This window comes from Rhamphochromis sp. 'chilingali', assembly GCF_963969265.1.
Source record: "Rhamphochromis sp. 'chilingali' genome assembly, chromosome: 20".
In the NCBI taxonomy this organism is placed as follows: Eukaryota; Metazoa; Chordata; class Actinopteri; order Cichliformes; family Cichlidae; genus Rhamphochromis; species Rhamphochromis sp. 'chilingali'.
The window spans coordinates 23,442,386-23,562,198 of NC_137947.1; the positions used below are offsets into that span (position 1 = coordinate 23,442,386).

A 119,813-nucleotide genomic window follows, 5' to 3' on the forward strand; every position below is an offset into this window, starting at 1 on the left:
ATAGATAGATAGATAGATATAGATATATAAAAAGCAGACCTACATTTCAAAAGTTCTGATTTTTTTCAACTTTTACACCTTTCGTGTGCGTTAGTTGTTCACAGGTTGTAGTGAAAGTAGAGCAGTCTGCAGTGACCATGAGAGGCATGTAATGTGTTTAAATAGAGCAAAGTAGTGTTTGGAGAATTGGTAATTACTTACATCCCTCTCTGACCATTGGGACACTGTCCAGATCACCTTCTGCCACATCGATCCACACATACGCAAAACATGTGCAAGCTATGATGAAATGTAGTTAGACACTTGCTACACAAACACCCAGTCAGTTCAATTGTCAATGGTTACAATGCTTATCAGACATAACCAGCATAATAGTACTTCAGTAGCAGTCATTAATGGTACAATATGTCATGTAAGTTAGTTAGATTTCTTTAACTCTTCCTGGTTGGCCTTCTCTGCAAGGTCAAATCACCCAAGACATTCCTATTGCCCTCTACAGGACAAAACCTGAAACTCCTCCCACCAAAAACTACTACAGTAATTTTTCTGGAAACAACAAAAAAATTATTCTTTATCAACAAGGTTTAAAATGGTTCTTTACCTAAATACTTGCATAAGGTTTAGAGTATTTAAGCACCCACATTCACATAATCCATATACAGCAATATAATCATGACCGCATAAAACAAAACAAGGTAATATTTGTCTGCAAACCCAGACACGTAGTTTCATTAGCTATAGCTATTAGCTATACAGAGAGTCATCTACTGCAAGTTGGTTGCACTAGAAAAGCATCAAAGTTCAGTGACATAGTCAGTTGCAGGTCAAGTGCAAACGTAGCCGAAGAGCTAGCTGCTAACAAGTTCATGCAAAACTTGCACATGCAAGTGAATAATACCTCTAATCTGTTAATTTCCCTGCACGGGTTTGCAGTTATGAACATTAATGTTTTCAAGCCTTTAGTTGACTCTATAGCTGTTTTGCACCACCGTTTGAAAACGATGTGCAACATTTCTTGTATTTACTGAAAGAAAAGCATCACTGTGTATGACTACTATCATATGTTGAAATAAATAAACACTGTCTCCAAACGGATTTTGCTGAGATAAAACATTATTATCAAAATAGAAGTTTTATTATTTTATGATGACTCTATTAATCAAATAACAAATTCAGAAAAGAAGTATTAAAGGAATTTGCAAATATTAGCAAACAGAAAAAAGTATCTGTTACTTATGATGAAATGTATGCAAAAACGTAAACATAAGCAATATGAATTGCTTAAGGTATTGCTGTTGCAGTCATATGCGGTTTAATATTTTGCTTGTGGGCACCTAAACAAGAGGTGGGGATCAAACCACCAACATTCTGATTAGTAAACAACCAGCTCTACGTCCTGAACTACAGACACCCCAAGACCGAAGTTAAATATGCGTGTGTGCATGTGCTTATCTGTAAGTGTTTGTGTTTTGGGTAAGGAGGTCACAGGTGGCGCCAAACTCGCCTCCGGATTGAGTGTTTAACTTGAATTTCCACTCTCGCTTTTAACAGTTCTGGCACTAAGTGCAAGGGAGACATCAAGATGTGACCACAATACCACATTCTGCGTAAGTGGACCTTTTTCACACTCATAATATTGACTCTGATAATGTTTTCATCACTGCATGGCAACACCAGATCAGATGAACTGCACTCTGCGCAGACCAAATACACGGCAGCTCCTGCATGATTGAAGGACAGAACGATTTGTGTTGCTTTTACCTTTTTACCCCTGAATCAATAAAAGACACTCTTTCACCTTTTCCTGAGTTGAGAAGCACGTGTGTGCTGTTCGCTCATCAAGACGCACCCACTTGCTTTGCTCTTAGAGGCCAATCGTTTTGAGTGTTTCAAGGAAATGGACATGAAAATATACAGAATTGGCTGTAATTATATGTGAAGGTTTATTTAAGTTTGAGGGAAGCGTGAAGAAAAAAGACAGGCAGACAGAAATCCAAATGAGAGTCTTGTATGCCTCTTGAGCAGAGTGGGTTAAGCCTCTGTGAGTGTGTGTACTTATCCATGTATGTGTGTCTGTATTTCACATTGTGACTTGATGATGTTGTCTGGGCCAATCTAGCAGAGTGAATGGTTTGAATTTACGAGCCCGCGACAGTCAAATTGTCCTAATCACTAAGTAAATAGATACTTCCCCAAACTATCAGGGCACACACACTGACAAAACTGCTTACAAGGACAAGGTTGGAGAGTGAAAAAAAGGAGAAAACTTTCACTGTTAATTGTTGTTTTCCTTCTTATTCCAACTTAAAAACACTTGGTGTAATTATTCATAAGTGCCACTTTGATTCGGGCAAATTTGTTTGAAAGAAGCTTAAGGTGTTTTGGTTGAGTTATTCTCTTACAGAGCTTGGGTTATTCACGAAGGGTCTTTTGCTTGCAGCGTTTTTCGTTAAATTGAAGCTGAGAGCCGGGGTTTGGATAGAATTACACACCTTGTGCCCCTTTCTGAATGACTTGCCTCTAATCTAACCCAATCTGGCTTTCTACAAACCTTATGGTGCTATATTTCTTTACATGTGTTGGGTCTTAAGATAGGATAACAACTGATGAAGATAATCCACTAAAATGAATTAGATTTGTAAAAAAAAATGCTTTTAGCTTAAGTGAATCCACTGCCTCTTGTAAACATTTAATTAAAGTTTACAGTGGATAATGCCATGAAACTTAAGACTATCTTGATTTAAAAGCACAAACAAATGTGCACAGATAACACAGGAAATTTGCTGTAATAAGCATCTGCAACGAGGTAATTACATCAAATTAAAATTGCTGCGCAAATGCAAATAGAGAATCATAGAATTCAACAGCCGATGAAACGTTCAGGTCAACCTGTTAGAGTTTCTAAGATATTTCATGTTTTTAAATTAAAATATCTAAAGATGACTACAGACGATATGCTGTCAAACATACACCACTGTGTACTGCCTCTGCATTTATTGCACCTAAACTAAAAACACGTTCAATTTCTGCAGACAGCACAGGTAAAAGTGTGTTAAACATTCACAAAAACGTAACAACAGAAATGCTTTTAATGGTGTTGTAACTGGAAATCAAGGCATGCACCACTCTACTTGTGGTTCACCAGTGATTTGAACATTAGAGTGTAGCTCAGGCCAAGTAAGCAATCCTGCACTAGAGTATAGAGTGTCTGTCATGCCTGGTTTACACTGGACCCATGTCTGGAACAGGAGCGGTGAGGATACTGTGACATACCAGGGACTGAAACTCTCAAGTGGCTCATGTCTCACACTGTGGTGAGGGAAAATAAAAAGAATAAATAAATTTAAAAACACGACTGAATTTATATGACACAGCTCAGATGTCTGGTTGCTTTCTCGTTTGAAAATTTTAAAATTAAATTTAGCAACTCTAGGTATACATTTTTTTCTCTATACTTTACATGATGAGAAAAAAAATAATTACATGGGGAAATACGAGCTGGAAGACAGTTACATAAACTATTTAGCTGCACTGAGGGTTGATATACAGTATAACTTAAATGAAACAATAGCCAGGTCAACTTAAGACAACAAGGAAATTAAAAAATGAATGTACATTTTTTTTACTTCTACATTTTTCAAAATTACCAAAAAAAACCCCAAAACAAAACACATCAGCACAAGTTCGTCTAGACATTTACGTATCACATGTCCACATAATGTGGCTTATAGGAGCTCCCAGCCTTCTTAACCTACCTACACAGCAGCCGTTAGCTTTACAGTCTAACATTAAGGGCCACAGCAAATGCCAGAGCTGGTGTTTAACCTGTAAACTGGAAATGAGGCAGCTCAGTGTATGCGTGTAATAGTAGGAATGATACTAATCGCTTTTTAGCAGTTTGTAACAGACACAGTTTTTACTGCACGTGTGTACACACGTGTACAAAAGTGTCTGGCTATGTTTGAGAGTGTGTGTTTACGGGCTAATTAGGATTGCAGTTACACCATAATTAGTTTTGTGGCATTCCCACAGCACGGAATATCATGTTACATCATATGCATAATTAGGCAAAATAAACATTCAGTGCTGTAGTTGGTTGCTATGACTCTTTCATCACCTTCCTGTTTTTTTCCTCTTTTTCGACTCCCTCCCCTCTCCTTTTGTTTCTCTTGTTTTGTCTATCAGACATGCTGACATGCAAACACACCAAAACGCAATGTGAGAAGTTGTGCCTGTAACACACATATTCAACCTGTAACACATCTAGACACACACAGACATTTTTAAAGGGTGTCTGTAAACGTGTGAAGACAGAGTTTCTATAAAGATCTAAAAGATTTAAAAGAGACATCAATTAGATGTTTGAGGCAGAGAAAATAAAAGAAGTTTTAAAGCCGCTTTCACACACCCACACACACACACACACATACACACACACACACAGTGGCACTTTGGGGTACTTTCCTGCACCGTCAGTTGAATTTTGTTGTGTATGTGTTGGGTTATGCATGTGCAGTAGTTGCTAGAGGTGGACAAAATGAAAATGATCCAAATATGAATAGTGTCAATACCAATTCTAGCATTGGTTTCAGATCAATACTAGGGCGATAAGATTAATACTTTGCTTCTATCCTCTAAGTTTAGCATGTAGCCACTGAATTGTGTTAAATAAATTATTTTAATTATTTTTTGGAAATAAAAAAATATACATCAAACATGTACTATGAAAACCTTTTTGTATTTAAGTATCAGCATCTGTATTTGTAATACAGATAATACTCATAATAATCAGCAATACTGGTCCTGTATTAACTTGTTATTGGATCGATACCAAAATTTGCAATATCGCAGAGCAGAGCACTAGTGGCTGCGTGAATACAAACCCTCCCACTTCAACATTTCACACTTTCACATCTCTTTCAGGAAGATTTGAATTTTGCAGAAAATGCACCTCTAAGTTTTGTGGTGCATTGGCAGCAAGACTGCAGTTCCATCTGTGACCACTTGAGGCTGGCTCAAAAAGCAAACCAATGTCGTAGTAGACTTTGGCTCATAGTGTGCATTCATACAAATCACTGAACACTGCAAACCTTTCCATCAAACTAAAGTTTGAGTGTGACTTCTCTGCCTCCTTCTTGATTGCCATAAAGTGCAACAAAGTGTCTCTTCTCCCTCCCTTTAGTTAAACGGCTCTTACATTGAACTGTCACTGACTTTCATTAAACTCTTGATAACAATGTTACGTTACCAAAGCTGTGCAGTGTCTGATCCACCTACAGTATCCAGAAAAGTCAGTGAGTCAACTTTGTGTGAACAAAAAGCTCAAACCTGAAACACATGAATTAAACACCCATTAATTCTGGTTTACAAATGTTGGTTATAAATCCAGTTAAAAATACAACCATAAAAATAAACCATTTGCCTTTCTTTTTCTCTCAGCTGTTCCTGAATAAATCCATAGGCTTTTTTTTATATACTTTGGTGCTCCAGAGCAGACACATGATGTCAATACCACTATTTATTATGTTTATTTTGTTCTTTCTCCATACTGGAAATGTCAGGCTCAGTCTTTGCTCTGTGGCTTTTGGCTGGACCTTAGAAGAAATGACAGCAAGGCAGCAAGGAGTCTATTTTTCCTATGTGTGTGTGTGTGTGTGTGTGTGTGTGTGTGTGTGTGTGTGTGTGTGTGTGTGTGTGTGTGTGTGTGTGTGTGTGTGTGTGTGTGTGTGTGTGTCTCCATGTATGTTTGTGTGTGTGCATGTTACTGACAGATTTTTCTTTACACTTCATGCTGACATTGACATTAGCCATTTAGACCTCTGTGTATTTGTGTTGCTCCAAAATCACAGGCGATGCTCAATTTGCTCCAGCCGACATGAATTTGTTTGTCTATCTACAAATATGTGTGGATGGTGGATGTGTCTGTGTGTTTCCCTCCATATTTACAAATCTCTCTAATGAGAAATAATTGAGGTGCAGCACTGAATTAAATTAGCTACAGTCAATTTATTTTTCTGGGAAACATGTCCATATTTTAAAACCAGCTATTGCTTAACAAATAAAATGAAATTTCTGAACAAGTAAAATGTAAGCCTCTACTGTCCACTTCTTAGAGTTGTGTTTACAAGATTAATTTTAAAATGGTTGTGACCTGGGGGTGTTTATAAGGCAGCTTTAGCTTGTGAATGTCTCAGCGGTCAGTGAATCATTCTGGCTAGAGAGAGAGAAATTACTTCCAGAGAGAAGTGGGGGAACTAGAATGAAAGCAGCAGGGACAATCGTTATCATCTTCAAAAACCTCCCACATACACACAATCACCCGAAATATGATTTAACTTGAAATCTAATTTTGTGTAGACATACATGCATACAGATTTCCAGGTTTCTGCATGGCAGAGACCAAATGACCACAACATGGTAAACATAATCATGCTGAAGTGTACATGTATGTGTACACAAAAACTTGAGAGCTACGTATTCGTAGCACTGGCAGAGAGGGATAACCTGCCCTTCTTTTATGGAACAAGTATCAGTGTGCACACAGTCTCCCATTATTCCTCCATATGCCTCTGGCGTATGGGTGGCCCTACATGTCCCATTAAAATGATGAAACGTACTCCTGGAAAACTCCTTGATAATTAGTCTGTACATATCTTGACTGCAAGATGAAAAGGTTTGAACATATGCATTCAAGCCAGCCTGTTTGATCAGCATTAATCTATCACAAAGTTGTTTTCTCTCTCAAAGAATGAACAGGCTGGGATCACGCTCTTCAGCCTCCCAAGGAAGGCATGTGTTCGAGTGCTTGAAAGGAGAGTCGGTCCATTACTCGAACCTCAGATTCATGGAGAACAATGCAGTATTCATTTTGGTTGCGGAAAACTGGACAAGCTCTTTATCCTCTCAAAGATACTTAAGGGTGGATTGGACTTGAAGTAGGTATTCGAATCCATCCCTGGGGGGTGATTCAGGAGTTCGGGGTATCTGGCCCACTGTTACAGGTTATTTCATGCCAGTGCAACTGTGAGTACTTGGATCACATTTTTGCCAATAAGAGAGACTCATTCATGGTGGGGGATTCACCAATTCTATTCATAATTTTTTTTTTTTTTTTTTTTTTTTTTTTTTTGGCCTGTCCCGTTTGGCTCTTTTGCCATCAGAATTGTTGTCTAAAGGCAAAGAAAGATGCCCAACGGATTTACTTTACCAAACTGACCATCCCAGCCTTGCCTTAATGGTCCATTTGATTCACCTTTTATTGTTTATTTTATTTTCACTTACTGAATACGGGACAGACTTGACTGGGGGAAAGAAGGGGAGAAAGAAAGAGGGAAAGAGAAACAGCTGAGAAGAGGGACGGGGGAGAAGGGCAAAAGACAAAAACCAACAGAACGGGCAGAGAAAAAAAAATGCATATATCAATCACCTGGATCACCTGCTGAGAAAGAAAAAAGAAAACAAGCAGAAGAGAACAAGAGTAATAGAATAAACAACATCACAATGATATATGGGAATATGACAGTAAATACTAAATATTAAACATTATTGTGCAGCACATAAGATCAACAGAACACAGTGTGCTTTGAGGTAGGAGCCAAAAAGGGTGTAGTTTGTGGGTGTGATCACCCGTGTGTACACCTGTGAGCATGGACGCGCTTGTTTTTTGTTTTTTAAAAGGTTCCTTCATGTAATAATCTGCTAGAGGGTGTGGGGGGGCCACAGCCCCGTCCTCCAGGGCGTGAAGCAGGTGTGGAGGAGATCAAAACTCCAGACATCCAGAGGCCCCCAGAACACAAGAGACCAAGGAAGACCAACAGAGGGGCAGCTGAGGAGAGTCCCAGATGAGGGCTCACTCAGCAGCCGCGGAGCAGAAGCCAGGGGGAGTTGCAGTGACGCGCCCGTGAGCTCCGCCGGCAGCCAGCTGCGCCTGAGTGACCGAGCCCCAGGCCGAGAGGCCGGGGGCACCCCACCTCCGAAGTGGCCCGAGCGAGCCCCAGGCTCCAGGCCCCGATAAGCGGCCGCCAAGGAGTGAGCCGGTGTGTACCTGGACGCCCATCCCCGGACACAAAGAACCACCAACGCACCGATGTCTGAGGGGGTCCGCCACTGGCAGGGGAAGTAATTTTTTATACACAGAATTTCCGTGGATAGCTAATTGTCTGAAGTTCTCCACTGTGGTGGCATCCGGACCTCACCTCATTGTTTTTTGCAGACGATCATCATCTGGTGACCTCCTGTTTGCAACAGGGTGGTTTGAAGCTGAGAGTGGTTCTCAGCCAGAGAAGGGTAGAGTCCCCACTCTGGCTCAGGGATGAGTTCCCAACCCAAGTGGAGGAGTTTAAACATCTAAGGGTCTTGTTCACAAGTCAGGAGAGAATGGAGTGGAAGACTGACAAACAGATTTACATGGCATATTCTGATGCTGAAACCAAAGTTGTCGATCTAAGTTTTTAACCTCACCTGTGGCCTCTGACTAGTGACCAAAGGAACAAAACTTCAGATCCAAGTGCCATAAATGAGTTTCCTCTGAAGGGTGTCTGGACACGGCCTTAGCAATAGGGGAAGAATATTAGGAGGGGTTCAGAGTAGGGACACTACCCCAGCACAATGACCCAAGACATGCTGAAGAGACGATCTTGGGGTCCCCTTTGCAGAAAATGTTATGTTAGGCATATCATAAAATAATCACTGTTTTTAATAAACTGCTTCATCAGACTGATAGCTAAAAAAAGCTTTCTTGTCACAAAATAAATCGCACGTTTGACGATATGGGCATTCGATATATGCAATTTATGACATTCACTAATCTGATAATCTTTTAATCTTTTGTGCAACTTGGCATATCAACAGGATGGCCTACTAATTGTTTTTTTCTTCTAGTTTGTGTGGTATAAGAATTAAGAATTATTTGGTGAGATAATCTACGTAATCCCATATTTGTATATATTATGGCATGCAACTCAAATTTACAGACGTGTCTTGTCAATGAAATATTCAAAGAGCACAGGAGAGGGAAAGAAAGACTTTTACATATCTGTCCCTCTGGCTGCAGGGACTGAAAGTCAAGTACATACACTGCCCCACTGTGGCACATCTATATAAATCAAAGGGAATACACCTCTTATTAAAACACTGTCATTCTTAATGCTAAATTGTAGCATTTTCAGTATTACTGTTTATTTGTTTATTTTACTGTTTATTTACCACAGAGAGCTGGAAAAACCAAAGAAAGAAAGAAGGAAAGAAATTGTGCAGTCACTGTTGAGATTTTGTTCAACAGCTGCACTTCCTCATGGCTCCTACTCAGCACATTTCCATCAACCACCTCTGCCAGACCACAACACACTCAAGAAACAGCTCGCTTTAACACACACACACACACACACACACACACACACACACACACACACACACACACACACACACACACACACACACACACACACACACACAGCTGAGTGCATTAGCTGTGTAGATTAATGAAAACGTCTCACCGAACAAGGAAGGGAATACCTTGGACTGTGGAATTACTTGCAGACTGTTTTGTGTGCATGTGTCTCAGAGGTGAGAACAGCATGTTTCATCTCAAACCTTGTTTCTCAGTGCTGCTACTACTACTGCTTTTACTTTTCCCTTGTCTCACCCTCCTTCATGCCCCCTTGCTGGCCATTTACACTTGTCAAGACGTAGCCATTAAACCCAAAAGCCTGTACCGAATTTTTTATTACGAAACCATTTGTATCCCTGAAAGAAAAATAAATCCAACATTCCCTTGGACTGCATTAGGACTGCGGTTTGGAGATTTGTTTAGGCTGATAACACTCTCAAATGCTGATGTGACTGGAAAAATAACTAGGCCTTCATTCTGTCTTCCTCACTCGCTTGCTTGCTTTCTTTCTTAGGACCCATAGAAGGGCCCTTGTCTGGGTGTTAACCAGCTGGCTGTAACGTAAAGTCATACTTTATTTGACTTCTATTAGGGGAACAAGATATCTAATGAAGAGGACTGTTTATGCTATGTGTAAGCCATAAGAAAGAAAGAAAGAGAAGTGGGGAACTGGTCTCAATAAAGCAGTTGGATTTGCTCAGCGCTCTTGTAAAATCAAGTGGGCGCAATCAAAACGACCAGGAGAGAGAGGGGGCTAACAGGGCAGCTCTTTCTGGAAAAGTCTCCGACTAACTCTTCTGGTGTGTATGTGTGGGTTCATACAAGTGTATGGGCACTTTCGTACATGTGTCTTTCATCCTGGAATGAAAAATCCACTGGAGTGTTTCTCCATTCAGCGCTGCAGCCCAGAGCTACACTTTTTTCTGTCCCCTGTTCAAAAACTTGAGCCTGATTTCCAGACTATTTGTCTGGCTGCTTCATGGTCGCAGTGATTTCATGACAGTATCCATATGCAAGCGCGGGCGGATTGGGGTTTTATCTTTCTGACATAGTAGCAATTGTACAATCTGATGGCCTTGGAAAGGTAATGGCTATTCACATTGAGCTGCCAAAATGAAACCCAACTCTAGATGACTGGGAGAATGTTCCCACATCTCTTGTTAAATTGTCTCTGTCTGGTCATTCATTTGTATGGTTGTTGTTTTTTTTCTTTCTTTTCTTCCTTCTGTCTTTAGCTCGTGTCTTTTTCTCTTCTAGGCTTTGTTTGAAGTCTGCTTTAAGGCAGTAAAGGAACTCCCCCATCCTTCCCTTGGCAATATAAATGACAGCTAGTGAAACTTGATACACTAGCCCACCATTTAAAAAAAAAAGAAAAAAAGCCCGATAGCCATGGTGCTCACTCTGTTAATCAAATTTGCCATAATTGTCATCTGCAGATTTTAAAAGACGCAGAGGGGAATCCATAAGACGAACCTCTGAACTTGGAGCCCTGGGGTCAGTGTTTGTGCGTGTCTTCGGGGATCGTCTGAGAGTTTGTATTTGGTCACGCTGAGTTAAGGAGCTCCATCTGAGTTCTGGATGGCTAGTCTCCTAAGGGAAAGCCTATCATCCACCCACTCTGTCTCTCAGTCTAGCTGTCTGTCTCCCCGGTCCTCATGTTAAATCCTCCCACCCATTGTGTCTGTTTTTACTTTCTCTCTCTCTCTCTTGTCCTTTCACTCTCTCTGCCCTTGGCCATAATTTTTAACTCCTGTTTAAAACTTCATTTTGTCACAGTTATCAGAACAGCTTTTTCAGCTATTTTAAAGACTAGTGAGTCATATAATATATGTATAAAAAAAATACAAATTATGAAATAATGGCTCTCTTTATCTTTCCTCAACTACTGCATTTTGCAAACATCTGCTCAGGCCAACACAGCTCCACTATTGTGTAGTGTTACATTAACTGTAGCACTTTAAATCAAAATTGTCAGGAAAATATCAATTCAGTGCTCATTATAGTTTTACATATCTCAGCTTAGAATTAAATTCCCCCATTTTGGCACCACAGCACTGGACACTTTAGAGCATTTCTCAATTCCTGCCACAAAAACAATCCCATACCAACATATGGCTCTTGGATTTGTTCAGGCTGGACTGGTTTGACGGAAGGAAGTGTAGTGGAGACAGTCTGTCAACACTTGAGTGTTAATCCGAATGCCTGTAAATAACATCTGATGTTTTTCTACAAGCCAAATGCCTCATCCCTTTACTTTGAAGCTTTCATAATTCATCAGTCCTGTTAACCAGGTCACGTAAGTTATGTAGCTGCTGAGGTCTATAAATAAAAAATCAGTTTTAATGCTGAATAATGAGTAATAGAAGTTGCATAATAATTCATTGTGACAACCACAAGAAACTGGATTTTGATCTACATTAATATGATAGGATCCAAATCTCTCATTCCACCACATCCCGAAGACATGCTGATAGTAGCCACTAGGTGATGGGTACTGTGGTGACAGAAGGACAGACATGTGTTCAGTAGGCTGAAGTGTTTAAACAACATCATATTGATACTAGGAGGCCTAAAATGTGCCAGGAAGATATCCGCCGCACCATTAAATCATTACCAGCAGCCTGAACCCTTGATAAAACGTAGGATGGATCCACATTTTTATGACGTTTACGCCAAATTCTTCTGTTCTGACAGCAGTGACACCAGTTGTGGCCTTGTGGTCGACTGCTGTACCCCATCTGCTTGAAGGTCCAATGTGCTGTGCGTTCAGAGACGTTGTTGTGCACAGGTTGCTTATGGTAGGTGGTTACTTATTTACTGTTCAGGCAATCTTATCATTCTCCTGCGACCTCTGAAATTCCCTTAGTATTACCAATCAGAGAACTGATGCTCACTGGATATTTTCTCTTTTTCAGACCATTCTCTTTAAATCCTAGAGATGACTGTGTGGGAAAATCCCAGTAAACCATCATTTTCTGAAGCAACTACAATCGGTCATTTAAATCACTTTTCTTCCCCATTCTGATGCTTGTTTAAACTTCAGCATGTTGTTTTGATCACATCTACCTGCTTAAATGCACTGAGTTACCGCCACGTAACTGGCTGATTAGAAAAGTGCTCTAATGAGCACTTGAAGAAGTGTATGGTACAATAAAGATTTTGTAAAAGAGGGACGTCAACGACACATGTTATTAAATACGTCAAGGTGACAATAGATGACATGTGGCCATTCTCTTTTTGTTCCATCAGAAATTCATCAGGAAAGAAACTGAAGCTGAACTGGACAACCTGCATGATTTCACATCAGTCAGCAGGCGTTTAACAGTGTAACAGACCGTATTACAGCACTGGGCAAATATGCACTTTATCGCCTACTCAAGTCTTTGATTTTCCTTTCTGCTCCATTTGGATTGACATAAATTGTGCAAAATGGTATTCTTGATTTCTGCCCCAGGCGGACAGGCAGCTGGCTGAAGAAGAGGGGAGGGGGGCAGAGAGGAGAAATTTAATTCTGTTCAAGCCTTTGAATCGTGACTGTGTGTGTGTGTGTGTGTGTGTGTGTGTGTGTGTGTGTGTGTGTGTGTGTGTGTGTGTGTGTGTGTGTGTGTGTGTGTGTGTGTGTGTGTGTGTGTGACTGTATTCACACCTATGCACTACTGACCGCACGTTTAACAAGACGTTCCGTTGATCCTGCAGGGACAAGTGTTTACCCAAAGCCCTGACCTTCTTACACTGACACTTTCGCTGGTGATACAAATACCACATGCACACATATGCAGCTCACACAGCAGTAGCAGTGATGCAGGTAACTCAATCCTCATTGTCCTCCATTCTGTCAATTGGCTGACACCTGTCACATGTTCTCGCTTTCAACCAATCAGACTCCGTTTCCTTAATGATACAACGGATATTTTTACACCATGTACTTGTTGTTGAGAGACCTTCTGTAAAAATTGCGTTAGGGTGGGAAAGGGATCATATTGGGTTGCAGTATATGCATGTGCACGCATACACGTGTGCATGCATATGTGTGTGCGGTTTGAAACTAGATAGGTGAGAGAAGCCTGTGCTAATATGTCCTAAAGAATGCTTGTGACGAGGTGCTAACTCGAAGTGATTGCAACTGCTGGTGGCAGGCAGAGAGAACACTGCAGTTTTATTTGGGTGGCTGTGGAAAGCTCCCATCATGCATCATGTTGACAGCACATTTGTCAAAGAGGAATGATGCAACTGCTCCTCTGTCACATGGAAAACATTCAGCCACATATACATTTCTTGTTGGAAAAAATGACTTCTGAGAACGCGTAAGTTTGTATTGATGTGTCATTAGGCATTAGCCAGGTGGGTCCTATGTGTGAAAGATGCTAATGTTTCTTTCATTTTACTTAATTAGGAGTTGAGCCACACTTCTTTCCACCACTCTTCATTATAATAATGGGCTGGTTTTACAGCTCATGAAGATATCATTACAAAGTTTAAGCTGTACGATGGTTATCATTTAATATTCATCATGTACAGGAAAGATAAACATGAATAGATAATTTAATTTAGTTCATATCATTTGACACAGCACAGTGGTGCAGCAGTTAACGCTAGCCATTTCGCAACAACAAGGCTGTTGGTTCAAACCTTTTAATGTGGAGCTTGAACATTCTCTCTGCGTGCATGTTTTTTTCTCTGGGTACTCTGGCTTCCTCTCACAGTCCAAACACAAACATGTAAAGCCTTTTGAGAAGTCTGGACAGAAAAGTGCAATATAAACACCAGCTCTTTCCAGTCCACATCCTTTTATCATAGCAGCACAGTGATGCAGTGGTTAGCATTGTCTCAGCAAGAGAGACAGGTATGTGCATTAATGGTTGTTTGTATTTCTGTCCGGGGTGGACCCCATCTCTTGTCAGTCCACTTAGATAAGCTCCAGCTCCATTTAAATAAGTGTTTAGGACAAGGAAAGATAGGTCCTCTTAGTGGTATTTTAAATAAATGCACAGCTTTAAAAGTAATTGTAAGTATTACTCAAAATAAAATTGTTTGCCAGAGCTCCAAGCATATGGGTCCATCACTCCCACCTCAGCATTTTTCATGATGCAGGGTTTATTCTTGTAAAGGGGTGTGTTTTAACTCAAACCATGATCTTGTAAAAACCCTAGCCAAGTAGTTTTTTATTAAGCAAAACTTAAAAAGGGTTTAAAAATGAAACTAGTTAGTGGAAAACATTGAAGTGTAACTAAACCATCTCCAGCCCCCCAATGTGCTACCATGTGTCATGGCACCAATGCCAAAAGATACATTTTCACTTTTTGTGCACCTGGCAAAGTGGCATCTGTGATATCTCAGGGTGAGAATGCACTGGTATAACACACTTGCACATTTCCTAGTGCTCATTTAAGACAAGCATCTAGGCTTCAATACAAGCCACCTCATCAGGTAATAGTCTAGGCATTAAAATTGAACTGTCGTCTGTTTGTTTTAGTGAAGGTCAGGAGCTTTAGCTCTGTATCCAGATACCTCTACATCTAGTAGGTCAAAAAAAAAGACCAAGACGAAAGTGTAAGTGAATGTGGCTTCTTTTCTTCTAAGTTGCCTGAATACAAAATGAACAAATATTGATCGTATAGGCACAAGTCAGGTCAAACAGTACACTCTAGCATTCTGTATATAACCAGTTAAGTAACCAAGTATATTCAGAAAACATGTGTCCCTGATGCACAACATCATGACTTTAGGAAACTTTACAGTAATGTGTCTATTAAGAGTGGAATTTATGTAAAAGTTTTCATATTGAGCAGTCATTTCCTTTTAATGTTTAAGCTCACTATTTCCAGGCAGGAGTGTCTGAGCTCTAGAGAAAATAAAACACAGAGGAAGTGGAATAAAGAAAAACAGAAATTAGTAATTTCTTCACGGTGTGGAAAAGGCAAACCTTCATCATAACCACACTCTTTGTTCTTATATTTGCTCGCTCTTAAATACTTGTGTCTTAAATACTGTGGATTTCTTTCACAGATGTCAGACATTGTCATTTCCAACAAGGGAGGGTGAGTTTGTATGTTTGAGCTTATCTTGTTGGTTTACTATGTAGAGACAAAGACGCATTGTGTGCCTGATTGATATGTGTCCCTGTTTTCTTTCTCTGTATCTGCTCCTCACGTTGTGCATGCTGGTATTTAAGGACATGCTTGTCCCCCATCTGCATTTCATTGTCTGTGTAAGTGTGTGTGTGTGTGTGTGTGTGTGTGTGTGTGTGTGTGTGTGTGTGTGTGTGTGTGTGTGTGTGTGTGTGTGAAGGCATTTGTGCGTGTGTCTGTTTGTCGATATAGCTAATGGATTTTCTGCTGGCCCAAAGTTTGTTTGTTCAGTAATCCAATATGGCAGTCGGTTTATAAGGCAAGCCTTCAGAATAGAAGCATGACTCATGACTCTGTCTGACACAGCCGTCGATGACCTGACACCCATATCAAGTAGCACCCAAAGCAGGGGGGGGAGGGAGCAGGAGATTGGGAATAAGACGAATTGTGATGATCGATAGACCATCAAGACAGGCTGACATTTTAATCTGAGGAGAGGAGGAAAAGTGTTTTGAATGGAAGAAAGAAATGCAAAAAAAAGGAAGGAAAAAGAAGGAAACAGAAAAGAAAAAAATGAGAAAAGGAGGAAAACTACCGTGTTTCCAATCTTAAAACTGTAAGTTATTTTACACTTTAATGGAGAAAAAGTGGAAATCTTCTATATCTAACACACATTTAAACTATTAACTATTAACTATCAGTAGGAGAATGCATTAGTACAGTTGTCAGTAACATAGACAAACTTCAGACAAAGCATTGTTCACATAAGATTGATACTCAAGCTGGCTCACTGAGTGAAAAATCTAAGCTCAGACCAGATGATTTCCACAGAGGGAGAAACTTTCTGTCTCCTTTTTAGTACTAGTTGAGTCACTTCTCTGTCTTGGGGCCCTTCTTTTCCGTATGATATTACATTTTGCCAGATGAAATGATCTAGTTTAGCCTCCCTGTAAAATGCTGTATGCTGGAGACTGGGGGATTAAAAGGGCTTATTTGACAGCTGAAACAGTGACTGAGACGAAATCCGGGCTGCTGAACAAAGCTGAATATGTAATGAGCTATCGAGTCATATACTGTTTGTGTAGCCTATTCTATAATATATAGCACAACAAGAATGTTTTTAAAATATATTACATTGACAGGTTTTAATACATTGATCTTCCAGAACAATTCCATACATTTATTTTTCACAGGTCTTTTACTTTGTTACTTGGTTCCCTGAATGTACTGAACAGTTTTTAACAGCAGCTTCTTGCTTTGGTTTATCTCTTCACTTTACCGGTGCTTTATGGTACACCACCTGTCTACCACTGACAGAGTTAGTGACCTACTAGTAAAGATATACATAGACCATTTAGTGAGTATAGGGCTAAATCCTACTCAAAGACTGAAGACCAAGCAAAAAGGATTAGGAAAGGATTCCAAAAGAGAGTGAATTTTTTATTTCAATGTGCAAATAACATCCACACATTCATCTTCTGCAGCTTAGTTGTGTCTGGATCACGGTAGTGGCAGTCTAGCCAGAGATGCCCTGATCTTCCTCTCCCCAGCAACCTCCTCCATCTTATCCATGGGGACACTGAAGTGTTCTAAGCAAGTCAAGAGACAACAGCCCCAGAGTCCAAGGTACTTCACCAAGAAGGATATGCCTGAAACACCTCAACTAGCGGGTATCCAGGCAGCATCCTAGTCAGATGCCTGAACCACCTCAACTGTCTCCTTTCATTGAGGAGGAGTAGAAGCTCTACTCTGAGTCTCTCCCAAACTGATCAACCTCCTTACATTATTTCTAAGGGAGATCCTAGGCGCTCTTCGGAGAAGCACATTTCCATTTGTGCCCATAATCTAATTTTTTCGGTCACTGCCCAGAGCTCATGACCATAGGTGAGGGTACAAGTGTAGATCGACCAGTAAATCAATGGCTTGGCTTTAATAGACAGCTCTCACAACAGAAGTAGTACAGCGTCTGCATGATTGCAGATGTCGTTCTAATCTGTCTCTCATTCTTCCACCATCGCTGTTGAAGAAGACCCTGAGATGCTTAAGTAAGAACACACAAGACATGTGGATAAATGTATATTATACATTCCATTTATGCATTTTAGGTATGATTAGATAGCAAGAAAATGTTTGGTGTTAAGACGTAAAGCATATTTGGGATAAAGGCTGATTACAAAATAAGTAATAATTAAAATATGCATTGCACAGTAAAAAGAAACAATGAGAACTGTAAGATACTACTTAAAGCAAGAAGAAATAAAAATCAAGAAGATTTTAAACAAAATGGTGGAAAATTAGATGGGAGAAATCAGCGAGGAAGCTTCGACCCATGAGTCAACATGGCTTGGCAAGAAACATGACACACAACACCATGCAGCGCTTCAAGATTTTCCCCCATATTTCTCTCTGTCTTTGTCTTTCACTGTTTCAATGTCTTTTTCCCTTCGGTAGTATGCCAACCGAACATCCCCCAGCATTGTTCTCAGACAAACAGAGGATGGATTGTCTTACCTTTTCAGGAAGACAGAAAAAAACAGGCAGAACATAAAACTCCCTAAAAAACACAGGGGAGAAAAGGGGGAAGTGATGGTGGCAAAGGAAGGGAGCAGGGAGATGGGATAGTGGGAGGGGGGGAGGTTTTGATAAGTGTAGTGTAAAGAAGAAGTGTAGAAGGATGATCTTTGATTTTAGACACAGTTTTCAAGTCAAGCAGCTAATGTGTTCGGTATGAACCTTGGTTCTGAAGTCATTGTTTGACAAAGATACCGTATTCAAATACCAAACTAGCCACAATTCCTACTGCAACCAGTAGGTTGCTGGGCTCAGACTGCATGCTGCTTTTGTCCTTTACAATGGTCACTCTGTTAGATACAGTCATAACATCTTGTCCTCCAGTGACTGGCAGACATTAGATACTATGCAGACGTCACGTTATCATGTTTGCTGTTTATCACAATGTGAGCAAAGTCATCAAAAAGGAGGAGCTAGCAAGTAAAAGCACGTAAGCAGATAACGCCAACAAAAGTGGTTTGAATGATACCAACTGCCCACTTTCGAGCGCCACCTAGTTACACCAAAAATATTCCTCCCTGGTGTTGCCTTGTTTCAGTTTTAGGTGAGCAGTAGAAAAACTTGACATCCTCAACAAACTGAGAAATCATCATAATAACAACATGTTATTCTTCTCTCTGGATGTCGTGATGAATCCCAAAATCAGCACTGGCGTTTGTCCATTATGAAACATGTAATTATCCTAAATCAAGTTTCCAAGACAAAACCTTAAAAACTGCACAAAGTGCCGTTTTCTGTTTTTGTCATTGTCTGTTTCATTGGAGTTGTCAATAGACAAAAGCAAATGGGAGATCTTTATTTATCTTCAATGTGAGTGCCACATAGCGCATGGTCAAATGACATTGGTTATTTTATTTTTTCCATTGGTATAATGTGATGCAGAGAGTAATCATTTCCTGTTGGGAAAACAGCTCAGACCTATTTTAATAATTACAAATCTATCTGCGTGACATTTTTTGGCATGTTGCCCTCATTCTGTGTTTCATGACAACAGCATAATTCATCATTATTACCGGTATCAACATTGCATCCTTCCTGTTAGTCATAGTGGAAAACTAAATACCTGTAACACCAAAAATACTGAACATTTTCCAATTACCTAAGCAGCCAATAAATATTTGTTGAATTACATCACTCTTTAGCAGTAGTGCAAGGACGACAGTCATTTTATGCAGTAGTGTTATGATAGACAGACAGACAGACAGACAGATACATTTTTTATGTTTTGGGGTAAAAAGTGCCAAAATAAGAGTTCAATTCCTGTCTCGCCTTGCCTGTGAGCCATGAGCTGTATCAGGGGAATTTACAGAGAGCTGAGACTTCTCACATACACACACAAGAACAAGGGGTGGATGTTATCATCGTGATCAGGTATGTATGAGAAAAACGACACACACCAACTCACTTGCCCTCTAGATAAGGAGGTACAAGTTTCCAGCTTTCTACTGCAGCCATATCCTGTTACTAATACACTGCCCTGGGCATGCACACCTACAAACGTACACCCACACAAGCACAGTGCTCCAGGGCACAAGAACGTCAGCTTCTACTGTTCCTCAATTTCTCACCCTTTTGCAGCGTTTCACCTCTCTATCACCTTCTAGCTCACACCGTGACCTTTTCACACCTCACAACTGAAAGCAGACACACACAAACGGGCGTGAGACTTCCTCATAAAATGGTATATACACTGTATCATGTGTAATACATTTTGAATGATCAAACGATGCATACACTTAGAAAAATACATTGTTAATGGCAACACAAAACAGCCTTCCTGAAAAGAACGAGCATGTACAGTGCACCAGCTGGAACAAGATAATCTGTGGAGTGATGCAGTAAACTGTGGTTTTTCTGAAGTGTTAACATGCTGCTAAGCTGGGTAATGTATCCTGATTTGCTGATGCATGTCATAGTCAAGATGCCAGACAAACACTGGTTTAAACAGTAGCTGGAGACAAGAGTGCACAATTCCCAAATATTATAGAATACAGAAAAGATATATACAGCAAATTTAAAAAAACACATTTCAATGGTGTCGCTGTTTTGCAGTGAAAGTTAGGAACAAATATTATACGTAGAACTTTTCTTAAAGGTTGCATTTAAGAATTTCAACTCCAGTGAATCGCTAAAGTAAAGTGCTTGGTTTAATGAAAACAAACAAAATAAACCGTGTTTTATTTTGTGGTATACTTAATTCTGTGATAACAAGTGAAGTTTGAGTGCATTTTAGGTCAGAAATGTAAGGAGACTCAACCCTCCCCCCTGCACTGAAACAGGTGCGGCTCACTTCCTTAAGGCCAGGTTCAAAGGTCATGACCAGAAATGCAGTGTCATCGAACATGCGAATTTGACTCTGAAACCTTAGATTCCCTTACGTCTGCAAAATACAGTCTGCCCATCTGCATCTTTTTTACCATCACTTCAGTTTTAGGCTCACACTGCTCTGCTTTCACAATAAACAGAAGCATACTTCCAAAGATATCCGTCCTTTGTGGTTTAAGAGAATTCATATGTAAACATGAGCATAAACACAACTGTTAACATACAGAGGTAGCTCTAGTTAAAACTGAATCAAGAAAATGTTCTGCAACACAATGCTGCTGGTTACTTGATTACATTTCATAGCCAGTCAGATCAGTGTTAACTGGCCATTAATCAGTCTCTAAGTATTTGTCCACTGTATAAAATATCTAGAATTTAAAATATCTTATAACTTAGAAACTATGATTCAGTGTGGTGTATGCTGTCAACAGTACCATTTAAAGATATGTTAAAATGTAATGTCACATTTGACCTTTGAACTTTCCTTCAAGGTCAATAGATTGATCTGAAGGAGACAGTGATAATAATGCTATACAGAGCTATTTAAACTATGTTTCTTACTGCCATTGTTTGTACTGACAACATTTAAGCATTCAAGGAATGATATATGGGAATTCTAAATATCACATTACTTTGGACCTCTGACCTCGTCTTCAAGGTCAAATAAGGTCAAACTTCCTTTGGGTCAAAGTTTGTTATTTATCTGTAAAACTGTCTTTAAATTATACTTTGTTTGTATTGGAAATTCACTCGCTGGGCCCACGTCTTTATTTGAGGTTTGACAGCATTTTAGTAGATAAAGGTGAATGGCTTGGACATGAATAAGCTGTGGTTTGGGGACTGGCAGCGGCTCCTGGGCCTGGCAGATCCCAAAGTACTAAATAGAAGTGAAGAAGTTAAAGAATTAAAAGGGAAGGGAGGGTGGGGCACGTAAACGAGAAAGAACAGCTTGTAGAACTGGGGGAACATATATAGATGAGAACCGGAAGGAGCGTGTTTGGAGGCGTGGTCCCGTACCTGACCAGATACTTTCTTTCCAATTATACTGTTATATGGAGATTTTAGACAGCATATTACAGTTTGCATCCAAAAATCATGTCAAATTTCAGTCTACCCCATAATAAATTATATATTTATCAAAAAATGTATTGTCAAAAGAAAGAGAATGAATACACATGAATGAATAAAATACAAAAAAATAATTATATTCAAAATTATGTCAAGTATATTAAAATGGGTTTCAGCAGAGCAAATAACAAAGCCTGCACTTTGCACTTGTTTTTACTGCACTATAAATAACGTGATTAAAAAGACCAAAAAACCCCAAAATGAATATAAACGAAGTACAATAATACTCCCTTATGACTTCTTACACCTTCTTACACCTTAATGAAAGCAAAACTGAAGTCATTGTGTTTGGGCTTCCTAAAGATCCCAACTTCTCTCTTGACTTTTTGGGACCCCTAACCTCCGATTGCACTTCTTCCATTAAGAGTCTTGGAGTTATTTTTGACAATGCTTTTAAACTTGATAAACAAATCAGCTCTGTAGTTAAGGGATCTTTTTATCATTTACGGATTTTAGCCAAAGTCAAGTCTTACCTTTGCAGGAACGATCTAGAAAGAGTGGTCCATGCTTTTATTACTTCACGGCTGGACTACTGTAATTCCCTCTATGCTGGCCTAGATCGTTCCTGCCTACATCGCCTTCAACTGGTGCAGAACGCTGCCGCTCGCCTGTTGACCGGTTCAAAAAAAAGAGACCACATCACTCCGGTTCTCTGCTCTCTCCACTGGCTCCCAGTTGCTTTTAGGATTGATTTTAAAATCTTACTGCTGGCTTTTAAGGTTTTAAATGGCACTGCACCTTCTTACCTGTCAGAACTCCTTAGTACTTATCGCCCCAGGAGATCTTTGAGGTCAGCCGATCTGATGCTTTTAGATGTTCCCAGGTATAAATTAAAGACAAAGGGAGAGAGGGCGTTTGCTGTGGCTGCACCCAGACTGTGGAACAGTTTACCTCCTCACGTCAGATTCTCCAAAAGCCTAGAAACTTTTAAAACTGCTCTTAAAACTCACCTCTTTTCATTGGCTTTTAGAAAGGTTTAATTTATTTGTTTATTTATTTTTTATTTGATCAGCGAGGTGTTTTACGAAATTGTGTTCTATTGTATTTTTATCTGTATTTACTGTACAGCACTTTGGTCAGCCTTGGTTGTTTTTAAATGTGCTCTATAAATAAACTTGACTTGACTTGACTTGACTTGAGTAAATACTGCCCAGAGAATGAGCTGCTTTGGCACAAGTTTACATGCTCTGGGCGACTCGTGTTCTATTTGTGGTTCACTTGTAGTTTGAGTTCTATTAGCCAGTTGTGTTTGAGCAGGCCTTTTAAAAAATGTATCTGGATTTGCAAAACCTGGAGGTGAACAGGAAGACTTGACCCAGATATCTCCTGGATATAGCAAAAACCCTGGGAATGGTCCTTTGGCCCCAAAGGCTATGTCAGAAGACTAGTCGGAGGGTTCCCAGATTATGTCAACATGAGCTTAGCAGAAGCACCTGGATAGCATGACAGAGTAACACTGCATCTAAATCGCACAAAATAGAAATATACACACATATGCAACCAAGGTCTTGACAAGTTCACTCAAAGTCTTAAGTGTGAGATTAGATGGGTCTATCGACAGTTAACACACACTCTTACACACAGTGAGTTGCTGGGTGGACAGCTCCCACAGCACTAAATGGTAAACACCGGGTTTCAGGTGACACGTTTGGAATGTAGAAAATGCACTTTCATAATAAGCAGCTCCCTAACACTGCAGGGTACTTTAATCTCCATTTCTGCAGATGTGTGTGTGTGTTGATCAACCTTTAAGGTTAATAAACCCATCACAACTATGCTAATGTGTGTTAAAGAGGTGTGTTTAGCATGATGAAGTGGTTTAAGCCAGTAGAGATTATATGCATGAACAGCTGAGCGTAAGAGCCTCACTAGCTGAATTGTGCACTTATAGTTATAAGAAAACACTTATACTACAAAAAACAATGTGACAAGCCGATTGCATGCCACACCTTGCAAGATTAGCAAGTCGAATACAGTCTTGGTCCAAATATTTATCTAAATCTTGAGATGTATCAAAGACGCAGTTAAGATTTGTTAGGTCTATGTGTCTAGCTCTGTAATACTTGAGAGTCATTCTCAGCTCTTCAAAGCAAAAAACACTAAAAAGATCAGCGTGAAGTCATAGCAGTCATAGCAAGTGAACACAATTTTCTGTAATATTCCAGTTGATTGATTTGTAAATACATATTATAAAGTAAACAGTTGGAACTTGACGAAGGCTGTTGGTTACTGAAGCACCGAATCAACCATCGGTATTCTCACATTTTCATTGTCTAATAACCACTTTAAGATGGCTTTCTTATACAGGGAACTTACTATGTGAATCTAATTGCAGCCATGAAAGACTGTGGATACTGTATGTGTGACCTGTAAGTGCCTGTATGGATGATTGTGCATTTTACACAATCACATTAGTACAATCAACTTCTACTTTACCTGACACACTGTAACAATAGTTTAATTCATGCAAGTTAATTAAATAGACTAACTGGTATGGCAACAATTGTCACTTTCAGTTGCTTACAACGTAAGATGTCTAAATGTGTGGAAAAACCTGCATCTACAAGTGCATACACACACACACAGACACACACAAACACTGACTAAGCAGTCTTGCACACATTTCCCACACAGACACATTGTCTCATTTCCCTAATCATGTGGTTTTCTGTCACTGCAGTGATCTACTTCCTGATCGTTACCTGTTTTTATTCAGGCAGGGCTTGTGTTTGTGTGTGTGAATGTGTATATGTGTGTCTGGGTGTGTGTCTGCTATTTGAGTAGTGATATACTCGACAAAAAGTCAAAGAGAGTTCATCCAACAAGATCAGGAGGAGGTGCCGGGACTGTCATGTCCCAACAACTTTAGAGGAAAACTGAGACGCACATGCACGCATGCACACACGTACACATACACACGCACGCACATGCACTCACGCACACGAAGCTCGCATAAACACACAAGAAACAAAGTTCTCTGTAGATGTCAACAGAGACATTTATAATATTTGAAAAATGGAGTTGGAAGTTGGGATCAGGAAAGTAAATAAGATTTGCCATTGAGTAATAAAAATAACACCTCTGAGTGAGTTTAAATATGTCTAGAAACCACATGTTACAGCCCTCATGCTATTCCAAACACCATTGTGCCAACTTTCTGTATCGGCTACAAAAAGGTGTATAAACGAGCTTAAAATTGAGGTACAAGGTTAGATATTTAGAATCACATGAACTTATTTCCCACTTCTTCCTCATGTCCTTGGAGCTTTCTGGAAGTCCCCTGTGAAAGCTGAGAACAGCTGGGTCTCTTACTATGGTCAGGGCTTCATTCCCTTGGCCCATCCCCATCAAAGGCCTTCTGTTTGGGGGTAAAAGAGTCCAATTTCTGGGCCTCCCAAGACCAAACCCTATGGTGGCTTGAAGTAAAGAGCCTGGAGTGGGGTGGCGCTAAGTAAGCAGGGGCCGAGCGATAGCCCGGGATATGAGTAGACAGGCCTGCCTGACTAGTGGTTCTCTCGCTGGGGAGAAGAGGAATTTCTTGTGCGAGAAAGGAGAGGAAAGAGGGGCTAAATATAAGAGATATGTGTGGATGCGTGTATATTATTTGTTGGGGGCGCTGAGTGGGTGTGTGTGTGGACTGTATTTCCCTACAGTGCACCCATTAGGGAAACTCTGGAGAGAAATACATTCAGCACTTCATTTATTATTCTGAGCAGTCAGCTGTCATCTGTGTACTCACACACAGACAAGCAGTCACCTCTGTATGATCCATGCACACATAGCAGAAACACATATCAATGCACACAAGAAATAAATGAAGCGTGTCACTGATACAGACAGTCCAGGTGACAGAATTAATTCCCACAGGGACAACCCGAACTACAACTGCATTCACTCAAAACACTTCTAACTTTGGCTAACCAAACACACACTTTAAGAAGGAAAAACAAAGTCTATATATAGATGTTGATGGAAAGATGGCATATATAAAAACTATATGACATGAGAGTCTAAATAAATAATGAGTTTGATTTTTATTTTAAACAATAAAAGCATTATCATATCACAACATCACATTTTGAATACTCTATGTATGTTGGAGTTTTGAATTTGAGCAGTTTAATGTTTTTTCTTTTCTGGACTAGTTACACCGTATAATTTGAACACAGGATACGAACCTAACCAATATTAGAAAAACAAACAGCAAGGCCACAGAAAACGACAATATTCTGCAGCAAAGCTATATCGTATCGCTTCTTCTGCATTTTTTATAAGATTTCAAAGCTCATAACAAGAACTTGGAATCTCAGTTGTTCTTTATCCTAATTTGGCAAACATCTCCTGAAGGAAAGGCACTTCTAAGAAAGGAGCTACTATGAAGAAGCAGCCATCATGAGGTGTGTTACGATCAGCTTGCCACAACAAAGAATGGAATCACAATGTCAACTTAAGAAGAATTAACAAATATTTATTAGACTTAATAGTAACAAGAGTGACATGTGTAAGTCAATATCAGTGCTGTAGGACAGTTTATGGAGGTGTTGGCAAATGTGAGGTGTGTTACAAGTGTTTAAAGCTAGAGATCTACCTGTATGCTAATAAGAAAAGAGCTGAGTCTGAGAAAATCAAAGTTATCTCAACATTTTGAAACGCATTGCTTCTATTAAATTTATAATTAAGACATCATTTTAGTAAAAAACTAACTAAAACTGTACAATAACAATATTTTGTTACAATATTTTGCAATAACAAATTTAAGTTTGTTTGTTTTTTCAGTACAATAAAAAATCTGTTTCATTAGATATACTATTGTCTCTGTACTATTTTCATTTACCTATAGAGTTTAAATAATGTTCAATTTATTGCACTGGCTTTTACTTTAAATTTTAAATGTGTGTTTTCTCTTTCCATGTACAGAACTGTGCATAAGTCTTGAGCTTGTTTTTTTTTTTATATTTCGCTAGGCAAATGGGAAAAAGCAAACATGAATAGCATCTGTTTGAACCTAGAAAACATACATGAAAATGCAGTATATAAGTCAAAAGCAATTCGAATGAGCTTAAAAGTCTGTTTAATCACGTTTTTCTATTCAGGTATGCTTTTAGTGCATTGACAGTGTATATGGGATTATCATGTTGAAAAATTAACACATTGCCAATCAGAGGCTGTTTATATGGTACTGAATGATTGATCATAATCAGATGGTACTTTTCTGCATTCGTAATACCATAAATTCTTGACAAGATCCCCAACACCACTGGCTGTAATGCAGCCAGAGCCTCCACCATTGTTCAACATTTGGCTGTAGATACTCATTGTTGTACTTCTCTCCTGACCTCATCTACATGTACTGACAATATTTTAAACAAAACATTACAAACTTGGGTTCATCACTCCATAAGTTGCCACTGAGTTTCAGTCAATTTCAAGTGTAATATGGCATACCTCAGCTTTTTCTTCCTGTTTCCTTTCATTACAAAGGGTTTCTTGACAGTGATTCTTCCACTAAGACCATTTCTGATGATGCTTCAGCAAACAGTAGCTAGATCTACTGAATGGCTCTCATGCCATGTGTCAGGTTTGCTGTTTTGTTTCCTATCCTTCATGAATTTCCTTGATTATCAGATACTGTTCATGTACACATTTCTTTGCTAAGACAGTTCATCCCTTAAGTTAAGTCACTTTTTAAGCTGGAACATCGTCACAACAGACTAGAACACATGCATGTCCCCACCTGTCTTTACAGCTCGATGCTGCAGACAATAAAAGACGGAAGAAGGTGGAAGGATAGAGGGGAGGATGCGTGTCTCCTGTGAAAATAAACATGTGAAACAAGCACTCAGTGCTTGGGGTTTAGGTTTCGCTGCTGTGATGACACTGGGCATGAGGTCATCGTAATCAAACCCTAAATAAAATACTGTAAGGGAATGTCTATTGAAATACGCACACTTTGTCAAAGACATTTTCCAAAATGTCTCAAATGCAGTAATTAGATTTAAACAACAGTGAAATCAAAAGTAGATGGAGGAAACACTATTAAAATGTTCCCCTAAAGTCGAATTAACAACAGTGTAGAAAAACTAGAATGAAGAAAAATAAGATTAGTTGTGCATAAGTGCTTTACACTAGTCTGGGTCTGCAGTGTAACTTGTGATTAAAGTTACAAGATCATTTTAGTGGGGAGAAAATGCAATATTTCTCTATGAAACATGGAAGGAGTGAAATGGAAGTATAATGTAACATGGAAAAGGAATAGGCTGTGTGAACAAACAGTACATGCAAATGTACACAAAATCAACACAGTAAGTTGATCACACCCAACCTCTGGATCGCCACCAACATGAATGGAAAATGACGCTCTCAACACAGTTCTGGGAATCCCCTCACATAACAAGCCGACGCGGATGCAAATACACATCTATGCATGAGTATACCAGATTATTTCCACATTAAAATTGCTTTCCAGACTTCCTAGAACATGTGTGTGGCAAATGCATTGTCATCCACCACATACCGCACCATATACAGTTCAAGCAATGGTAGTACATTAAGTAGTATCTGAAATGGCCATGTTGAACTGACCACCAGCTTTTCCACTGACATACCACATTTACCACTGGGTTCAAATAAAATGTCCTGGAACACCCCCTCGTGAAAGGAAATACAGACAGCTGAGACGGAAAGTGAAAATGTGACACAAATTGTAACACGATAGCGGATGTGATACCGGATATCAGCGAAGTACGTAAGAAAAAGCATTACTCTGTTTCTTAATGCTCCCCTCTCACACTTGTCTTCTGTCTCACCTGAGCAGAAGGGCCTGGGAACAACATCCTCACTACAGCTGTGAGTGACAGCTCATAGCCCTAAGGCAACCAGCTCCGCCTCCAGGTGAGGTCCGACCGTCTCAAGTTTCCTTCCTAACCCCCCTCATTCGTCTCCTGTCTTTGCCTCTTCTCTCTCAATTTCTCACAGACATAAAACTTTTTTTAAAAAACAGAATGACAAATGAGAGAAATGCACATATTTAATGTATTAATATATGCTAAAATACCCACGCATACACACACACACATACACACACAAACAAAGACATCTCCCCCCACCAAGTCACAAAGGTGAAGGGGTCAGAGTATGTCTTTATGTGCATTTTTATTTTAATGTGTGTGTACAGAGCCCGAGGTAGTGGGGTTTCAATTACAGGTAAGCTTCCTTTCCCAGGTGAAAAGCAGAGCAGAGAGGGGCAGCTTAAAATCTCACAGCCTCAGGTGACTTCAGCACAACTCGTACATTGCCACGCCGCCACTAGTACTTTCGCACCTGTCGGTAAATCCATTTATATTCATTCTGATAATTTGATCAAAATCACTATAAGTTACTACTGAAATTAGCGTTCCTGACACGTAGACACATTAACCCAGTTATCTTACTTGTAATAAGATTAAAACGTGACCAAGCGAAGTTCAATTAAAGCTTAATTGCATGATTCATATTTCCTACACAGCATGTTCATCCTGTAACATCAAAGAAAAAAATAAAGAGGAACTTGTCTCCATAACCAACTCACTGGTTCACATATTCTGCTGCAGCTATACACAACCAGACAACCACGTCAACTGTTAATTCAATTTCTTGGAGAGCCACACCACATGTAGTGCCGGGTGAGCTGCATGCGCGTCACCCACTGCCTCTGTTTCATTCACACACACAAAGACATGGATGATGGACCCTGTTCTGTATATCCCCTCATGTATGTGCACACTGAATCAAAACATGGTCATGCAGACGCCTGGCTGAAATTCCTAAACAGATCAATCACAGTGATAAGAATCATAGACAGTATATCAAATACAAATGTAGTTAAGCCTAAGCCTGTGAGATCTTTAGACTGAACTTCTAGTAGTGGCCAGCAGGGGGTGAATCCTGTGGGCATCAGCTCTGGTTTTTAAAGTCCAGTTTTGTAGCCTAAAGATTTCCACTCTCACTTTCACCATCTTGAATGAAAAAAAGGAGTTCTGGCAATGAGGGGTAGATTTATCAGTGAAACAGCACATTCATTGGCTACTGTGACTGACAAATAATTAGCCAGTGAGCATGCATCCATTTTAAAACATATGGAAGCCCGTTTCCGCCACTGAAGAAAAAAAAAGGATCCAGAACTTGACATTTCGAATTATTTTCTCGAAATGTCGAGTTATTTTCTTGAAATTTCGACTTATTAACTCAAAATTTCGACTTATTAACTCAAAATTTTGAGAAAAATCACTCGAAATTTCGAGTTAGCGCTGCCAATCAGTAATCTACGTGAATGATGTCATTTCCTTGTTACCCGGAAGCTGAAGCCCTCAGGTACAAATGTTACAGCTAAGCTACCAGTATTACATCCAGTCATGAATGGACAGATTGCTGAGTATTTTCAGCGTGGCTTCAAAAATGATGAAATCCTTGTGTTATTAGCTGAATCACATGGCGTTACTATTAGCAAACGTACTTGCGAAAGCTCCAGTTTGTTGTGATCCGGTTTTGAGTGCGCGTTACTCTGCGCCATATGCTTCCAGGTACAAGAAAGTGACCTTATTCATGTAGATTACTGATTGGCAGAGCTAACTCGAAATTTTGAGTTATTAACTCAAGATTTTTAGAAAAGTAACTCGAAAATTTGAGTTATGTTTCTCCAAATTTTGAGTTAATAAGTCAAAATTTTGAGTTAATAAGTCGAAATTTCGAGTTATGGATACTTTTTTTTTTTTTTTAGTGGCGGAAACGGGCTTCCATAAAAACATGCTATCACCGAGATTTATTTTTAAAATGCAGGAACCCAGGCAAATGATTTAGCCAATAAACCCAGCAAGAAAGTACATACAGAGTTCAAGTTAGCAAGATATTTTTCCATGGACTTCTATAGCTCTTAGATGACAGGTTTAAGGTACTTCGGCACAGTCTTAATTTTTCCAACCCAAAAAAAGCTACATGTTTTCTTTACCATCTGTGCTCCTGTGATTGCAAAAGAAGGTTATTTCTAAAGGCTCACTGAAATTGTGACCTTGTAAAAACACTTTTCTGATGGGTTGATGGCCTTAATTGCTAGATTCAAGACTAAATTTACTGAGTGTTCCTCTGTTTGATAGTCCAAAACTTCGTGCACTTTTTACATCTATTTTTAAAGCTTCAAATATAGGACTCTGCAAACCAGTTGGTAAATTTATGGTAGCTTCACCCATTTTCATATAGTCTATGGTTAAAATGCACACAGTCACTAGTCAATATCGTGTTTGACTAGGGTGATACAAATAATATGTAGAAAATTTCCAGATTTCACTCAGAGACAGCGGAGGAAGACGAGGATGAGGAGAACAGAAGTCAGTAATTGCAGCTATAAGAAAGATGCAAAATGTGACACCAAACAGATGCTAACCTCAGCTTGGGAAATAATGACACATGAATGAAGAGAAATTTAAGGGAATAAATTATAATTACTTGCTGTAAAAATTCTAACATTGACCAAACCTAACTGGACTGGGCTTCACAACCTTGTTCAGATCATACAACTTCATCATCTTTGTGGCTCAACCCAACATGGGTCTTTCCTTGTGATTATGAAAATGTAGGGATTTCTTGGAAAAGTGATGTTTCAGTTTCAATAGAAATACACTATTTTCACCGCAGCAAATGAGTGGTATGGCTTTTGGAAGAGTTAAACTTTAAGTGAAAAAGGAGATTGTCAAAACTATTAATTTTGTAAAACTATGACGTAACCCTTTGAGTTCTTCAATGAAATACCTTAATGTGGGAATTTAGATCAGTCCAGCTAGCTGCATATCTGCATATATTTGACAGAGAGATAGTGTTTGCTGTATTGAATACAATAAATGCAAACGCTTTTGTACAGTAGATGGAGTGAGTGTTGAATGTGTGGAAGTCAATCACTTAGTTACTGTACTCTGGTAAAAGCAAATAAAGTGGAGGCCCCAGAGTCACATAGTATGAGCAATGAGAAAATAAAACAAAGGGAGACAGGCATAATGTTCTCAGCCATTTATATGAAAGTGCCAAAAAATGAGGTCTGAAAAATGTGTAAATTGAAACGGCCAGCTTCAAGCCATTCATTTCCTGCGGTATCCGGGTAAATATTATGAACTCTACTCCAGAATTCAGAGCAGACTATCCATCACAAGTCACACAAGCCAAGTTTGAGCTCACATTTACTCCACTACCAACATAATTAGTTAGAGAATTACAGTCTCAACAACTGCGTGTACATGTGTGTGTTTGTGTTTGATACAGCCATGCCCTGGCAAACTTCTAAGGAAGACAAACACATTGCCTCATTCCAGGATACAGGGTTCCTGAATCTACAACAAGATGGCAAAAAGCCAGGGCTGAAAATACAGAATGAAACATACAATACATGCATACATGAATACACAGTACATGTATATGGACATGAATGCATAAACACGTGCAAGGCAGGTGGTGAATGACATTTGCAGATTGACAGATTAATGCAATTATTTCTCTATTCTCTTTCGTAGTTTGTCTTTGCAGAGGCGATTTGGTCATAAAACAACATTATCATATTTTCTCCTGTTGCACCTGCGGATATATGTGCCCAGGCATCAACAAGACTGTAGTCCTGTGCATAACCTATAACCCTCAACACTCATATGTGCCATGAAAATTACTTAAAATAACTTTTTTGCCCTCTTTGCTTTCTTATTCTGTTACAGTACTATGTAAACTACCATCAGCTGATCAGCAATAAAACAATGTAAAGTGCTCAACCTCAAATTCCTCTGGTCTACTACATCACTTAAATCTATAACAGTCAAAAACTTGGCTTTGTACTTGTAATTATTTAAATATTTTTTTAAATTGAGTTTTGCCAAGATGTTATTCGCCAAGTGCTGCAATGCAAACGCATGCAACACAGTAACATTTGCTTCAGTTTTGTCGTACACTCTACAATCATGATAAAGAGCCACTGACTGGGAACACATTTCAACTTGTTCTGAACTCTTTTACACCAAACGTATGTTTATTTTGTTAAATCTATTCCGCTGTACCTACAGCATATACAGTATATGTAAGACTGCTTATGTCCTGAACTCTATATTTCAACCAATCAAAACAAACCTAGAAAGGCACTGGTGGAAGCTGAGTTTTCCTGTACCCCCCTCCAATTCAATGACATTGCAATTATGTTACAAATTATACTTGTAGTATGAACCAGTTGATAAATCTACAATGTGGTGAAGTCAAATAATGCGATAGGAGAATGTGGCAAAAGAAGTGAGTTGATTACACAGTTTTCTTCTTAACCAGTTGGAGACATTCATCGGCATTTACAGGCTTCTTGGTTCTCATGTATCCATATTTGCTATCGTCACACATGCAGTTTTCCTGTGCGTGTGCGGTGGTGCTGTCACCTCGAGATACGGTGAGCTTGGCACCTTGGGAAATGAGTTCGCTCACATGTGTTTAACATTATAAAAGGGTGTGTTTTAACCCAAACCATGACAAGAGTCAAACGCCATTCTCCTGGTTAGGGCTTGTCTTTATCTCTTCAATCTTTTCTGCGTCCGAACACAGGCGTGTTCTGTCTTTATAGTTTGTGAAACATTATTGTGGGTAATTTCAGAAACGCTTACACGGTTCGTTTAACTCAGAAGAAACAAACGACTGATACGATCGCTTAGTTGGAGGCTTTGCTGCTAGAAGAACAAATAAGCGCACACACTATAAGCAGTAAACACATGCTTCATAGGCACTATACAGCCAACTGCTTTCCCTAGGGAGAAGTTGGGTGGGGGGTTAGGTGCCTTGCTAAAAGGCACATTATCTGTGGATATACTGCATGTTGAATCGAGCTGAACTGCTCATCATTACCGCCCACATTTTTCCATCCCCGTCCACTGAAGTGATCACAAGTCGCTTCTCCAGGCTAAGGCTGCCTCCCTGAGCAACCAGGCTGTAAAGCTGCAAAAATGAAACCAAGGAGAAAAATTGGGAACTTTCTCTTCGCAGGAAAACGAGGAGAGGTAATTGGATAGATTTCTCTCCTCTTTCCAGTGCCTCCAACGCTACTTGCCAGCTGGCCAGACAGAAGCAGAGACTTCTGGGATAGATTTATGTGTAGTGGTGGGTCTAAATTGGCCCCACATCAGGATGGCCTCTGACTAAAGTATTAATGATGGCTCCTGTTGAAATGTGTGTGTGGAGGATTCTGGCAGCTTTTACATGTCTGGATTGCCCCCTCTAAGCTGTTCTCCGTCAGCAATACCACACAAACACATGCAGACACATATAGAAAGAAGCATATTACCAGAAGCACCAGAAAGACTACCACGCATGCATGCACAAGGACACACACTCTGTCCTTATCCCCACTTGGCTCTTGATGACTGACCGCAACTCAAAGAGAAGCTGAGCAGATATAGCATGATGACTATAACTGGTTCTCATTCTCCATTCTCTTCAGCCATCTCTCTAACCCGTCATAAGTACCACTGTGAGAAAACCTTCCCACATGTCCTCACATATGTACACTAAAATACTCATTTGAATAGCCACCTAAAAAAATTTTTACATCTATGAAGAATTAATTCATTTTCAGATTAAATGTACTGAGTGTGCCCAGTGCATGCCAGTGGCCTCTGAGCTTAAGTGCCTGCACTGAAAGTCTTTTTTTTACCTGGCAGAAGAAGGTTGGTTTGAGGCACAATGGCAATATCCTTTTGCTACTAAAATATCTGTAAAGTTTTGAAACCGCAGCTAGACAAGTCAAGTGCAAAGCTGTTTGCTGACCAGAGTTTTGACCACACTTACATTTGAAGCTTTTGAAGTTTGACAAATTAACAGTAAGTTAATTTGACAAAACAAATAAAAAGAAGTAGAATTATTCAGTTCTTAAAACATTTGACATTTATTTGTATATTACAAATACAGTGAGGTAATAAGTCAAGGTGGGAAAATGTAAATATTTACTGAAAAATGCATAAATGTGGAAACATTTATGAGTAGTAATGTTGTTTTGTTTTTTTGACTGAAAAGCAGTTTTGCCAAACAAAGCGACGTTAATGTTCAGGATTGTCTTTGAAGTAAAATAGGTTGTGTTATTAGTCAAGAATATGTTTTGAATCTGAAGCCTTGTTCTGTCTACAGTTTTTAAAAAGTACCTTAAAGTTTGCTTACAGTTAAAAATAGCACAAGTACCTGCATGCTGTCTCTCTTCAGAATAAGCGGAGGAAAGCGAGGAGAGTTCCATTTCCTCACAAATCTTATTATATCTCTTAATTACGTTACATATTCCAAAGCTGTCTTCAACGCCAGTTTCACTGCTCTTTAAAGAACATCACAGCCGTCCACAGTGGCAGCCTGAGAACTGTCACCGAGGCCGTTAGAAAACCATTAACAACGGATCACGCTCCTCAACTGTAATCACAGCCTGTTTGCTTTGGAAATGGTGGGTGAAACAACAGTCAGTTACAGCAGCGCAACACTGCCCAAGTTCTGATTAAAAAGACTCAGATGTGAAATTCAGGCACTGTTTATGTAAATAAATAGAGAACTACCAAGGTGCACACGTGCACACTAAATAGAAAAATGGGGGGATTAAAAAAAGACATTAAGGGAAAAAGAGAAAAATCTTGTAGTTGCCAGTCTCAGAGTATCAACAAAGGTGTTGGCGTTCATTTGCGTGAATCTTTGGCAGGTAAACCTTTGAGGCATTTTGCACATATGTAAACCTGTGTCAAATACTGTAATACTGTATACTGCAACTATAGAATCAGTAAAAAAGGCAACTCTGACTTATGATGCATAGTCAGTATGCAGACAGAAATGCAACGTGATATAGCCTGTGTGCAAACACACAGACATTTGCAACACATACTGTTAACTGTCAAAGAATATAAAAGCCATCCTGAAGAGTCTAAAAGTGGACTTATCATTAGACACACACACACACACACACACAAAACACACACATGAAACACAAAGAAACTCTAGTGGTTTCCAGTGGAGCAGAAATACCATTATACCGTTAACTGTACATTACAAATGGGCTGCCAACTGTCTCTGGAGTATCACATGACCACCAATGGCTCCTCCAATTGGCTGGCAGGATGAACAGCATGGGTATCAGGTTAGCGATTGATTGGGTGATGTGTGGTGGAACAGATGGAACAGAGAGGAAGTGTATTCCCAGGAAACCACACCAAACCACTGGGTTTTTCCACAGGCAGGTGAGGATATGTACACACACACACACACACACACACACACACTATATAACAAGACAATTTCTAAACCTGCACCGCTCTTTCTCGTTCTCTCTCTTCCTGTCTCTCTCTTTCTAGCCCTCACAGGCTATTTGGTTCTGCATAGATCTTCATTATGTTTAATTACCTTCTCATGTTTCACTGGAATGAATCCACATGTGAGTGAGTTGGGAGGCGAGATTTCCTTTTCCTTTCCAAATTCTGAAGCTTTTTTTTTTTTATCTGTCCAAAAGGTACAATAAATTAACAAAAGACAAAAAGCTGAATTGAGATACTTTTCCATGGCAAGACTTATACTGGAGCAAAACTGAAAAATCAGTCTGCGAATCTACTGTGTCCTGACACGATTCATGTTGTTACTGGCTGAATATGGAAAACATCAAACACAGGTGATATTGTTGAAAATCAACCAACAAGGAATTTCTTTAAAAAAAAAAAAAGAAGAAGAAAGAAAGAAAAAATCTCTTAGCATAAATCTATATAACTTTATAGTAGCCAGTGGAAACTTTAACATCCATAGTCAAAGGGGATTTTTCATATCATTAAACTGGCACTGGTTTATTTGTTTGGGGTTTTTTTCTTTTTTGTTTGTCTGCATTCCCTTTTTAACATGATGAGCAGCAGCTACCAAAAACAACAGAAACAATGTACATTCATTTTTACTGATCACTCCAGAGTAGCTTGGTAATTGCTGGTTAGTGAGTTAACATTTTTATACAAAAGTCAAATAAGATGATGCTAGTGTGGAAGTGTCTCTTGCAGCTATGTACCCTGCTATGTTGGCACTAGAACATTTTTTCTTTTCAAATTGTGTCTAATCCCACAACAAGCAAACAACAACAAAGTGAAAACATTTAATTAAACTGGAGTTAATCTACTAATAGTTTGCTTTTTATTAATACGTTATGCAAAAAAGAAAGTTTTTACAGGACTCCATGCAGTCTTGTGAAAATAGGCACACTGTTACTGCTTACATAGGAATTAGGAGGCAGCCAGGTGCTCTTATTTCACAAGCAAGTGTGACTATCTCTATAAAAGTTTCCAAAATAACAATGACACAATTTTTGGAACAAAGTCCAGTGGAGATTTTTGTCATAACGCACAGCATGATGTTTGGTGAAAACTAATCAGTCAATCAGTACAAATACCTAATACCACTTGGTAAACACTTTGGTGGAGGGGTGATGATCAATAAGTCATTTTGCAGCCACAGGACTTGGGCACCTCGCAGTTGAGTTGACCATAAACTCCTCTGATTACCAGAGTATTCTAGAGTTAAGTGTGAGGCTAGCCAAGTTAAAGCTTAGCTGAAACTGGTTCATGAAACAAGACAATGATGCCAAATACAGCAGCAAATCTATAATAGAATGGCTAAAACAAGAAAAGAGCAAGTGTTTCAATGGCCCAGCCAAAATCCAGACCTCAAACCTATTGAAATGCTGTGGCATAACCGTAAGAGAGCTGTGCATAAACGACTGTCTGCAAACGTCAGTAAACTGAAGCGATGTTGTAAGGAGGAGTGGGCCAAAATTCCTCCATAGAAATGTGAGTGACTGGTAAAGTCATGGGGAAAACCAAGTTATCAATCTACACAAACACAGGCTGTACTTAGTTTTTCATGCGACTGCATAGAGTTCTGTGCAAGCTTCCTTTTTCACAAAGTCATTTCTATTCTCACTTGTATTAAAAAAAACTTTCTAAACATTGTTTCTACTTCAACTTAAATAATGTTTAGGTCTGCTTATATCTATGTCTCTATAGATGTAGATATATAATTTATATCTACATCTCTCTCTTTATAGCTATAGACATATGTTATATATCTATGTGAAGTGGGTTTTTTTTTTTTGTAGAGGCGATAGATTTTGAGTCGATCACAAGCAGCAGCTAGACCGAAAAAGTTTCCCTTGTTTACAACCGTATCATGTTTTAGAAATCAAGTAATTTTTCAATAAAATGACAGGCAACTGATTTTGTTTGCCAAAAGCAATCTGAGATGAAAACTTCTGTCATTCTTCTTTGGTGATTGAAAAGGTATACATTTCATTCTTTATTTGACAAAAAAACTTGTTTTAAAAATCCATCTTTGTAGGCCTTCTCTCTGAGTTTATCCAACAATGCAATTTTTCCCCTGAGAAAAAATAAATTGTTCAGCGTTGTTCCACCATTACACATGAACCAAAATGGGGCAAAATAAACTAAAACAACTGGAAATATCCTCAGAAGCAAACAGTGGAAAAAAAGAAAAACTTTTCATGGAACACGCTTTTGCTGATAGTCCTTTTTTCTGTCTGAGAAGATGCCGGATCACTTTCTGACAAAATGGGGGGGGGGGGGGGGTTGCTGATATACTGATATACCATGAATATGTAAATTAACTGAAATGAAAACTTTTGAAACAATGTCAAGGTTTTTAAGATCAAATTAAAAACAATTCATTTCATTACTCAGTTGTTGGGATTTATGAATGTATCTGTATTAGTGGACAGCTGAAATTGTGTCACTGGCTAATGACTAAAACTATATCTGCTTATCCTCAAATATGGATGCAAATAAGGTCTCATATACGGTATATGAGACACGACTACAGGCTGCAACAATACATGCACTGTAAGAACCCATTATTTACCTTTTACAGCACATCTGTGAAAAATTAGCTTTTTTGGAGTTTAAAAAGTGCCACCCACTGTTTTGAATTCCTTTTTTCTACACATTTCTGAGGGGTTCAGAGAATGCGCTTCAAAGTCTAGCTGCTGTGAGCACAGCCATTGTTCACCAGATACAAATCAATACATCTCCTGTTGGTGTACTTTAAGCCTCACAAATAAGAGCGCTTTGCACTGTGCAACAATGCAGAGGGGATGATTCTGCAGCTGTTAAGCAGTAAACTTCTCGAAAGGGGCTCATTTCACAGTCCTGTGCAGATGAGGATAAAAGGAGAAATCAATGATGAAATAATCAAACCAAAAAATAATCATACTAAAAGAAAAACTGTCTGAGTTACACATGGCTACAGCAGAGTGACCCTTTAATCCAGAACTGTGCCAAAATATACAATTTGCTGATAAAAAAAAAAATGAAGAGAAGATTAATTGCTAGGCTACCTGTAACTTACTGAGCTTGCAAAGATATTTTGCTGCACAACTACATCTGTGAAAGGACTTGGTTTCTTTCATTCTTCATGATCTCACTTTGTGGGCTCAGGTGCTAGAGCAGGTTACCTACCAATCAGAAGGACGGTGGATTGATGCCCAGCTCCTCCTGTCTATATGTGTCCTTGGGCAAGATACAGAACCCCGAGTTGCCCTTGATGCATCCAACAGAGTGTAAGTGTACGTGTGAATATTACATAAAAGTGCTTTGGTATAGGGACAGTATTGAGACTTTCCACTTTCAGTGCCCAAATTTAGCAGAAAGTTGCGAAATAAGTAAAGTCCACTTTCAGTTTCTTTGGTATGGAAAGAAATATGGACAGCACTGTCATCTTTGATTGCAATATGCTTATTGTGATTATTTACTTCCTTTTTTGCAGTTGTAAGCTGCAGCTGATTTTCTGCAGAATCAAATGTAACTGGAACATGATTTTAATAAAACTACAGAATTTACGACAGAGAGAGTGAAAATCTCCTTTCAGTGAATTTGCAAAATAATTAATTTTTAGAAATTAATTTAAAATATTTTGCAAGGTTTATCTATGTTCTTTGAAACATGGATAAACACCACACCCCTAAGATTATAACTCCAGGTTAAATCCATGTCCAGGAAGCACTAGTTTGGGAGCCTATGTCCTTGTGTAATCTGTGTCAAGGAAATTGCTCCCATGTGTGTTAATGCTACTGACAGCACTATTAGGTCTCAGTATTAATGGCTTGCTGTAACACACAGCTAAACAAACAACTGCCAAATCTAGCAAACCCTGTGTGTGCCTTAAGGGGCTCACACAGGACAGGAGATGGTTCTTAATACAGTAGCAGCTGCGCTGTAGCAGAGCGTGGTCGGAAGTGATAATGATTACGACACAACCACATTGCTTTTGTTCTTTTTTGTTTTTTTCTTTCTTTGTTTAAGACAGTTTCAAGGATTAATTTTAGTGTTACAGATCGATTTCCATAAATTAAAGTCCCATAACACCTTTGTGAAATTTCACAAACTATTAAAAGCCCCAGTAGAAAATCTACATTATTTTTTTCCGTGACTAACTGTTGATTTTCCAGATTTTCCAGTGAAAGTTGCCCACAGCCCAGAACAGAATGAGACATCAGTAGCCATTAGTTTACCATTAATTTTCTTGGACATGAAAGTTCCTATTTAACCCCCCCCCCCCCCCCCCCCCCCCCAAAAGGAAAAAAACCCAAAAATCTATGGTGTCATTAGATCTCATTATTTTGTTCTTAAAAGCTGTACTTTAGATGAGACTGCAGGCAATCCAATGTATAAAATCATATAATCACAGAGACTGGTGGATACAACAGTACATGATGCTAATTAAAATAATCAATGACTTATCCACCTCACTTCAGATAAAATAAAAACAAAAAGAAGGAGAATCATCATGAGCTGCCAGTAACACTACATGCTGCACCTTAAGTGTGAATGAATTCCCTCTAAGTTCCCACTTCCTTCCTCCCAGTGGTCTCAGACTGAGTTCCCAGTGGGATGAACATAAGATATGTCAGTGAGATATACTCATACACTCTCAGTATATGTGTTTGATGTGTTTGTGCGTCATATGTGGAGGAGGGATTGCCTAGACAGTCTGTCTGTGTTTGTGTGAATGCACATGCTTTGACACCATAGGTCTCTATATGAGTGATGTCTTGCCTGTGTCCCACACTTGAGGTTTTGCCTTTAGTAAATCCCCAGAGATGGCAGCCTAACCCAAACATTCAGCTGTCAATCACTTTAAGCACTAACCATGGTCATGACCCGGGAACAGGAAGAGGCCTTGTTATCCCTTACTGTGCTACTCTGGAGGAAGCCATGTATATGGAGCTGTATCTGTGTTTGCCTAACTATTCACCAAAGTGTATGTTTGTGTGTGGTGAGAGTTCAGCATATACATCCATATACATCCATAAACACATAAACATATTAACTCAATTAGATTTATGCCTGAAATGCTAAAAATGTTAACTGGGACTTCTTTATGTGGAATGTGCCCATTTCTATCCAACAAGAAAAGAACTGTTTCAGTGTTGTTTAAACAGCTTCAGAAGCTGTTACACCTGTATTTTTATGTTAAAAAAAAGAAAGAATAAAAAGCAGTTCAAATCCCTAGTATTATATAACCATTTTAAACGTGTATGTTTGCCGGTGCCAGTTTATTAGATATGATTCATGCAACCAATCTAAAGCATTTGAACTGAGGTTTGAACTGGAGCCAGAAAAAAGCCTAGAGAATGGCTTTAAGGTCATTTCCAGCTGGATCTATGATAATAATAATAATAATAATAATAATAATAATAAGCGCCAAACCTGGTCGCATATTTAGCACCAGTGTTTCATTTTGTTATATATTTTTTTTCATCATCTTAGAAATCATCATCTGTTCCTCTGCTGATGTCTAGAGTTCGACTAGGTGGCGCTGACTGAATTTATTTTCTTTGGAAGAAAAATTAAATGGTTCCCTTTTATGTAAGTGTGAAGGACAAAGACTGGGTTGAAAAAAGAACCGCTGTGATATGATATTATCACTGACTGGGATTTTACGTTTTGTCAAGTTAACTAACACGAAGCAAGACAAACTTTGTTGAACTTCCTTTGTAGTGTACCCCTAAGTCAGCTGATGGCTTACGTTAACATCTCTGAAGTTTGCAACCTTCAGTTTTATTCCCTTCAGTGTTAAGCTTCTGTAAATTATTCTGTATTCATAAAACTTAAGAAACGTGTAATGTAAAATTCCCCTTCCCACCTGCCCCTCTTCTTATTCTCGCTATTATTTTTTTTTGCTATGCTCTAGTTGTCTACTTTAAAGGTGCTAATTATGTACTGTGGTCACGCAAAAACAAAAGAAAGGCAATCAAAATATAATTTACTATATTCCACATATATGTGGATAATGTCAAGTGAACACCTGGCACCTATGAAAATATTTATCTAGGCTGGAATCAGTGCTAACAGGACTTTTCTTTTGGCATGCAGTACCCCATCTGCTGGTAACCTTCCGCTACGTTTCGACTCCAAGAAGATTTAATACTGATTAAAATAAACACACAGTCTTAAGTCATTACCCACTTTATTGAGATAAGTGGTAAGGGTGTTGGAGACTAGGAAATCTAAGTGACATAGCTGTTGTTTAAAGAGCGCAGGGTTGGGAAATGAATATCAGCACGAGACGTGACCCCAAGAAAAAAGAAGAGGGTAAAGGAGGAAGCATAAAAGTGCTTTAGAGATTATTCAGAAGTTAATTTCACTTACTGTTGGCTAATAATCAGGTGGTTACACATTCACTGCCACTTATCTTTCGACTTAGTGGATAAGCCAGCTTAAGCTCCGTTGGTGACATGAAATGCAAAAAGCCAAATCCACATCTCAGTGATGCCCACAGAGTGTGCACAGCTAATGCCGAGGCTTATGTTAATGTTTTATTTAATTTAAAGTGCCTCATACTTTCAGACATTTTCCTTCACTGTCAGTATTTGTATATCAGAGCCTCTAAGTGAATCTCAGCTTTTTGAACATCTTGGTGTGTGATTAACTATGTGAAACCTTGACAAAGAGAGTGTGAGAAAATGAACAGACAAAGAGACAAAAACACATGTACCGTGTGTTTGTCTTTGAGCCAGGGAATGAAATATAGGGCCTGAAGTGTGTGTGACTGAGTGTGTGTGTCCTGGCACGTGTGAGGTGGTGTGTGGGCGTCGAGAGGGAAAGCTCATAAAACCCATGATCACACTGATGAGGTCACAGGGAGTGAAACCGGAGAAAGCCTTTCATTTCCTGTCTCATTCCATCCCTCTCTCTCCTACTTCCATTCATCCATCTCTCCTCTGTCTATACTTTACTTCTGTTTTTCACAAGTAATGCCAAGAGCCAAAGTCTTTCTCACCCCCACGTCTATCTGGAATTTTTCACTGTGTCACCTAAGGTTGGAAAACAGGGATATAAGAGAGAGTTTTGCTTTTTAATCTGCCTGACGTTTGTGTTGAGCTTTAACAAATGAGACAGGAAAATGTAATTCCTGCTTTTCACAAACTCCTTTCACATGTGCTGTGGTTTTTCACACGATGTGTTCACTGTATGGGCTTCAATGGGTAAAAACGTCTGTCAGTTACAAAACTCTTGCACTCTTACCAACTCATTTGGTCTTTCTTAAAACTACAACCAGGAGTTAACAATAAAAAGTATATATAATCCTCCACATGCTCAACTGCCAGGTAATGTCATTTAAGAGGGTTTAATGATTTGACCTTCAGCGGATACAGACGTGTTTAATAAAGTCTACCAGCACCAAATGCCCCAGAAAGTTCTGTTTTATCTACTCCAGTATTTGCATAGTCCCACAAAAATGGAGAGGTGTTAAGCAAAGCTTGATACAATTGCAAGTAACACCAAACTTATGGCACTTTTTACAACTATTATTGGTTATTGGTTGCAAACAGTGATTAAATGTCTATCAGGTGGTCTGAGAAATCTGAGATCAGCAGAGAAAGACATATTTTCTACTCAGTGTTTGCTTAGCAGGATGTATTTACTAGCTGTGAGAACTATTCTCTCTCCGCTTTCGATAAATAAAACAAAAGTTCATTTCATATCCACCTGTGCAACAAAATATGCTGAAATGGGCTGTTTCTCTTTGTTAATTTGACTTATGAAACCACAAATAGCCATCATGCTTTATGAGTGAAAGTGTGACACTTGTTCAGCAGCTTTCTTACAATCAATTTTCTTCACATTTCACCAAAACCTCAAGGTACACCTGAGCTCACTCCACAACGCAACAGTCGAGAACCAGTGCAGCAGTGGATAACAGAGAACTACACAACCGCTCCTGCAGATACTCTGCTTCTTATCGCAGATTCATTACTGGTCAGTGTTTGGCAAAAACTCCAAGGTGCGGGAGTAGCTGGCTGCCAGATTGACTGTCCCATCTGTGTGCTCACGTTTAGTACAGGGAGGAAAATTAACGGCAGGAAAGGCAGGAATGGTGCTGAGGGAAGCTGTGTTTACTTTCACAAATAGTTGCGTTCCCCAAGACAAAAACACAGCAACATTAAAACAAGCTACAAGATATGAGATCAAAACAAAGAAAAGCAAATAACTGACAAGAGGAGTTAACATCAAATGTAAAGAGGCACCTTGACTGGAACAAAAAATTCCTTAAAAGTAGAGCGAAGTACAGTAAAAGAGCCTAGTCTGTATTTGTGTGCAGTTTTCGTATATCATCACCAAGCAAACTGCCACTACTGATTAATCTTGATCTAACATCTCTTTGTATTTGTGCGTATACAAGGGGAAATAGTGAAGCAGCAGTGCTAAGAGTGATTCGGTATTCTGCATCCAGTGTAAGGTTTAGCACAGGGGACCTCAGGCTTTCTCAGAACCATATTTCCATGTATTTTTAAATTTTTTATTTATTCTAGTTTCATAAAAACAAACAAATTAGATAATGTGGATAGGGAGTCTGGGATTAATTTTGAAGCAGCTGATTAGTGTGTGTTTGGATAATTGTGTCTGGGACCAAGCCTAAAAAGCCTTCAGGCTTTACCGCAGTCTGGAATACAGAAACACTCCCACCTCCTCCTGCTATCGCTGCCTCTGCTTCAACAAACCCTCCTTCATTCTGTCTTTTCATGTTTTCCGGTGCACATGGAAGAAAAACTTGCTTCTTTTACTTGTTTTTTTCATCTCTTGATACATAAGGTCCTTGATTTCTTACACCTTCAGTTTCTCCATGCCTCATGCCAGCGTGCTTCACACTCATCCCCCACCTTTACTCGTGCGTCTCCTCATCTCCTCAAAAAAGTGAAGCATATCATATAACACAATTTGCTGAAATTGTTCTTTTTCATCAGGAACACAATATTTATTATTTAGATATAACATATACATACGTATATATATATATATACATACGTATATATATATATACATATATATATATATATATATATATATATATATATATATATACATATATATATATATATATATATATATATATATATATATATATATATATATATATATATATATATATATACATATTATGGAATGCCCTTTAGGAAAATATTATATATATATATATATTCCAACCAAAGTCTGAATATATAGAATGAAACTTGAATATATAGAATGATCTTCTGAATATATAGAATGAAGCTTGAATATATAGAATGATCTTTTGAATATATAGAATGAAGCTTGAATATATAGAATGATCTTTTGAATATATAGAATGAAACTTGAATATATAGAATGAAACTTGAATTGATAGAATGATCTTTTGAATATATAGAATGAAACTTGAATATATAGAATGAAACTTGAATATATAGAATGATCTTCTGAATATATAGAATGAAACTTGAATATATAGAATGAAACTTGAATATATAGAATGAAACTTGAATATATAGAATGATCTTCTGAATATATAGAATGAAACTTGAATATATAGAATGAAACTTGAATATATAGAATGAAACTTGAATATATAGAATGATCTTCTGAATATATAGAATGAAACTTGAATATATAGAATGATCTTCTGAATATATAGAATGAAACTTGAATATATAGAATGAAACTTGAATATATAGAATGATCTTCTGAATATATAGAATGAAACTTGAATATATAGAATGATCTTTTGAATATATAGAATGAAACTTGAATATATAGAATGAAACTTGAATATATAGAATGATCTTCTGAATATATAGAATGAAACTTGAATATATAGAATGAAACTTGAATATATAGAATGAAACTTGAATATATAGAATGATCTTCTGAATATATAGAATGAAACTTGAATATATAGAATGATCTTCTGAATATATAGAATGAAACTTGAATATATAGAATGAAACTTGAATATATAGAATGAAACTTGAATATATAGAATGATCTTTTGAATATATAGAATGAAGCTTGAATATATAGAATGAAACTTGAATATATAGAATGTATGAACCTCATTTTTAGAGATGATGTGTTTCTGAATTCTCTGCCTTTACAAAATGGCATCAGCTGAACTATTTCAGTACTTTTTAGAGCTTGACAACTGTTTTGCGACAGCTGTTCAAATTGCAAATTTCCATAGTCCACTAGTTGTATCCTGTGGTTGTACAGTGTTCCAACATTTACTGACAACATTTGAGATATGGCCATCCAACTAAACCCCAAGTCTCGCATGTCAGTCAGCTGAGTAGCTGGTATGTTGTACCTAAAAGAGTTAGAAACAAAAGAAGAAATATGTTAACTTCTTTCTTATTTCTTGCATTCATTATCTTGTTTGCCATCTCTTGACTCTTTCAAGTGCCATACACATTATGAATGAATTTGTTTCCATTTTTATCACTTACCTTGACCTTCCTCTTTGAGATGTAGAATGATATAATGAGCCCATAACATGTGCTTCAGCTTCTGCTCGAAGTGTTAGCTCAGTTGACATCTCCATCAGTGATTGATAAATTCCCTCAAGAAGTGTGCATAATCTTCTCCCAGAAACGTTTTGTTGAACATTATTCATGAGCACTAGAAATGTTGCAATAATGAAAACGTGTTCTTCAAGGTGACGTAGTATAAATTCAAATTATTTCTACCATTTGCAGTTTGAACAGCTGTCGCAAAACAGTTGTCAAGCTCTAAAAAGTACTGAAATAGTTCAGCTGATGCCATTTTGTAAAGGCAGAGAATTCAGAAACACATCATCTCTAAAAATGAGGTTCATACATTCTATATATTCAAGTTTCATTCTATATATTCAAGTTTCATTCTATATTTTCAAAAGATCATTCTATATATTCAAGTTTCATTCTATATATTCAAGAGATCATTCTATATATTCAAGTTTCATTCTATATATTCAAGTTTCATTCTATATATTCAAGTTTCATTCTATATTTTCAAAAGATCATTCTATATATTCAAAAGGTCATTCTATATATTCAAGTTTCATTCTATATATTCAAGAGATCATTCTATATATTCAAGTTTCATTCTATATATTCAAGTTTCATTCTATATATTCAAGTTTCATTCTATATTTTCAAAAGATCATTCTATATATTCAAAAGATCATTCTATATATTCAAGTTTCATTCTATATATTCAAGAGATCATTCTATATATTCAGAAGATCATTCTATATATTCAAGTTTCATTCTATATATTCAAGTTTCATTCTATATATTCAGAAGATCATTCTATATATTCAAGTTTCATTCTATATATTCAGAAGATCATTCTATATATTCAAGTTTCATTCTATATATTCAAGTTTCATTCTATATATTCAAGTTTCATTCTATATTTTCAAAAGATCATTCTATATATTCAAGTTTCATTCTATATATTCAAGAGATCATTCTATATATTCAAGTTTCATTCTATATATTCAAGAGATCATTCTATATATTCAAGTTTCATTCTATATATTCAAGTTTCATTCTATATATTCAAAAGATCATTCTATATATTCAAGTTTCATTCTATATATTCAAGTTTCATTCTATATATTCAAAAGATCATTCTATATATTCAAGTTTCATTCTATATATTCAAGCTTCATTCTATATATTCAAGTTTCATTCTATATATTCAAAAGATCATTCTATATATTCAAGTTTCATTCTATATATTCAAGTTTCATTCTATATATTCAAAAGATCATTCTATATATTCAAGTTTCATTCTATATATTCAAGCTTCATTCTATATATTCAAGTTTCATTCTATATATTCAAAAGATCATTCTATATATTCAAGTTTCATTCTATATATTCAAGCTTCATTCTATATATTCAAGCTTCATTCTATATATTCAAGCTTCATTCTATATATTCAAGTTTCATTCTATATATTCAAGTTTCATTCTATATTTTCAAAAGATCATTCTATATATTCAAGTTTCATTCTATATATTCAAAAGATCATTCTATATATCAATCAATCAATCTTTATTTATAAAGCACTTTTCATACAGAGAAAATGTAGCACAAAGTGCTTTACATAGTTAAAAGCAGCCCACCCCACCCTCCAACTCACTCCCCACACTCTCAATACACATATATCCCCCCACCCACACACACATACACACACGCGCACACTTAAAGAGTAAAAATTGGGCTGGGCTCGCATGAGCCAAGTGAGGAAACACTATAACAGGGAGCCGTCTGCACCGGGAGCCGGTCACAGACCGCAGCCTCCAGGCTGGGCACACAGCAGGAGGGAGGCAAAGGAGCCCCCCAGCCAGGCTGAGAGGACCCCAGAGACCCAGCAGCCACGGTCAATAACAGCCCCGGTGCAGAGAGCGCCCTCCGAGGAAACACTGGAGATATGACGCAATACAATATATATAGGGTAAAATGATAAAATAAATAAGAACAGGATACAATATAAATATAAATAGAATAAGAAGATTAAAAAACGAATAAGAATAAAATCAAACAAATATTAGGTAAATCCTAAATTAATAATAGAATAACAGGATAGAATAAATAAGCATAAAATAAATAAACGCTAAGTAAAAGCTAAATTAAAAAGGTGGGTCTTGAGCCTGTTCTTAAAAACATGTACGTTCTCTGCGGCCCTGAGCTCCTCCGGCAGGCTGTTCCACAGACGAGGACCATACCACTGAAACGCTGCCTCTCCGTGAGTATGTGTCCTGACTTTAGGGACAATCAAAAGGCCAGTACCAGAGGACCTCAGGGTCCGCGAGGGTTCGTATGGTAAAAGCAGATCTGAGAGATAAGAAGGCCCAAGACCATTAAGACATTTAAAAACCAATAAAAGAACTTTAAAATCGATCCTGAAACACACGGGGAGCCAGTGCAGCGATTCTAAAACCGGTGTAATGTGGGCCCGCCCTCTGGTCTTCGTCAGCACACGAGCTGCCGAGTTTTGCAAGAGTTGTAAAGTTGAAATATTCTTCTTAGGAAGACCAGAGAGCAGGGCATTACAGTAATCAATGCGACTGGTAATAAAAGCATGCATCAGCATCTCCGTGTTGGCCCGAGAGAGAATAGGGCGGACTCTGGCTATATTTTTTAGATGATAAAATCCAATTTTAGTTACATGTTTAATATGTGGGATAAAACCAAGCTCAGAGTCAAAAATAACACCCAGGTTTTTCACTTGTAGCGAAGGACATAGTGAAAATGCCTCTAATTTAGGCAAGAGTTTCTCTCTCTGAGCCTCAGGACCGACAATTAAAACTTCAGTTTTGTCCTGGTTAAGTTGTAAAAAGTTTTCTGCCATCCAAGATCTTATATCCAAGATACACTTAAAAAGGGCATCCATTTGTCTGGTGTCACCAGGAGACACGGAGATGTACAGCTGCGTGTCATCAGCGTAACTGTGGAAGTTCACTCCATGCCTCCTGATGACACCGCCGAGAGGGAGCATATACAAATTAAAAAGTACAGGGCCTAGAACCGACCCTTGAGGCACACCACATGTCATTTTATGGATCTTAGAGGAGCATGTATCCATACTCACCATAAAAGTTCTGTCAGAGAGATAGGAAGTGAACCAGCTGTGTACAGCACCAAAGAGGCCCACCATGTGTTTCAGTCTGTTTAAAAGAATAGCGTGGTCTACTGTATCAAAGGCTGCGCTTAGATCCAGTAGCACCAGGACTGAGAGCTTTTGGGAGTCCCAGTTACATCTAAGATCATTTAAAACCTTTAGGAGAGCCGTCTCTGTGCTGTGGTTCACCCTAAATCCAGACTGGAATATCTCCAGGATCTGTCTATCATTGAGAAAATCAGTAATCTGAGTAAAAACAAGTTTTTCTAAGACTTTACTTAAAAATGGTAAGTTGGATACAGGTCTGTAGTTATTAAAATCATTACAATCCAAATTGCTCTTCTTCAGAAGGGGCCTCACCACCGCCGTTTTAAAGGCAGCAGGGAAGACACCCAACTGAAGAGAGCAATTCATCATGCATAAAAGCTCAGCCTCAAAAAATCCATAAAGTGTTTTAAAGAGTGAAGAAGGAATTGGATCTAAAAGACATGTGGTGGGTCTCACTGTGGAGAAAACCTTCTGAAAGTTCTCAGCATTAACCAGGACAAAGCTGTCCAGTGTCTCCTCAGGTACAATCGAGCCCTCAGATGTGTTTACAATCATATCGCGATTAGATAAAATATCAGATCTGATGGCGCTGATCTTTCCCCTGAAGTGGTCTGCAAACTGCTCACAGAGCGAGTCTGTGGGGGTTCTTTGGGAGCTGTTAAAATCAGGGTTAAATAAATGATCTATGGTGGAAAAGAGGACCTTGGGATTATTTTTGTTAATACTGATTATTTTGGCGAAGTATGAATTTCTTGACTTCCTTAATGTATTATTGTACACTTTAAGTTGCTCGCAAAATATTTGATGGTTGATATTATTTTTAGTTTTCCTCCATCTCCTTTCTGCTGCCCTGCAATTTCTTTTGAGTTTTTTGACTTCTTCGTTTCTCCAGGGTGATGCATGTTTTACGTTAATCTTTTTGGTGGTGAGTGGAGCAACGGAGTCAAGGCTTTTCTTCAGTTTGCTGTTGAAATAACTAAAAATCAAATCGCAGGATGCAGGTAAAATCACAGGGGGGCATTCGTCTAAAACCCTGGTAAAATTTACAGCCACTTCAGAGGTTAGATAGCGCCTCCTCACAGTTCGCACCGAGGTCTCCCGCTGAATAAAACCGGTGATGTTAAAAAACACACAGTAGTGGTCAGAGACAGCCAAGTCAACAACAGAGGACACGCTGGTGGACAGCCCATGGGTGATGACCAGGTCCAGAGTGTGTCCTCTGTTGTGAGTCGGCTGCGTGACATGCTGGGTAAAATCCAAATATATATTCAATATATATATATTCAAGTTTCATTCTATATATTCAAGCTTCATTCTATATATTCAAGCTTCATTCTATATATTCAAAAGATCATTCTATATATTCAAGTTTCATTCTATATATTCAAAAGATCATTCTATATATTCAGACTTTGGTTGGAATATATATATAATATTTTCCTAAAGGGCATTCCATAATATATACATACGTATATATATATATATATATATATATATATATATATATATATATATATATATATATATATATATATATATGTATATATATATATATATATATACACGTATGTATGTGTATATATGTATATATATATATATATATATATACACAGTGGGGCAAAAAAGTATTTAGTCAGCCACCGATTGTGCAAGTTCCCCCACTTAAAATGATGACAGAGGTCAGTAATTTGCACCAGAGGTACACTTCAACTGTGAGAGACAGAATGTGAAAAAAAAATCCATGAATTCACATGGTAGGATTTGTAAAGAATTTATTCGTAAATTAGGGTGGAAAATAAGTATTTGGTCACCTCAAACAAGGAAAATCTCTGGCTCTCACAGACCTGTAACGTCTTCTGTAAGAAGCTTTTCTGTCCCCCACTCGTTACCTGTATGAATGGCACCTGTTTGAACTCATCATCTGTATAAAAGACACCTGTCCACAGCCTCAAACAGTCAGACTCCAAACTCCGCCATGGCCAAGACCAAAGAGCTTTCGAAGGACACCAGGAAAAGTATTGTAGACCTGCACCAGACTGGGAAGAGTGAATCTACAATAGGCAAGCAGCTTGGTGTGAAAAGATCAACTGTGGGAGCAATCATCAGAAAATGGAAGACATACAAGACCACTGATAATCTCCCTCGATCTGGGGCTCCACGCAAGATCTCATCCCGTGGGGTCAAAATGATCATGAGAACGGTGAGCAAAGATCCCAGAACCACACGGGGGGACCTGGTGAATGACCTGCAGAGAGCTGGGACCAAAGTAACAAAGGTCACCATCAGTAACACACTACAACGGCAGGGAATCAAATCCCGCAGTGCCAGACGTGTTCCGCTGCTGAAGCCAGTGCATGTCCAGGCCCGTCTGAAGTTTGCCAGAGAGCACATGGATGATACAGCAGAGGATTGGGAGAATGTCATGTGGTCAGATGAAACCAAAGTAGAACCTTTTGGTATTAACTCAACTCGTCGTGTTTGGAGGAAGAAGAATACTGAGTTGCATCCCAAGAACACCATACCTACTGTGAAGCATGGGGGTGGAAACATCATGCTATGGGGCTGTTTTTCTGCCAAGGGGACAGGTCGACTGATCCGTGTTAAGGACAGAATGAATGGGGCCATGTATCGTGAGATTTTGAGCCAAAACCTCCTTCCATCAGTGAGAACTTTGAAGATGAAACGAGGCTGGGTCTTCCAACATGACAATGATCCAAAACACACCGCCCGGGCAACAAAGGAGTGGCTCCGTAAGAAGCATTTGAAAGTCCTGGAGTGGCCTAGCCAGTCTCCAGACCTCAACCCCATAGAAAATCTGTGGCGGGAGTTGAAAGTCCGTGTTGCTCGGCGACAGCCCCAAAACATCACTGCTCTCGAGAAGATCTGCATGGAGGAATGGGCCAAAATACCAGCTACTGTGTGTGCAAACCTGGTAAAGACCTATAGTAAACGTTTGACCTCTGTTATTGCCAACAAAGGTTATGTTACAAAGTATTGAGTTGTATTTTTGTTATTGACCAAATACTTATTTTCCACCCTGATTTACGAATAAATTCTTTACAAATCCTACCATGTGGGTTCATGGATTTTTTTTTCACATTCTGTCTCTCACAGTTGAAGTGTACCTCTGGTGCAAGTTACTGACCTCTGTCATCATTTTAGGTGGGGGAACTTGCACAATCGGTGGCTGACTAAATACTTTTTTGCCCCACTGTATATATATATATATATATACGTATGTATGTATGTGTGTATATATATATATATATATATATATATATATATACGTATGTATGTATGTGTGTATATATATATATATATATATATATATATATATATATATATATATATATATATATATATATATATATATATATATATACACACACACACATACGTATATATATCTATACATACGTGTATAGATAGATAGATAGATATGTATAATATTTTAACTTCAAACCATCAACTGCAGATGAAACAGCACTAAGCAGAATTTCAGTCTGTTTGTTCAAATGGTTTTCTTTAAGGTATCCAAAAGTCAATAACAACTGCTAAAATCAGAAGACAAAGAACATAGTGAAGAACTGATTTTTCTTTTATTCAAGTAATAATCCAAGAAAATAATGAGAATACCAAGTATTACAAACAGTAGCAATAGTCGCTCAAGTATGTCGTATTCAGCATTACAAACAACTAAAGTGCAAATAATTGTAATATCATCTCACTAAGCTATCCAATCAGAGTCTTCATTTCAAGATCAGAAAACATATTTCTGCCTTTAGTTCAGCAAACAGGTGTAGTGCTCTGTCCCGAGCAAAGCACCCCCTCTAAATGACAAACAGACTGAGAACAAGTCCCAAATGAAGAGTCCTAACTGTTAAACATGACTTGAAATTTTTGCTTTTATTTCTAAACTTGTAACAGCTGTTCACTGAAATTGATCATTTTAAAACTAGCCAAGTTAGGCACCAGTCACACAGGATTCGAGAGTGGTCGGCAACCATCTGGTGAGCACTGGTCATGGGGGGTAAAATGTGTATTCCCTGACTGGTTGTTAAGTTGTTGCCTGAGGAAATCAATTCAATTCAAGTGTTGGTTGCAGTGGAGAGGCACAGCAAGTTTTACAACAACTCAAATAGTCACTGCCACCAGCCTTCAGGAATTACTTGTCAGTGGGTCACAAAACAGACATTTTACCCTAAGAATCAGAGACTGCCAGGGGGGTCACTGACCAAGGTCTGTGTATCTCAGGCCTTAGCAGTTTAAAACCTGTAATTTTCTGTCACACTTCTAGTGACAATCATAGGTATTAAGTGACTCTATTGCAAGACCCTGATCAGGTCCAGCCCAATCCGTCCCCTCTGAAGGTCAACATTCAGGACCCGGACCTCCACTCGCTCCCCAGGTCCTAGAGCCAGGCTGCGACGACGCTGGCTGACAGGCAGCTTGTCCATGGTGATGTTGCTCTTGTGGATGAGGCCTGCACGGCCAACGCCAATATCTACAAAAGCCCCGAACAGAGCGGTGTTGTCCACACGGCCTGTCAGCACAGCACCCACCCGCAGATCACTCATGGACACAACGCCCCGCTTAAAGTCCGCTTGTCCAAAATCTGGGAATGACAAAAAGATAGCTAGACGCAAGGTGTGGAGCGATATCAATGACAAAATAATACACAAGTGGCAGACAGTCGAAGTGTTTGGGAGTAAAAAGTGGGATAAGGGAATGCAGAAAAAAATTGTTGATGAGGCAGACATGAAAAACATAACATTTCGAGCAGTCACTCAATACTTGTATCTACATACGTTTATCAGCAGTGTATTAAACCCCACTTTCCACTTTGCCTGCTCATAAGACCTGTTTCCTGTCTGTAACACTAACACAAAGGACTGTGCTCCAGGAAATAGTCCCGTCCAATTATCCTCCCAACAGCACTGATTTCATGCAGTAGTCTTAGCCCATCTGTTTATTCAGCTGAGCACTGGCTATGAGGCCAAGCATAGTGTACTGCAACCGAATAAGGCTAACCTGAGAATGAACTTTGAAGCCGCGTTCCTCAATTTTAAGACAAGTTAGCCAGCAATAAGTGGGTAGACTTGACTTCTTTCCTCTTCACATAAAATAGTATTTAACTAGCCAGTCTGAAAATAATTACTCTTTTGTACTTACATCTTTTTTTCCCTGTTTTGGGGAAGACCGTCAAAGAAAAATATGTTGCACAAATATTAAAGTGCTCTGTGCCATTTTTAATCAGGATTTGAGAGTTGATGCTGACTTATATTTCCTCATTATCAATAAATAGGCTGCTTAATCAAAAACAGAAGAGCAAGAGATGTGTCCTATTTTTTTCCTTGAGAAAACAAATTTGAGCTACAGCAACAGTTTGTAACTATGGATGGGGTTTTAGTGGTATGTTTGTATGTGCCTGAACTGAAGTGTTTCAGATTAAGGAGAAAAACAGAGTTCTTTGTGCATTTTGTATGTGTGTCTCTGCAAAGAGACGCTGCCCAACAACACAGTCTGTTGGACCCATCACACCCTGTCAGAAACACACTGCTTGTATTGTGGGGCTACAGGGAGGAAGCCACAGCACTGTCAGATCCTATCAAGTTACACTGCCAAGACATGCCTATTATAGTAAAGACAAGAAAAGTCAGTGTGTGTCATAACTAGCAAGATTCTCAAAGAGCTGGATGAATACAAGTTTGATTTTCTATCAGTCAGTGGGGACCTATAAAGGACATCATGAAGGAAAGATGAGAGGCCAAGGGAAGTTACTGTGACTGATAGGCTGCAGATACGTGCAGTCTACAACATTTTTATACGATTCAAAATACTGATAGTTTTGAGATATAAGGAAATAAAAAACATGCATGATCAAGGGTATACATATGTTTCATTGGCTTTCTTCTATTTAAATACCTTTTAAATAACAAAGTCAAAGTAACATTTATGTAAACATATTAATGTCAACATCTCATTTTCCTATTAAAACCAATTTTTTTTTAAAAATGTTTACATGCATTAACATGTTTTTCCTTCAGCATTTTCAACATTGTCCTTTGTATTGTTCTTCTGATTGAATTGATATCAGTATATCAGTGAGTGGCCGGAGTCTTACTTTGTCGTATGTCAAACCCGGGGGGCTGCGTCAGGCCGTCTATAATGAGTTTGAGGGTCTCGGGTGTGGTGTCCAGGGTGCGGGCCAGCTCCTCTACACTGCTTGTCTTAACTTTGTTCTCCACACAGTGTTTCAGGGTTGTACTCCCAATTTGGTCCACACTCCCACCCACAAGAGACAGAAATCTGGACAGGAGAGACGTGCAGAAATTTGAGCTTAGAAATAAAACCACAAACCTACTTGACTTCATAGAGCCTTACCAATAATAGATACTCATTTTTAGGGATTTAGAAATTCAAATATCATTATTATTTACTAGAGTTTAGTGTTCTACCGTTATACTGAAAAGGGAAAATGTTGGGATAATTTATCTATATTTCTAGCAATGTATTCCATAAACTAGCACAAAAAAAATTTGGAAAACGTTTCACCACAATCGCTCACATGATGCTCCATCTCCAGTTTGTATTGCTAATTGCAAAGTGTCGCTACCAGTAGGGGAGTAGTTTTTGCAGACACGGCATTGACTGTGCAAACTACAAACAACCACCAAAGAACTTGCAAGGAGGTTTTTGGTTCTGCACCAAGTAACTCTTTTCAACCAGTTTTACCTTGTGACTACCAGCGAAGTCCAGCAACCACTTGCCAACCAGTCAAGGGAATAAACACCCTTCCATTAGCAACAGAAATTTGCCAGGAGGGGTCACTGACCCATCTCTAGGCTTGCATGACTGGGGTCTAAGAGTAGATGACAAACAGTAAAGGTAAAAACAGAGAAAAAAAAAGATGCTGGAAAAATGGAGGGGAAAAAAAACATATTAAGCTTATACGGGAAAGTGAGCAGGCACTGGGGAAAAATAGGGAGAGCGGCAGAGGTGTGTGAGTAATACGCAAAAAGTTGTGAGTTGTCAAGGTGGAGTTTTCTGTGTTGGATGCAAAAACACATATTTAATTTACCCCTGGTAAATCAGGTAAATCCTCATTGGGCTGTAAACGCTCTGACACCTTCTTTAATGAAACTGCCTCCACTGTGCTAAGGCTGGACTTCGTGTCTGTCAGCTACACTTTTATCACTTGATTCCAGCACGATGTCCCACCACATAATGTCTAGACAGTCAAGTCGCACCATTTCAAATTCACTGAGCCGGAGATATAAATCCAAACTAATTAGTTGCTCTCTGTACTCTAAACAGAAACAGTAACAAATTGGCATTAGAGCCAAAGTAGCGAGCAGGGTTTATGGAAAAAAAAGTGATATGTGTGTGTGTGTGTGTGTGTGTGTGTGTGTGTGTGTGTGTGTGTGTGTGTGTGTGTGTGTGTGTGTGTGTGTGTGTGTGTGTGTGTGTGTGTGTGTGTATTATACATACTGTAAATATTATTTACAACAGGCACTTGGCATATTTGGTGATAGATGTGACTGCATTTGTTTCTATGCATGTGTTCATGTGTGGACCAGCTGGGTAACATCCGTGATAGATGTCGCTCACTGGCAGGCTGACGCCAAACAGACTCAGCAGCTGTCCACGACATGATGGACAGAACAGGTGGAAACACACCAGAACACACACACCAACCTGATTCATACACTGTGTTGTTCAGAAATGTTCATTTGGCAATAGGAGGGACAGTACCGATGTAACATAAAACAGCTTGTGTACAAACTATGTTTGTGACAGCTGTGCGTCGAGAGGCCCCTGCCATCAAAGTCCCTGTCTAATGCCCAAAAGAGGGAAACAAGCGGACTCGATCTCTCAACACCAGTAAGCTTGATCGGTACAAAATAGTAGCTAAGTATGTGCCAGACATGACTTAGTGGTAAGGAAACAACACCTTCGGACCAAACTGGATATCTGTATAACAATAAGGTCTTCTCTCCTGTGCCTCTTTAATCTTCTTAACTTTCCAACCACATATCTTTTAACAGGAAAAGAAATAGTTGTGTCTTGATTGCTTAGACACATATCATCTAGACCCCCAGTTGGACTAAAGCCAGGAAAAGGCGGCTGACATATAATTTCTTACAGAAAGCAAGCAGGATCATTTGTAAAGCTTTTCTTTGCACAATGCAACCAAGTTTAATTATATCATTAAGTACAATTTCTGATATTTTAACTCTTTATATATATTATAGAGTCATTTAAGTCATGCAGTTAATATACGTTCATATAAGTTTTTTTTCCTGCTCCTTAATTCATATACACTGTGGTAGAAGTTCAAAATCCAAACTAAATGTATGAGCACACTGGTTGAGTAGCAGGAATACTAAAATCTTAAAACCTAAATAAAAGCAAATAGAAGAGCACAGGAGAGATATCTTAGAATAGATTAAGTGGGTGGAGGGCCCTACTTGTAGGTGTGTGTTTCACATTTTATTTTTCAGTGGTGTATGTTAGTATTTAAGGGGTACCGGGAGTCCACAGGCCTCCAACACCGTTGGGTTCATACTTATATAATTGCTACCAACACTGTGCATGTATTTTGGTATGTGTGTGTGAATGTAGCGTTGGGTGGGCTCTAATACAGATTTTGTCCAGGCATACAATCAAGGACCCACTCTGTCTTCAGTTATAGAAATATTAGGCCCTGACTGTTACTTATGAGAACAATATTCATCACACAGTGGAAGCTCGCTGTCTCAAACCAAATTACAATTAAATATTTCACATAATGCACTCACAGAATTAGGCTTCACTGATTTATTTTTTATTTTTTTAAAGGTGGAAAAATCATGCGTGTGCTCTTGTGTTTCTGGTTTTGTGCGCGTGTGTGTATATGGTTACAAAAAAGGGTGGATGTGTAGGCTGTGAGCAGTAATGGAGGATCCAGTTCCACTAATGCGATGAACATGATATTCCTTATACAGCATAAAGACACACACAAACACACACATACACTAACACACACAAGCATTCCTTTACAATTCTCCCTCTAAACCTTGTTTTCACCATTTGTAGGTGAGGAGGAGAGAAAATCTTTGGGGTATCTCAGTGATGCTCTCACAGCTAATAATCTAATCAATTCAAGTTGATTAGATTATTAGTGATTAGTAGCGATTATTAGAGTTCTGATTTTGAGTCAGTATACAAATTAGTGATTTTCCAAGTAACTCTTTGATTATGAATATAACTCACCAAGACTTTTACAGCTATAATCTAAAGGTTTACGTAAAAAGACATCCAAACTAGCCCAATGAGTGATACACTCGTCAAGTAGTATGGTCTATTTCCAGATCACTGTCATACCCTGTGATTTTAAGTTTAGTGGAAGGTTACTTATTTTCTGGTTTGTCAAAATAAAAGAGCAAGAACTGACATGGCTTTTCATGTACTGAAAATCTTTACAGAGACAGGTGATGTGCTGGAAACCACAACACACTTTGGGATACTTTCAGAACCCATACTGAATGGAGTACATTCCCAGACTTGGATTATAATACAGCCATAACACCGGATAATGCATTTGCCAACACAGGATTAAGAATTCTGAACAGCAAGAGAAATAGAAAAGCAGAGAACGATTAGATGTCCAGTGAGAAATTTCAATTGTGGAGTTAAATTCTATGGGAAAAATGCTAAAGATATCTTTAAACGGTTGGTAATTCTGGTTAAAAGAAGTTTTAATGTGAGGCACCATTGAGAAAGTGACAGGGAGGGGCAGTGAGAGAGCTGAAAGTATGGACGAGAAACGTGTCTGCCAAATAAATAAATAAAAATAAAAGAGAAAAACAAATAAATGTAACTAAACGCGTGCAGCTCAAAAAGGAGTGCAGAGGGTATTAACAGAAGAGTAATGTGTGCTCTTATATTTTAAGACCTCTGATCCCCAATACTTCTTTGATGAACTACTCTCTAGTGCAGTCTGTATTGAACACACAGACACTGAAGTAGGAAGTTTCATACACGCAACATCAATCTATCTGCACGTGTGTGCACAGAGATACATCTCCCCACATATATGTACAGACACCATCAACAAGAGGAGAGCAATGCTTAAAACCACTAGTGTCAGAACTTATGTAGACTAAACACAGTTGAGTGACTACAGCTGGATGAGAGAGGGCCCCCTCTCTCTCCCTCCGTTTTGTGTGTCCATCTGTTACACACACACAGATGCTCAATGTGCTTCTGATATCAGCATCCGCAGCGCTAACAATCATCTCTCACACAAGGACACACACACCACAGCCAACGCCTCCTCTCTTGTATCCCATGTCTGTGTAAATCAAATCAGAGCCCTCCACCACTATAACCAACCCCATGTGAGATGGTGTCAAAATCAACTCCATCATAGCCTGAACATGCTTTAGCCAGTGGGGTGGGCTGCTGTTCAAGCGTCCGTGTGTGTTTGTGTGCACTGTACCTTTGTGCTACATGGTAGGACTCCGGGTGTATACAGGTCTGATCGAGGGGGTTAAATGAGGTTGAGACGTTGACACCAGTTTTTCCCTTGCCTTTCTTAGCTGCAGGTTTCTCGGGCACTTCTGGTGCCTGGTTAGATGATGATCTGACACTGTTTTGGCAAGAAAGAAATGCATTTTAAATCACCCCAGTATTCCTGCTCTAAGACTATATATTGTTTTATATAAACATTAAAGGAAAAGAAAGTCTATCAAGCCATGGAAACATGCTGCATTTTGCTTTACTGAGCCCTGTGAATTTTGCTTCCATCCAAATATAACAGTGGTACAAGTGCTTCAGGCACATCCCTCTGGGAGGAGATCCTGCCGCAGACCTGCGGCAACCTGGAAACATTATATCTCTAAGTTGGCTTGAAAACGCACCGGTGGTTGGGAAGTGGGAGGTCTGAGTTGCTAGACTGCTTAGACTGCTGCCCCCATCATCTCGGAGGGAAAAATGTCAGAAATACTGAATGGATGGATATTTGAAATAATCCAAGTACACTGTCAGTATTTCCCAACACATTTGACACGATTATCTAGAGTAACTAAAACATTTTTTCTTTAGAATAATTTCTGCATCACATCACACTCCTCATAAATCATAAATAACTTCTTCAACCCATCTCTGTTTTACATGATATACACGATACAAACTCTTGGATGGTAATTCAACTGTAATTTTTACTGCTTTGAACACTACGAACTGAACCCCATTGAGAAATTCTCAGAACTTGGGTGCAAGTTTATCTAAACTACTTGCATGGCTAAATAACACAAAATGTCTATGAATAAACAGGGCGTTTTAGCAGTTTGTTCCAACAGACCATTGCATGAAAAAAGACAACATTGTGAAACAGAATTTGAGTGTTTGTCTGCTTGCTTTTAGGTCTATCTATGTGGATATACTGTGTATATGAGTGCGTACCTGGATAGAGTTTGTGGGTTTATTCTAATGAAGCCAGCACACTGCTGGTAGGACTTGGGCCCCATGCCTTTGACCAGCTTCAGCTGCTCCCTGTTGATGAAGGGACCGTGCTGCTCTCTCCAGTCTGTGATACTCCGTGCCCTTCCCGCATTTAAGCCTGCTACATGCCTAGGAGATAAAACAACAGATTGAAGGGAGAAAAATTACTCATCTCACAATATATTCAAACAACTTCTTAAAATTATTCTACACTAGATGCTAAAACAACAAAACAGAACAGGTAATTAAATAAGTAGGATCTCAAGCTTGGTTGATATCCATATAGGTTGTATACCTATGGGATCACCTATAATAACTCTACAGTATTAGGCTTAGACACACACACCCACACCAAACAAACAGCAGATTCTGCAACCGTGACCTGGCATTTAAGCAAGCACTGGAAACACAAGTGACACACATAAGCCAATATTAAGCATGTATATTTGTCCAGTTCAGGCTGAGCAAAGACGAGAGGTGATTTGAAACTCAATTAGGTCTGCTCTGTTAATGCCCACAGTGACTCACTCATGCTAAAGCATGTGGCTATGTCAACACTCGGCATAATACCTCAGTCATCAACACGTCTGTGTGTGTTTCATGTGCGTTTGTGCATAGCTTAACTTTGTGGAGGAATGGAAAACGCTCACTTGCAGAGCAGACAGGTAAACAGATGACCTGATGCCTGCCTTGCAGCTAATGCCAGCTCAATTCATACTGTTTGTCTCCACTGCAAAAAGTGTGCATATGAAATTTCTGCACTTCCTACTTTTGACTCATGTTTATACTGCACAAGTTGTAACAAATAAGCACATGTGTGCACGGTGTTCTTCCATGTTTCTTCTTCATCATGTATGTTTCTGTGAGTTTAATTGTGTCCACTGTTCCTAATCCTCTTTGTTAATACCAGTCAGCCCAGTAAGTGGGCCAAGGTGTGAAGCATTAGTCTAAACAGAAAACTGGCAGGCCATCTGTGTTTTTGTGTGTGTAGATCATGCAATGGCCTGTGCATGAGTGTGAATGAAGCCTTGCCATGTTGTGACTGCAAAGGGAAAGTATGCCAGAGGTCTGAGTCCGTCTTCATCTCGTTTTCAGAATTTTGTCTCTGTCTGCATGTATTTGTGCAGCACACAGTGGTTGAGTGCAAACATGCACTTGCTTGTGAGGACATGTATTAAATGTTTTTAGGTATGTTTGATGTTTTGATTCTTAATTATCATCTAACATTAGCAAGACAGCTCACTGGTCCCAAACGAGCTATTTTAATGCATCTCTAGTCTGAGTCTACAGCCACGCTCAGTAAGAACCCTCTTCTGTGACAACATAGGCAAAGAATCTTGCAAACATAAACTGTCTGTAAAAGACGGACACAGGCAATGTGAGTCCCACAATTCAGTCTAAGCTGAGTATAATTCCCATTTTAGTGTTTAGAAACTGTACACGGTGAAACTGAGGAGCACTGCAAGATTATTGGCTAGTGACTTCTCAATCAAATCATATCAAATCACATCATACTACAACTTTTGTTTCCACTACAAATTGGGTGCAGAAGTTTGAATTTAATTTGGATTTTCTTTAATCAACACAGGCTCAAAAGCATACATACAGGTTCAAATGTGTACATACATTCACTTACATTTTTTTCTACAATGTCCTAACTTCACAAGATGATCCTGACCAAGAAAGAAGCCCTGCTCCAAAATTAACACCTTTGTACCAGCTGTTAAGCATGGTGGTGACAGCATCATGAGCTCAGGCTGTTTTACTGCTTGTGGTAATGGTATATTGCACAGTATATGGAATAATCAAGGAGGACTACTCTGAAATTCTTCCTTCAATTTAAGGTTAAGGCGGGCTAAAGCAGGCTGTTGCCAAGTGCATACTTGTTGTTTGATTATTGGGGTTCTCTCTGTGTTATTGAAGCGTCTCTACCTTACAATTTAAAGCACCTTGAGGTAAGTGCTGTTGTGGTTTGTTGCTATATAAATAAAACTGAATTGATTTTTAGAAATTATGCGATATGTCATTTTGGGTACTCTACCTCATCAGTATCTCAGAGCAGATGTTAATGTCCACACCAACAAAGCTCACACACTCCTGCACCACGCCATCCAATGCTGTCTTCAAAGCTCCAGCTGACACGTCATGCTAAGAGAAAAAAGAAACATATTGACAAAACCAGGGAATTTTTAAAGTACAGACACACACAGAGACAGAAAGACACATGGCAAAAACTGGTTAAGCAAAGAAAACAACTTTAAATCACTGCTTTTATCTGTGTGTGACAGCAAATACAGGAATTCTTAGGATTTTTCAAACCTCTTTGGGACAGATGAACACTAAAAACTAACACAGCTGCATGTAGCTGTGCTTTCTTTTTTCCCATCCAAATCTGTTTATCAAAATATTTTAATGGAAGATTTTAACAGACTTCACTTGAGCGTGTTCAGGTTAATTCCCATATATTATATTCCATTTTCACCACATACTGCTACTTGATCTTGTGCTGACAGCAATACAGCAAATATGAGGCAAATTTTAAACAAAAAAGGGAGTGAGAAAACTGATTGACAGGAGAAGTACAGAAGTGAAAGGAAAATGTTTCGTTAGGCCTTTCTGTGATTTTTCCCAGTAATACAGTGTTCTTGTCATTGTAGCTCTCAGTCTATAAAAGTACCTCCAAATGAAACTTTCACATTTCTCATCGACCAGCCAATCAAACATTAAACAGGAGATATTTTTCAAAAGCAGTGGAGCCTGTTTGTTTGTTTTTTAAATAAGAAAGGTTGACAGCAAGAAAGGAAAGGAAAGAAAATTATTGTCAACAAACTACTTAAGTACACAACCAAATAATCTTAAAGAAATATAAGGTCTGGCAGTGAGAAACACGAAGCCCTGTGTTGTGGTTAAAATCCAGGAGTTCAGCTACAGGCTGATGTCTCAGCAACTGCTTGAGGATTAGCTGACACTCTAAACTAGACTACTGTTGGTCTTTGAATGTGTTTGTGTGCATGTGTATGTCTGTCATGTGCATGAACATGACTGAGACTAGCATGTGCTGTCCTGTAACATGATCAAGCTTTTAACAAACACTGACTTGTAAACAGATAACAACAAGAGCAGCTAGCAAACACACCCTCTGTCAGCAATAACAGGATAGGAGGACAGATGAGGATAGAGGAGGGAGAGCGCGGTAGACAGAGAACACATGGGGCTCCAAAGTTTTTGCTTGGCCGTTGTGAACTACAATATGTAATTTCAGCACAGAACCTCCAATACTTATCACACATTTTTATGCTATATAGTTACAAAAATATTTCTATCTTGTTATCTTAAGTTAGCACTTAGCCTACAACAGATGTAGCTTTGCTCAGCAGACAGAGGATGACTTACAGCTAAAAGACAAAGTAGTTCTGGAGAAAAACAGCATCTACAATCTGTTCTTTGTAAGTATAACCAGAGGCCTTTTGGAGACAATAATTAAAAAAAAATTCCGAACAGGAACAAATAAAACTACGAATGATTTATGATTTCTGCTGAGTGGCTCTAGAAGCAGAAGCTCACATGAGAAAGAGAAGACAAGGAGGAGGAAATCACCTGTCATACCAGAAAAGAATTTTCTCACGTGAGAAAGTTGGAGGTGCGTAAGGTAGTGTGAGTTTTAACCTGCAGGAAAAATCCACTGAATGTGTTCTTAGATTCTTGCTGAAACCTTATACAGGCGTGAGAAACACTAGAACACTTTAGGTGCTGCTTGGTTAGGGATGGGAACACTAAAAATGTAGCTTAATAAGCATTTATAGTAACTTCCCAAAAGTAAACAATAATCATAATAATCACATTTACACTTGAAACATTGTGACACTGCTCAATAATAATAGATATTTGCATAACAAATAAGGGACTGCTACACAGAAAAGGATATGCAAATATGTCGTAAGGAAGAAACTAACGAGAAAATACAGGTGAAGAAAAACAACTGTACTAAACAACTGTGATTTCAGAGCTGGAGTGAAAGAGTTCTGCTCTATTAAACATCCACAATCCAGTCCGTGTGTTTCCGCTTCAACACCCAGGCAGCAGAGGCCCGCATGGCTCTGCGTCACAGTTTACAGTGGCGCTAACAGCACCAGTGAAGCATGTCATGCTGTATCTTTTTATCTATCGATCCACGTGTCACACTTTGTGAGGTATGTTTTCTATCTGATTATGCAACAGACGAGTCAAATAAAATGGCACGATCACTATTTTTAAGCTGCAAATTCTAGCTTTAGAGGGATGCACTGACCTAGTGTTCTTCTATTTTCATTTTATATTCAACTCACCTCGAGGTACACACTAACTAAAGAACATTAGAAATCACATACGCAACTTAATGCAGATTTTCCATCTGAGCCATCTAGATCATTGCTAAATGTTCTTCATAGTATTTAGATTAGAGCTGTAAGGTGATGTGGAAGCATAGAGGTGGTTTGCCAGACAAAGCTATATATGCTACTATCTCTTTGAAAATCACCTCCACTCCCTCATTCCTTCGTCCCAACTCCCAGCACCCAAACCTCAAATTCATACAGAACCAATGGAGTGGATCCCTATGTGAGAAGGTTATGTTTGGATTGGTCGGAAACCAGCCAAAGCCAGCCAACCAATACAAAGGAACAAAGTGCTTCTTTCTGCACCTCAAGTACTTAAACACTGTTGAGTTACCACATGTCAATCAGAGACAGTGAGAGAAGCACAGTGATGAAAACTACAAAAGAGACAAAACAAAAAGGGTTTTTTAGAGAGGTACTTTACTGATAAAACCTAGAATACCTTGTCATTTCGACATTTATAAAATTGCAGTGAACCAGAAGGTGAGTAAACCAGAGAGGGAAAGGGGACTGACAGTAATGAATGAATGTCTTTGGACAGCAGGCTGATCGTTTATATGAAAGAAGAAGAGCCTGAGGGATGTAAATGACAGAAGGTTAACTATGAGACTAGAAAAAGTTGCATTTCCTGCGGAAATGCAGTGTGAATGCTGTGTAGTGGAATCTGCTGAAAACAGCAGAAGAAGCAAAACTATCAGCTGAAGAGAGTTGTAGAAGCTGAAGTGCTTGCTGAAAATGGCTGTATTTGAAAGGGTACAGTGAAGAGTGTCAAGAAAGAGTGCATGCAAGCAGGGGAACATGTGCGGCAACCGCCACAGGCAGGATTTGAATCTTCGCCACCATATCTCACGGCAGCTGATCATCCCACTGAGCCAAACCACTTTCGGTCTCAACCAGAAATATGATGAGAGGCAAAATGTCCACTGTGCAGAAGAAGCTGAATTGTGCTGAAAAGAGGTGAAGAAGCTGAATGTTCAGCAAAAAGAGACAAAGAACCTGAAAATTGTGCTGAAAAGAGCAGAAGAGGCTGAAAATTCTGCTAAACAGAGCAGAAGAAACTGAAATTTGTGCTCAAAAGAGGTGAAAAACCTAAAATTCTACTGAAAAGAGCAGAACAGACTGAAAATTCTGCTAAAAAGAGCAAAAGAGAATGAAAATTCTGCTGAAAAGTGGTGAAGAAGCTGAAATTTGTGTTGAAAAGAGTGAAAAAAAAGTTGAACTGTTAACTGAAAAAAATGTTGCCATAAGCGGGATTCGATCCCAGCCCTCCTGCTCTGAGAACGGCTGCTCATCTCACTGAGCTAAAACATGGCTCAGCCAGGCAAGCAAAACCAGTGATCACACTCGCAATGTGGTCCCATTCAGCAAAATGGGCCAAAAAATGGCATAAAAAGCTTAATATCTCAAAAAGTATAAAAGTTGTGAGGACCAAAAGATATAGCAGGAATTAGCAGAAGGAGCGGAACAGAGGGAGTAGTTAACCAGCAAAGTCAAAGTCAAAGTCAACTTTATTTGTCAATTCTGCCACATGTACAGGACATACAGAGAATAGAAATTTCGTTACTCTCAAACCCTAGATGAAATAGCAATGAACATTTAAATATAAGAGAGTGATTAAAAAAATGCAAATAAAATAATTAAAAAGTAAAAATTTAAATAAATACAATACAAATTAACAAGAAAGCTATACAATATACAATATACAGTATTCAGGTAAGGGTAAATGACATTGAGTGTAAACCAGGCAGAGTAGTGCAAATAGGCAAAAAGGTCTGAGCAACTAGAATAATAAGGTAGAAGAATAAAGAATAAAGAGAAACAGGAACTCAATAGTATGAATGCCTGTGAGGCATTCACACAATAAAGAATAAAGAGAAACAGGAACACAATAATTAAGATCAAATGTCTGTTGGGTTCCAAGTGTTGTATTCAAACTGAGACACAAAGGCTTATACTCATGTATTAATTCTTGTAATGTGGGAAGCCACAAGTCAGTGAATGTTGTCACATCTACCTGAGGTTGATTAGTTAAAACTGTTTATTTAAATCAACCAGAGCAACAACTAAGGTATGCTGCCTCAGCAGCAGCCATGATTCCAAATTCTGCATCACCAAACTCAACCCCCACCCCTTCACAGATCTCCTCCCAGTTGTCAACAATCCACAATGTACTGGGCACCAAAGTGAAGTTGGGAAAACCAATTTTGAAGACAGACAGATAGACAATGGAGTGAAACTGCTGAGTGAAGTCATTCAGTTTCACATAATAAGTGAACTATGTACAAATAAACAAGGCTATTTGAAGGTCATGATCTTGACTGACAGCACTTTTTAAGGCCTCTGAGACCTGTATATGTATTCTACATATGGAGCCTTGGCTGAGTATGCTTGTGTTTGTGGATGCAGGCATTACTAATGTTTTAGGCCCCTAAATGTGGTCACAACAATTACTTTATGAAAGTCTAAGACAATATGCAGACTAATCAGTGACTCTTCTCTACAGGCATATTATCAAACTTGTCTTTCTTGAAGGGACAAAAAGCAAGTCTTCAATATAAAAATAAATTTTAATAACCATTTTTAAGATGAATTTTAAGGTTAGGTTACAGGTTAGGCAAGTAGTGCATACAGTTAAAGTAGTTAAAGCGTGGGAGTGTGCATGCACACACAAGAGTGATCATTATGGAAGCTCAGGAAGTTAAGTAATAGCTATCAGGTCTTTGTGAAAGGTGATAGAAAATCATAAAAACATGTCCTTGCCATCATATCACTTTCGGGTGCTGATGAATGACTGGCATTTAACGACCTAACCAAGCACATACTCGTGTGCACAAACACATGCACGGTCACACATTACCCAAGGGAGTGCAAAACAGAACATGAGAAAACTAGAACAGAAAGCGCTTCAAGAGAGGCACAGGAAGTCTCATCTATTTAGGTTTTCACTTGGAAAATATCATGTTTGAGAATTTGGACAAAATACTCTATTCAAATGTTCCATTAACAAAAAGATTAGAGGCAATGTTTGCATTTTGTTTAATATAGATGAAAAATTAAGGACACAGTTGATTTAAATCATCATTTTAAGAACCAAAAAAATGCACCTTTCCTCCTCTCTTTTAAATAGTTTATTTCTTATTTGACAATTCTGCTGTTTGCTCTTGTTAACTATGAGGTTTGTGTGCTTTTTTCCCTTGAATATCCTACTATATAAACTAATTTTGATATAAAAAGGTAGCAATTAGAAAGCACTTACCAAGAAATTTAAACAAGGGAAAGTAAATTGTACAACCTTAAAATAAGTAGCCTGGCAGCCAGATATGTATTATTTATTGCAGAATAAGAAGATATTTGGCACAAGCCTCTGTAAATCCATTATACAAACAAAGATGCAAGGTTTATTCATTTAACACCCTGCTTAAATGCACAAACACTCAAAAACATGCTTGAACAAATCTAAAGGAAATCATTAAAATAGTATCTCCTAATGTTTTTGGCACCTTCTGCCAAGTCTTAAAGAGCTTGCTTTTTTTTTCCCACGCTCCAAAGCGACTAGGCAGGAACTATCAATCACTGTCAAGCCTTCATTTTTTATTCTTCTTCTTTCCCTGTGCTCTGCCTGCTCCTGTCTGCCCCATAGGCACTACCATTCAAGGGTGAAAAACATGCCAAAGGAGTCATAGACACTTTCTTCACAAGGGGTTTTCAGTTTCAGTTTTAATATGTGACAGTATTGTGCAGGCTCATGAAGAGGTACAGGATTAAGTTACTTTACTTACTGCTGCACAAAAGTATTAAACAGTTACGTTACTGTTAAAATTTCCAGGGAAAACACTTCCTAGGTTACTTTTGTGCTTACATTTGACTTGTGCTGTGTCACTGTATACAATGCTGTGTCACTAGTATTGCACTATAATGCTGCTGGCGGCACCTTGTGGCAACAGATTCACACTTTCGATGGCATCAATGACAGTGGCTCAATAGAAAAGACGTACAAAAAATGCCCTTGAATTTGTTCACACTTATAAATGCTGCCTACAAGCTGCGATCAGTTTTTTTTTCTACATCCTTATAAATATCATTATCTCAGATTTCCTTGAAATATTGCACTATAATTTTGAGGTTGTATTACCCACTCCTAACACGTTGTAGTATTTGAAAGAAAACATGAAATTAAAGGAAGGCAGATGAAGGGCATTAGTTCAGGTGTGTGAAGAGTTTTACAAAAAGTTAGAATTGGAAGAGAAAAACAATCAACAAAGGTGAGGGGAAGAATGACAGTTTCTTTAATATCCGGCTGGCGGGTAATGTTTTCTTACACAGCAGTGTGCGTCTGTGTGTGTGTATTTTCCAGTAGTTCATTTCACATCCCTGGGGATTTCCCAGCTGTCAACAGACCATAGCTACATAAAGGTGACTGACAGGTGGAGGTCTGGTTCAAAGGAAAGTTAGTGTCTAATTATTAAAGAACAGAAGACTCCAGCAATGTTTACACACTTAGTTTTCTGTACTGTGCCGATGTGTAAGTAGTCTTTTAAATGTCAGTGTCCTGTTAAAGCTAATGACACTGGCTCCTCATTCTGACATGTTTCTGGCTTTTCAGCATTCACAAAAAAAAAAAAAAGGAAAACTGTCAGCCAGCGGATCCACAGTGAAAACAGCGTTCCCACCCCAATACTTGCGTCCAATCTGATTTTAATGGGCCTCACTTCTTTAGCCCTCAGCTCATTTCCGTCTTTCCCTCAGAGCTGTCACTCACTGGGTCAGCAGGGAGAGAGAAAGAGAGCGCATGCTGTGCCAGCTGTCTAGAGTTACATCTACCCTTATGCTTTTTGGGTCTAATGGCAATAAACTTTCCGAAAGCTCAAAAGGCCATATAAAAGAACTTGCTAGAAAACAAACGCATGCATGACTGCCCTATTCTCACACATATACATTCACGTATACACCAATGCAAATGTATGCACACACATTACATACTGACTCTGAAAAAGGATGGGAAGAAAGTGTGTATGCTTTGCGTGAGCTCATACACAGGTCAAGATGATGTCCCATCTCATATCTGTCAGCACCCAGAGTTTATTTACTCGGTAAGATTAGCATTTGTTGACCTAGTCACATGATCTGAGAGCGGGAGGTGCAGAACCCTGAGCACCCTAGAGAGTCAAGATCAGGACGTGATGAGAGACACGGGCCTGTGACCTAACACACACAGCCATGCACACAATCATTTGAACAATATGACCTCCTCCTTTTACTTTCAAATGTTAAATTTTTCCCATCATTCCTTTACTTTGACTTTTGTCACCCTCTGCTGTTCTTTTTAACCCCCCTCCTTTCCTTCTCTTCTTCCACTGGTGAATTCTTTTTCTTAACACTGAAATATTACCCAAAGCAACACATGAAAATGCTTCTTACGCTCCTTGAATGACAGCTCTTGAAATAACCTTGATAAAAGATATCAGTGTATTACTTAGTTACAATTTACCCTGTACAATACTGACTTAGTGAGCAGAAACCTCCTCTCAGCAGATAAACAGCACCTCATCTGTTAGTTGATGAATGAAAAACCAACTGATAACAACTTCAGTCTCCTTTTTACTAAGCCAAAAGCAAAAATTCTTTTTCATCAATGACAAAAATATCTGCTTTTTTAGCAATTAAAATTAAATTAAATTAAAAGTTAATCAAAATAAAGTCAGTCCTACGGTGCATCAATTCTTCTCTCTCATCATTTCCCAGTGATTAAATGGGCTTCACATTTCTATTACAAAGAGGAATTCCACCAATTTAACACTAGACCTGAAAACTCACTCAGCCTTACAGTACATCAGCTCTTCTCTCTCATCACTGCCCAATAATTAAATGGTCCTCACATCTTTATCAGGAACAGGAATTCTACCAATTTAACAATATAACTGAAAAACAACTGCTGCAAAAAAGCACTACATGTTCTGCAGTTTACACCCTCTCTTCTACCTGCTTTAACTATATCCAATAAAGCCTTAAAAATAACTTTATTATTACTTTTTTTGTAGTACATAGCATCTAATACTGGATCCATCATGTACAGCTGACAGTCGTTTATTGTGACCTTATTGTATTTGCCTGTGTCATCCTCATTCTTTTCCGTTTTCTACTTATTTCCATCTCCTCATAGCCTTTTCTTCCAAGACCACATGGAGAACAATACTGCATTCATAGCTGATGCTAACAGTAAGCTCACTGACATAATGCTCAGATTGCCTTTCTCGCACAATTACATACCCACTCGCAATGCGGAAAACCAACACTGAGCCAACTCCTGCTTCATACACACACACACACACACACACACACACACACACACACACACACACACACACACACACACACAGACAGACACTGGAAAGAGTATAAAAGAGTTGGCAGTGCACACAAACGGACAGAGAACGGCAATTAAACAAGCAAAAGCAAATGTCCAAACATACGTCATGCCTGATCTCCATTAATTGAATTAGTCATCCTTAGCATCATCTGTTGACACAGCTCTCAGCCAAGTTTATCTTCTTTGTCCCTGCTTGCCTGTTTTGCCTTTTTTCCTCATCCCTCTCATCGCTTTTTCTTTTTAGGACTCAGTTACGTTTCTGCTCTCTTGGTTTTGCCTAAAAGATAAATGTCGCACCTAAACTCTAGTAAAAAGCAACTTGTGCTTTGGAGGATGAAAGGATAGAAATGCAAATGCATGATTACATTATTGTTGGTATGAAATATTTGATCTGGACTCTCCTAAAAAGACCATCTTTGATAACTAAAGTAAATACGAAACATTAAAATCAAAATAAACATAAGTGCCTTATTGTACACCTGGAATATTTGTCTTCATTGACAAAAGCAGACAATCGAAAAGCTAAAAGCTAACTTACCTGATATGTTCCAATGCCTATGTGTTTGGGATCAATCTTCACAAGCTCAGCCAGCGGATCTTGGACACGTCTTCCAATCGACACTGCCATCACACACACACAGACACACACACACACACACATGAGATACCTCTACGTCTCATGGGAATCCGTGGTTTGTGTTTTTCATAAACTTGGTATTTGACTCACAGTTATTGAATATGCAAATCCATAGTAGTATGCGTAATTACTCGATATGCTAATTGTCTGCATATTACTGTGTTGGCCTGAGGGCAGGCCAAACCTAATTGTCATTCCTCCACCCCCACTAATAATAATTAAAGCTGGCATTCAGCTGGAGTTGCTGCACCTGTCATTTAGCTTGCTGACAGATGTTTGAGCCATGAACCTTTAAAAACACCAATTTATCCACTTCTGTGCCCTCAGGCAAAAACAGTCAAACGTAGCACACAAACAAATACACAATACTCCTCAACCAACGTTGGGTTTGTTTTATGACAGAGTCTTTAAGGTTTAGATCACACGTCTTTTCTGATTTTCTAAATGACAAAGAGAAAAATTACAATAATCTTATTCACATACACACGGCATTTCCCCACGAGCACACACCAAGCGGAGAAGAATAACACAACCAATCAATTGTGTACTTACATAACCATGGGCAAGACAAAGGGGATGCCAGCTCTGGGCGTTACCGTACACTGTTATGTCTTTTCCATTTATATAATTTTTAAAAAGAGAAAAAGCAATATATACATAAATATTTTTAGTAGTTTGAGTTTCCTTAAAAAATAGAACTTAAAAAAACTGCTATACTCCCCAAACTTTGGCATCACAACACAATTATGACCAACGATTTGCTCATCCATTGATCAATTTCAGGGAACAGTTTGTCCCTTCATTTGTCCTTCCTTTCCTGCCCTATCCACCGTTTTGTGTATGTAGTATGCTGCATGGGATGCATCAGATTCTGATCTTTGAGGTGGAAAAGGCAGACAAAGGGAAGAATAGGATGTAAGAGAGGGAGTATGTCTGGAATCAATGGTCCTCCTCTCTCTCCTCTGGCTGCGGCAGGAGCCTGCTGCCTGAGATAATATTTAGACAGGGATGGAGTTTCAACCCTAGCCTTGCTCAGTACACCACCAAAACTCTCCTATACTCTTTCCATTTATCCCGTCTCTAACCCCCACCCCCCCTCTGAAGGGAGGTTATTTGTAAATGGAGTCCAGCAGAACTCTCCAGCACTTATTGAAAGTTTATGAGCCAAATACAGTACTACAAAAATGGGAAGCAATGAAGAGCACAACAACTGACGAAGGCCCTGGCCAGACACATTACTCAGGAGAAAACGGAGACATCCAGCCTTCTGGTGAGACACTGATGATGTGGCTGCACAGTTTTTGTTGCAGAGCATGAACTGAGAAAGAAAATGAACTGCTCGCACTCCTCTCAAACATCATTACTCTCAATCAGATCATGAGCTGAAAAAACTTGATTACAACAGGCCAACTTTTAAAGAGATGCAGCATGTCTGCAATGAGTGACTGAAAACCAGTTAGTAGCAGCAGTCCTCTGATCAGAGGGGAGACGGGAGGAGCAGAAATAAGTGGAACAAAAACAGTAATCCTTGGAAATGGGTAAAATATTACCTATTTCCACTAGGTGTCCCTAATCTCACAATAATCAGTGTAATAAGTCAAAACACCCCCCTGCATACAGTGTTACACAGCCATTCATTTAGACTAAGGCAATAGCAAAGATACCCCCGAAAGGCAAAACAGACACACACTGTTATTCATGGTGTCGAGGCTTAGCATCCAAATATAAATTCAGTAGATTTCTTGAGGTTTTCGTTATGGGTATAAATATGGCTCTCTGCAAGTGCTCTGTGCTGCTGACCACAGGATACTAGTGAGGAATAATCCAGCCTTGGCTGATTTATGGTTTTTATAGAGGAAGTCTGCTGGAAACATTTATTCTCCAAAACTCAGTGTGATTCCTTTATATTCTACTGTGTTTTCAATGACGTAGTATGTGCAGAGAGTTAGGAAGAATTGGCAAGGGAGGCAGAGAGGTAAAGCAAAGTTAGGGCGACAGAGGAGAACCAAAAAGCAATGCCAGAAATTCACTGATGTATGAAAGCATTATGCAAAAAAAAAAACCAAAAAAAAGGTGGAAAATAAAATTGAAGCTGAAACCAGTGGACATACAGCTGTTCCTGACTACCAAATTTCCAACCTTATTCATATTGCTATCCACAAAAACAACACATTAAACCAGGAAAAATCTACTTGCTACTTGACAACAATCAAGCTTTGCAGCTTGGTGTACCTGCACTCCTAAGGTTAGGGTCCAGGTCTGGCATCTCTTGGACTGCCTCGGGACTCACACTGTAGATGGATGCTCCTGCCTCATTGGTTATACTAGGGAAGATATGGGAAAGAAAGAAAAGTAAGAGTTAGAAAAGTAAAGGATGTCTTTGGGAAGATACTGGCAGAGATGTACAAAGGAAAAAGGGAAAACATACAGGTTCGACAGCGGGGGGAAGGTGAAAAAGAGGTGAGAAAGATGGGTTTGCATAGGGAGAAAATTGTGAGTTAAGGAGAGGGAGGAGGAAACTAATTAAAACAGCTATTACTACTTGAGAGACATCATCATAATTAAACATGACTTACATCTTTAATAATGTACTTGAAAAGTCCTTAAAACAGTTACTTTATTTGACTCTAGTTACCCCCTTTGTAGCCATGACAAGCCAAAATAGCATCATGACTAGTAGTCCTGCACCCTTAACATTAAGATCTCAGTTACAGTCTTTCAAATGCCTTTAAGTATTCTGACACTTGGCAGCAGGTGTAAAAAAACAACTTGCACTCCAAATACATGTATGAGTCACTGCCTCATGTACCTATGAATACTTAACATGTTCAGAAGTTAGCGAGTCAGTTGGGTGATTGAGTCAATTTGCCCACTGTATGGTATGCACTTTAGGCAACTATAAATTCACAGCCATACATTTTTCTGCATATATGATTCAGAGTACGGTCACTTTTCCACACTGAACTCTCACAAAAGAAAGTGTGACTCAGTAGTAAGATACCGAACCTCTTTACAGCAAATCGTGTGGCACTTCTGCCATCTAGTGGTAGTTTTGGTGCACTGTTTGCCAGCCTCTATAGAGTATTACTATAGACAAGGGATGTCAAACTCACTTAACCTCGTGAGCTACACACAGCCTATTTTAATCTTAAGTGAGGCATAGAAATGCTACTTCTCTTTCTGTCAGTGTAAAGAAACATAACTAAACATTTAATCCCTGAGATGTCTCAACATAACAAAAAGAAGTGCAATTTCAACAGCACGCTTCATTTTTCTACGTGATAAATGTGTGAAATTACAGAAAAATAAATAATTTTACAGACTGTCCTTTATTTATAAATCGAAAAGTTTTTGTTCATTCACAACAAAATGTGAAATTTATATAACAGAAAGTGACAAACATATTAGTAATTTATTAGTTTATTAGTTTTATTAGTTTATCTATTACTTAAATACTTTGGTGCATTATAAGTGTCAAAGGGGTAGGTCTATATCACTAGGGAACAAAAGGAAAAGCTGTTAATGTAATCAAAATACAATTAAAAGTTCAAAATGCTGCATTCATTCACATTTTCCAAAGCCATGTCAGGACTGAGACATGATGTCAGACATACCAAGTTTCAACTAAGTCCTAAGTAATATAATTCTTCTTTCTGCCCAGTTATCTATAAATTTAAGTAACATTAAAAAAATCCATTTACATATTGCTGCAGAAAGAAAATCGTTAGAATTATGCATAAAGTTAGAAAATAAAACCAACAGTCTGCCTTAATACTTCACATAATTAACCATTAAATAAACTTTTAACGACTCAACTGAAGTCAAGGTCTTTGACAATTCCAGCATTGTTATATTTCATATATATCTTATAATTAAATTCCTGGCAATATAAGGTTAACATGCTACGAATTATACAATTTCCCTGTTAATGCATTCAGTCTAAAGTAGGCTGCTTATCATCCATCACCACACTTGCAAGATGGTGGTACAACAAAGCCACTGATACCCATGTTAATGTTGGTGACACACAAATGAAACTGCCAAATTGTTTAGTCGTCCTATTCTCTTGAAGGGGACTTGGAGAAAGAAAGAAGGGGGAGTTCCCTCAGGGCTAACCAATATGACAAGAGGGTCGTCCCCTCCCCTATGTCCAAAACTAAGGTCTTCCATAGTGCGCTCACACACACAAACACACACGCGTGCACATATACTATCCCAGAGGCCTAGACCTTGCTACAACAATCTTGCCAATTATAAGTATCTCATTAATGAGGAGTGGCAGAGGCCGTCTGATGAGAATCGCATTTAAATTAACTTGTCTGTCCACCCTCCCTTTTTCTTTCTCCTTCCCAATATCTTTATTCAGCCCTTTCTCCATTACACTGTTCTTTTTGTTAACCTCCCATCCATCGCGCTGACAGCTGACATATCGCCATGGTGACACTACTAACGAGCAATGGCACATGACCTTCAAGGAGGTCAAAGCAAAGCTGGTCATTAACCTGACACACATGGGCTCGCGCAGAAACATGCAGGCTTGCAGAGACACAAATTTACATGGTAGGTAATGCAGATTAAGACCAGATTAAGATTTCGCTTATATAAACAAAATCATTCACTATACCTAAATCTCAATTTTCCAACAGCAAATGCAAAGGGCCAAATAATTATATATGTATTTATATACATATGAATGTGTATTTCCCAACCCTGATCTCTCTCTCTGCCCCCAAAACAGAGTGGGTAGGTCAATGAGGTGTAGCACCTACACCGTTTGTTTTTCAAGAAAAATTACAACAAGAGAGAGAGAGATGCTCTAGACAGAGTGAAAAAAAATGATGGTACAATGAAGCATACACAGGACATATGAAAGTTGAGAATAGGGTGAGAGAAGAAAGCAAGGCCACCAGCCCCTATCACGTCTGACTTAATTAAGGCTGCTGCTGGGGCATCTGGGTAACCACTGTCATAGATACAGCTCTGAGCCCTCATCGCCATAGCATCTATGACTGCAGCCATAGTGAGGGGATCGCCCTGGCAGCCAGCAGAAGGTCATCTGTGGTTGGATGGTGGATGAATGGACAGATAACACACACACACACTCTCTCTCTCTCTCTTTTGTATACAAAGTCAGTGGTTGCCTCTTGGTGTGAAGCAATGATTTCTGCCCCTGTAGGGATATCGTTCACTCGCATGTTCATTTGCTCTCTTAATTGTACACAAACATAAATATAGACTTGCCTTTAGCCATGCCCTTTCCTGGGGGAAAGTCACACACACACACACACACACACACACACACACACACACACACACACACACACACACACACACACACACACACACAATGACTGGCATCCTGCTACTCCTCAAGAAAACAGAACTGTTATTAGCCACAAAACCCCAACTCAACAACTTGAAGAAAGGGATGCTGTAACTGAATATCTGTCTATTTAGATGTTTGTTGTTTAGGCCCTATGGTTTTATATTTCACTAGTCTGATATTTCTCTTTTTAATTTGGAAATACCCTTACACTTGAGATGCTTCAGTTCACATAATTGTTGCCAATTTTGGAACGTTTTATACCAATTATATGCTTTTTTCATAAAAGGAATCAATAACAAAAATCAGTAGACAGGAGAGCTTTGCCTCTCACACTTAAAGGAGCTGTAGCACCAACAGTCCGCGCACAGTCAATTACCAGCAGGTGCAGTCACTTAAGAGAGTAAATCAAATAAAACATGCCTAGTAAAGAATATATACAATATATATGTGTAAAATACATAATATGACCAAATGCTGATGAATAAATCCCCCAAAACTGATTCTGTTTATCTGGATGTAGCCTTTTCAGTGGGAGAAATTATGAATTTAAAAAAGCATTCTGTGTGCTGCAAAGATTAATACCTTTGAAATCACTGATTTTGTAATTCAGCTGGACAACTAACCTAAACCTACATCCAAAGCAGAGATATTTTTTAGAATGAAGATGAGGGATATAACTGCCAAAAGTCAGTCACTTGAATTCAGCAAGACTTTGCATGCATTTCACTTGCTTAAAAGAGATCCCATATAGAATGCGAGTGTAGGTGGCTGCAATCTGCTGCTTAATATGCAAAAGAAAGCAGCAAAGGGTACTGATCTCCAATACCTTTCTCTCTGTGTTAATGATACCCAGTCAAGCTGAAGTAGAAACCTTCTTATTTACTGCTTTACTTAAATATGGTAAGGAAAAGAGAACGCAAACTTTGTTGCCCAAATATGTCTAACCTGGACCATGTTTTCTATTCCAGCAACTGTGTTTGTGTTCAGGATACTTGGATTGGCCTCATTTTATTGCCTCAGAATGAGCTGTAACATCAGATGTTGTCACCCAAAAATAAATTTGCACGCACACGCACACACACACACACACACACACACACACACAAAAACACACACAGTAAGTTTCTCTGTCCCAGCTGCTCAAACAGCTTCGTTCCATTGTTCAGTCAGCTGCAAAGCTTGACCTGAGGGAGACAAATTGAGGGATGCGCCATATCGCACTCTCTCTCTCTCCCTCTCTCTCTCTCGCACACACACACACACACACACACACACACACACACACACACACACACACACACACACACACACGTCGGTTCTGAAGACAATGACATTTTTCACAGAGAAAAGCGTCCAAATGGCAGGTGTCAGAGGCCGTCAGTCTCTTTCGAGGCGCTAGAAGGCAGGCAGCCGAACGCACACACACATAAACTCCAACTGCCAGTGTGAGGCATGTCTGAAAAGAGCAAAGCCTCACAGACACTCACGTCAATCTGGTAGCAGGAAAGGCCTGCACTTGTGTCATACACAAAAGCATACACAACCACATGCAAACACGCAATACACACATGGCATGTCACACACATTCATCACACATTTTTGTCACACAAGACTATTGTAGGGAACCGTGTAGCCCTAGGGTGAAACGTGGGGAAGAAGGGATCGAGGCTGGCCACCAGTGAGCACGGTGGGAGGAGCGACAGGCCTGTGGCTCCTCAGAATGAAAGTGGCAGATATTTACTGTTCACCACCTGCAAATGCCAAGTCCTCAACCCAACCCAAACCATCTGTGACTATGTTAAGCTAAAAAAGTCCAAATAAACCTTCTTCAAAAAACAATACTGCTTGAATTATTTGTTTTTTTACAAGCCATTTACTTCAGTAATGGAAAGAGCAAAATATCTCCAAGAGCTCCGTGAGGATGAAATAGAAAGAGAGCAACAAAAAGCTTCCTGCTTTGTGCCAAAAAGAAAGGGCAAACGAGATCAAATGAAAAAGCTGTGAAGAGCACAGAAGGTGGGCACAGATGTCACAGTGCTTTTCATGCCCTTTAGACTTTCACACTTTGACGGGTAAAAGGTTTCAAGGAAAAAGTAGAAAGTAGCTATCCCACAATTATTAACACATAAGTCATGCCATCATAATTCATATCAAATTCATATTTTTTTGTTTCATTAAAAAAAAAGCATGGTAACACTGTGACTGATTAGAAGAAATGTCTACTATCTGCAATACATGAATGCATTTCTACTTTATACATAGTAACAGACAATACACATTCATTTTGCAACTAACTAAACTATTTATTTAACCCATCCTTTTAAGGTTAAACAAATAACAAATATACAGAATATGTATTTAAGTTGAAACTCTCAAGGTTCCTTAAATAATCACGATAAATGCAAATGATAATGTTTTTCTTCTGACCTGTAGGTTTTCCACTAACACACAACTTGGGTTTTGTTCAAAAACATTTAGCTAAAACAACCACATCTCAACCCCACGAGCCACAACCTGTCCACAAAGTATTAAAAGAGAATTTGTTACGTTATATTTTCTCCTGTCTGAAATGTTTACTCAATACTTCCACCATTTTCTGCATCAGACTCAATTCATTATGAATTTTAAGGCAAAGACATAACCTCTTTGTTTACCCGTGGGTTTATTTTCCTCTTCTAATATGAAGATGCACCCCAAAGCCAAGCTGAGGCCTTTCCATGCCTCTAAATCCATCTGTCCCTCTGCACCACCTCCTATCCAACCTTCAATGGGGCCTGAGTGCCTGGATGTCACTCAGTCATCGCTTGTCCTGCCACTGTATGTTCATCACTCTCTCAGCTTGGCCCTGGGAGCATGCCTGGACACAGGACATGACAGGGGATACACATACCCGCACCCACATACAGTCTCCACCACTTTCCTCCAGGTCCATCAGTAGCAAGTAATAATGATCTCATCCCAACAGGAGCGAGCCAGAGGGCAAGACAGTCAAGGACTTATTGTAAGCGTGCCTGTGTGCCAGGGCAAACAGAGGCTGTTATTAGACACTGCTATTTGACTTTTTCTTCTGCTGCTTGTGTCAATCTCATCTACAGAATGAACCATTTAAGTTAAAATAATGACTAGCACGAGAAAGAGAAACGTCATAATACTTTTATCAACTAAAAGTACAACTTTGACAAAACCCACAGCTCAACGACAAGTCAGAAATGGCAAAAAAAGAGATTCAATTATAATAAACTGTAGCAAAAGTCACCATATAGACAAAGTAGTTTTATTACGACAGAGCACCACAAAAAACGATTTTATTTTAACACACTGCAATTTATCAGGTCATTTATTCAACGCAACAGGACCGGTGGTTGGAGTTGTGACATGTAGGCCCGCAGGATCTGATTGTGTGTTTATGAAAAAGGATAAGAGGGTCAGTCATCCCATTGCCTTGAGGAGCAACAGAGAAAGTGGTCAAGAAATTGGATGTCGTTTCTGTTTGCCTTTAGCAGTGGTCAGAGTGCGTGTGTATCATCACAGTTGCCCAAAGATCTCCCTAACCTTACCCCACATATTCTTGCCCTCTGATATAATAACATCAACCTATTACAGCCAAACACTGTCAACTTGTTAGCCTTAATGCTCAAAGCCCAAAACATGCAAAACAGTGAAATGCAACGGTAAATGTATCGCAGTTCAATCGTAACACTGTGAAAACAGGAAGTGTTTAAAACTGACTTGCAGATCAAATTTAAGCACAATATTTTTGCACTGAACCCTCTCAGCTTTTTGTCATTTGTAAACCTCAGTCCAATTCACTGTGCGTACGTGCATTCGTGCGTGCGTGCGTGCATGTCTTTCCTACCAGTAAGATTCCCCCACAAAAATCTGGAAACCACCTGACGAAAGTGACAGAGACCACATATCATATCACCAAGCACAACGCTACATCACACCAACACACAAACATTTCCACTCGAGCATCTGTCTGGTCCGTGTTGTGCACCTTTGTGAGCTTTGACAAAGCCTGCATGCTCTATCAGTGTTAAAGCACAATGACAGCTGAGGTCAAGCTGCTCTAGCCAGGCAAGTAGGAGAAAGAAAGACACACGCACACATACTGAGCAGTGAGCTAGCAAAGAGCAGGTGTTAATGACAATGCCCAGGCAATCAGAGCAGATGCACTCTGGTTAGGTCACCTAAAACCTAGAAAATAGTTTACTCAAGTCAGAAATTTGGAGCTTCCTTCTAATGTGTCCCAGAATGATGTCCAGCAGGAGGTCTTAACATTATCCAGGCACAGCTGTATGGCAAGTAACCTAATGTGCATTCAGTGAGGGTCATCATCGCCACAGACAAACCTTGTCAGCTTAATATTACCTCATGCTGTATAATTTCCTGCAGATTACTGGTCATCCATAGAGGCATAGTTCAAGCTTAATCATGCAAGGTTACTGTGTGGTGAATCTTATAGGACTATGAAGAACCAGATTGTGTGATATAATTCTTACATGGCAAAGACAAGAAAAGAAAAATACAGGAAGCAACACTGAAGTCCTTAAAAGCTGTCATACTTAATCCTCCACTGCTAACATCTAAATATATATTTTTTCTAATGATAATCCTGTTTCAATAACCTTGAGTTGTATGCTAGTATATACTCCTTAAACGTCTTTGTACTATGTCAAAACTCACAATCTTCTCTTGAATATAAAAGGTTTTATATAATTTGAATAAAATATAAATTAACATAACAGAGATTATCCGCTTAACTGGTCAACTAGAAGCCAAGTTCGCTCACCATCTTTTTCATTAAATAAAAAAAAAAAAACAACAAAACAAAATTTAAGAGAACTAGGCCTAAATTATTATGGAGAGGATGTTGAAATCAGACACAAGTATGCACATTTTAGGCAGTTTGTTCAATTTACCTTTGTTAAAAAAAAAGCCTTGTATAGCCACAATGATAGCATCAACCCACTAAAATATTTATGATGTCATATGCTTATTATGAAAAAAAAATCCTGAGAGCAAATCAGTGCTGAAAAAATTAATTAACCGATCAACAAAATATTTATTCAGCAACAATTTTAATAATCACTACTGGTTAATTTCACATTCCAGCCTCTCAAATGTGAAGATTTGTTGCTTTTCTCTATTGAATTACAGAATATTAAACAGCTGAAAGCATAAAATAATGAAAAGATTAATTGCTGTGATAGTATTTCTCCATTTTGAATTTGCTAAAGTTGTGATTATTAAAGAATCAGAATCATTTTTATTAGCCCAAGTTTGTGCACACAAACAAGTAAATTTGCAAAAATATAAACGTTATATTTAAATAGGCAGTATATACAAATAAGTTATATTTTTGACTTTCAGTAAGTGCAGAACTGAGTAGTGCAATGTGCATATGTGCCTATCACCTTCATATAAAAGGTACAGTAAGTAGCTTTCGGGGTTATTTATCAGAAAAAAAGAATGTTGTATTCATAGAAATACAATGATTGGTGTGTAATTACATCTTCTAACAAAGTGATGTGGACAAGACGGACATTGCCATTCTGCATAATCGCATTTTATGTATATGGCTGGATACCGGTCACATATGTTGTACACCTTATAAGTAACTTTATATTTAAAGATCACAAATAGGTCGTTCAAACTATATATAAGTATTTAACATTTGGACATCTATATTTACATCATCAATTTTTCATTCTGTCTTTCTCCCCCTCCACACATGCTCTTTCCTCCCTCATTTCCCCCTCCTCACCTTAAGCCTCATCTCTGGTACTAAAGTTAGAAAATGTGAATAAATATGCTTATCTATCTTGGATATTCTTGCAGTCACTTATTCACTGAAGATAACACATCCGACACTACCATCTCTTAAACAAACTAACAGTAGGCAAGCTAAACAGCAGCAGCTGGTTATAAGCTAACATTATTCCAGCTAATGTAAGGCTCAAGTGTCTTGCAAATTACACTCTCCCTCTGATAAACAGCTTGATAACATTCTCACATAGTTATTCACCAAGTGTCCCTGTAAAACAATGTTTAATCTATTGTTTCACTAAGTTCAGCGAACAGTGGCAAGAACATCATGATTACGAACAGAAAACCCTGGACACGAGCTTCACTGACTCATCGACTCTTATTGGACTCCTTTCACAAAGTTTTGCAGCTTGTTCCAGAAACAAATAGACATGGGAAAGTGGTATATTGACAGCTGAGGTAGACAGCGAAGTGACAGGCTGCAGTGCCAGCTAGAGTTGTTTGTCCCACATCAGCCACTGTAGCTAGGTTTATACACTTGAATTGGGAGAGGTAAGAAAACACAATTCAATTGACTGCAATCTGAAATCTACTAATATGGTGAGATTTACACACTGTACCTTTAAAAAAATCAGAAAGAACTACATATATGTTAATAATGGTGCTGTGTACTTTTTGTGGCCTAATGAAATTACTCCGTGCACTCCATTGTACATCATTTCTGCGCTATCAGGGAAACAAATAGGGGTGACTATTACAGCTGCACAGAATAAAACAAGCTTTCACATCTGTAGCTCCAAAATGACATAAAATGACAGTCTTACAGACAAAGACTCAAATCTGTGCACTTTTTTCACCATCTTTGGAAAAGGCCACACTTCTAAAGCATTATGGTGATGCGGAAGATGAAAGTTAGACTTAAACAGGACTAAGGCAAGGAAAACTGCATGCACACACACACACACACACACACACACACACACACACACACACACACACACACACACACACACGCACAGTCAAAATACAAGTAGGGATGTCCTGCAGGCTGCCATTTCTGGCTGTCATCTGAGCACTGAGGCAGAAGGACAGAGAGCGAAAGAGAGACAGGCGAGTAGAGAAGACAGGGTGGTGAAGGGTGGGGGTGGTGACACAATGAAGGCTCACAGGGAGACAGGAAGCAGACGGTGCAAATGAGGCCGGGGACTTTAATGAACTACGGCACAGTCAAAGCTGGCAGAAAAAGTGGAGGAAAAGAGAAGAGAGGGGAGGTCTAATTACCAACACATGTGTTTGCAGAGGTACACACAGAGCCAAACAAGCCAGCCCAACCTAATACCTCTAATGGTATTCTAGTAAAAATATTAAAATACTGGTAATGCCAAACTTTTACTGATTCTATTTAAAATGGTAATGGCATCATAACTAGCAGCAGATGACAAAAAAAGCAGGGTGAAAAACAAGGGCCACTAAAGGTATAGCAATGGTAACACAGGGAGAGTCACTCACTTTGTAAATACCCTGAAACCACTATTTTGTCTTCCTGGTTGTTTTCCACCACTGTGATTTGGCTAGCTACGGATTCCTAAAAACCTTCCTACATCTGTCAAGCAAAAAGTATTGGGCACCAATTTGGTATCACGTCAGCCTACAAAAGCTCATGCAAACATGCTAAGTATACAAGAAAATAGGTCAATTAATTACTTTGGGGTCATACACAGCCAGCACTAAGATCCCTACTGTTTCTGATGCTACACAGCTATTCTACATCACTGTCATCATCCTTGTGGTCACAGTAATGAGTATGTCTTAGTAGCAAGTCAGGGTCAGCTGTGGGTCAACCAGCAGGGGAGTGAGACCCTCACAGTAAACAACCATCACTCTTTGAGGCCAGTTATTCTTTAATCAGCCATGCAATCATTGTCATTCTTCAAGAGATGCTTCTGTCAAATTTGACACAATTAACCAGATATCTTAAAGGAGTATTAAGGAAAAACACATATTACTAATACAGCAGGTATTAGGATGTTAATCCGTTTTAGATCAATAAATGTTGACAACTAGTATATTAACCAACAGGCTAGCTATACAATTTCCCCACCCCTAAAACTTTTTTCCATTTGTACCAGGAGAATGACTTCATCCAGCATAGAATGATTTTCCATGCAGCAGGAACGACAGAATAAAAAACATGCAGAAATAAGTGTATTGATATAAAACTGCTGTAACATAAATGTGAAGTATCTCAGTTACACAGTCAATTGGGTTAAAAACCAAATTGAAAAATTACAACTAATTTAAATCAACTCTACCTATTCTGCTAAGATGAGTGGCAAATTACCCAGCCACAGTTATGCCTTTTGGTTGCCGATGGCTACCAAAAACATCTGGTCAAGAGGCACCTTGCTAAGGGACATTTAACCAAATATTAGTGGGGACGTAAGTATACATTTGACACTGTGTGGATTAGAAAATATCAAAAATAAATTCTAACTTGAAATGTATGTTATCCAATCACCTCACGCTGGGAAAAGAACAGCTCAAAAAAATAATTAAAAGTCCAAAATTACCATAACAATTACGGATATGATGTGTGTATGTAAACTTATGACCACAACTCTAAATCCCAAAGTACGTGCAATACTGATACTGAACCAATCCTAGAGTTTTAACACTTTGGAACGAACCACTATTTAAGTATGGGCAGTTTTTGAAAATCTAGGAAAAGGATTCTGCAGGGCCAAAGAATGTTCAACTGAAGTTAAGAAGGGAAAGTCAGGAAAGGGATACATAATGTAAAACAAGGACCAAGGAGAATCAGATTGAGAGAGAAGGGAGCGAAGAGCAGCAAGAGCAGAATGTAGATTTAAATTCTGAAAAAAACAGACTGTATTTTAACATCTTTTTTTTCCCCATATCTTATTCATCAACTGTCCAAAGAAACCAGAGTGAGATATAGGACCAGATGATTCTGGAAAGATGTTATCTCTGGACGACAACAACCATTTTTCAATAACTAATGTCAAAACAACAGCTTTCTGTTCTTCTATAGTTCACACACTTGCAAATGCCTTTATTCCTCAAACCATACCAAGTTAAGGCAGACTCTTTACACATGTGCTGCGTACTCAAATGTGATTAATCACATTGAGTAATACAGGACATTCAGCTATCACCACATCAAACAGACATCCAAAGGTTCTTCTGTGTTGTGAAAAGTGTGAATGCCAAACAGCTGCAGCAAAAGAATGAACAAGAAAGGCATTATATCAAGATGTAAAATTTAGCTGCTCTGGAGGTGCTCAAAAGAAAAACCGTCTGTCAGGAAAATAATCAAGTGGACATTAACTTACTAAACGCCTCGCTTTCACTGTTTCTGTTCTAAAAAGACGACAGAAAATGTAACATGATAGAAAAAATATGGGCTATTATACCAAAAGCACAACCTTTGAAGTGTGTGTGTGTGTATATGAACTCCAAGGTGCTCAGAAAAAAAAAAATTATACATAGACATTCACATATCACTTAAAGTCACTTTAGGCTGTGGTCCCACTTCTAACCCCAAGTCAACAAACACACATGGAACTCAGTAGAGAGTGAGCGAGATGGAGCAGGGAGAGGCCAGTGGTTATTATGCTTGGACACAGGTTCTGTGCTGTTATATTCTTAAGTTTGGACTGGGCCTGGTTACAGACACAACTTCAACCACAAAGCGTCTCTTTAATTGGACCAAAGCGTAACAAAGTCCAGATGGCTTTAATGGACAATATTCACTGGAGGACACATTCCTCTTAGTCTTACTCTGCATCTGTGTCCTGCTTTCTCGCTCACACATATAATGCTTTTTGTTTTTTATTCTTCTACACTTCTCATCACTGTTCTCCCCCACTGTTAATCTTATTCTGTACCAAGATCATAATAACTTAATAACTTATTAATCATCATAATACTATGGGGGTGGCTGTAGCTCAGGTGGCAGAGCAGGTCAGCCATTAATCAGAAGGTCGGTGGTTCGATCCCAGGCTGCCTCCTGGCTGCATGCCAAATATCCTTGGGCAAGATACTAACCCCATGTTTGCCTACTGGTGGTGGTCAGAGGGCCCGGTGGCACCAGTGTCCGGCAGCCTCGCCTCTGTCAGTGCGCCCCAGGGCAGCTGTGGCTACAATGTAGCTTGCCATCACCAGTGTGTGAATATGTGTGTGAATGGGTGAATGACTGAATGTAGTGTGAAGCGCTTTGGGGTCCTTAAGGACTAGAAAAGCGCTATACAAATGCAGGCCATTTACCATTTACCATAACAATTCCAGATCTTGCTGATACCTCCCCTCTTACTCCTCTTTCATAATGAAAGAGATTACATATTGGCAGTTAAGTTGTATAAACAAATCAAGGATATTTCAATAAATCACTTACTTAAAGGTTTTTTTTAATATTTTGGTCCTAAAAAATCCTTGGGTGTTTTCTAAGAGTAGGAACCATGAGTGCAGTTAGCCTTGGCTTAGCCGAGCAGTATGGCATGTTTTTTGCAAACACCATAGAGAGGAAAGACAACAGACAAAGTTAACTTTAAAAATAGTCAGAACAAATACAGTTGCAAATATGTATTAAACTTTGAATTATTTCAGCACCAGTTCAATTCAATTTGTTTCTGGTGTTACACAGATTCATAAAGCTTGAGCTTCACTTACTACTATGTAATTTTCCTTTCAGAAAAAAATACATATCTTGCAAACCATCCAAAAATATCTAAAGGTCCACAGTTTACAGCCTTCTGTTACTGTTTAAGATGCAAATCTTGCAAACCCAAGAAACATTAAACTGTGCAATAGAAGTCAGCCCTCTGGAGAGTCATCTATCAGCCATCTTTTATAAGCATTTATTTCTACTCAGGATAATAAATAATTTACGAACTATTCCAAAGTATAGTGGACCTTACCAATAGGACACATCCAGCGGGTGAAAATACCGCCGGGAGATGAGGTCAGCGAAGAAGGACTCTGTTTCCCGACATGCTGTCCCATTGCCAATGACAACCCTACTACAGCTAATATGGACAAGATGAAGAGGAGAAAACTGAGGATTAAGAAAAAAAACATCAACCTCTGAAAAACTGCAACTGGGTTTTGAGTTCCCTCCAGATTTTAATAATATACAGTTCAGTGGACTTTATAACACCAAGAAAGCAGACAAATACACAATCTGCACAGAAATACTATGATTAACAGTGACTCTTTAGTTGTAATACCTGTATTTGGTCATAAGGTGGCGTAATTTCTCTGCTTCCCTTGGTTGGTTTGAATTATGCAGGTACACAACATCAGTTTGGAGAATCTGACCTTGGACAGATAAAAGTAGCAAGAGAGAGAGAGAGAGAGAGAGAGAGAGAGAGAGAAATTACAATATTGCTGATATGTCACTATGATGACAAGAGGAATTTAACAGACAAAGATGTATGCTATAACGTAATGTCTCTTCCCTCTAAGTTGAGTACACAACCTATAATCCATCCAAGCTGCGCCAGAAAGTCAGTCACTTCACTGCTTCATTAAAAGAGAAGTTTGGATCTGAAGCTGTGAAATGATGTGAGCCAGGAGACACAAACCTGTGACCACACCACACGGTATTTGATACTATTTAAGTGTGCCAGCATGACTTTTGGCCACACAACTGGTAACCCAGAGGGTGGGGCAATCCCTTGCCAGTTTGAGGGCACAACCACTGAGTGACATGTCAAAAAAAAACAGTAAAATGGACACAGCACATACACATAGTTGTGTGCACACAAAAAAATAAACCCACCAGGTTCATGCCAGCTCTATCAAATCTAGTGGTGCCTGGTTACACGGCAACCTTTCAGAAAAAATCTTTGGCTTCATAATTTGCCCAGTAACAACTGGAAATGTGTGCCATTGCTATGTATATCCAGGTTTGAATTATCAATAGCAAAGGGAATTAAGCACAAGTGTCAGAAATCACAAGACACAAACGAGGGAAATAAAAATTCACTAGTCATAAATTTGAAAGGACACTTAAAAAGTGTGATTAAATACAGTTGGCAAAAGCAATGACGTGAATTTATACTTAGTTATTGTATTAAAATATGACAATGAATTGCATTAACTAAAAACAAACCATCTTGGCACAGCTGTTCTCCTGAGATACAATGCACTCAAAACTTTCAAAAGGTTTAGGGTAAAAGGGTAAAAATACAATTCCCTTTATAGTTAATGGACAAAGGTGCTCTTTGGAAAGGGCTACAATGATTACAATCACAAAAAGCCTTTAGAGATGCTTTTTGAGCAGCAAAAATGGATGTGGCTCATGGCTTTGTCTCCCAGTCAGATAACGACTCAAAAACATTTGTTGCTCTACATCCAGTAGACCGAAGTCCAGGACAAAGCCCTGATTTGAATCCCTGGGTAAATCTGTGGGATTCTCCGATTCTAAATTGCCTTTATATTTCCATCTTTCTTCAACATCAATGTGATTTCATCATATCTTTAGCAATAAAATGTATTTTTTGTATTATTTGTGTAGGTACATGAGTATGCTTTTTATACACTGACTTGCAAAACCAAGAGATAGCTGACAGTGAGTCCACTTTTGTACATTTTTGTGTTTACTTACTAGTAGGTGAGAGAATTGCCAGCTTGCAGCCATGTCTGAAGCCAGGGTCCACCCCCATGATGACACAGCCTCTCACTGGACACACCAACAGGCGCTGGCGGAGGTTGCGCACAAACATGGCGATTGACTCCTTCTCCGCTGCACTCGTCAGCTTAGTCCTAAAGAGAGAAAATGCAAGATAGAGACAAATAGATAAGTTAAAGAAGAGAATGACAACATCAACAAAAGAGAAACTGAGAAAGGATCATAAAAGGATCATGGTGTAAATGGAAAAACTGATATTGGGTGAAAAAACACTTTAAAATCCAAAATCCACTTACCTGTAACTCCTGGTGAGGAAAGGAAGAATAAGCCTTTTATATGAATCCTCCACTGCATTCCTAATGATTGCATGAAGTTCTTCTTTTGCAAATGTCTTTGGCCTCCACCTGCATTAAAGCAGTGGGGGTAAAGAGTGTGTTCTTCTGCAAGGCGTTTCTACTGCTTAACGTATTTTGTCAAAGCAAATGTGCCTTTGCAAACTGACTCTTGTGCTCCCAAGAGATGCTTTGCAAATGTCATCAAAAACCCAATCTGTACAGAACCTTTTATTATAGTTTAAACCAGGTGGAGTGTTCTGCTTGTCATATTTGGTGGCACATAAGGAAACTACTCCTTTAATCATGAGAAATACGTCTTATCATTAGAGTAACATTTTGTTACCTTGCTTACAAGATGCCTAAGAATATATATTTAAAAATGGATAGCGTACTTTACAAATAGTACTTACAAACAACTGCTATTTGCTTCTTTTTCTATTTTACTGATTATTTAAATGGCTATTTCAGAGTGGCAAAAAACAGAATTAGCAAAAGTTGCTGTTACCTAGGAAAGTGCTGTGCTACTCATGCTTCCCAAAACTAATATTAAAAAAGAATACTAAGAAAATATTCAAAATTATGAGAATTGTTGCTAATAATAATTTCTCAATGTAAAATCTAATTTAGAGATACCTGAAGCATAAGTCGAAAATAATGAATGGATTGTATTCAATTTGGAGTATTAAAAAATATTAAATTTTCATTTTTGTCCTCTTGAAAAGCAATAATGACTCTCCAGCCATTTCTTAGTATTTCTATTACCGACTTCAGCCACAGGCAAAAACAGCCACAAAACATACAGCACTGGTATCATATGTTCAGTTTTGTGCCTTTTGTACAAAAATCTTAAAGTCAACAACAGATGCCACACTTTCTGCCTTCTACAGTTCCAGTTTTGTATTAAAATTTTTAACAAAACATCATATGATCATGGCAGACACATGTGTCAGTGAGTGTAACAGTGTTTGTGTATTACTTGTGTCTGACCTGTTGTTGATGCACCACCTAGTGAAGTCACTCTTCACCCTGTCGGGGATGTTCACCTTCACTGTCAAAATCTTGAGACTCTCCCCTCGGTTAATAGCCAGCGTCTGCACATATATGCACGCATGAATGCAATACATATATTTCCACCAGTTACCGCACAGACAGTTAAACAAGACTCGCTGTTGTCCCTAAAACCAGCATCCACTGAAATCATAAATATTCAGATTAATTTATGTGTGTATATGTGATATACTTCATTTGAAGTATGATAAATAGCAACGGCTAGCAGAAATATTTTAGAAAAATGTATATTTTATGTGTATATTTTGTTTTAAAACACATAAGGCTCTGTCGCTTTAGTGCATGAACACGCTTTACTCACACAAACATACAAAAAAGAAAAAATCTTTGAAATCTCAATACACGTGCGCTAAAAGTGATGAGCCTAGGAGTATATCCCGTGGCCAGGCCTGTTTTGCTGTGCGGTCGTTCCCCCCTCAGAGGAACTGTTACATGCTGTTAAGCAAACAGTAGTAAGTGTCTGACCTTTTCAGTGGGGAACCTTTAGCCTGCCATAGAACAGGGCCAAGAAACAAGACGTCAATCTGGAGCCCAAGCGGAAGAAGCAAGCTGACAAATGCCACCACCATGCCACCATCAGCACTGAGACCGCAAGGCCTTCCCCCCACCCGCACCCACACAGTGCCACAACCATTACCACTCAGCAGCACCCTCGGAAGGGATGCGCCCATGTTCAACACACACACAAATAAAAACATAAAACACAGCTAATGGCATGGCAGAGACACGGATTAATGCAGCAAGTTTCCTTAAATAATGATGAAAGTTAAGATTTCTCCTGTGTTGACATGTTTCTCCCCAGAGCTGCCTCGCTGACTATGAAGAGATTTCTCAAAGAATCTTTATCAAAGAACTAAAGTTTAAGAGGTAGTCTTAAAAAAAAAAAAAAAAAAGGCAAAACACTTCCTTATCTTGGAATTTAGGAAAGCCCATGAGTGAAATTAAAGCAGTAAATACAAAACAAAGCCTTGTTAAATCTGCGCTCTTGGGCTTTAATTATTTTGGGTAATTAAGAATGACATATACTTTTATAGTGTTATTCATACGACACTGTCTGGCATCAACGTGTGTATCATCAACTAGAAATAAGAAAATATTAATAAAGTTTTCAGAAATTCAAGAATTCATAACACTTTAAGTAAATAGAAGCTGCACAGATAAACATAACAGTCTATCTATATACACAACACTATAATGTATGATAAAGATATAATTCAAATATGTATTTCTTATAAACAACTGCAAAAATGCACAACTGTACCAGAATTTTAGCTGCTGCTTCTAAGGTTTTATTGATATCACAACCTAAATGGAGAAAAAAAGAAATCTCTCCACAGTGTAGTGGTTTACACATTCAACAGATCACCAGTTCAATTCCAGGAGAAGACACAAATTCCTTTGGTATTGCATCAGGAAGGGTATTCGGTGTAAACCCTTCGAAATCAAACATGCAGAGATACGTGCTGTGGCAAGCCTTGGTGAATAAGGGAGCAGCTGAAAGTAGCTTTCTGGAAAACAAACAAACACTAAATTCATCTTCCTTGTTGCTGGTATGTATTCCAAATTCAGCTATGGTGCCAACAAAAGTAAAAGATCTAAGTTCATCCAACAGCAATTTTTGTTCATGCTCAGGTTTTTTCTATAGCAGATGACGGTCCTCAGTGATGATAAACACCAGTGTCTGGTGCTTCTCTCACTTTCTCTCAGTTTCTATCTGAGTTGGGTCACTGATGGGACACACAGGGTGATCTGGAAGGAAGGGTGATGTGAGACAGAGTAAGAACTGTGTTTGTGTTTTAGATGGGCCCAGAGTGACAGGTAACCAAGTAGCGGCCAAACCCTGACAAGAGCAGACAGACCGTCTCTTCTAGATGCCCCTTATTCCTCCCACCAGCCCTGAAGGGAGGGCAGTCAGCCAACAACTATACTCTGTCTGTCTCCTTCTCTCTCTCACCCTTTCTTTAGAGGAATACTGTCATCAACACATCTATCCATCCGACATATCAAGGATAAACAAACAGACACACATATTCAGTGCCAACTTGCAGACTTTTTGACTTTGTTGACACACACAGGACACATTGTATATGAGTGACGAATGTGGTTGTATAACAGCTGAACAAAGCTGTCAGTAGAATGCTCAATATCCCTATATAAGTGAAGGCCAGTAGGATTAGAAATACAAAACTGGGCATATAATGGTCTGGATAAACAATAACCAGTAAAGTATATGGAATAATAAAACAAAAGTATCTTTACACAGTTTGATTTCATTTAAAAAATACGCTTTGTAAGGAACACACATGGAGTTTCCCATTCTCACTGTCGCACAGTGACGTGTTCTCACTACTGGTGATATGTCGCTTGGTTTAGGTAAAGGTAGCGAATAAATACATTAGGTGCAGAGCGTGAGGGAGGAAGGAGACAGGACACCTGATGTCCACTCGTAATCACTGATTACACAGACTTTGTACTACCCAGGTGGCAAAATAACATATTTTATATTTGACACATGAATCTGATTCAATATACCGCAAGTTGTACAAAGTTATAAAATCCTCAGAGCATCTCGGGCATTAAAACCATTACATAAACTCAAATATACCACATGTACAGTACACACACACACAAACAAACAATTTTGCAGTACAAAATGTGAACATACAAATAATCTTGTTTTTCTCCGCCTGTCCATCAAAAACAAGTGTTTAATTGATAAAACAGTTCCATTTACCCAAGCTTCTCTGCAGGCAAGCCCCAGACTGGAGTGCTGAACTACCATTTGATCACAGCGCAAATCGCATTAAAAACAGCCCACTGCATGTTTAACAAATCTTCCCTGGCATACTCGAGAGCATAGCAGCTGCTAATAGCTATAAGGTAAACGTGTACCCTTCAAAGAAGGCCTCAAATCATGTTAGTCGGAATTAAATCTGAGCTAAAGAGGGCACAGCTTAGCCTGGTGTGTGGTGTGCTCTTACAAAACTGAGGAAGTTGGACAAGTGAAGAACAAAAGAAGTGGCAGGCGCAAAAAACTATCAGCAGATGAACAGTAACCGAAAGTCGTACCATTGGGAAACAGTAACAAGAGATTTTGAATGTCCTTCATGAAGCCTGGAGAACTATTCCTGGAGACTACATAAGTTTGCCTTAGAGAGTTCAGGCTGTGTTGAAGGATAAAATGATACCGACTTTTGAGCTTGTTGAAATTGTACAAATTCTGCTTTTGTCTTATATACGCTACAATAAATCACTGTACTTTTTCCCCCATTTTCACTCATAAGAAATCATAAGAAAAGTTGGATTTTTTGTGCCTGAAATCATTAGCTGATTAACAAGACAACAAAAAGTACTGAATTACTCATTTATTCCTATAATTTGTTTATATTTTCAGCCCTTTTTTCAAGAAAAGTTGAAAAATGCCAAACCAAAAAGTTTCAACTTCTAAAGTTCAGGAATGCACTCTTTTCCTTCACTTCATGTGGTCATAAAAATCAGTGACATGGATTTTAGAAGGCAGCACGAGAAAAATCATCCACCAAATCTGTTATTATGGATTCAGAATTAAACTGTCATTTCAAGCCCGTACTTTTGAATCAAGGTGAACACCTAATGTTCAGATGTTACCTTCTTGCTTAATTCTTTTCCTTAATGTATTTAACTTTGACGATGAATTAAAATGTACCAACACCAAAACCTAGAATCCCTTTTATGTGTTACTTCATTAAGGAGATTAAAATTCTGAAGATGTACTTTCCATGCTACCTAATTTTGTTTTCCACCACAGGAGATCTATACTTCCACACACCCTTAATACAATGCCTTGCACTTTATTTTTAACAAACTACCACGGCTGGGGCTTAATAAAAATGCGCTAAAGCAAACGGGCAAGTGTGTGCTCACACACATGCCTCCTGTCAAAACACATCTCCCACCTGCTCCCCCTAACTGCCAACTTGACGGCTAGAAAAGGTTCATATTAGCCGGAATCTGACAGCTCGCAGGGTCACAGCAGCCTGTGGATTAACGCTCCGTGACAAAGGCGAGTCATCGAATTAAAGGCCTTGCATAGAAAGGGGAGGAGAGGCGCAAAGCGGAGGTGATGAGTGGATTGGAGGGCTGACGTTTAGTCAGAAAAAGAGGGAGGCAGAGTAGAGCGAAGCAGGAGAGATAAGTGACGGAAGCACCTCAGCACCACTCATCTGTCCATGCTCTGCCTTCCCTTACTGCCCCCCACTCCTTCTCCCCGTCCTTTTGTCCGCCTGTGGGCCCAGCAGCAGTAGCTGTCACTACAGGAGAGCGCCTGTCAATCAAAGCTCCCTAATCCAATGGCATGTCGGCAGGGGACATGTCACATATGTTAAGAAGAGAAAATGAGGGGACTCACAGGGTGCGCTTGTGTGTGAGCAAGTGTGTGTATGCATGTGCGTATGCGATTAAATGACTGTAGGGCAGAGAGCGGTTGCCAGAGAGTGTGGTGTGGCAGAGACAGCAGATGATGGAAGCTGTGGTGACACATGAGGCCCGGGCCCAACTCTGAGTAACCCACCAGTCACTAGAGGGACAGAGGGGGAGCAGAGGATGTGGTGCAAGATGCAGGAGGGCTAAATATGAAGGCACAGACAAGGCTAACTGTGACTGACAAGGCTAGCATTCAGAAGTGGCATGCATTAAGCAGACAGAAATGACACAAGCAGATGGTGTGCATTTGTTCATGTTTATGTGCATGCGTGTGTGTATTTGAGAACTAGGGTAGTCAAAACACACTCCACAGCTGTAAATGACCTTTATGATCATCAAGAAGACTTGACTTATTTGTTGCTTTTCAAGTTTATTTGTTTTGTATGTATTTTCTCTTATGGCTGGGTTATTACTTGTCTCATTAGTTATATCATAAAAGTAAAGGTGTTAGAAGGAGTAATTCCAGTCGAGGTAAAAAAAAAAAATAGGCACAAGAAAAAGTGTGAGTCTCAGCAGCGTAAATGTATCTTACAAATAAAGCAAACTGTCATTCTTTTTGTTTGGTTTTCGCTGTGGAGCAATTTTAGCCACCCTTTTCCGCAGAATTGTTCAAATTGAGCTACACTGAAGGGTTTTTGAACATGAACAGCCTATTTAAGGTCACGCTAAAGCCTTTCAATTGGACTTAAGCTTGGACTTTGACTAGGCCATTCAAAACCTTTAATTTCTTTTTTTGTTTAAGCCATTCAGAGGTGGACTTTCAGGTATGTTTCAGATAACTGTCCCACTTTGTAACCCAAGTGTACTTGAATTTCAGGGCACAAACTGATGGCCAGATATTCAGGATTCAGAATTCATGGTTTCATCAAATACAAGTCACCCAGGTCCTCAAGAAGCAAAGTAGTCCCAGAACACCACATTTCTACCACTATGTATGCTTGTTGGCACAATATTCTTATTATGAAATGCAGTGTTAGTTTTATGTCAGATGTAAAAGGAGTCAAAACTCCCAAAAAGTTACATTTTTGTTTCGTCAGTCTACAGAATATTTTCCCAAATGTCTGTGAGATTATCGTTTATTTATTTATATAGCACATTTAATTACAAGACCAACGTTAACTAAAGTGCTGTACAAAAATACCAAATAACTAGTACCAAATAACTTATAATATTAGTACCAAACACCAAATACCTCTCATACTGTATTAAAAGCCAGTGAATACAAATGCGTTTTAAGATGAGATTAAAAAGACTGACAGTAGTTGCCTGTCTGATGCATAGGGGTAGATTATTCCACAGTTTAGGTGCTACGGACCCAAATGCTTGATCACCTCTGTGAACTAGCCTTGACCTTGGTATGGCTAAAAGCAAAAGCTCATTTGATCTAAGAGATCTAGAGGGCGCATATCGCTGCAAGAGGTCAGACAATTGCCCGGGAGCCTGTCCATTCAGGGGCTTGTAAGTCAACAATAAAATTTTAAAGTCAATTCTGAAGTGAACAGGGAGCCAGTGAAGAGAGGCAAGCACCGGCGAAATATGTTCACATCTTTTAGTTCATGCAGCTGCAGCATTTTGGACCAACTGCAGTCTTGCAAGGCAGGTCTGGCCAAGTCTAACATATAAGGAGTTACAATATTCCAGCTGGGATGTAATAACAGCATGGATTGCCCATTCAAAGTTTTTAAAAGACAAAAATGATTTCACCTTAAAAGCCTCAGTTTGAAAAAAGACCAACGTACAACTGAGCTAATCTGTTTTTCAAAGGTGAAATTGCTGTCAAATATAACCCACAAATTTTTGGCATGCAGCTTAATAAAAGACTCAAGACTGCGCAGGTTAAAATGAGAGGTGCTGGGATTGACACTTGGTCAAAAATTATCACTTCAGTTTTGTTGTCATTAAAGTTAAGGAAGTTAGAGGCCATCCGGGCTTTAATTTCACCGAGACACTGAACTAAGGGCTCCAGTGGAGCAGGACAACTTCTCTTCAGTTGAAGACAGATCCGAGTGTCATCGGCGTATGAATGGAAACAAATGTTATATTTTCAAAAAATTAGACCTATGGGCAGCATATAAATAGAGAATAAAATTGGCCCCAGTATAGATCTCTGGGGAACACCACAAGTAAGGGGAGCTGAAGAAGAGATAAAAGCTCCAAAGCTCACAGAGAAAGTCCTGTCAGATCGGTATGACCTGAACCACTCTAATGGAAGGCCCTTGATGCCGCAATGCTCCAATCGTGAGATCAAGATGCTGTGGTCAACAGTATCAAAGGCAGCTGTCAGATCCAAAAGCAAAAGCACAGCTGAGTCTCCTGAGTCAGGGACTAATAAAAGATTGTTAAGAACTTTTAAAAGTTCAGTTTCAGTATTGTGAATAGCTTTAAAACCAGACTGAAACCTCTCAAGAACATTGTGTCTATTTACAAAAGAACTAATACAATCTTTTCCAAGATTTTCAATTGGAAATAGGTCTGAAATTTGAACGGACACGTGTTGGGCAGGGATGCCAAACATCAAAAGTTCAAAACCTGAATGAGAGTCAGTTAAGAGTTGTTTGCATGCGAGCTTCTCCCTAAAAACAGCCGCCATTCCACCACCACGCCCAGTCATCCTCGGCACGTTAAGAATTAATATCAGCTTTCCTAAAAATGAGTTTAATCACAGTTAATTCACGATTTTATAATGGGGCCAATTACTTTTTCACATAGGTTTAGGTAGCATTTTTTCCCTTAATGAATAAAATCATCCTTTAAAAACTCTATTTTGTATTTACTCTTGTGAAATGTATGTAATATTAAAATGTTTTCTGAAAAAGGAAAATAGTATTAGTAATAGCACTATATATGCAGTGCATCAAAGCCAAAATAAAAATATCCCAAACTCTAAAATATTCAAAGGACTTGAACTGATTGTTTGTTTTTTTGGTGGCTTGGCAGGCAGTTATAGCTAAAATGTAAAGAAAGAAAGAAAGAAAGAAAGAAAGAAAGTGTACTTTATTATGTTTATTACAAAAGCACTCGAGAAAGATTTTAAGCTTATAATCACACTCCAAATGGTTACGCTTCTGCTATAAAATGTATTTGCACAAAACTTTTAAGGTAGATTGCAGACAATTCTTAAAAGGATAATTAAACTTCCTACCTGATGGGGTTGGATACGTTGGATGTTACAGGTGAAGTCAAAGTAGAGTTGGAACTTGTCAATGTCCTTGTTTTTATTTTGCTCGGCGCCTGCTTTTGTTTTGTGGCCTTGGACAGGTTTCGCCTGTTCCTTTTCCTTTAATGCCGACTTAGACACAGACGACTGTATGCTTACAAAATTTTTCTCACATCTGGCACAAAAAAAGAAAGACATACAATATTAATAATTCATGAAGATACAAGAAAAATGAATTCGATTTTATGTGTATGTAGACAGACTCCTACAATGTCTTCACGTAGGTGAGTGTTTCAGGATCTTTGGCCATCATATCAGCCAATATGTGCTCCACACCTGTAGCCACTTCTTCCACTGATGACAGACCTGTCACACATATACACACATCAATAATGTACTTTAAATGAGTCAATAAATCTTTAAGAATTTAGAATGTGATTGTGTGTGTCTTCATCTGCATTGCATAACCATTTAAATCATTTGGTAATCATTGGCTGGTTCAAGCAATACACAAAACAGCGCAGACCATGACAAGAGTGTGCACATGTTTATCAGTTACCTTCAGTACCAGGTTTTATCCATGCCCTTAAATCTAGAGTGTGTGGTGTGTTCATCAATGCAGAAGCAGCGTCCTCAAGGCCAAGTGCTTTGGCCCTGCGAGCTTTTGTCAGCTTGCTGCCTTTCTTATAGGGGGAGTACTGCAGGCAAAAACACAAACACTGGACTGAGCTAGTTATTAGTGCTAGAGCCCTTTTCATGTGTGGAGAGTCAAGAATGAACTAATCTTATTACAGTTAATTGATGGATAACACTTTGGAATACAAATTTGATTCTGACCACATGATCCAGTTCATCAGCTGAACGGCAGTTCCTCAGGTTTTGTTCCAGTTCAGTTGTTAACACCCCATCTTTCTTCAGGGTCTGAACCACAGACTGAGTCCTCTTTGCCAAAGAACTGAAGAACAAATATACACATAGAAGAAAGGCAGATTATCAACTGTGCAGGACAAACACACAGAAATCAGAGAAATACAAATCAGCCACATGCAACTATTTCAGGCTTTAAAGCTTGACATATAGCACCATCTAGCTGCAGGACTCAGTATAGTCAGCTCATGTGGTTTCACAAATCTAATTCCAGTATTCTAAAATGCTCTTTCCATGCTTTTAACATATTGAGGGCATGAGTAGTGTAAGTAGTATAAGATCCATCCATCCATCCATCTTCTTCTGCTTATCCGGGGCCGGGTCACGGGAGCAGCAGCTCAAGCAGAGAAGCTCAGACCTCCCTCTTCCCAGCCACCTCCTCCAGCTTGTCTGGGGGAACACCCAGGCGTTCCCAGGCCAGCCGAGAGATATAATCTCCCGTGTCCTGGGTCTGCCCCGGGGCCTTCTCCTGGTGGGTCATGCCTGGAACACCTCACCCAGGAGGCGCCCAGGAGGCATCCTTGTCAGATGCCCAAACCACCTCAACTGGCCCCTTTCAATGTGGAGGAGCTGCGGCTCTACTCTAAGCCCCTCCCGAATGGCCGAATTTCTCACACCATCTCTAAGGGAGAGGCCAGCCACCCTTAGAGATAGGGTGAATCTGAATCTTATGAAAGTATAAGATTCATTTTTTTTTTTGTTTCATTGAACATCTTACATTCACTTACCATAACTCCTCATAAACCATCTGGACATCTCGAACAGCATCAGCATCCATGTGGTTAATCATGTCTTTCCTGTAGCGCACCATGAACGGCACAGTGTTCTCCTCACGAAGCAGCATAATGATGTTTGCACATACCCATCGCTCCACACATGTCAAGTGGGACAGCACCTGGGGGGGAATCACACACACAGGAATTGCAACTCTGCATCTACTCTACATGCATATATACACACACAGTTAAGCAGGTAGGCAGAAAGACACAAATTAACCTTCAGCAGAGAGCATTTGATTATATTTGATATGCAGAATTCTGGATCTTTGTGTGTATTAACTGATCACTGTTTTTTAAATATGTCAGTGTGCATTAAGAACGGCTACTTGTATACTTATGATTTTCAAACATCAGTAATGCAATACACTAAATTTGAAAAAGCAGTTGTGACTTTTTTAAAGTGGCATTTCTCTCCAGTAGCTTATCACCTAAACTGCATATGCGAATCACTGTCACATAGCCTAATTTAATTCTTGAGTCATAACTTTATGCAAATGAAGGTAGAAATATGCTTTTTGGCCAGGTGGTGGTGGTCACCTTCAAACTGTTCGTTTATTAGAGCATTTATTTTCTGTCTGAAACTAAGTGAGGTGTCTTTTTACCACCTGACAAAAAACAAACAAAAAAAGAAACAATTCCCACATAATATATAAAAATACCTCTATCAAGTCCCAGTTCATATTGAGTTCATTCCTCAAAGACTGCGCTTCAGATGATGGTAAATTAGTCGGCCGTCCCATGCAGGCAGCACTGGTCTTTTGTTTCTTTAAACAGGGCTCATCAAAAGTAAAATCCTCCGCATCTACTTCCTCTTTCTTCACTCCAAGCCAAGCTTGTGAAGACCCCTCGTCTGCCCATCTGTCTCTCTGATAGGATTCTGACACAATAAATGACACCCTCTACAAGAAAAGAAGAGAAAGAAAGGAAAACAAGGAAAAGATGAAAGAAAATATAAAAATGCAAACACAAGACATTTAGAACATGGACATTTTCTGCAGACATCAACTCAGAATGTAAATATTGATGTGTAGTTCATTGTCCAGTTTTTAATATTATAAATACAGCCACAGTTTTGTGTAATTAATGGGTCACAAAAGTTAACTTATAATTACATTCTAATATGTTTCATTTGGCTGTAATTATAAACACTGAAAGTTTGCCTTACCTCTTCCTTCGTTCTGACACTTGTCCCGCTCTCTTCAGCCCTCGTTTCCTCTGGACAGTCAGTTTGAATTCCTCCTGTTTTTTCTCTATAATCATTATCCACTTTTTTCCTCTCCATTCCAGCCAACACTGAGGCTTCAGAATCCTTTAGACTTTTAGCAGCCTGTGTTTTTCGTCCTGCTGCAGGTTTACGTGGTGCCCTTAGCTTAGGTTCTTTAGGCACTTTGGGAGCTTTAGGTTCTTTGGGTGCTTTTGCCTCTTTTGGTTTTGCAGTTTTCTTGGCAGTTGTTTTCTTTTCACCAGTTGCAGTACCTCTAGCAGTTTTGTTGGGGGCTTTTGACTTTGGCTTCGGTGGCCTCCATTCCTCAGCATCCTCATCACTACTCACCGTTTGGGAAAAAGATCTGATGGTGGAGTAAAGAAAAAGAACAAAATCTGTCAATTATAACACCAGAACCAAACTTGAACCTTTCTAATAACTTTATAATGTTTTTCACAGGTGTTTAATGGATTGATAGTTAGTAACATGCAAGCAACCCGAACAATTAGTGACATATTTAACATTTAACACGTAATACCCCTTTCTAAGGCCTCACAAAGAAGGCCTTAAACTTCAAATGATCCAAAATACAACACCTGTTTTGTCACTATAACTAAAATAGAACAAATATAACTTTTAAAAGTGCTTCATTTTATAATTCATTTTATTTCCCTTAATGTCATTGTCTAGGAATCCGTTTCCTGATTGGTCCATTAAAGTTTAAAACACATTACACACAGTAACTATTAAAAAATAGATTAATACATGTTAAGTATGTATCTTATTAATAGAATTAATACTATTACAGATGATGGCTGTTGCAAAAAAGCTATCTGTAGCAATTTCGAAGACATTAGGGTTTAAGTGACCTTAGCCTGTGCCTGTCATGTCTTCCTATGTTTTTATCAGTTTTGATTGTTTTAAATGTATAGCACTTTGGTCAACAGTTTTTGTTTTAAATGTGCTATATGAATAAATTTGACTTTGACTTAGATTATCATAAAAGACTAGCTCTAGACTTGGTGAAACTTGTTTGTTGTCTGCATACCATCTTATCCACAAGATCCTGAAATTCTAGTACCTTAAAATTCCCAAAAGCAGAACATACAGAAATCCACCACTTTGTATTATTGACCATCACGTAAACAGCTTCGATTTAAACCACATAATGCATTTTTTTAAGCTTCAGTTTGTGAAGCTATGATGTAATTCACTTACTGCACACTAATTTATAACTCTCAAGGGCTTTTTCATTGAATAGAGAAATCTTTTAAAATACAGGATTTAACAAATGTTTTAAGCAACCTGTTATGAAAACAATGGAACATTATTTTCTGCTCCTGACCACAAATACTGTACGGCATTACTGAGTGGGTGAAATGAACGAGTAAAAACCACTTACAGGTCGGAGTCCACATCTTTGTACTTTACAGCGTTGACAGTAGTCGCTCTGGGTCTTCGCATCATCTGTTAGAGGAGGTATTTTGGTAAGAAGCATTACATCAAATTTCATCGTTAAAATCATATCACATCGTGTAAAATTATCTGGCTTTAACAATAATAGTGCACTGTCAGTGCCGTTGGGCGAGAGTTACGTCGCTAAACAATACTCAGCCCATTGTATTCAACCATAAGACCATTTATTTTTGCTGAACTTGAATTGTACGTGTCTGCTAGCTAACAACAGAATCGGCGTTATGTTGGTTAGCTGTTTCAAATTTGCCGCTACATGATGAAGCAAGCAACGTTACTGACATAACGAAGCATTTTAATTAATGACACAATTTTTCCGCACGGCATAAAGCGTGACTACCTACTATACCTTTATACTGTTGATAATACTCAAACTATTTGTGGTTATTGCGCTGGAATAGCACTTTGTGCAGTACAACGACTGCTTCCTGCAACAAAATGGACTGAGCCAATCACAGCAACCAAAAGTCTTAAAGGGCCAAAGACTCTTCTTCCTTGTATTTGTTGTGGAAGGTGCACACTGCCACATACTGCAAAGGAGTGGTCAAACTCATTTTAGCTGAGGGGCCAAGTACAGCACAGCCTCAGTTTCGTGACTTGGGAATTTGTGAATTGTAAACGAGAGTATGTTTGCAGCTGGCTTTATGGCATATGTAATTGTAAGTTTCCCTTCCAGAAGGAGATTCGTTTGTCCTTTTTCACCTGTCCTGTCGGCAGCTTTTCCAATCTGAATTATCATCTGAATTTACTGTTGTGCCAAAACTATTCACTTTTCCAAAATTAGCTTAATAAATTCTCTGTATCTCTATCCTCTTGTTTGTGTTTACCTTTTTCTTTTATCTATTTACGTATTAATTTCCTTTTTTTTCTTTCTTTCTTTTTTTTTACAGTTTTTCTCCATCGCTTTGGCTCAGTTCTGACAGCAGAAAGGTCATTCTCGCTACTCTTAATGCAGAACTCAAATCTGTGACGCATATTCTCACTCATATAAGACATTCTCCTTGTTTTTACACACACTGCTATTGTGTCTACATTGTTTCTACTATTATTTCTATATATACCTCATATGCCTCACTACTATAGCTATTTGTTTCTGTGTTGATGCACTTCTCACTACTCACTTTTATGAATTCTGTATGGATGTCTGAATCCTCTGTATGTATGAATATGTATGAAAGAGCAAATACACTAACACTATGTCAGAGGTTTACTTGCAACCAATAGAAATGCATACTTGACATGGATTTGAACTGACATTTGGTGAATGTGGAGGCCATATGACTACGATGTTTTTCCAGTCTTCTATTGTCCAATTTTTGTGAGTCTGTGCAAACTATAGCCTCAGTTTCCTGTTCTTAGCTGACAGGACTGGCCTCCAGTTTGGTCATCTGTTGCTGTAGCCCATCTGCTTCAAGGTCAGATGTGCTTTCAGAGATGCTCTTTTGCATATCTTGCTTGTAACATCACTGTTGTCTTTCTAACAGCTTGAATTAGTCTGGCCATTTGTTTTCTGACCTCTGCATAAAGTTTTATCATTTTGCTTTTCTCCATTTCTGTAATTTTGTAAGTAAGTAAGTAAGTAAAATTTATTTATATAGCGCTTTTCACAGATAAAAAAAAATCACAAAGTGCTTTACAACACAGGAAATAGAAATATAAAACAATATAACAGAAAATAAAACAGCAAATAAAACAATGTAAAACAATAAAACTATAAAAACAGCATAAAAGGAAATTAATCATATGCTTTTCTAAATAAAAATGTCTTCAGCTGTTTTTTAAAAGAATCAGTGGAGTCCGTGCAGCGGAGAGACAGTGGAAGAGAATTCCACAACCGTGGTGCCACAGTCTGAAAGGCCCGATCACCACGAGTTTTAAAACGAGTGCGCGGTACCACCAGCAGTCTCTGATCCCATGACCTTAAAGCCCGAGAAGATGAATGTGGTTTCAGCAGGTCAGATAAATATTGACGAGCTTGACCATGTAGGGTCCTAAAGGTTAGAACTAAAATTTTAAAATGAAACCTAAAATTTATAGTCAACCAGTTAAGGGAGGTCAAAACTGGAGTGATATGAGATCTTCTCTTGGTGCCTGTTAAGAGACGTGCTGCAGCATTCTGCACTGTCTGAAGACGATTTAAGGCAAAGTTGGGACAATGTTAATGACTTTCTTTTTCATCCACATTTGGATCACTTAAATCTACGACAGTCATTCAGGCAGTAATGCCTGGACTGGAAACAAACATCCTTAAAATATTACAACATACCAAGCTTCTGTGATTGAATGCAAAACAAATGTGCTGTTTGATCTAGAGCCTGCACTTGTGACTGAAGAATAAATACATTTTATTTTGATTATGTAAGTAATGTAACTTCCAAAACAAAGTTGTGGAAGGCCTAAACTTAGTTTTAGAACAATTAAATCTGAGACTTTGTTTCATTGTAAGATTATAACAATGATGGCAATATAATTGTTTGATGTTCAGCAGAACAGTGTCCAGTATGTTGGCTGTTATACTTTTTTGCATTTGAAAATAAAAGTTGGGCTGATTTTAATGCCATTACAAGAATTGTTGTTAATGGGTTTGTTTGTTTTTTTAAATCATACTTGCATACAGTGTTCTATTAATACAAGTGTTGTACTAGAAATTTCAAGGATGATAAAACATAATGTGAATTTATGAACCGCACCAAATCACAGACTTTTGTAAAGTTTTAAATAAATCCTTCTCATTTCATTGTGTTTTGAAACACTTAATATTAGGCCTATATTTTTGCTGTACTATTTTGAAAGTAAGTAAAAAAAAATAGCAATTTGATGTCTTAAAATGACAAATTTTGACAAATGTGAAAAAGATTTTGATTGTTGTAGTGTCTTTTGAACAGGTTAGTCTGTGTTATGAAAAAGGCCTTAACCATTTTGACAGCTGCATTAAGAGTGGTGAAAATTGTTCCAAAATTATTGAGAACAACTGTAGGCTTATGGTTGTGATAGTTGCCACTAGTACTTCTTGTTTTTTAAAAGGGGAAGATGTTATCAGAACGAGTGTGTAATCAATACTTCACGTGGATGACTCAAAGTTATGAGCACACTGTCAAAACTCTGCCCTGAAATTCTTCACTCGGTGCTCAATTTGAGCGTTTAGAGGCCAGCCCACTTACTGAGTTTAAATAATACTGAGATTTTTATTAAACAGAGCAGAAATTAATTGAACTGAACTTTCCTTTTTCTCGGCTGTGTGCACGCAAGCAATTTGGTAAATGTACTAGTTCTTCTATAGCACTTGTGAGCACTACTTGAACACTCAAAGCACTTCATACAACATGCTTCCTTCACCCCTTCATGTTCTATATAACATTCACACTTGATGTAATGGAGAACAATCTGCAAATTGTTTAGTATCTTGTCCAAGGATTTTTGCAATGAGGACTGGAGCAGTCAGGGATCAACGTACCTACCTTCAGCTTGCTCTACTTTCTGAGCTACAGTCTGTTTTGAATTATAGTGAAATTGTCACGGTTCTGGGTCATTTTGACCCAGCTTTTTCTGTTTCTTATGTTTTGGTGTTTTTCTGGATTATGATTTATGTTCTGATTATTTAGAGATACTGTTTTGATTATTGTTATTATTGCAAGTTTAGTTCAGTGTCAAGTCTGTCTCACTCTGTCTAGTCCGTGTCTTAGTAAAGTGTCTTGTTTCCTGTTTTACTTTGAATGTTCACGTTCATGTCTGATGTCAGTGTGTTCAGTTTTACTTCTCCCCTGTCTCGTTAGCCTAATTTCTCCCAGCGGTGTCTCCCTCCTGTTTCCCATTGCCTGATTACTCCTCTGTGTATATAAGCCCTGTGTTTTCCTTTGCTCTCTGTTGCGTCGTACTCTCAGATTGTGCCTGTGTGTTTCTGTTTCCAGTTGTTCATTGTCAGTTCATGCTTTGTTTCATCACCAGCAATAAAGCTGAGGGGTTTTTTGAGTTGCAATTCAGTGTCCGAGTCCTGCATTTGGATCCTCATCTCCGCCTGCCCGCACACAGAGCCCTGACAGAAATGCCTGTTAACTGAAAATTGAAATTAAGCTATTGTTATATTATATTATATTATATTATATTATTATATTATATTATATATGTCTTAGGGTGATTTGCGTACATATACACATGTGGCACAATAACATGGTAACAGGGACACCGCGTGACCTGAGTGTAAATAACTTTTTGTGTTCCTCTATGCATTACACAGATCAGGAAAGCCCCAAGCAAGATGATACACATGAAACTATCTTCATCTTCTTCTTTTGGCTGCTCTCTTTAGTGGTTGCCACAGTAGTTGTCCTATTCCTAACATTATCCTCTGTCACATCAACCCTCCTTCATTCCACACATCTTCTATCTGGTTTTCCTACTTTTCTGCTGCCTTGCACCAGCATCTTCAACATCCTTTGCCCAGTATATTCACTATGTGTCCATTCAGCCTTGTCCCTTTACATTTGTCTCTAAAGCACTCAACTTATACTTTCCTTCTGATGTACTGATTTCTAATTGTCCATCCAACTCACTCCCAATGAAAACTTTATCAACTTCAACTGTGCCACCTCTGGCTCAGGGTTCTGTCTTTTTGTCAGTGCTATCATTTCTAAACCACATCTCACTACCTTGTCTCTTGCAGCTTCTTACAGATCATTCCTGAAAAAAAGTGCATCAAAAAATAAACAAGGAAAATTATATAAACAACTACAATACTACTGCTGTACTATTGTATATTACAGGAAATTCCCACTATATATGGTTACAGTATATATGCGTATGTAATTAGTCACAACACACAGCTGTGATACCAGAATGAGAGCATGTGTTACTATAACCACTGAAAAAAGTAGGAAGTGATTTGCTAGCAAACACTAACACAAAGTAAAAGATATGTTGTATATAAGTTATAATACGTACAGATGAGAAATGCATAAACACAACAAAATGTTTTTAGTAGTGAAGTATGTGAAGCATATGAAGCATAATGATAAAAGACCAATGTAAGGACATAAAGAGTGGTTAGAGTGACATTTCTGATCGGAGAACTGTGTCAAGGCAATCAAGAAAAACTGTTTTTAAAAAAAATCCCCAGTATCACTTCCTGTTGCTCTGTTCAGCCTCAGATTTTTATCAATTTCTCATTTACATTTTTCCTCTGGTACATTCTTCTTCTGGTATAGTAAAATCTATACTCTGTATTCGTCTGCTTCTTGTGTTTTGTTCCCTTTGTTGCTGAAAAGTACTCTATTCCTCTTCCTCTTCACTGGGCTGACTTCATTTCCTGATAAATGTCCATCTGACCAGGTTCCTCTAAGTTTACAAATTGTTGTTGTGGAACTAATGTTGGTATAGTTGGTCTGACTCAAATTTTGGATGGAAGTCTTCAATACAATATGTGAAAAGATTCAAAACTGTTTATTATGTTATGGACATGAGAAAGAGCATTTCTCATTCTTTGACATCACTTATAAATGTTTTCAGACATTTACAGCACTGAAAATATTGAATTTGTAAGCTTGAACCATCTCATTTTTATCATAGTTTCATTTTAATGGAGAGAAACAGAGTATTAACCAAGAATCCAGCAAAAGCTTCAGCTCCCTCCAAAGTCACCAGACAAAGGTGCTCCAATACAGTGCTCCAATACAGTGCTACAATATGTGTAATAATAAATATTGAACACGCTTACTGAAATTTATTTAACACTTCGTACAAAAGCCTTTGGTGGTGATGACAGGTTGAAGAGGCTTTTTTTCATTGTCTTCCTGAAACGGCCACCCTCGTTTCATTGTCATCAACCTGGTAGATGACACCAGTATTTTTATCAAGAATGTCTTGGTGCATTTTTCCATTCCTCCTTCCTTCAATCATAAAGTGTGCCAGTGTCGTATGCTGAAAAACAACCCACACCATGATGTTCCCACCACTGAAGTTGGTATAGTGTTTGTTGGGTGAAATCCAGTCTCCTTTTATCTCCAAACATGGTGTGTGTTATGGCACCCAAATACCCCCATGTACACCTCTTCATGGAAATGGGGTCTACATGGTGTAAATGTACATGGTATACATAAAAATCTACTGAAAATGATTTGATAGGGTTTCCCCCATTAAATATAGTATAGTGATTTTAAAGAGCGAAAGCAATGATACTACAGAAGCCTTTCCCTTTTCCTTACTCTTGAAAGAAGGTTATCTCCATCGCCCACATACTCAGAAAATCAGTTTCATTTTGTGTAATGTTTGTAATTTCAGAACCTCTTAGGCTACCAGAAGAATTAAAACACGAGCACAGAGACTCATTATTACAACTTCAACCAAACCACTCACAACTGTGATTTTGCAACCTCGTCTGATTTTAAGTTATCTGACTTGCAGTACTGTCCTGTCAAATCAGGTGTCCAATATACTTTCACTTCCTTTAGCCAGTTCAATTGGGTCTTTGTTTTATTACTCTGACGTCACAACAAATCTAAATCAAGAAATACCTCAATGATTTTACAATGCTGCATATGTCTAAATTGTAAGAAACTAAGCAGTGTCCACACTTCAGATGTCATTAATTGGTGGAAATTTACAACCAATATAAAGAGAGGAAAAAGGAAGTCTGTAAGCCGGATGTGTGGATATTTATTTGAAATATATATAAATATACCAATATTACTCTTTCCTTTTTTTTTAGAAAAATCTCCCATGTTAAATATATGCTAATGATATATATTTAATATAATAACAGATTTTATAAATGAGTGTTAACTGGGGTCTGCTTTTTGAATGGTGAATGAAAAACTGTCTTTTTCAAGAGTTAAGTTCGATTCAAGGATGTAAAGACATTACAGGAGTGGGTTGGAAGCATAATTGTTCCTCAATCTATAGTTATTAGTAGAATTTTGTTAATATTAGATTTAAATTTAGAAATAAAGATAGAAATATTTTATTAAAGACATAATCGGTAGTACAGGTATTTTGAAAACACAGTATGTTGTTTGTGTTGTTAACAAAGTTAAATTATTTACAGATATTTAATAAAATTCAAAGATATACCCCATTTACTTCGCCATATAAAGAGCTCAATTGTTTTTCCAAGACTAAACGTCTGTATTCTCTGCTCCTAGTTACAGATGATGAACTATTACAAACAGCCAATCACAAATTCAGTTTGTGAAAAAAACGCCAACCAGAGTAGAGATTGGCAGTGCGGGATTCCCCTGCCTTCAGCTTTCAGTTCCTTCTGCCTTTCTTCAGTCATAAAGGTAAAATTTGGCTGAATTCGGTCACTAATACCGTGAATCACTTTACAGTCTGACCTAAGAGAAGGTAAACAACCCGTTTCCGTGTTCTTGTGTGTGTTTGTGTGTGTGTGTTTATGAAAGCATGTTATTATTCTTTCTGTTTTATTTTGTAATTAGTGGGTTTTTTTTAAAAAATATATGTATGTTTGCCCCCAGGTTTGTGTTTGCGTGAAGATGGCCGACCCCGAGACTCCAACCCAACCTCTAATTGGCGCTCCTAGCCACGAAACAACCGTCAATGTTGGAGCGCCAGGACAGAAGTAAGTGTTTAAGATGTTTTGTTTTGTTTTATTTTGTGTGTGTGTGTGTGTGTGTGTGTGTGTGTGTGTGTGTGTGTGTGTGTGTGTGTGTGTGTGTGTGTGTGTGTGTGTGTGTGTGTGTGTGTGTGTGTGTGTGTGTGTCACTAATTGATTTACACACTGCAAAAAGAAAAGAATGAAACAAAAATAGATTCCAAAACTGCAATGTGAAGTGGATTTGTGGGTTATTATGCTAAGACTGCTACTGATATAGAAATTAATGTTATTTTAGAATTAAATAAAAATATAAATGAAATAGAGAGAGAAAATTTCTTTTTGTTTTTTGGGGGGTTTTTTGTTGTTGTTTTTTTCTCTCTATCTCTTTCTCCTTTTTTTCCCTTTTCCCCTCCTTTGTATATACTTATTTAGGTATATAAATATGTATGTATAGACATAGATATGTGATTGTTTATATAATGGTAATTATATTTTATGTATGTTTCACGCTAATAAGAAAACTAATAAAAAAATTAAAAATAAATATATATATATATATATGCAAATGAAATATATATGGTATTTGTTTAAAAACAAAACTGTATTTAATGATTTTAGGATATTTTTTTTCTAGAATCAGTAAATCAGAAGTCAAAAAACTTCTTGCTGAGCACACGTCAATAAAATTAAGGATTGTCCAAAACATGCCCTGGTGAAAACAGAGCTCATCTTAGATGTTCACTCGGGTGTCTGCTTGACAACAGCTGATGTCATTACTTAGTTACGTATACACATGAGCACCATGGACATAGTTCCTGTTATATCAATTTTTTTCCCCAGTTCTGAGCCAACAAAAAGTCTAAGTTACCAATCAGGTTCTTCATTCTTCATATTCTTTTATGTCCATAAACCTTTCTGCCTACCTACTCATCATCTTTCTCCCACTGAAGGTTTTCATCCTGAAGACCTTCTAGTGCCAAATAATATTCTTTTAATCCTACAAGCATTAATAAAGAAATATTGCTTTCTTTTTTTTTTCAGTGGCCGCTCTACCCGGGCTTATAAGGTGGCAGGATTGACCCTTCTGGCCTGTGTGCTGATTGTGGGCCAGGCGATGACCGCCTATTTCCTCCTCAGCCAGAAGAATGACATCAAATCTCTGGAGGATCAGAACAACAAACTTGAGTCACAGGTGTCACGAGTCAACTCTGGTGAGAATGCTATGCTGGGAACTAGCAGGATGCAGCAAAAAAAAGCTTTATTTAAAACAAACTGCTTAACCGCTAAACATTAAAAAAGATGAAAAAAAAGACAAAATGTCATGAAACTGCCCTGTTACCTGTAAAACAACTTAGACTGATAATGAATCAGTGCCTAGAATTTTATTGAAACCGAATTACAGCTCTCTGTTGTTGTACAATTTATTTTTAGTGCCACTCTCTTTTTTCTGTATTTTGCTTTTTGTTTTACCTCTGTCTCACATACACCTTTCTCTCCCTGTCCATAGCTCCTGCACCCATGAAGATGCATCTGCCCTCGAACTCCATGGTGATGTCGGACCTTGCGGACACGGTAAAAAAAAAAAAAAAGTCTGAAACTGGGCTTTTGATTTTCAAGTTAGTAAGTCTCAGTTCAAATCTAACCCTAAACCCTAATTTTGTCTATTTTTTTTAAAGTTAAATAAGTACAACTTTAGTGAATCCTGACACACTTCTAAAGTCCCGCATTTTTCTCATTTGTGGTTTTTAACTTATTGTGTTGCAGGACTCTTCAACTGGAACCCCAGATGATTCCTGTATGTCTTAAATATTTGTGTTCATATATTCTGTATATGTGTTAATTATCTTCTCATCTGTTTATGGCCTAGAGAATGCTTTTTTTTATTATTATTAACAAAAATGCTCTTTTTTCTGTCCTCATATGTGACCTCAAAGTTCAATAGTCAGAAAGATTAAACTGTTACAGTTTGTCTTTAACAAATTTATAAAATGTGGATCAACTCATCCCCTCTCCCCTGCTCTCACAGCCCCTCCTCCCACCAAGTGCCAGCTTGAGGCTTCTGGCGTGAAGCCTGTGCAGGTGCCAGGTTTCAAACCTGCCTGTGAAAAGGATGGCCTCTACAAGGCCCAGCAGTGCTTCGAGTCCGTTTGCTGGTGTGTGAACACAGCCACCGGGGAACAGATCAATGGAAGCCTGCGCCAAGGACGAGCCAATTGCAATCAGTCCGTCCGTGCTGGTGAGACAAGATAACAGATTTTGAGTATTAAGTTCAAATTAGAAAAAAAAAAATATTATTGAAAATGCCATGTTCAGTTTCATATCAGCATTTTATTGTTGCATTTATGGTTTATTTCATGTAGTTATTTAAATCTACAACCCACACGTCAGAGATTTCAGTGAACTTTTTTGCTGACTATTTGTAGAGTTGTGCACGATTAATGAATTTGTGTATTAGGTTTTAGCATGATATTGAATATACTTTCAGAGAACTCAGGATTTTTGTTTTAAAAATATTGATCTTTCATAAGAGGATTGCAATGTAATTCCGATATGCATATACAAATCTTGATTCATCTGGAGAAATCTAAAACCTTTAAATGATTCAATTATTGATTACATTCAGGATCTGATTTAAGCTACAGTGTCACTTACAGTCCAACATCTGTCTTTCCAGGCACCATGATAAGAATGATGAGTCTTCCCAGTGAGGACAATTAAAACTGTGGTGAGTAAACAATCATATTCTTCTGTCTTGCTTTATATGATCGCTATAAGCTACAGTTTCTACAATTAAAAAGTGCATTTCACTATCGTAGGGTATTTCCCTACAGTGTAATGTGCCTTAGTGCTATATAAATAAAATTAAATTGAACTAATAATTTTGGAAAAGTACAATTGTCTTGAATAGCGAATTTAAAACCATTAATCATTTATTAATCATGCTTTTTGTTGTTGTTGTTGTTTTAGGCAACAGAAGCCGCTTCAGTCTTTTCCAGAAACCAGTTTCGGCTCATCTCCTAGTATCGTGTTACAACTTTGCCGAATTAATCACCACAGCTGCACTTAATAAGCTAATGGGGTTTTATATATCGCTGATAAATTACCAGTAACCAATTACCTGCTTGCTATCGTTCCTATTTTATTGCAACCAATATTCTACTGACAGCAGAGCCTTTTGACCGTGATTGGAGATTTTTAATGGCTATTAAAGATGAATAATTATCAAATAGTGTTTAGTGTGCAGCCTTAAAATGCTTTATTTTAATGTTGATGATTGGACAAGAATGTGGTTTTTGTGTTGGGAGGCACACATAAATAAAGAGGAAAAAATAAGAGAAGCTAAGCCAAAGTACTTTAAAAAATACTTTTAAGAATGGATTTCTGACAAAATGTAAATGCAGTCCTCCCTGACATCAAAGGCTTGGTCTTTTAATTTTGTCATGTTTGGCTTAAGGTAAAATATAATAGTAATAATAATAATAAAGCTGTTATTACAAGTTCTGAAGGATCATTTGGACACAATCGGGATACATGAGTAGATTTATTTGAACAACCCAAATAAAACCTGTTAAAAACAGTTCTGATGGTTTTCTTTTATGGTACCAGCACAGTGGGAATTATAAACAGTTCTGTTTTTGATGTGTAGGAGCATAAACACACAAAAACCAAAACTGCTAAAACAAAGCTCTGTCAAGTTGAATCAATATCCCACAAACATTATTACTTAAAAACATGCAAAGATAGGACAAAAAAAGAGACACTAAAACATACAATATGGAGACAGTAACACAATGACTGTCAATAGGCACATGTTGTTTCTGGATTCCAGTCACCAAACATACAGTACACACGTTTGCCTGAAAACTAACAAGCTGATCACAAGCTGAAACGTCTTTCTCCTTTATGGCTTGTTTATCTAATTTCTGTCAGAGATCTAATTACGCAATGGTGTGAAATGTTCATTTCGATGTTGCCACCATGTTAAAAACATCACAGTGCAGTTTTACAGTGCTTTCCATAGACATGAATACATTTTTAATATTACAAAAACAACAATATATTTTGTAGAATCACTGAATACTGTAGTGTTTACTGATTTATCTTTGAAAAAGCGGATTGTCCACATTTTTGTATGTGGATAGTGAAATATCCGCTGTGCAAAATGAAAATTCACACTGAAATGTATGCTGGTTTTGCCAAGTGGCACCACTATTTTGTACAACTTTACACGCTGGATTATTAGAGATGTGTCTCCTGCAGCAGAAGCAGCATAGTCTATGGATAAAACACTCAGTTTTACAGCTTAAACCTCTAATACTAAAAAAGTACAACTCATAGGTGCATGATGCAATCAGCACATTCTAAGAAAGTAAAACTTTTTTCAATAAATGACTCCAAAAAAAAACCATACTAATTACTAACAGCTTTAGATTAAAAGAGCATAATCGATACATGTGCAAACGATCAGTTTCCAGCATATAAAAAACAGGCAGCCAACTCTTACAAGGCTTTTGAGATGATACTGTCAACTCCAGACCATAGTAGGCACTCTTAATGTATACTTTACATGAAATGCTTTAACACACATTCCCCAGTTTTTCTAAAAGTCCAAAGAGCAAATTAAATCTTAATAAAGAAAAAGAATTGCTTTGGCATTTGGCTGTTTTCTTGCTCTTAGAATTGTTTCAGCATTGTGAGGACACAGGAAAAAGCAACATAATTTCTGGCAAATTGAGTGTTTTTCTGAGTCAATCATGGAACAACTTGTCAAAAAAAAAAAAAAAAAAAAAGGAAAGAAAGAGACAGGTCTCTGAAAAGTGTTAACTTATAGAGATTAGGAAATATAATCCAGAAGGAAAGGGGAAGGGTTCTGTACCTGTAGATTGACATTACTCCGCATTACAGACACTGCTCTGATAACTGTAAACAATGTGAAAACTAACAAAAACCAAAAGATTTGACAGGTTTTGCAGAGAAGAACTGTGTGATGTAAAGTGAGGCAATTTTACACCCTGAGCAACAAGGAAAAAGTGTCATTAGTTAAGGCTGCTATTATTGATTTCTGACCACTAGAGGGCAGAAGATACCAAAACACACAGAATTCAAGTCCTGTTTGAATTTTCATCAAAATGCAACGCGTTTTCTTACAATAAGCTTATGCTAGAGAGGTCAACCGAACCAGAGTTTACAGCTACATATTTGTTGGTCTTTCAATTAAGTTTTAGAAAGCATGTGCTGTAATGAAAGACAAGGTTGGTTTCAGAAGTCAATCATAGCAGCTGTAAGGATTTACAATAGCAGTTTGTCTAAATTTCAACCACTGACATTTTTCTGCATTCATATTAATGAATGCATGAATTAATGAGCTGTCTTCTGCAAGGGGGTCAACTAAATTAAAAAAAAAAAAAAAAAAAAAAAAAAAAAAATATATATATATATATATATATATATATATATATATATATATATATATATATATATATATATATATATATAAAAGGAAAAGAATAGCTGTTTTTTTCACTCTATACCAAATTCAATAGTGTAATTATAAATTTTTTATATATATTATTTGAATATATTTAAAGTAAAAAAATACCACATTAAATTCTGATAAGTTTTAAGCTTTTTCTATATGTTTCTGATCCCATGTGGAGCTGTACTGGCACACTCTTTCTGTAGATGTCTGACGCTCGCTTTGCTCCGTTGTTTGGCTCCAATTTTCCTCCTCCTTACTTGTGTCCTCCTTTCAGGTTGCGTATGTAGTCTTTAATGGTGTTTTCGATGTTGGGAACAGCATAATTTTGAGCTGCATACATCCCTGTACACGTGCCTATGGCAACGCCTAGCAGCGCTGAAGAGCGAAGTCTAGCAACAACGTACCCAGCAAGAAAACCCTTCAAGAAAGGAGAAGCCAGCAGACTGCCCCCCTAGAGAGAGGAAGAGAAATGAGACCCGGTCTGGTGTTTTGATATATACCTCGACCTATAATTTTATAACTTAACTCTCAACAAAATTCAAGGCAAAGTAAACTATGCTCTCTCTCCATATATACTAATACTACTAATAATAATAATATTTGATTTGTGAGCCTTACTGGAGGAACTCCAGCCTGTATCTCATCTTCTACCCGTTTCTGAATGTCCTCCAACTGGTCTTTTAACTCCACGAGATCCTTGAGTTGACCCAGTGGACTCTACAAAAACATGTAGGCACAGAGACAAGCAAACAGGTTAGTGGAGGCAACCAGAGTTTTCTAAAACATGGAGTGTATCTAAAAATAAAACATTTGAACTTCCTGTATTATGACCAAGCACAGCAAACGCTCTGACAATGAACTTGAAAATCCACTGAAAATATATGTTCTAAAATCATTTGGGCATATGATGGATTTTCTTTCAGAGACTCTGTTGTCTGAGTTTTAGTTTCAGTTTTGTTTTACCTTAACAGGTGACTGCAGATTATCCATTTCCAATAAGAGAAAGTACACCATATAAACTAAAAAGAAAACACATACTAAGATGGTTTTTGCTAATACTTGCAATCGTGAACAGGCAATTTCCACATTTGGAACTAAATATTAAATTGGTTTTATCTTATTACCCCTTATTAGTTAAGTTGCCTTTAGGCTTATATTTCCTCGTGTTTCCCCGAGCTCTGTGTAAAAACACACTGCATTCCACAAACCAGGTAAAACGGGTAACTTATACAACAGTGACCCTATGCCGATGGTAGTAAAATAAACAAAAAGCATAGAGAACATGTTGGAACAGATACTTGTCTCTTAAAACCATTCCCATATATCCGTTGCCCTAAGCAGGCATGACACCTTTTAGAGAACAGTAACATTATTTTCGACAGGTTACTAAGCTAACTGTTTTCTTTTAGCTTATTTAATAGTAGAAATATTTCATTTTAAGCGCTGTGGGTCGTGTTTTCGTTGTTTGCTAACTGACAGTCTCAAGGTGAACAGACCTTCCAAATCTAGTCCTTCCCGTCAACGTTATTTTAGCAGCTAGCAAAACGTTTACTGTTATGAAATTAACAGTCTCTTTATTTTCAGCTTATTGACAGTGCTATGGATTTGGTTGAATACACAACGAATGTATTTCCTGTTTGCTAATTTCATTCGGTTAAACGGAAAGTAAGCTAACGGTTTAGCTAGTTACCTCTAGGACGCTACACTTGTTTTACGTAGTGACACCCCAAGCTGAAGCTGACAGCTAATGCTGAGTGACAGCTCAAGTTAAAATGAACGCCTATCCACTATTCAAAGTTGGCTTAACATTAAAACTTGGAGACACACCTTGTCATTAGCCATCTTTCCAGTCCGTTGATGCACCTCTTCTTCTTGTTCTCGTAGATTTGCTTAAAAATGACGTCTACTGCCCTCCACTGGTGTATTCACAGACCACTCTTCTTCTTCTTCTTTCTGCTACTCCCTTTAGGAGGCAGAAGATCCTCCTTTCAGATCATCTGTTTCAATGATCTCACCCTATCAAACCAGCTTTCTCCTTTACTGCATCTATTAGTCTAACCTGTGGTTTTCATTTTTTTACTCCTGCCTGGCAGCTCCATATTCAGCTCCAATGCTCCTGGCTTTGGTTCCCATCCACCTGGTCTCCTGCAGGCACAACACATTCTCATTCCTTGTCTTCATCAGTCAGGCAGGTCTTTCTTTACCAGTGTCATGCCAAAAAGGGGATTGCTGATGTTTATTTGTGGGGTTTTTTTTTTATGTCTAATATATTTATTTATATTGATAAATAGGCTGTAGTCAACAGGATTTATGTCAAGGATATATATGATGTAAAGAAATGGCATGTTTTGCAATGACTCTACCTATTGTACTTAATGCTTTCACATTTTCCTCTATCACACCAAACCTGTTGCACATCACAATATCATAAATCTTCTCTGTGGTCTTCCTCTTTTCCTTCTGCCTGACACCTCCATATTCAACACCCTTTATTCAATATATCCACTATATCTCCTCTGCACATGTCCAACCCATCTCATTGTTTCCCCTCTAACTTGATCTCCAAAGCCCTCGACCTGAGCTGTCCCTCTGACAGAATTATTTCTAATCCTGTCCACTCTGGTCACTGCCAAAGAAAGTCTGAGCATCTATGACCGTGCCACCTCCAGCTCAACCTTCTGTTTTTTGTTAGTGCCACTGTCTCCAAAACATGCTACATAGCAGGTCCTACTACCATGTTGCAAATATTTCTTTTCACTCTTGCTGCTATCCTTTTCTCACCAATCACTCCTGACACTCCACCCACTTCACCCTGTCTGCACTCTCTTCTTCACCTCTGTTCTGCACTGCCTGTTTCTTTGGCTAGTTGACCTCAGGTATTTAACAGAGGTGTGGACTCAAGTCACATGACTTGGACTCGAGTCAGACTCGAGTCATTAATTTTATGACTTTAGACTTGACTTGAAAAAATGTTCTAAGACTTGTGACTTGACTTGGACTTTTACACCAATGACTTGGGACTTGAATTGGACTTGAACCGGTTTACTTGAAAAGACTTGATATTTTACCCCAAATATAAAATTTAACATGCATATTATATAGAGATTGAAAATGTGACGTCATTCACGGGTAGAACCGCAAAGGATTCTGGGAACTCGTGGCAAGCGGTACTAGCGCACGCAGGCTTTCAATTGAAATCAGTTACACAGCGATAAAAAGAAACACAAAAATGTCAAGAAGCTGTTGTATTATTAACTGCAATAGCCGGTCG

At 38.4% G+C, this 119,813-nt stretch overlaps 3 protein-coding genes across 3 annotated transcripts; 1 reads left to right on the plus strand and 2 right to left on the minus strand.

Annotated features, from left to right (window-relative positions):
* Positions 1 to 53,079: 53,079 nt before the first annotated feature.
* On the minus strand, positions 53,080 to 103,950 carry srbd1 (S1 RNA binding domain 1). Its single transcript, XM_080868328.1, has 21 exons — positions 103,867 to 103,950; positions 103,447 to 103,511; positions 102,006 to 102,408; positions 101,500 to 101,739; positions 100,790 to 100,956; positions 99,972 to 100,089; positions 99,694 to 99,832; positions 99,404 to 99,500; positions 99,120 to 99,309; positions 91,436 to 91,539; positions 90,410 to 90,517; positions 90,090 to 90,247; positions 88,708 to 88,798; positions 88,399 to 88,506; positions 74,599 to 74,690; positions 72,268 to 72,350; positions 63,031 to 63,137; positions 60,951 to 61,118; positions 59,986 to 60,135; positions 55,627 to 55,811; positions 53,080 to 54,117 (listed from the first exon to the last, which is right to left on the minus strand). Exons 2-21 carry the CDS (start codon positions 103,509 to 103,511, stop codon positions 53,825 to 53,827), a joined length of 3,066 nt encoding a protein of 1,021 aa, XP_080724454.1. The 5' UTR covers positions 103,867 to 103,950; the 3' UTR covers positions 53,080 to 53,824.
* Positions 103,951 to 110,584: 6,634 nt separating this feature from the next.
* On the plus strand, positions 110,585 to 115,107 carry cd74b (CD74 molecule, major histocompatibility complex, class II invariant chain b). Its single transcript, XM_080869018.1, has 8 exons — positions 110,585 to 110,852; positions 110,984 to 111,087; positions 112,105 to 112,274; positions 112,571 to 112,635; positions 112,828 to 112,858; positions 113,090 to 113,299; positions 113,738 to 113,788; positions 114,031 to 115,107. Exons 2-7 carry the CDS (start codon positions 111,002 to 111,004, stop codon positions 113,779 to 113,781), a joined length of 606 nt encoding a protein of 201 aa, XP_080725144.1. The 5' UTR covers positions 110,585 to 110,852; positions 110,984 to 111,001; the 3' UTR covers positions 113,782 to 113,788; positions 114,031 to 115,107.
* Positions 115,108 to 116,554: 1,447 nt separating this feature from the next.
* Positions 116,555 to 118,474, minus strand: LOC308388351 (SLC35A4 upstream microprotein-like). Its single transcript, XM_080869019.1, has 3 exons — positions 118,370 to 118,474; positions 117,161 to 117,259; positions 116,555 to 116,993 (listed from the first exon to the last, which is right to left on the minus strand). Exons 1-3 carry the CDS (start codon positions 118,382 to 118,384, stop codon positions 116,796 to 116,798), a joined length of 312 nt encoding a protein of 103 aa, XP_080725145.1. The 5' UTR covers positions 118,385 to 118,474; the 3' UTR covers positions 116,555 to 116,795.
* Between the last annotated feature and the right edge of the window lie 1,339 nt (positions 118,475 to 119,813).

Coding starts and splice junctions, on each gene's coding strand:
- LOC308388351 (XM_080869019.1), bottom strand. Junction 116,994..117,160: donor TACAGGCTGGAGTTCCTCCA/GTAAGGCTCACA, acceptor TCCTCTCTCTAG/GGGGGCAGTCTGCTGGCTTC.
- cd74b (XM_080869018.1), top strand. CDS start 111,002: ATGGCCGACCCCGAGACTCCAACCCAACCTCTAATTGGCGCTCCTAGC. Junction 111,088..112,104: donor GTTGGAGCGCCAGGACAGAA/GTAAGTGTTTAA, acceptor TTTTTTTTTCAG/TGGCCGCTCTACCCGGGCTT. Junction 112,636..112,827: donor TGTCGGACCTTGCGGACACG/GTAAAAAAAAAA, acceptor ATTGTGTTGCAG/GACTCTTCAACTGGAACCCC.
- srbd1 (XM_080868328.1), bottom strand. CDS start 103,511: ATGATGCGAAGACCCAGAGCGACTACTGTCAACGCTGTAAAGTACAAA. Junction 88,799..90,089: donor GGCAATTCTCTCACCTACTA/GTAAGTAAACAC, acceptor TATCTGTCCAAG/GTCAGATTCTCCAAACTGAT. Junction 72,351..74,598: donor CCCTAACCTTAGGAGTGCAG/GTACACCAAGCT, acceptor GTGTGATGGCAG/TGTCGATTGGAAGACGTGTC.